This window comes from Aythya marila, assembly GCF_965140915.1.
Source record: "Aythya marila genome assembly, chromosome: Z".
In the NCBI taxonomy this organism is placed as follows: Eukaryota; Metazoa; Chordata; class Aves; order Anseriformes; family Anatidae; genus Aythya; species Aythya marila.
In genome coordinates this window covers 26,455,722-26,599,900 of record NC_139080.1, presented here as the reverse complement: position 1 = coordinate 26,599,900, position 144,179 = coordinate 26,455,722, and the positions used below count along the sequence as shown (strand labels likewise).

General features: G+C 40.7%; 5 protein-coding genes across 8 annotated transcripts; 2 read left to right on the top strand and 3 right to left on the bottom strand.

Annotated features, from left to right (window-relative positions):
- Window positions 1-32,548: 32,548 nt before the first annotated feature.
- On the bottom strand, window positions 32,549-44,369 carry ENC1 (ectodermal-neural cortex 1). The gene is made up of 3 exons (XM_082784319.1): window positions 44,134-44,369; window positions 37,769-39,581; window positions 32,549-33,885 (listed from the first exon to the last, which is right to left on the bottom strand). Exon 2 carries the CDS (start codon window positions 39,567-39,569, stop codon window positions 37,800-37,802), a length of 1,770 nt encoding a protein of 589 aa, XP_082640445.1. The 5' UTR covers window positions 39,570-39,581; window positions 44,134-44,369; the 3' UTR covers window positions 32,549-33,885; window positions 37,769-37,799.
- Window positions 44,370-72,939: 28,570 nt separating this feature from the next.
- Window positions 72,940-89,091, top strand: HEXB (hexosaminidase subunit beta). Its single transcript, XM_082782507.1, has 14 exons — window positions 72,940-73,291; window positions 73,371-73,522; window positions 75,636-75,701; window positions 76,490-76,536; window positions 76,745-76,855; window positions 79,141-79,242; window positions 80,593-80,722; window positions 82,492-82,672; window positions 83,800-83,886; window positions 84,464-84,536; window positions 85,119-85,293; window positions 86,066-86,156; window positions 86,370-86,474; window positions 88,765-89,091. The coding sequence occupies exons 1-14, from the start codon at window positions 72,993-72,995 to the stop codon at window positions 88,823-88,825; spliced, it is 1,680 nt and encodes a 559-aa protein (XP_082638633.1). The 5' UTR covers window positions 72,940-72,992; the 3' UTR covers window positions 88,826-89,091.
- A 23-nt stretch (window positions 89,092-89,114) lies between these two features.
- GFM2 (GTP dependent ribosome recycling factor mitochondrial 2) lies at window positions 89,115-109,141 on the bottom strand. 4 transcript variants are annotated; one of them, XM_082782506.1, is made up of 21 exons: window positions 108,995-109,100; window positions 108,593-108,682; window positions 108,000-108,084; window positions 106,822-106,867; window positions 105,641-105,738; window positions 104,473-104,598; window positions 104,004-104,092; window positions 102,719-102,807; window positions 102,403-102,463; window positions 102,123-102,308; window positions 98,879-98,959; window positions 96,785-96,933; window positions 96,086-96,226; window positions 95,907-96,006; window positions 94,938-95,127; window positions 93,608-93,684; window positions 92,961-93,099; window positions 92,579-92,764; window positions 91,007-91,122; window positions 90,566-90,748; window positions 89,115-90,059 (listed from the first exon to the last, which is right to left on the bottom strand). In XM_082782506.1, exons 2-21 carry the CDS (start codon window positions 108,653-108,655, stop codon window positions 89,931-89,933), a joined length of 2,334 nt encoding a protein of 777 aa, XP_082638632.1. In that variant the 5' UTR covers window positions 108,656-108,682; window positions 108,995-109,100; the 3' UTR covers window positions 89,115-89,930. The 4 variants fall into 4 exon arrangements, with proteins under 4 accessions (XP_082638632.1, XP_082638631.1, XP_082638630.1 ...); XM_082782505.1 differs by having other exon boundaries at window positions 89,116-90,059; window positions 109,019-109,141; XM_082782504.1 differs by having other exon boundaries at window positions 89,116-90,059; window positions 108,975-109,104.
- Window positions 109,142-109,306: 165 nt separating this feature from the next.
- Window positions 109,307-113,842, top strand: NSA2 (NSA2 ribosome biogenesis factor). Its single transcript, XM_082782508.1, has 6 exons — window positions 109,307-109,441; window positions 110,228-110,415; window positions 111,079-111,229; window positions 111,550-111,729; window positions 112,719-112,911; window positions 113,571-113,842. Exons 1-6 carry the CDS (start codon window positions 109,439-109,441, stop codon window positions 113,636-113,638), a joined length of 783 nt encoding a protein of 260 aa, XP_082638634.1. The 5' UTR covers window positions 109,307-109,438; the 3' UTR covers window positions 113,639-113,842.
- Window positions 113,843-119,709: 5,867 nt separating this feature from the next.
- On the bottom strand, window positions 119,710-142,253 carry FAM169A (family with sequence similarity 169 member A; the record flags this gene model as incomplete). Its single annotated transcript, XM_082783714.1, has 12 exons — window positions 119,710-120,304; window positions 121,066-121,272; window positions 122,129-122,294; window positions 124,229-124,367; window positions 124,701-124,755; window positions 133,856-133,965; window positions 134,174-134,302; window positions 135,495-135,674; window positions 137,900-138,071; window positions 139,422-139,507; window positions 140,566-140,665; window positions 142,119-142,253. The coding sequence occupies 12 exons, from the start codon at window positions 142,251-142,253 to the stop codon at window positions 119,759-119,761; spliced, it is 2,025 nt and encodes a 674-aa protein (XP_082639840.1). The 3' UTR covers window positions 119,710-119,758.
- Between the last annotated feature and the right edge of the window lie 1,926 nt (window positions 142,254-144,179).

Below are 144,179 nucleotides of genomic sequence, written 5' to 3'. Positions count from 1 at the left end.
GAAAAGGAGACATTTATAGTGAATACCTTAAAGTTTTTATTTGTTACTGGGATAACATCAGTGTGCAGTTCTCTTCACATTTTTCATCTTCAAGGCTCTGTGTGGCCCAACACATCTGCACTAGAACTTGAGCCTTAATGGGCAAATATTTCAGGATCGTGATGCTCTTCTGTACAGCCCAGGTCATGTAACAACTCCCATTTGGAATAGTTAATGATGCCAACTGACCTCAACAATTCATTGACTCCTTTCAGGCTCTCTGCCATGGTTGTATAGAAAAGACACCAGACATGTCTTTCTAATGAATCAAATTCCTTACAAGTACACTTTTTTTTTTTTTTTCACAAAAAAATCCAAGTCCTAGCCCATGACAGCCAAACAGATAACTAGTCAACGTTCTGCTCTGCCATCTTCCCCAAGTCTACATGCAGCTTGCTTCACTTTCCTTATCCTCTCAAAATGTCTCTCTTGTACACTATACGCTTATTGGACAAAATCTATCTTTTTCGTGGCTCTTGCAGCCAATTACCCATGGAAATGGTTGTGTGAGCTGTGATGAAGGATGTAGTTCATAACATATTTTCTCTTCAGAAAAGCTTGTTTTGAAACTCTCACTTGTCCCTCCCAAGAGCTGCTCATTTCTCTGCCATACCACAGTCTTGCATGCCCTCAGTCATGCTGCACAGGAGTGCATGGAGCCATTTCAGTGACCTGGTTTGCAGCATAACCCATGAGCAGTTCCATCATCACCACTAGAAGGTTGGTGTCTGCAGAGCAGGGTGGGCAAGAATGAATGAATGAATGAATGAATGAATGAATGAATGAATGAATGAATGAGGAGGAAAAGAGGTTTCTCAAGCTCACTTTGTTGTTGAAGAAAACATGGAATGACTTGCTCAGATAGGAAATATTTTTCTTATCTGCTCTCCTGCCGATTATCACCCCTCCCATATCCATAACATGAGCCAGCGCAGCTACACAAACATGTAGGAGATCACAGAATAATCATTTTAACTACAGCTAGAGGCCTCAGATCAGATTTGTTCTCAGGAAATCTGTTTGATAAGAGGAGAGATTATACAGTTCTTGCAAGGCTACCATTGCCAAGGATCCAGCTTGAACACAGTCTGACTTTTTATGCCAAAGGGCTTTTATATCTACCTTTAAGCTGTACCCCACTGCCACAAAGACTCAGGTGATACACCAGCCCTGTTTTGTGGGAAGAAATTACACCAACACAGCAAAAACCACTCATATCGTATCACCAGATCAATGCAGAATTGGCTAATGGCAGACTAGAACTGATTGAACACCAGGCACAGTGATTCTGTCCAAACCCCTGGCATGTCCCTCAGCCCTGCCAGAACAGTAGGTCTTACTCAGCCAGTGTCTTGAAATCCCACAAAAAAAGTCCATTTAGTATGCGTGTATAGAATAGTATAGAGTATACAAGGCCATAGGAAAAGAAAACAGGTCTGAAGATAATAAATGCTGAATAGATAAACCATTTACAGGAAGTATTTCAAAACATCCTTGTGGCACCTTTAGAATACTCCATATATTAAAAATTACAAAGTCCATGATAGGTGAAGGGTAAAGGGAAATAGGGGGAACAAAATACCTTAAAACAAAAAAAGTTTTTGCTCTACCTTAGCTATTTCAAGGCACTTTGAAATGATAAAGTGTTCTAACAAGAAAAACGAAGATCATCAGAGTGATTGTTGACAAATGGAAGACATTTTAATCATTTGATTCAGTGTGCTCATGAAGCAACTTATGGGCAAATTTTAGCAGAATGAATACCGTTAAACAAAACTCCAATTCCACTCTGACTAGCCCAACTACAATAATACCATCTGCATCTGAGAAAACAATCTCTCCAGCGTCCATTTCTGCATCTGTATACCCATATTAAGAGAGAGATCCCTCTCACACGAAAGCATTCAGGGAAGCGAGATAGCTACCAACATGGGCAATACACTCCTGAAGCACTTCTTATGTAGCCGAGGAGAGGGAAGGAAGCCCAGCCTGACTCACCATGGGTCACTAAAAGTCAGAGGACAGGCAAAGAGCATCGGTATGAGATATTCCGATACAGAATTATCCTGATGAACTGCAGTAATTAGAGTCCATCTGAGCTAAGGAAAATATCACCCCTTTAGCTCTGTATTTTAGAACGATCCTTTCTCATTGTGTCATCTGATGACTCCAGCTTTATGCATCTTCCTCAGGTTTTGTTCCCATCATGCACTAAGGAAATCTGCAGGACCAACCCTGCTATAGTCATCTGGCAGCTCTCCCTCATCCATCTCCCATTGTGAACAAAACCAGACAGCAGCCAAGAACAATCTATGCCTTGTATGATCACTCACTTCCACAGCACTCAAGCTGTGACACAACAAGCCTTTCCAGCAGTCCCCAGGCTGTGTTCTCTGAAATTGAGATGGTTTCCTGCTGCTTTCTACTAGTAAAAAGTTATCTGAACTTTCTCCAAAATGATGCACAAACAAATCTGAACAGAACAAATAAAAATTCTGGCAATCTACAGGATACGTTCTTCCAGAGAGTAGGTTTCTTTTTTGAAGACAGGATGATCCCAATTGCAATGAGGTAATGGTGAATGGTTGCCTCACAAGCTATTTCCCTGGGAGCAACCAGGGTATCTCTGTGATACAAAAAAAATGTTGGGTCTCTCTGGTGAAATTACTTCGATTCACATTCTCTGATTTCAACTTGTTGGTGCTCATGAAGGGCAGAAGGCTACTTGCCCAGAACTTGGCCTGCAACTAATTGAAATACATGTATGTGCCCTGTATTCATTTCATTCTTAGCATCTAGCTGAAAAAAAAAAAAAAAAAACAACTAGGATGATTGATACGATGATAGTGTCGGAGAAAGTCATATTACAACTTAAAGCATAACAGATTTCACTTGGCACTATTCAGTGGGAAATTGAAATCAAATACAGTAGCAGAGCAATCTGTCAAAGAAAACTTGTTTCTCTGAGCAGCAGAACCCACTTAAAAGTACATAACTCAGCAGCATATGAAACAAATGACATTTTCATTTCTTTCATTCCTCATGTCTTAAGGATATAGGATCTAATGGATAAAATCCATTATTATAAATCAGAGAAACTATGAGTAGGAAGCAACGGCTACAGGTTACTCTGTGCATTTAAGATTGTTCATATTGCAACTTTACCTTCTTCCCCAAGGCTTATCTCTCAGCTGCATCTGTCTTAGTAAGAATGACATAATGGGAAATTGTTACAGGTTTGAGGAATTTGTAAAAGAACAACTGGCTAGAGGATTAGGCATTGTGTTTCCTGCATTCCACAGATAATGACAAGTTACTAAACTCATCTCAAAAAATAAACTGTATCGGCTGATTTGGAAGAACGTGCACCCTACCCTGTGTAGTATACTGGGTTTTTACAAGAACAACTGAAATAGCTTATCATTTAACATCACTTCTGGTTACTCTACAGTACATGTCTGGAAGGTAAGTGAGTCTGTGAGTAAGTAACATGGGTTGGAATTTCCCAAATTTACCTGCAGAGAATAAAAGAAACAGTTTCGGAGTTGGGTAGAGCTCCATTTTGCCAATTTTGATTACTCAAAGTCATGAGGAAAATTACAGAATTTTATGCTTTTTTGTTTAGAAATGGGGTAGTTTATTTTTTTGACTGCCTGAAGACATACAGAAATTTAACTTGCATTTCCTGCTGATTTTAATGGCAGTAGTTGAGATGGGTTAAAGCCCCCTCTGTCTGCAAGTCCTCACTCAAAATTATCCCTTAAGAAGGGGAAGAAGACCACACAGTCTGCCTGACAACTTGCCCAAGTGGACAGTGGCTTTAAATTAGAAGTCAGGGCTGTGAAAAGTGGTTCCCTTTGAAAAGCAAGTGGCTAGAGGTGTGGAACATTAATCTCATCACCTACTACAACCAAAGTGGACAGGAACCATGGCTCAGAGACCCAAGCAAGCAATTTTCTTTTTTTCCTACTTCACGTCATCCTATTTCATGCATATTCTATTTCCACTCTCATTTGAACACAATTTAGCCAATAGCATTTGTGGGACTTAACCTGGGGTTAAATTTCTAACCTGGTCATATTAAACTGTCAAAATGCCAGACCCAAGCATCACTTCTCCTGATCCTGTATTAAGTCCCACGCACTGCAGACTTGCAATGCTCTGGAAAGTCATGCACATGCTGTGAACATGTGTACCACACATAAGCTCTCTCACACAAGAATGTGTGTTTCTCATGGCTTTTCTTGTATTGCTGAGCCTGTGTTTTCCTCGTGACACTTTGCCTGTCACTTTTTGTTAAACCTGAGTATTACATTTCTGAAGTGAAGGAGGAGTCTCCTGGGCAACAAAAAGTATTTTATCAAGAAGAGAAACGTGCAGAAACATGGCAAAGCTATCCTTGACTGTTACCTTCCCCATTACAGTTTTTACTGTATTATTCGATATCAGAAAAAAAAAAATGCACTTGGGGCCTATACATCATTAAATGTAGGTCCATCGATATTGTGTTTCAAGGTGTCACTATAAAGGTAACTAGAAATCAAACATATATTGATCCACGCTCTTGTGTGATTAGTAACACATCACTTTTCAGATCTGCACTCTAAACTGCTTTACTGCTGCTGAATACACATCAGATTTTCATGCAAATTGATAATATATATATATATAAATATAGTGCTATTTAGGATAGAAAAAGGTATATCTTTGTTCTTGTGTCCTTCAGTTATATAAAATGTAGCACAAACATTTTAACAAGGATGATATATACTGAAGGATATCAGATAATTAGGCTGTCGTAATAAAAAGACATGGCTGTAATTTCAGATACATTCTTTGTTCCAAAAGATTTTGTTTCTTGTCTTCACACCTGACATATGTCACCAGGCCAGTGAAATGTTTTCCCTGACCCTGTGGGGATGGAACCAAAGTCTGAGACGGGAAGCAAAGAGCTCAGTGGGCCAGCACCAGAGTAGCAGGTAGCTACAAAAGCACACTCACCTCACAGCTTGGGAGAGAATCTGAGATTCTTCAGTCTTAGTATGTTCCCACTTACCAAATAGCTATGCAGCTCGTTTGCCCAAACTGTGAGAGATGTTGCTCTTAACTCTTGCGTGTTATTAACTGATGGTTTTTTGTTGTTGTTTTTGGTTTTGTTTTTTACCTAGGTAGGCCACACTGCTGCACTGCCTTTGTATCAAAGGCAGTAATAGTCACTTTTGATATGGTACCACCACACCCAAAAGCAATGAGGAAGAATCTTATCTAATGATCTGATGAGAAGAGAAAGAGGGAGAAGTGAAGACAGCACTGCTGTACAATGCTCCCTGCCACCAGAGTAGGAAAGATACCACTGACTGACAACAAGACAGCATGTGACAGCAGTGATGAAACAAGCCCAGAGCTAGCCATAGCATGCAAATTCTGCTTCCTGGGAAACTGCATGGTTTTTGAAAATATTTTCTTTTAAAATCAGAACAATCATTTGATGAACAGTCAGAGCTGCGCACTGCCAGTGATACTTTTCAGGGCACTCACAGACTGCAGCTTTTGTTATACCTGATCTGAGGCTGGACTCAGGACCTCCAGGTGAGAGCCCTTACCACCGAGCTACTGGCTGGCTTGAGCATGCACAAAATTCTCTATCTTCCTATTACCTTGCAATGAGGAGTTATGCAAAGACAGGCATCATACACATACTCTGTTCTTAAAGTCTTTCTGTGGGCATCTAGTTTCAACCACTGGCAGAAAACAGGATCTTTGGTCTGGTCCAGTAAAGTCAGATTTATGGTCTTCCCTATTTCATCCTCCCCCTTTTTCCGTTGCCCTCTTCTGAAGTCTCAGGCCTCGTGAGAAACATTTCCCAGCTGATTCAAGACAGCTGATAAGTTTCTCAGAAAAAAAAAATCTTTTTCAACAAATCAGTGTTTTACAATAATGTTTCTCAAGACAGGAAAATTTTCCAACTCAGCCTTAGTAGAAAAGTCCTCTGAGAAAGGCAGAAGTTTATCCTTACACTTTTCTGATACCATTCAGCCTGTCATACAAATAAAGTCTCTTGATGGTGTGTGCAAGCCCTTGAAATTAAAACTCTGTTTTTTGCTATGTAGCAGCAGTCTGTCTCAGGCAGCTACACTCCTGGCATCCCACCAAATCCATGGAAAGATTACTGTAAATTTCAGCAGGCTTTGGTCTGAACTATCTGTGCATAACCACCAGACAAGACCAGTGAAGCTACCAGTATAGCTATCCATACTACTACTACTACTACTACTACTACCATTACTACTAAAGAAAAACTAATAGTACTTAATGAGTACTCTACTTTGACACCTACGTGGCTCCCTTGACAAGATCCAGCTTATTTCAAGAGTGTTGCCAAGAAGACCCATCCCTTCAGAGAACACTGAAAGCAAGATATACTTGTTCTTCATGGGAACAAAATGTGGTGGTCTGTGCACCTATAATGAGAGGATAGATAAAGATGCCAAGCTTCCAATCATCCTCTGATCCTGGAGCTGGACAAAGAACCACAACCATAAGTCCGGACAGCAATGGGCAGACAGATGCCCATTCCAGCCTGTAACAGCATGTCCCGTGTTCAGAACAAAGACAAAAGATAGGGTAGAGCTGAGACTCCCTCAGGCTTTTAGTGCAAGGACCTTCACAAAAGGGCCACAGATGCTTTAGAATCCCATGGCCCTGAAACACTCCCTAGAAAATAACTGGTTTCCAGTGACTCAAATAGCCAAAACTGAAAAGATCAATTAATTAGTCTACTACAGTCCCCAGTGACCCAGAACCCAAAACTGTGACCCTAGAAACTTTGTCTGCTTGAGCCTCATGACCAGAGACTCCTCTTCACTTTTTAAGTACTACCTCTTAAAAGCACATGAACAGCCAATTCCAAAATGTCAGAAGTCAAGCATGCAGGACAGAAGGTTGGCTTGGCTGAGTAGGGATCTTCTAGATCTTAGGCAGGAAAAGAAAGTGCATGGCCACTGGAAGCTGTCAGGTAATATGGGAGGACTTCACAGACACTGTTTGCCATTGTAGGGAGAAAATTCTCAATTAAATTTGAAGCTGGTCAATATTGTGGGGGACAATAAAAAGATTTTATTTAAAAAAAAAAAAAAAAAAGAAGAAGAAGAAAAAGAAAGAAAGAAAAAAAACAACACATAAACAGCAAAAGAAATGCATTGGTCCATTACTTAATGAGGATTGTCACCTCACAAACAGAGACATACACAAAGCAGAAAAGTTTAATGACTTTTTTGCCTCTGATTTCAGCGTTATGATGGGCTCTGGCTAACACATCTGGTGAGACGGAGGACCATGACTGTGGAAATGATAAACTCCCAGCAACCTCCAAAGTTGTGTGGGATCTGTGGCTCCAGATGGATGCACATAAGTCTGTGCAACCCAATGGGATTCATCCCTGGGTACTCAAAGAGATGATTAATATTGTGAGATCTCTCAATTATTTTTCAATAGCCTTGGGAATCTGGAGAGGTCCCATCTGACTGGAAGCTGGCAAACGTTGTTCCAATTTTCAAGAAAGGCAAGAAAGAAGACCCTGGTAATTACAGGCCTGTCAGTCTCACTTCAGTGCCTGGTAAAATTATGGAGAAGATTATTCTGGGAGTTACTGAAAAACACCTGAAAGACAACACAGTCATTGGTCACAGCCAATGTTCATTCATGAGGGGAAAGTTCTGTTAAATTAACTTAATTACCTTTTATGACAAGGTTACCCACCTAGTTGACCAAGAGAAATCATTTGATGTAATCTGTTTGGATTTCAGCAAAGCATTCAATACTTTTTCTCACAGTATCCTTCTGTCACACAGCTAGACAAAAACATAATGCAATGGGTGAACAGTTGGCTGATGACTCAGGCTCAAAGGGTTTTATTAAATGGGATTACATCAGGTTAGTGACCAGTCACTAGTTGGGTTCCCCAGGGCTCCATTTAAGGGCCAATTCTTTCCAGTGTTTTCATATATGACATGGACACAGGACTTCAAAATGTACCAAGTAAGTTTGCTGATGACAGATTGGGAGGAGCTGTTGACTCCCCCGAAGGCAGAGAGGTCTTGCAGACACATTTTGATAAATTAGAGGGCTGAACAATCACCAAACATATGAAGTTTAGCAAGAGCAAGTGCCAGATTTTCCCCCCTGGCTGAGGCAAACCTGCCTATATATACAGAGTGGGGGACAAGAGGCTGGAGAGCAGCCCCAAAGAAAGGCATATGGGGGTTCTGGTTGATGGCAAGTTGAACATGAGCCAGCAGTGTGCCCTGGCAGTCAAAAGGGTCAACTGTACCCTGGGGTGTATCAGGCACAGCATTGCTAGCCAGACAGGGAAGGGATTATCCCGCTCTGCTCTGCACTGCTGTGGCCTCAAGTACTGTGGGCTGTGTTGGGCACCACAGCATAAGAAGGACATAAAACTATTAGAGAGCATCCAAAGGAGGGCTACAACGATGGTGAAGGGTCTAGAGGGCAAGAAGTATGAGGAGCAGCTGAGGCCCCTTGGTTTGCTCAGCCCCGAGCAGAGCAGGCTGAGGGGAGGCCTCATGGCGGCCTGCAGCTCCCTCACGAGGGCAGCGGAGGGGCAGGCGCTGAGCTCTGCTCTCTGGGGACAGCAACAGGACCCGAGGGAACAGCATGGAGCTGGGACAGGGGAGGGTCAGGCTGGGGGTTAGGGAAAGGGTCTGCACCCAGAGGGTGGTTGGGCACTGGGACAGGCTGCCCAGGGCAGTGGGCACAGCACAGAGCCTGATGGAGTTCCAGAAGCATTTGGACAATGTGCTCAGACAGATGGTTGGATTTTGGGGTGGTCATGTGTGAAGCCAGGAGCTGGACTTGATGATCCTTGTGGGTCTCTTCCAACTTGGGATATTCTGTGATTCTGTGAATAACCACAAGAGGCAATTTCACAGTATGTGTAATTGTCAAACTGACTCCAAGCTCCTAACAGCTCTAGTGAAACTGACTGCCTTTTTCCTTACAAGCCATCAGGAACAACTGTACTGAATGCAGTAATTACACTGAATGAACCTCTTGCCAGAGCAGTATCAAGCATGGAGTTTCACAGTGCACCAAAACACATACTGTTGCCCAGTAGTCAGGGAATTCAGGCTTTTCTGCCACACTGAGCTTGTGAATTGTTCTACACAAACTGAACATTGCCTGCATTCCATAAGAGGGAGAGGATCATACAAATTAGGGCTAGTAGGGACTGCAAGGGGTCACCTCATCTGCCTCCTTGCCCCAAGGCAGACTCAGCTGTACCTAAACCATTCCTGACAGTTGTTTTTCTAATCTGTTCTTAGAAACATCCAATGATGCAGCCTACTTAGGTGATAAAAGTAATAACTTCTTCCAATCTCCCAGAACTCAGCTCTATATGTGTACCACCTTACTGAAAGTATAAAGATGAGGGAGGCAACTTTTAAATATGCAAATGTGATGTAACTTCTCAATCTTAAGGAAAGCCCTCAAGTATGCAAGGCTGATAGCACAGTATCTCACACACATTTTTACTGGAAGAGAAAGAGGGCTTCCAGAGCAGCTGACAAAGGAGTGTAAGCCAGCATCTGATCTGCTCTAAACTAACAGCCATAACTGGAAAATACCTTTCCCTCCACACCAACACTGAGCCTTTGCAGACACTTAGAAAGTACCTGTGATCCAAGTGCACTCAAGTGCATTGTTCCCTTTCTGCTTTGCAGAGAAACCTTCATCTGCAACACCAGTGGGGTTCATAGCCTCACTGCCTTTCAGGCTTGGTCTTGAGGAAGGTCCCTGAAGCGGCCCCAATGGGACACTCTCCCCGACTCTCTCTTGGAAAGTCACTAGGAGCAGCTGGGGACAGACAAGAGATCAACGGTAGGCTAATGCTTGCTTTAACTGATGGTTGGTGGGGAAAAAAGCAGAGTAAAAGAATATGACTGTATTTTCCCACTTGGCATGGATGTGTGTTTATGTGCACTTGTATGTATGTGTTCAAAAAGGGAACAGGAGACAAATCTCATAAAGGTCAAGTTCTATTTTCAGCCTTTTCAATAGCTTCTGATTGCCATTGCTGGAGTGGAGGAGACCATAAAACACAGTTCCCACATGATTTCAAGACAGGTTTCTGAAAAAGAAGATTTGTCCCTTCATATCTATCCTGGGGCAAAAAAAAGGATAACCTTTACTCCTTCATGTCACCTTTATCTTCACTAAGTCCCCAATGCTGGTAGTATTGAATGCAATTAGAGATTCACCCTCCTTCTTCTCACAGTCAACATGAGTTCGACATTTTCTTCAAAATGGGCCTGAGGCAATTTGTAACATTTTTGGAAGCCTACGGAATAGTCAATGGATCTTAGTGTAATAAGCCAGGCTACTCTTAGAAAGAAGGGGAAAGATGAAGTGACTAAAAAGCAGAGGCAGATTTTATAATGGAGAACAGAGAAGATCGAGAGAGAAGTTCTTCTGAAGGAGTTTGCATCATATTTCTTATCCTTGGAAAGTTGTGGTTAGGTAGGACGTAGTGGTGAGTTACTCCTGGGAGAGGTGTAAGTTCTGAGTTATACGACTGCCCTGAATTCATCCTGTCACACTAGCTGCATAACACTCAATGCCCCAGAGCTTCCCCCTCACGCATGGCTGTGAGTTGCTTTTGCAATATCAGTGACCTGAATATATGAGAGCAAAACTCTCAGAGAGAATTAGATTCAAGAAGCATGAAACTTCCCAGGAATCTGAAAGAGTTGGCATTTAGGCCTTCATGGCCCACTAGAGCCAGTTAAAAGGTCAGAAATAAAAGGTTACTGACCTGTAGATTTTCTTGAGACTCAGAGGGCACCATGACTTCAGCCCTGGAGTTCTTCTCATAACACAGGGATCACAAAGGAGTTTGCAGGTCACCAACCCCACAGCATATGAAATCAGGAAAATGACCAGTAAATTTAGCCTGCTTTTTATTTGATTGCCATTGAATTTAAATAAATTACTAAGCAATTATGGCTAATTGGGAAAGCTCCTGAAGGGCATTAGTAATTTTCTTCACTGGAAAAAATACTGAAGGACATTCTGTGACCTAAGTTATATGACCAGTCAAATTATAAGATCATAAATGTCCTACCTGACTCTACAATGAATCTGTTGAATCTGTTCATATGAATCTGTTGCTTCCCTATAGTGAGGTAAAACTCTCTGTGTCTAATTTTAGTTTTCCCTATATCCTTTAAACTGTATGTCTGAAGAGATCCTGGAAACCTATGCTGTTACCCTCTCTTCAAACACAGTCCATACAACAAATCATATTATTGTATATTACACACAAAAAGGGTTTGTTCTTGACATGTTGCCAAGAAAGCTTGAGAACACAAGTCTGTATCACTTTGATCATGAAAGACAAGTGGCTCCAGTTATTTGAAACTGTATTTGACAGGATGGAAGTAAGATAGGAAGTGAAATGTTAAACTGCACTCTAAAGATCAATGCTTTAAGAACACGTAAGGAAAACAGAATAAAAGAAGTGGATTTTCAAAGGGCAATACAGAACGGACAGGAAAAGAGTCTGGCATGAAATTTATTCAATATCTCTTTAAAAGCCTGGGCATGGTGCAAGTAAACTCTTGATTGTTGCTGTGCTCAAAGCACCCTCGCTAATTCTAGAAAGCCACTCACTGGCAACAGCAGATTTCTGGTGTTTAACAGTGCTAATCGGCATCAAAATGTTGCCGCAGCTTTATGAGCACCTCTTCACCCTGATTCTTCGATCACAGTGACTAAAGCCTTAAAGTCAGTAGAATTAGTCCCGATCCATGTTGGTGGAGACAGAAAGAGAATCAGCAACTTGTCCCTTCAAGTAATAATCTTTGTAATCATCTTTTCCAAACAGGAAGGCAAAGGCCACTGCTGAAGAAGTTACCTCAACTTTCAGATGGACTTTGAATACTTCACACACAAAGGAAAGCCTTAGAGAATGACATCAGACGCGAATGTTTGTTTTAGTGTGGTTCTCCTGACATTACTGAGCAACTCAAATTTTGCTTCAGGCCAAAAGCGTATTACACAGATGAAAGACTAATAGCTTATCTAGCCAGCCTGATGACTATTAGAATAGAGCTGAGCAGGAGCAAATTTCTTAAATGGAAATAGTTGCGATCTTTTAAAAGATTCAAAGAGCTGAGGAATCCTTAGTGTTTTTCTCCATACAAAGCTTATTTTTTAAAGGCCATTAACAGCTAATATATTTACCAGACAGAAGCAGGCATTGTTGTGACTGCTGTTTTTATGATACTCTCAAAGTAAGCTGGATCAATAACCATAGAAGCACTCGTCTTCCCTCTAGCCAAGAGAAGATATATTTGAAACACTAACTAGTTTAGTTCCCACTACTATGGATTCTTTCATGTGAAAGAGCAATGCAACGCAACACAACACAAAGCGGATGCCATAGCCATTAACACTTCCTCCGTTCTCCTTTGTACTTCTGTGGATACTGAGGACAAGGGCAAGTAACAATTAACTACTGAATACCAAGCTAGCGGTCACCATTTTTCCTTAGAGAAACTAAGGACTTTATGTGTTTCCATCCCGCAATATCACTTCGTGAATGTGAACTGGTTCGTTCATTTTTCATCAAAGAACACAATTTCAAAATACCTCACCCTTAGCATAGAGGAGGAACAGGTCTGGGAACATGCAGACCAGAAGATGCAGAGCAACCTGTTATCTCCAGTGACTTCTTCACATACCCCCAGTTTGAGAACTTTCATGCAGTTCTGCAGTATGGACACTAGCCTACCAGAAATTTATTTTCAGCTCACATATGAGAAGCAACAGCCTTCAGTCAATTCTAAGCAGGGACAAAGGAACCCTTAGCCTAAGCCATCAACCTTTCTGCTATTGATTTCTGCTAAGGAAATCAGTTTCAGTTGTTATCTCTTTTTCTTCCTTCAGTGAATACTTGATCATAATTCCTTTGAAATCAAAGTTCACATCAACATTTGTGATATGAAGCATGGAATAAAATATTAAAACATCAGGAGCTGCTGTAGAGATCTCCGATACAAAGTCAATCACACACCATTGTAGCAGATGCTGACATATTCTGTGACCTGCTTTCACTTTGAGCAGCTAGGTCTGAGCTGATTTTGGAGAAGAAGGGAAAATAGGACACCCTGATTATGTCCCACCAAGGAGAATACAAGAACTACCACAACTGGAAATGTGTAAGGAGATCTCAGAATGAGTATTTAAGAATCAATAACCCTGGCCTGATGACCATAACTACTCTGCAGTAGAGTAAAAGCAGTAACCAAAATGTATCTCCATCTGATTTTTGCATTGTTTCATTACACTCTGACAATACTCACTGTTTCTCTGTGCTGAACATCTTTCTTGGGGCATAGGAATCATCTTTTGTTCCATGCTGGAACACCTCCATGTACCAGGCAGATTTTGTTCTGTGGAGTGGGATATCTAGACATGTGGTATTAAAACAATAAGAAATTAATTTTGCTTTTGTTGTATTTCATAATAGTGAAAGATATTGCAAACATTAATCCTAGCTATGATACGAAGCCAGCAGGCCTGGATCTCCTCTATTTGCATTGTTCTTCACCATTTAGTATTGAATGCCACACTCCATTCCTTTCCTGTCCCACAACACCCGTAGATCCTCTTTTTTCCCTTCCATAATTTGACCATTAGTAACAGCTGAAATCCTTATCCTCCACATTTTATTATTTACTAGCTGTTTTCAAGCTGTATCTGAAAGCAGAGCTGGCTGAGAGATACCCTGAAGCAGAAAGAGAAAAAGCAGGAGACCACTCCTCTAAGGAAAGATCCAAAGGATCTCACAGTGTTTCTCCACAGCTGTTTGAATTGCACATTTTCTTCCTGCTCTCTTAGCTCTTCTCAATCCTTTGCTTGTAGAGTTGGGGGTTTGGACACTGCTGCAGCTGACCATTAGCCCACTGGTCTAACCCCAGGCACCAGTGCTGCTCAATAACTCTTGAAACAGAAGTAAAGGTTCATCCTAGTGCACCGTGGTGGTGACTGGAGCAATAGGGGTATTTTCACACAGATTCATCCAACAATGCTAGCATATAACTATTTAAAATGTTCTCTGAATTGCAGCAACTGGTCAAACCTGTTCTAACAGCTTCTGGCTTTGAGAGCAAGCAACTCAAACCAGAGAAGCTGCTGCTGGAGGGGATCCAGTGTTTCAAATGGATTTATTTTACACAAATTTGGGCTTTCTCCAGGCAAGTATAAATGATTTGGGGGACAGGGCAAAGTTCTACAGCTATCTTCCCAACTCAATCATCATTCTCAGTTTGCAGTTTTCAATGCAATTTTTTTCTCACCTTAGGAAAACATATCAGTGTAAGCAGAGTGCATATTCCCACTAGGTATTTTAACATAAGCTGTTAATGAGTTGTGACTTCCTTATGCAGTCAGGCAGAGAAGACTTGTTTCACACTAAGCAGGTAAGCAAAATTTAAAACAGATGGTTCCAACAAGGAGGGGCACTGACAGAAGCAGAATTAACATAATTTTATAAATCTAACTAGGGGCTCAAAGCATGGCAGGAAGGTAGCAATACATTGACAACCTCCAGTGCTCACTTGAAAGACAATACAAGGAGCTCACCACCTGGGGTCCAAAACAGATGTTCTTAGGAAGTTTTTGGAACTACTTACAGATATTTACCCAGAGCTACCATTTAATATAATAAGGTTCTTGGTCAACTTTCTGCTTGTACGGTTGGACTGTAAAGACAACCCGCCAGGCATTAATCACATAACAAGGAGAAATCAACCATAAAAAGAAGACCGCTTTAAATTTCTCAAGCCATCATGTGAATCCAATTTCACTTGCATTTCCAGTTCAAACAACAGCACTACATGGATATGTGGATTTAAACAAGTTTTTCCTTTAGTAATAGCAGCTTCAGTTGGAATGGAAGGATGATGCAAATTAAAGTTTTTCGTAACTCTTTACCAGCACCTCACATCACTTAAACAAGTAGCAAACTGGTATTTGCAATCAAACTTAAATCTGGTTCCAGTAATTAAAGGGATCGTCTAAATCTCCTCCTCAATGTCAAGAGACTCTATTTACTAGTTAATTAAAGACTGGTTCTTAAGCTCTTTCAGGACAGACATTAAAAAAAAGACTGAGAATATAGGGGTGAAATTACTGGTTAGGCTCTAACCAAGAACAAAGTTTTACATTATTCCACTAGTTCATGGGTGCCTGTGTTTTTGAAATGTCTTCTCTCCTTTGATATACCTGAGGGTGAGGAAGAAAGTGCATGTTTCCTAATGGCTACATGGGCACAGTGGTGCTTACCAGAGCCCCCTTCTTGTCTGTGGTGTGCAGGCTGCATGGCAGATCACTTCATTATCAGTGAGGTAGGTGACCCTGAGCATACTCCAGATCTCCAGGGACCTATTGTTTGAGGGAGGGGCTAAGGATTATAAGGGGCAGATTTGCACATTTACAGTATTAGCAAAACTTTATGCTGTCAGAGTGATCAAGGAAAAAATACTTACATGGCATCTTTAAACATCAGAATTAGTTCACTTTAAACAAACTTTCCAAGTTTCATTCTAGCCGTTGAGTAAGGGTGGTCCAGCAATCTGGGTGTTGTTTAAAGCTCTGGAAGATTAGGTTTTGTTTCCTTCCTATGCTACAAACTTCTTTTGCAGCCCCTTGTTATCACAGCGTAAGGCACAGTACAAATTACAGCTTAGATACTTACTCTCATGTGACTCCCTATACTGAAGCCATTGCTCTGCAGAATTACCTTGCATACACCAGACTCTCTGTCCCTCTTTGCCATCACATAGCATGAAGCCTTCCCTCATGGACCTCTTATACAAATAAATACCCTAGAAACCATCAGGTTTCTGGGAACCATTCCAGTGGACACTGCACAGGTATTTCAGCCAGAGGAACAGACTCGGGCCCTTCTTGGATCCTAGCATTAAGTGCAAAATCAAACTTTCCAAAACCACTTTCTTAAAATATTTTGCTAATGTATCTAATCAGTTAAAAGTAACTTCTTGCATACTCTGTGCTGAGTTGTCTGGTGGGTGTCATTCAGTCAGACAGAAGTGAGTCTGTCTTGGAGCAGGAAACCCTGCCCCAAGCCAACAAGCAGCACCATGCACACATTTGTACAGTTCAAGCACAAGCAACTACTGCTTCAGCAAATGTGCTGTGATCCTTTCAGGTTGGAAATTAGGAGAAATTTCTTCTCAGAAGTGTAGTCAGGCATTGTAACGGGTTGCCCAGGGAGGTGGTGGAGTCACCGTCCCTGGGGGTGTTCAAGGAAAGGTTGGGCCTGGTGCTTAGGGACATGGTTTAGTGGGTGACATTGGTGGTAGGGGGATGGTTGGACCAGATGATTTTGGAGGTCTTTTCCAATCCTAATGATTCTGTGATTCTGTGATCCTCTGCAAGACTTAATGCCTCAGATTTAGTGTCATGTTATTGACTCCCACACAGCTTTCAGTCAGTTCAGGCCATGAAAAGAAGTCACAGCCTAGCCACAATATATTGTATAGACTTGGCAATTCTCTCCTGTTTGCTGTTACAAAAAAAATCTCCAGCATCCTTCCTTGTAAATGTCAAACTCTGGAGGTAGTAGTAGGTTTGTAGTAGTTTTCTGCATCGTAAAATGTTCAATTTGACAGTACTTTTTTACCTCACAGCCAGGATTAGAAATATTTAATCAGTTCCAATGTGCATGTCTGCCCTGTCCTATGCAGCTTCTCACAGCATCTTTATCAGCATAAGACCAAGTAAATTCGAGCACTGTTCTGAGCACACGAGTGTTGTGATGGAGATCTGAGTATGACAGCAAGGGGTGTTTTGCAGGTATACACCTGTATTTACACATGCACGTGTACACACAGGCTGTGTACATATACCATATTTTGGTTTAGAGAACGTGAAGAAATGAGAGCATGAAGGCAGCATAATGAGTCTTTGATTCAAATGAAGTTTGAATCAAAAACCCCATTCCCACTTCCTCCCCCCACTCATGCCAGTTATTCCTTCCGACAAGTGCCCTCTCCTGCCTGTGTTGTCCTAACTTTCCTTTGGATAGAGCTCTAGAAGCAACATAAGCTGCTGCTCAGTACCTGCACACACACATAAAAATGGTGCACTGCAAGAACCACAAGCTACAATGAAGCTTCAGCCTTTGACTACTGCAATAGCTTAGCAGGTAGCCATGAAACCAGGATAACATGATTCAAAAACATCTTAATAACTTGTGTACCTGGATCAGATGCTTTTTTTTCTTTCTTTTTTTTTTTTTTTTTTTTCATAGCTCAAATCTTGATGAGCATATCGGAATAGATGCTGCTTAAAAGACTTAAGATGCTCCAGAGACTTAAGGCAGCTTGTATGGTGGTGCTGTCTTTGCTGGCTGCATTCAGACTCATAGATTCTGCACAGAACTACATTCCCTGTCTTCAGCAGGCCCTCTGCATTGTGTCCGGCCCTTGCCATCTCAAACACATGTGCTTTTCCAGCACACCTAGTCTACTGTCTTCCTCCTCCAACTTGCACATCTTCCTGTCCTCTGCATGGTCCTGGCTGTCAGAGAGTTTCTTTCTCTTCCAGCTAGGTTAGATTTAGGAAAGTTTTACCTCAGCCTTCTCCCCACATATCTCCTTTCAGTCATTCTGCTTATTTAATCCTCCCTTTGGACTCCTTTCTCATCCATATCAGGGAAGTGTGACAGACAAGTAAATCTTCAGCTGTCATCGCTTCTTCCCTGGTGAGAAGAAGGACTGACAACCTGTCCTTTTCCCACGGCAAAGCAAACTACAACCTATGGGCTATGCGTTTGCCAGTACATTAAACCACTAATCTCTACTGTTTAACTGTTACAACAGGTCTTGCCATACTTTCTGCAGGAGCTAGTTAGCACTCTCCTAAATATTACATATTTATTTACATTACTGATTGATTAGCAGGTTCTGTTCTTGTAAGAGGACGTTTGTTGCATACTTTACTATGGTAATGATCTATTGCAATTCACTGATCAAAATCTGGTCACTACCTGCAAAAAGCAAACCCTGCTGTGGTTAAAGCTAGCCAAGTGCTATGCCATGCAGCTCCTTCATGGGAGGCAGCCTGCTCTGTTTGTGTAAGTCACTCCAACGCCCAGCATCAATCAAGAGGTGAAAGATACTGATGAAGGGCACCTTTCATAACATTTCCTCATCCCACTACTTTCTCAGCCCTTTCTTTCTCCTCTGGGAAACAAAGCACCCTTCTGCTTTTGTCCCAAATTCTCTCCCAAAGTACATTTCCCAACAGTTTCTAACAAAGTCCGTCCTTCCTTTTGGAGCACATCATCATCTGGTGGCCAAAACAGTCAGAAAGTTATGGAACTACTTTCCTTTAAATTTTCACAGGATGGAGCATGAAGAGATCACAGTGTCCCCTCTGTGTGACCAAGTGCAGTCCTGCAGAGGCAGTCAGACAGTGCCTGAACTCCTCCTTGCTGACAGCAGGTATAGCCAAGCAGTACTAGCCACTCTTTCACCACAACTATTCAACACTCTGTCATGAACTAGGCATAAAATCTCACCTACTCAAAGCATGTCTTGAGCATTTAGAAAATTCAAGTATGAGGCATCAGCTAAATAAAAATTCTTTTCTGAAAAAGGGAGTATATAACATGAAGGCTACTATAAAAAACTGCATCTAAAACTTCAGGAAAGAGGTCCAAATAAAATAAAAAGGCTTATTTAGGCTTTTGTTTGTTTGCTTACATGTCAGTGTAACCTTTCACATCAGCTCCGCATTTAACTGGTTGCACATCCTTGGGTGGATCTCTTAAATTCTGAATTTCAGTTCCCAGACACATTCAACCATCACTTGCTGTTTTCCAAGTAAATCCATTGCCCTAGAAGCACAGAGGAAGAGTGAGATGTGTTACACTCACAACAACTAACATTTAAAGGCATTGTATGATACAATGAAGATAATGAGACTAAATTTTATAGAGTTAAGGCAGCCTCCAGATGGGAGAGACCTACTTCTTGTCCTTTAGAAATTGTACAAGAAATTGTACAAGAAGTCAGTTACTTTCACTCATTCAGTTTTCATAACCAAAATGAACAGGTTTCACTTGATTCTACTGGGTGTATACTTAAGACTTTTAATGATAACATTTAGACCTTGAAGCTCACAGGTTTTGCAGTCAGGCACTAGTCCTGACCAGTGGACACAACTTTGTGTAATGCTTCATTTCCACAGAGTGCAAATACCTACAAATTTTAAAACAACAAAGCTTGGGGAAGTTATCAGCTTAAGAGGATTTGAAGTTTCTCAATCTAATAAAGAGACGTTAAACTAATTTAATCATCAAATTCAATGTCTCTAGCAAGTTAGAGATTGTTCCATTGCAAGCAGAGAGATTCCAGTTCCTGAACACCTCCAGCGTAGCTTTTATGCAAATAAACCCTGTAGTGTACAGAGAGGACATGTATGATCAGAGCAAAGTGGGATTGGAGGTGCAACAATGAGATATTCCTAGTATCTCTCTGTAGCTCATTAACCCCATTGAAGCAACTGCCTATGGCATTGTAATAATGTTTTTAATACAAAGAGTTAAATCTGAGACTCTAAGACTATTTTTATCACTTTTGTGGAATGGTAGATATCTTGAAAAAACAACATTCATATTTTTGGAGAAAAATAATTATTGAGCAAAACTATCATTGGAAAAAAAAAAAAAAAAAAAAAAAAAAAAAAGAGAGAGAGAGACTAAAAAGAAAAAGTGTAAGGTTGTGGCCACAGTTTATGAAAGAGGATAAATCTGAGACTTGAATCTGCAAAGGCTGTTCCCTAGAAAATTCTCCATGCTCTGCATGATATCCTTTACCCAGAGAGAGTTTGTCTGAAAGATTGTTTGTAGAAAACAGCCATAATCAAAGTGAATTCCACATTTTTCCTTTTTTCTTTTTTTTCTTTTTTCTTTTTGGATCATAGTAAGTCAATGCCAGCAGCATAGTCAAGAGCAAACACAACTACTTCTCTATTTCTGATCTATAACACGGGTTAACTAATCCACTCTTTAATTTACCAGTAAACCAGTGGTTAACCATCTGACAGCCTGTCTTGCCTTCAAGGCAAATTGCTTTTGTAGCTTTGGTTTGATGATTTAACTAATAACATGTGGAGGCTGAACAGCACTTAATCCAGATCCTTAGAGAAATACAAGGTACTTGGCTACAATTGTGCAGTTAAATAAAAACAGTCTTTCAACCTTAAAAATCCTAACAGCACCATTATTGCAGTTTCCCCAGAAGAGGGCTCTTGCAAAGTCTAGGAATCCACTTCGTCACCCTCCATCTACAGCAGTGTGCCCGTGGGTTTTTTTGAGAGTGATTCCAAAGAAGAGCTATGGAGATCTAAAACACAACAGGAAGCTTTATGTCTGAGATCGTTGTTTGCAAAAAGGTTGGTGTGTTCCTTGTTGATTTGCATTTTATCTCTTCGTATTGAGTAAACCATCTCTTACTTTCTGTGTCAAACACAATACATTATTTACTCACCTGCTTATATACTTATTCTTTGTAACAAAGTCTCTCATATTGTCATTTTATAACTTCTAGGCAACACCTTCTCTGCCTACAATACATCAGTGCCATAACAATGCACTGTTGTTGACTATAGGCCTGTGTAAGTCCTGCTCTGTTTCACACACCCAAGTCAGCAAATCATGGAATCACTAAGGTTGGAAAAGACCTCCAGAATCATCTGGTCCAACCATCCCCTACCACCAGTATCACGCAATTTCTTTTGAAGCACTAGGCTTCCAGAAATACACAGAATCAGGTACTGACAGAAAAGGACCTTTAACAATTAATGACAAAAAATATTTCCATTCCAGACCTTTGTGGTGGTTTTACCCGGCTGGGTAGCTGAACTCTACCACAATTGCTCTCTTTCCACCTTCTCAAAGGAACAGACGGTGAAAATACAATGAAAAAGGGCTCGAGGGTACAGATAAGGACAAGGAGATTGCTCACCAATTACCTTAATGGGCAAAATAGACTACTTGTAGAGAGATTCATATAATTTATTGCCTACCACTGACATGCTAGAGCAGTGAGAAACTGAAAGCAAACTATAAACACCTTCACCCCATCCAGCCTTTTCCACTTCCTCCCCGAGCAGCTCAGGGAAATGAGGAATGGAGACTGCGGTAATCCCTGATGCTTCATCTCCACCACTCCTTCACAATCACTCTCTGCCACTGCTCCAGCGTAGGTTCCCTCCAACACCATCCTTTCCAACCTAATTCTGCATGGGTTTCCCACAGGCAGCAGCGCTCATGGCTCCGTCCCATGGGGTCCATCCATCCCCCAGGAGCAAACTGCTCCAGCACGGGTCCCCCATGGGTGGGCGGCAGCTCCCCCCAGACCCCCTGCTCCTGTGTGGGCTCCTCTCCATGGGCTGTAGCTCCGGCCCAGGGCCTGCTTCTGCTCCATGGGCTGCAGCCTCCTCCAGGCCACATCCACCTGCTCCACCGGGGGCTCCTCCACCCATGGGGGGGCTGCAGCGTGGAGATCTGCTCCATGTGGGACCCATGGGCTGCAGGGGGACAGCCTGCTCCACCAGGGGCCTCTCCCTGCACAGCCCGCAGGGGAACTGCTGCTGCCTGCCTGGAGCACCTCCTGCCCTCCTGCTGCACCCACCTGGGGGGTTCAGGGCTGCTTCTCACTACTATCTCCCAGATGCTGTTTTTTCCCTTCCTTCAATCTGCTCTCCCAGAGGCCCAACCAGCGTTGCTTCCTGTCTCAGCTCTGTCCAGCACTGGGTCCCTTTTGGAGCTGTCCGGAGCCAACTCTGATCTGACATAGGGCAGCTGCTGGGCTCTGCTCACAAAGGCCACCCTGGAGCTCCCTGCTACCCAAACCTTATCACACAAACCCGATACAACCTTACATACTTTAATGTATTTGCTACCCCCAACACTAAAATAACATAAAATAAAATTAATAAAATAAAATAAAATAAAATAAAATAAAATAAAATAAAATAAAATAAAATAAAATAAAATAAAATAAAATAAAATAAAATAAAATAAAATAAAATAAAATAAAATAAAAATAATAATAGTGCATTATCTACCATGTCCATGGAACATACAAGCTGTCTATGAAATAATACTTATTTCTGGATATCTTCACAATCATAAAAATGGCTGATCTTTATTTTACTACATTCTGGAAATATATTGTAAGGGAAGAAACAGCAGAGTATATCTCTGAAGCCCATATACATGGTTAACATACTCAGGGTTCAGACAGCAAAAATACTGGTGAAAGAAAACACAATACATGGAGTTTTAAATTTAATAGATTCTGCTTGTACCACAAGAAACCATAAATTCAGTAACTGTTTTAAAAAGCATCATTCTCATTTCAAATTAGTACTAAATCTTGTTACCTGGAGCATATCTATCTTCTGCTCGTATGTGCAAACCATACCCTGTCATTGTAAACAACTTCAGTAAAACAACATCTTTTCTGCTACAATGCCATTCTAGCAGATTTTTTAAAAGAGAGGAGGTTTAGTTGTTGTTGTTATTATTTGTTGTTTTGTTGCTGTTGGTTTTTTTTTCTTTCTATTTTAAAGCAGAGGTAATGGAAAAGATGTAGTCAACAACCTGGTGGGAGCACGTGGGGACAGGCAGACCCTTCATAGTGGTGCCCAGAGACAAGACAGGAGGCAGTAGGCACAACCTGAAATACAAGAAGCGTGAACCAAAGGAGTATTTGTCTGCCCCAGCCTGACAATAGCCATCATCCACAAACTGGATCCTGAGCCATGATTAGTGCTGGCAGCGTGTTCACCAAGCACGTCTACGTCAGAGGTGCTGCTGGAGTTAAAGAGCACCAGAGAAAGGGTGAGTCACTGATTGTCATGGCTATAAGAATGGAAAGAAATAAATTTAAGTTCTTTGCATTTAATTATTCAAAAATATTACGAAGTTTCAGACTCAGCTGTCAAAATCACTAAGTAGCTACTCTATTCCTATTTATTCATAGAAGAAAAAGTACCATAATTTCTCCATCTGCCAGTACAATTCTTGGCAACCTGCTGGAAAGTATTTTATACATTTTTTAATACACACATGTCTATTTAGATAAGGTACATTTGAGTGAACACATATTATGTTTCTGCTTTTTATCCTGTATAGAAACTAATATATAATTCTAAATAAATTCTATATATGTGTACTGGGTCTGACTGGGATGGAGTTAACTTTCCCTGAAGCAATCTACAACTATTAAAATTGTAATGTGTACATGCTTGGCATTAGGACTTTCCAAGCCATCTTTGTTTCTCTCTTTCTATTGCAGTTCAAGTGCCATTAGGAGCAAGTAATCTCCACTTTTCACATGAGTAATTTTTGATGCCCTTGATAATAAGATTAAACAGTCTGGCCACCTCCTAAACCTTAATATCAGTACTCTGCCCTGCTACATCATTAAATTGCTTCTTATTAGTGTGACCACAGTCCTGCAAGTCACACATGCTAACCTTATGCACTCTGACTGAATCCACTGAATTTAAAAGGAGTACTCAGACAGTGTGAAGTGAAACACATGCAGATGTGTTTGCAATGTAAAATCTATAGCTGAGGCAGAAGAGGAAATCTAGGGCATTTTATATGGCCAAATAATTAACAGTTATTAATCTGAATAGCTCAAAAAAAAAAAAAAAAACCTTTACTTTAGAGATAAAAACAAATCTTTTTTAATTATTATTCCAATTAAGTTTAAAAACATTTTTGCATATTTTATTTAAAAAATCTTGTTATGTTTTTTGACTGTGCAATTGTCCAAACATCCAGCCTATTTACCTCCAAACTTTTAAAGCACACTTAAGTACAAATATGCCAGGTTTTGATGTTTTTTTTTTGTTTTGTTTTGTTTTGTTTGTTTGTTTGTTTAGCCATATATATATATTTTTTTTTTTTATTACCACTTTGAAATGATTTAGAACAGCAGGAAGGGATGACTTGTTCTTCCAAAGACCATAGAAGAAGCAAGAAGTGAGGGATGAAACTCCAGCAGAATAAGGCGTTTCCTGGGAGTGTTTGCCAGGGCTGCCTTTGGCCATGGCTGCAGATCATAGAATCACAGGATGGTTTGGGGTGGAAGGAACCTTAAAGACCTTCCAGTTCCAACCCCCCTGCCATGGGCAGGGACACCTCCCACTAGACCAAATTGCTCAGAGACCCATCCAACCTGGCCTTGAACACCTCCAGGGATGTGGAACATCCACAGCTGCTCTGGGCAACCTGTTCCAGTGCCTCACCACCCTCACAGTAAATAATTTCCTCCTTATATCTAATCTAAGTCTACCCTCTTTTAGTTTAAAGCCATTACACCTTGTCCTATCACTGCACTCCCTGCCAAAAAGTCCCTCCCCAGCTTTCCTGTAGGCCCCCTTTAGGTACTGGAAGGCCACTCTAAGGTCTCCCCGGGGCCTTTTCTTCTCCAGACTGAACAGCCCCAACTCCCTCAGCCTGTCCTTACATGAGAGGTGCTCCAACCCCTTGATCATCCTCGTGGCCCTGCTCTGGACTCATTCTCATATGTTCATGTCCTTCCTGTGCTGGGTGCCCCAGAGCTGAACGCAGGGCTCCAGGTGGGGTCTCACGAGAGCAGAGCAGAGGGGCAGAATCACCTCCGTCACCCTGCTGGCCACACTGCTTTTGGTGAAGTCCAGGGTACAGCTGGCTTTCTGGGCTGCGAGTGCACATTGCCAGCCCATGTGGAGCTTCTCGTCAACCAGCACCCCCAGGTCCTTCTCCTTAGGGCTGCTCTCAAGCCATTCTCTGCCCAGCCTGTATTTGTGCTTGGGATTGCTCTGACCCAGGCCAGGACCTGGCACTTGGCCTTGATGAACCTCATGAGGTTCGCACAGGCCCAACTCTCAGGCCTGTCTGGATGGCATCCCTTCTCTCCAGCATGTTGAATGGCATCTCTTCCATCCAGCGTGTCATCCTGGTTGTTGGGCTTTCCTAGGGCCCACAGGAGCTGGAAAATCCCAGACAGAATCAGGGAGCTGTTCTGAGTTGTCTGTCTACCAAAACAGGCAATTAAACAATGCCATTTCTCCCCACTTTTTGTCCAAGGAACAGCTCAACACGATCTTGATTGAGGCAGAACCTTGAGGCAAGTATGCCTAACCCCTCTCAGAGAGTGAGATGGACCACAGATATACACAGCCTTTTGATCACTAAAGTTGTACTCTATAAAAACATCAGATAAGGTAAACATTTAAATAGAAATACTCAAATGAATTGTGTGAGGTGAAGAAAGTGAAGATGCTTGGAAACAAATAGTGGATCTTCTTGAAGAAAAAGCAAGAGGTAGATAAATCCTCATTTTTTTTCTTCAGCTTTGCTCTATAGTCCAACATCTGTAAGCACTGAAAAAACTCACACAACCTCTTCCAGGTCCCCAGAAAAGTCCCTTTCTTCAGCTTCTTGAAGGCTTTGCTCTAATTTCAAGCTGCAAAAAAAAAGCTCCTGTTTTCCTCAAGGTGTCATGGTCACCACCTGTGCTATAAATGACTCTGTCCACACAGCCCATACTGCTCACCCAGAGCATCTCTCATGATCAGAGGCTTTTCACCCAAGCAGTTCCCTTCTTACAGTGGAGCCTCCCTCGCTGTCATGCTGCAGCCGGGACATAGGCAGGTGGCTTTCCTGTCACACCCTGAAAAATGTTCCCTGTTTGTACAGCAAACCAAGCAAAACAAGTGTCCATCACAAGGGGATTTGCAAAAAGTACCTGCAGATACACACTATGTGAGGAAAAACAGATGGGAGGAAAGAACAAAATGGGTGGGAAACAGCATCACTGGCTGGAACTGTGGCTTGTCTTTTGTCACTTTGGTGCTAAAAATACTCTGTGACTAAAGGAGTGGTATTTTCATACAGGTAGGAGGCAGGGAGGAGGGAGGTGTTTCTGTCAACCTGAGTTGATTTGCTGAAAATGCAAAGTTGCAAATAATTTCTGGTACAAAACACCTGCAGGAACACAGATGGCGTTTTGAGGCTGCAAAGAGCACAGGGCAGCTCCTGCCACTTTCACCAAGAGTGTACGCACCCAGCTGTCCCAGAACCTTTTATTCAGGATCACAGATGAAAGGCATGGTTCAGCTAAACAGAGGAGGACATGCATCAGCACTGATGACTAACCCTTTTAAAGCTGACAAAACACTAGCTAACGCAACATATCCAATCTCACTTTATGACACGAGTATTTCCAGGGTTTTGCAAAGTTAACCAGAAACAGCTAGACACAGGCCAGTGCCAAACACAGCTTCGAACAGCTGATCACTATGTGAAAAAGGGGCTAAAGCTCTTCTATTCAGGTAGAGTGAGACAGAGGCAGATCCTCTGTGGGATTATCAGGCTGGGGGATGCAGGTCCTGGGTCACGTTCAGTAGCAGTTTGTAAGCAAATGCCATCAACAGCAATCACTTCTGAACCCAAGTTGTGCTGGCACAACAGTTTGTAGGAGATGGCTTCTCCCTGCCTTAGTTTTGTCTCATCAGGATGAAATCCCTGCCTGTCCTGCACCAGCTTTCACACAGCTGGCAGGGCTCGCAGGTGGGAGCTGGAGCAGACCACTGACCCAGCCTCACTTCTTAAATCTATTTGTATATCCTCATAAATCCACAGGATGGTCTTAGGGCCACCGGGCAGCACAAACACCCTGACTTCAGCCTGGTTTGCTTTCCACCTCTGTTAGCTCCCTTTGTCCTCTTCATATTTGCTTAACTCAGTGCTCTCCACTTCTTCTGGTGGGATGGGGCAACAGATCTAAGAGGCTGGAATGGTCTGTGAGAACAAAGATGGGAATGGAAGAAAGTGAGGAATAAACTGGTGTGGAAATGAACATCTTGACAATAATCTGCCTGCACAGGCACACTTTTCCAGCCCACTCACTAACCTTTGCTTATTCTGCCACTTCCCACAGGCCAAGCCAGGCTGTCCCAGACAGCAGTTTTCCCCAGAAGAAAATCTGTATTGCATGAGGCCTTTTGCAGTGATTGCCAGGCTTTGAACTACTCTTTAAAGTAATTGTGAGGCAAGGCAGTTCTAGTTTGGGATCTGAAAAGAAAATGTAATGCTTTTTAAAGTCAGACCTACATATTTCTTTCTTTTGCTCAGTACCTCTCAACACTGCAAAGCAGGATAGCACCTTGATTCAGCGCAAGTACTCTGCTGCTGAGTGTGCTCTAAACCTGTCTGGTTTCTATCAGCTCTCTTTAGCTAAACAGTAACCTTCTTCCTGGAAGAGCTATTGTTCCTTACAGGAGACCACTATCTAAAACACCAGACCACTTATCTTTACCTTGTGGCAAGCCCCCCCTACTTCTGTTAGCCCTGGGAGACAACATACCTGTAAATAATTTAAATGCTCACAAGCCAGTTGATTAGCAACATGAATACAAATGCAGGTTTCCACAGCCGGTCTTACACAGCAGCCTGAAATGCTGTGAAATATCTGAAATATCTGCAGATATGTGAAGTGTTGGTTTGTATTTGCGACCCTGGCTTATATAAGTGTCCAGTTGCAATTGAATAGCACAACCAACCATAAACTTTGCCTCTGGATCAGAGCATGGGATATGACTGAAAAATATGGCACAGCAATTACAAAATATCAAATGAACTTAATTTCATCTATACAAGCATAAAGTATTTTACTAAATGTGTGATAACATGAGAGTAGGATTAGGAGGGGTCCTGGCAGAAATTCCTATGGCTTTGCCTCCTTCACCATTCCCCATCACTTCAGAGATAAAGATGGTGGTTTCCAGGGTAACTGGATGGACACACACAAAAAAGGACACGTTGTCTAATTTGGTTTTCTGAGACTGTCAAAGGACTGCTTGGCCAGAAGCATAGCCTAAAAATGATTATAAAGGAGATTTGTTGTTTATTTAATCACACATTTTAATTCTCAGTCATTGCCTTATGCACTTTTTCAGTCTTAAGGGTGAGTCTTATATTCAAATGCACAGTTTCTAACATGTACTAATACTTCAAAACTCATGGGCCATTATTAAAGGCACACACAGGGCAGATGGTCCTGTTGTGTATGTGCATATGTTACCCACTGGGGAGCTTGTATTTTGTTTCATGCTGTGCCTATGTACAAATGTAAGGATTTGAATCAACTGTATATTTCTCTATGATATTTATGTGTCTTCCTGTATGGTTCATGCACATATACATGTTCATGATAGGCCATATTATCATCACATTAAAGCAAAGAGCCTTAACTTTGTCTCATTTGGTATTTGCTAGTTGAGGATAAGGACACGTGTGTATATTCTTGCTTGGACACTGAAGGTGTCTCTTGGTGGCAGATTTTCACTCCATTTTCATTTTTGGAAATCAGACTGAGAAGACACTGTGTCTGGTGCCACAAAGCCCGCAGGGTACTCCCATCTCCTGCCTTCAGGAGCACAAACCATTCTTCACACACTCGTGGGTGGCTGCATTCTCTCCTCCTGGCACTTCTGATGCCACAACATTTGGAGGAGCAGTATGTCTCCACCTCTCCTGGACGCGTTTTTCCCTTAACATGATGCCACCCAGATGCGCTGGCCATGACTGCGGCAATGTATTAAACCATGCTACGGAACATTCCCAGGCACTGGAACACCATCACCTGCTCTGCTAAGTGCTTGAATGATACCCAGCATGTTTCTGGCCCATGCAAACTTGCACTCCTGAGCTTTCTGAGTAGATTTCAGGAGCCAGAGTGCTCCAGCAGCCACCTGAGCTACTGCCAGCATGAGGGGCTGCTAGAAGAGCTGTGGGCTGCTGCACGCCATCCAGCCCAGGGCCAGAGACTGATGCCAGGCACAGCCAACACAGACAGAGCCTTTGGGGCTTGCCCAGGTCAGGGCTGACCATCCAGGCATGCCTGATGAAGCCTTTTGCAATGCTGGCAAACTGATACCTTTCTGCTCATTGAAGACTTTTACTGCCCACACTCATCATGGAGAGTGCTGGTGCCCTGCAAGTGTCTAGTTTCCAGGTTATCGGCTATATTTCAAATTTAAATGCAAATTATCTGTTTCAAATTCTCACTGTACGTATTGGATGTCCAGTGTGAGTCTTCCCCATTCAGAACCAAGCAAAAAGAGGTTGAATCCACGGTGGTATAAGAGCTCCCCAGTAAGGACCCGCACACCCTAAAATGACACCAGTGAGTTAGGGCACATCAGTGTGTTCATACCCAGTGCCACTTAGCTGGCTAAATGTAAACCCAAAAAACACAGTTTCTTGTCCGGCAAAGAGCTTCCAATGAACACGGTAACTGATGTAACTTTTCCCTATTCTGTAAGAAGGCTGATTTCTTCCAATACCCTTTGTATCTCAAGATTCCCTAAGGCACTCCCCCAGCCAAGACTGATTGTGGATACCTCAAACACCGGGAAGCTGAGCAGTGCTTAGGCCTTGTAAGCCACTCAATATTGCAATCCTGGCTTTTTGGGGGATGAAAAACACCCTGAAGAATTCTGTGACTTTCAAGGGGTAGCTACAGGAATTTTGATATAAATAAAATAGAAGATTTCAGAAAAGTTAATTCCTGCAGAAAGCAATACTTCCTGCTACTTCTTTGCATTTCTCTACATATGCAGAAAAAGCACTGCAAGTTTACTCTCAGGGCCAGAATCCAGGCCATACAGGCTGGTGACAGCAACTGGAGCACCAGTGTCTTCCTTGCTCTGCGCTGTGGCCAGTGGAGGCCTCCTTTTCTTTTCCTTCTTTAGGGCTGTGGAAGGAACTGGAGAGCAGGTAGTGGGGAAAAAAAAAAAAAAAAAAAAAAAAAAAAAAGTAAGAAAGGTCGTGCCCCTTCACACCAACACAATGTACTGGAGAAAAATCCTCTTCTAGGCAGGAAAGCAGGCCAGTACTTAGCAGACCTGAGGAACTGAACTTCCAGGGTATGTGCTGCTGTATAACATTATTTTAGATCAGGACAAAGGTAAGGGACACCTCATGGCCAAAGAGATGTCAAGCCAACATAGATCAATAGCATATATATATATATATAAAACATGTAAATGAGCTTAATAGATCAAAGAGTTTGGCTCTGTGTATATATTATATAAAACAACTGGAATGTTTTATACACAGCCAGCATTTTTTTTTCCTGCCAAATAATTATGAAGGATTCGAGATCCTTAATACCGCTTCCAAGTCATATCAGGCACTAGCTGAACTGTACAGCAAGCACCAGCAAACTTGCATTTCCTGTTCTTAAATGTTTTGAGGCTCTCGGAGATTTAGCTGCTGAACTTTGAGATACAGATCATAGAAACAGCAGTAGAACAGAACAAAGGGAGGGGAAATGCAACTGAAGCAGAAGCTTAAACCAAAGCAGTAAACTGCATGTTGTTGATGTCCTTTTATTAAGAGGACATGAAAAGAACATTATAATGGATTCAAAACATTGGGGGATGGAGAGAAAAGGGGTGGGGGGGAAGGGAGAAGAGACAACACTCTAAACAAGTCATAGAATCATACTTCCATGGAGAGAAAATCTCAAATAATTTATTGACCTTCAGTTTCACATTGTGAAAAAAAAAATAAAAATAAAAAATGCAAGTTTTACAAAACCTTAAGACGTAGTAGCAAACAAAAAGACACAACATAGACATTTTACTTCTTCACTTGTACAGTTTTCTTTTAGTACATGAACCACATCTTCAATAGCCAGGAAAGGGAACATTATTCTGCTCTAATCACTCTTATTCAGACAGGTGTCAGACCTAGAGAAAAGGGGCTGCACAATTATACCAGAAGAGGAAGGCTGTCCTTTGTTACATGTTTCTACAGCAACCAGCCTGCAAAATAAGAGGAACCTTCTCGTCTTATGCCAAGGTTTTTGTGTGCACTCCACTGTGAACTGTGCTCGCTTCAAAGCGCAGGGTGTTCCGCAGGATGGGCACGGTCCAGCAGCCAGCCAGGATCCCCACACCAGTTCAGAGCAAGAACCCAGCACATTTATTCCCTGCAGAGCCAGAGGCCCACCCTGGCTCCAGCTTCCTCTGGCCTACACACAGGAATTAGTATCGAGGGCTCGAAAGCAGACCACAACTTTGGAAACAGCTGCAGAAAACTCATCCTGCTTTTGGAAGCTGCGCGGTGCTGCGGAGCATTTCTACCACAAGCTAAGCAGAGAGGTGTAGAGCAGCTCCACGTCCAGACTGTAATCAGTTTGACGGGGAAAACAGGTCTTGAACCTGTACACCCTTACTCAAGGAAGGGGGCCCCGGAGGACCTGGTTCTTCACTTCCTTGTACCTTGCACAGTCACTAGCGCCCGGGGAGAGGACATGCAAAACACGGGATGTCTGATGTGATAGCTCACTTTGCACTCACGGGAGCAACCCACAAGATGCGAGGCACCAGCAGTTCAAGCCTTCAGCAGGACAACCTGTGCAAGCAAAGGGATACAGAGGGGAGATCTATCCTACCTAAGATGTTTTCCTATTGCTTGAAAGCCAGCTAGGAGAAAGGAACCAATGAGGGGCAGAGGGAGGCTGTGGGTTTAAACACTTTTTTATTCTATCATTTCAACAAATCAGTTTAACCAGAGGAACTATAACTGTTTGCATCTAGCTGGGCCTCACCTTTAAAAAAAAAAAAAAAAAAAAAAAAAGCTGCTAATACCTTTGCTAATTTATATTGTCTCAGTATTCACAGAACTCCAAGTACTCTATTTCTGAAATGTAAGGGTCTACTCCAAACACCAAGTCAAACTTAAGGCAGCACAGGGAAACTTCCAGTGACCAGTGTAAATACTTTCAGATGACAAAGCTTTCACAACTACTGCTACACCACTGTCACACAGAGAAAGGCAAGCATCACCAATGTGACTATTTTTGTTTCGCATGCACGCATGCACCTGTTTACTTATACCGCAGCACACACTGACCATGTTACTGAATGTGCCAGTTAAGTTGGGCTCCAGAAACATTTAGAAAAAAAACACAGTACAATACATGCTTCATAACAGAATCTGGCGAAGAAAGCACCTGTGAAAAATAAGCTTCTGAAGTCCAGAAGGAAAAGAGTAGGTTTGTGTCTATCTCAAGACCAGACAGAAAAAATACATATTTAAAAGTAAGTTTAGTTTCTCAGGACTGTACCTGATGCTCCTGAGCAACCAAGTGTTTACATACATACCTGACTATGGAAACAAAAGGCAGAAGAGTCTGAGGGTTATTTTTAAGACTAGGAGTTTTGAAATTCATTTTCTATCCCCATGGGAGTTTTGCTAAAGCACTTGGGTCTTTCACACCTGCCCACTCAGATGATCATCTGAAATCCAAGTTGATGAGGCAATCTGGTCAGTGCAAAATTGCTGCTCTTTTTTCCTTATTTTATTTTTTATTTAAAAAAAAATAAAAAATAAAAAAAAAAAAAAAAAAAAAAAAGAGAGAGAGACTTCATCACTAACATATCTTGAGGTTTTTTGCTTTTATTCTTGAATCAGCCACACTCCACTCATTCAGGTCGATGTGGCTAATATTGAAAGTATCCCCTTTTCTAATCCAATAAATAAATAAATAACTTTGGACAACAACTTCACCTGGGCTTGGTATCCAGAAGCTATTCCACAGTATTTGCATTGCAATCAGGTAGCTGCACAAAGAGAGAGCTGCAAGTGATTTTGGCTGCTTCCAGATTAGAAGTTGAAAGGCATGACCGGCAAATGGCATGTAGCAAGGACACCATCTACAAGACACACCACAAGCAACCTGGGGAGCTGGTGGCCTGAGAAAGTGACCTCCATGGCTTCTTCCTTTAGTATGGGTGTAATTTAAGATCCTGCCTTGTAATCCTTCCATTTCTGACCAGGAAGCCACCCCTCCCTCCCTCCCACCTCTGACCATTACCCAGCAGTTTTCTTTCTTTGTGCAGCAGAGCAAGTCAGCGATCACAAAATGTGCAAAACATACGACAATTCACACAAGCCCTTACAACATGAAGACAATTGCAGGCATTGTTTCAGCATGCAAGCACAGAACAATAAATAACTATATCTACAACAAGTAACGTAACAGGAATGGGACAGTCTGAATTACTTATAAATACAGGGAGGAAAGGGAACAATGAGCATTTGAGGGATATCACTTTTGTTCCCCACTGTTGCAGTAACATTTCACCACTGTGTTCTTCCTTATCTAGGAGGTCACTCGCTGCATGTTGCAGCGTGGGGTCCAGGAGACGCTGTAGGCAGTGCCCACAGACCAGCACGCTCCAGCAAGTGGGATTCTCCAGCCGTGCCGCTGCCTCTTCAACCACAGCGGCATCGCACTGCTTCAGACCTGGCCTGCTTCCCCTGCAGCTGGTGCTGGCACTTCAAGCTGTCACAAAGGGAGGTGACAACCATTCCAAATTTCACATACAAACAGCGGAGTCCATGGAAATCAGGAGTTGTGTGCTGCACAGCTCGGAGAAGTCCTATCTCTTTTGAAGGACTGATTAACAGTGGCATTAATCCACAATTACTAGCACAAGGACCAGATCATAGGTTCATTCATTCATTCATATTTAAACCACGTGCTGAAGCACTGAAGACAGTTTTTTCCTCCCATTCCTTCATGTCTAGGTTAGGTAATTTACAAGGTGCAGATGATTTTCTTCAAATGCAAGAGATGCTGAATGATTCTTCTTCATTAAAACCATTTCTCCAGATCTGAGGTTCCAATTCTCTTCTCCAAATAATGGAGTAAACTAAAAGCATGGGGACAAAGAGAGACAGAGAGATTGAGAGGAGGCTTAAAAGGTTTTGCTGAGACAATATGCCATAAGGTTTTTGTTAGACGTCAAAGAAAATCTAAAAGCTAGGCTTAGGATACAATCCAGTTGATGGGCTTCTCCGCCCCCTGCCACCTTAGTGTTCTTGTGTAATAGCCAACTACTGATAAATAAACCAGCCACGACAATTATTTAGGGTCAGATTCTGCCTTATTAGACCTACTTAGCAAACCATCCCACTGACCCCCAGAAAGATGTCAGTTAATTTTTTGGCTATAAATCCAGTCATTGGAAAATGAAATCAAACTGGTCTAATGCTGCTTCACACGACGGGCTCTGTGTCCTGCATACTTTAACATTTCCATGTTACCCCAAAATTAACACGTCAGTTTACAGGGTCTGTGGATTTGTTTTAAGTGAAATAAGCTTGTGCATTTCTCTTCTACAGAAGCTCAGCTGCACACAAAGCTTTTCTGTCACTGGGCCACAGCAAACCTGGCTGGAATAAAGCAGAAGGAGAGGTGAAGGTGTCTCACCCCAATGCCTCTTACCATGAAGAACTCTGAATTGAATTTATTCACAGTATAGAAAGGGTCATATTAATCCCCCTACTTAAAACATCTCTGCTATTCATTAGAGCAGAAATCTGCTTCATTTCTTTTCACAGAGCAATGCACCATGCATCAATTATTCTATCCTGGAGTCTTTTATAAAAATTGATTGTTCAATGAAAAATTCAGCCTTTGGATGTTGAGATTGTGCTTTCCTTTTTCTCTTTGACACCATATTAAAATGCCAGCTTCCAAACCATCATCAGCTCGTTAACAGTCATTTCTGACAGCACTGCTACCATTTTCAGAGTCAAATCCTCCATCACTACAATGCAAAGAAGCTCCAGTGAACTCACAGTTCGTTTCAACATACTGAATCTCTCAAGCTGTTATATCTAAGGCACAAAAGGGAACACTTATAGGAAATACAGAAGCCTATGTAACAACCCCAAGAATCATGCCTTTTTGCAGTTTGGGGCTTGAAACAGGTTATCAAAAAAAAAAAAAAAAAAGTAAAAAGGTCTCTGCATTTAGTGTTGATTATCTAGACATTCTTCAGTGTAGCATGTCATTCTTCCTTCCCATTGAAACACACACAGAAGCATTGAAGCTAAAACAACCTTTCCTGTTATGGGACGAACTTTTGTATATATCTATAGATATAAAATATATATATGTGTGTGTGTGTGTGTGTGTGTATATACACACACACACACATGCATATACATATAATATATGTATATGAAACACATGTATATTTATATATATATAAAATGTATATATAATATGTATATTTTTATATATATATATAAAATATATGTGTGTGTGTGTATGTGTGTGTGTATGTGTATATATATACACATACACACACAAATACATACATATATATATACATACATATATGAAAAAATATCCCCAACCTACTCAAAAGCCCCAAGTTTGAGGAAAGGGACAAAGCAGACTGGTTTTCCTAAAAACTGTCAGATTGGGGCCACACAGCGCCATGAAAACAGAGGGTAATCAGAAGTAATTTCCTTTTTGTCCCTCCCACCCACTGACAAAGCAGCAGGAGTCAGTGGAGAAGAAAAAAAAAAAAAAAAAAAAACTTTTTGCAGGATGAGCACACAGCATTGGAGAGATTTCAGTCTGCGGTTGCATTCATTCAGTTATCTTGTGTGTTAGTGAAGCTAAAGTAATGGCTTTTAACAAGATATTGCAAAGCAAATGAAAGCTTTTTGCACCGCTATATTCTGAGGACGTGCTTTCAAAATATAACACGCCATCTCATGCACTGTAAATGTTAGAACAATTAAGTCAGTCTCTGAAGAATAAGTCAATATTTTTCTTGGCACAGACCTGAGTCCGGGCATTCAATACTACTGTTCTGATAACACTGAGAACTGCTGGAAGTGAGTAGTAGTAGGAATTGACCAAGGATGTTGTTCCCAGGGAGTGGGGAAGCCACCGCACAGAAATCAAGCCTTCTGCCTGCTTTGCTCTCCATCAGGCTGTGCGGTCACCCCAGCACCTCGGATGTGGTGAGCCTCAACAGTTTGCCCTGCCTTCTCAAGACTAGGTCTGGGAAAAACAAAGGAGATAACACTGCCCAATTTCATATGAGATTTCTGTGCAGGCCCATGTGAAGCAGCAGGTCAGATCTCATGTCCTCTACTCAAAGCTCCCAGTTGGCTGAAAGACAACTGCAAGGTGAATCCTCAGTTTACCTGGAGGATTACAGAGAGAAATGGACTTCACAGCTACCACTAAATTCAAGAGTGTATTCTTTTATCTACACTGCTTCAAAGACTTTTGGGCTTGACATTTATTGCAAGAGTTGGGCAAATGTCTCCAGCTGCAAAAGTTAAAAGAAAAAAAAAAAAATCCAACACACCACTATGGTCTGAACCTTGGGAGTCTCTAAACATGAGCTGTTCTTCCTAATTTCTGGAGAACCTATTTCAGTTGCACCTCTAGGTAACTTAGATGCAAATGCAAAGCTCGTGTAATTATTTCAGCTGCATTTACTTGTCTTGTACCTTCTAACCAGGCTGCCTTCATGGTCCCATTGCACACAGTTCAAATCCAAAACCAAGTTACCACTCACAGGGCACGCAGATTATTTAGGATTAAGAACGCCACTATGCTTCTTTGTTTGGCTGGTGGTAACAGCGATTCTGTTCTGAGGTCTCCCAGGGGGAGAAAAGCAATACAACACTAGCAGGCGTCAGCCAGATCTGTTGCAAAATACATAGACTAACAGTTCTGGAAAAAGTTCAGTAACATATTTTAAGTGATGCAACACTTGGAAGGATAAAAATTAGGAAAAGCGGGAATTAGTTGGAACAGGTAGCAGTCTAGCACGAAAAAAAAAAAAGAGTTTTGAAGGATGTTGGCAATATGTGTAGGTACCCAGATTTATTTATTTATTTAATGAATGTTTTCTCCCTTCCTCCTAAAAATCAGAAATTTACAAGAATGAAACAAGTGAGGCCACATAGAGACTTACTTGTGAGAAGACACAATGCTGAAGTTGCAACTGGTAAGAGCTTGGCCCATTATGTATAATTAAATTGTTTTGGAACATTGTGTGCTATAGACTGGTAATTATTTCAGCCAGCAATATTAATTATATGTCTTCCTGACACTACATCTAGTCCAACATATATGTCCATAAATATTTTGAAAAATATGTACTTTAAAGTGTATCAATGGGCCAAATTCAACCTTAGTCCAGGCAGGTGCGACCTTGCTGTTTAGGCGAGATAGAAAACCAGGCCTGAAGTGCTCGTAAAACACCATTCGTGGATGTAAGTCAGCAAGTTTCCCCAAAGAGGAAAGCATGCTGCTTGCCTGGAAATGCAAGTGAATTCACTATCATGCTTCAGATCAGGATTTACAATCCCAGCTACTGGATATACAGTGACTTGGCTTGTGCAGTCAGGAAAATAGCACAGAACCCTTGCTTAGCATGCATTTGCTATTTAAATGTAGAGCGGGATTCAGGTTTCAAAAGATTCTCTGCATTTCCCCACTAGCACAGGGTCTAGCAAAAATAACATTTTTCATCATCTAAATCATGCAGCAAAAAGCTCCACGAAGAGCAGTGGATGCAGGGAATGTGGCAAGCTACCTGCAACACCTGGCTTTGTCACAGCCTCAGCGTCTGGCCTACAGCAGCCCATGAACGTATGTGCCTCATTGCTCCAGCTGCGCCCGTGGGTTGCATATACTCACCCTCCCCAGAGCTGCGGCTGAAAAGCTTTGTGAAAAACATTATTACTCTGGAATTTAAAGGTGCTGTTTCTTACCTGATAATTTCTAATTGCAACACACACACAATTATGAGGGGAGGTGCTTCCATGTGCTGACAAACGCCGTGGGAATTAGCGAATAGGGCACGGTTGTTATGCTGTTCCATACATCTAATGTGGGATCATAGCAGTCCAACGTTTTGCATCGCTGAATGCCGAAGTAGCCTCCAACAACGTACAGCTTGTTTCCAGATGCCACTGCATGGCAGCTCATTCGCTTGGCTGTCACATCTCCCACCTTAGTCCACTGGTACGTCTCACTGTTGAATTTGTAAGCGGAGCATGCAGAGAATTCGGTATCTCCACCCATAATAAAAATCTGGTTACCCAGAACAGCTGCAGCTGTGTAGCGCCAGGGCTGGGGGCAGGTGGCTGGTACTGTCCATCTGTTTTCACACTGATCGTAGCACTGAACTTTGGGCAGCTTGTCGTGGCTGACACTGGTACCTCCGAAAGCAAACAGCTTAAGCTTCGCACTGACTACAGCTGCATTGCTCACTCCCTCTCGCAGTGGGGCAACCATGGTCCATTTGTTGGTGACGGGGTCGTATTGTTCGACTTGCTTTAAGGATACTGAAGGGGAAGCTGGAAGGCAACCTGTTGCTGCGGTGTGTCCTCCTACGACATACAAGCAGTGCTTCAGCTCGGCAGAGCCATGCCCAAACCGAGCTACCAGCATGGGAGCAGCCTTGGACCACTCCTCATGAAGAGTGTCATACACCCACACATCTTTGGAGACTCCGTTTTCTGATCCCCGTCCCCCAGTGATATATACTTTGCAGCCTATGGCACAAGCACTGAACTCTTTCCGTGGACTTGGTATGTCAGCCTTCGGAATGATCTCCTTTGCCTTTTGGTCCACCAGGTACAGCTTGTCACACATAAAGGTTTGGCCACCCAAAAGAAAAAGCGAATGGCCAGTTTTACGGGGCCTGGCACACAGGCTAGTGACCACTCCGTCATTCTGTAAGATCTTTAACTTGCATCGTATCGACTCTTCCACTATCTCTTTGCTTTTCCTTTGCTTGGTGATAAGTTCTTCCATTGCCACGTTCTCCATGAGGTATATGGCTGGCAAGAGGGCCAGCCTCACCGTCTGCAAGAGCTCGGGCAGATAGCAGTGACGCTTACTGAGGTCGTAGTTGACCCAGTTGATAGCCGATTCATATACCAGCCTTTCATCTTCTGTTTCTAATTCTTCACTGGAAAGGAGCTGCACTACCATGTCTTTGGGCAGCTGGAGGAAGTCTTCGCTTTTACTGATACTCTGGAAGTTGCTAAGGCACATCCTCCAAGAGAGTTCATAAAGCTTGGTGCACTGGTGAGCATCCGACAGCAGCAGCATGCCAAGACAGTTGGTGGGATGAAGGTTTTTCTCCAGAAACTCTGCACAAGCATCCCTAATGTCCTGGAACTCCAGCATGTCACCAGCCTCCAGCAGCGACTCTGCATTCTCCTCGTTGATGATAACCCTGGAGGAATATGCATAGTCCAGAAGCAGCTCCAGGACTTCTGGGTGAATGGAGTTATGGAAGTTGACTTCACTGTCCTGGCTCTCTTTCAGCCCCCCACTGAACATTGCCTCAAAATAGCGGCTGCAAGCAGCCAGAACGGCTCTGTGGCAGGGGAATGACCTGTTTCCGGCATGGAGAAGTACATCTGTAAAGAGACGCTGTTGACGCAGGAGGTTCAGGTGAGTAAGGACGCTATCAGCATAGGATGACTTGTGGAATAAGTATATGTTTATGGAGCCAGTACTGGCCCTAGATTTGCGATTTTCATGCATGCTGACTGACATTTTCTTCCACACCTACAAACAAACAAAAATAATAATACAATTAATGAGACAAATAATTTCATTGTTCCTTTTAGATATCAAAAAGTGTATCTACTATTCACTATAAGATGGGAAAAAGCCCTAATTTATAGATGAGTGGACAGAGAATTGCATCTACCTTTGGCATGTGTTTATTTTTTTTGTTAGATGAGTTTCATAAATGACATACTCCAAATTTGTTGCCCAAGAGCAGGTTTATCTTGGGAAACCTGATCTCCAACTTTCATAGCAATATAGTGCAAGCATGTAAGTCAGAGGAGAAAGAAAAGGAACCAGGACTGATTTTCTCACCCTTCCCCAATCAAGACCAGCTGATTCATTACATATGTACACATGCACATGCTTGAAACATTCTCCTGTACTGAATCATAGCAGGAAGAGCTACCAGACAGAATACCTAAGGAATGTCAAAAGCTGCACAGGGAACAAAAAAACTACTAATCCCATTAGGAAGCTTCGCTTTGGTATAATGATTCCATATGCAACAGCAGAGAATGAAAAAGGGTAGCCTTAAAAGGAAAACCTAGCAAGGATCATAGGTTTAAACTTGCAAAACCCCTAAAAAAATATATATTATGATTGTATTTCAGAGATTACATCTCGAACTCTGCCAGCAGCTGCCTGCTGTAATGATACAGCATTTATGTGGCCAGAGTCAGCAAAAAGTTGTGTTTTCATTGTCAGCTGAAGCCACTGAGGCATCGCTGTGATGGAGCTACCTCAAGAGTCAGGTACTCAGAGCACAAGCCATTGACAGCTGCTGGTTACTTCTGAGGTGTGGAGGAGACATAAAACACATGGGGCATACCCCATACTGTTCTTCTACTCCTGACAAACACAGAGCTGTTCAGTCTCTCTCTGGAGATGAATATTCCTGTTATCTGCCATGATATGTAGGCTTACATGCGATTAAAGGAGCAAGATTCCAGATTTAATTAAGAGTTGAGCCAAAACAGAGTGGAGCACATGGAGTAGGAGGAATACTGGCAACCACTTTTAGACAACGGCCAAAAAGCCACAGTGCAAATAAGAGGTGGAGCATATGGAGCCCAGTGCAAGCTATGGCTGTGATTGCTATTGTAATCATCTCACTTCTCTCTGCAGAGGAAGCTTGGAGAAAGAAGAAAACCAGACTTCCCTAATAACTATGATATTCTCATGCTCAGAGTCCCATCTTCAAATAAGGAACAGGGTGAGAGCCTACCTGGGAAGCTCCCAGTGCTCAAAGTCAGAGCATGACCCAGGGCTGCCTGTGGAGGTGTTTAACGTGGATGCACTTCCCCCTCTCACAGACTCAAACATTTTCATATTCCTGAGGATGTTTAAGCAATACCGTACAACTCTATTCCTGCATTTCACACTTAAAGATGACACAAGAGGTTGAAAACCCTCAAAAAACTTTACTAAATAATTTGTTTTTCTAGGTTCAGATGACCAGAACCTTCAACAAAATCAACACCACAGATGATTCATTTGTCCAACAGACCCCATTTAAGAACATCCTGCTTGTGCATATGGAATATACACACACTCTTCAACAAATACAGATTAGATGCAACTTAGTCAGCACCATCCTCCTCCCTAAATAATATACAGAATAATCAATTTGTCAGATAAAACAGCAAGGTTTTGATATACCTTTCACTTCAGTCACAGGGGAAAAAAAATAAACCACCCCCAAGCCAACACCAATTAAGAAACAAAGAGACACCTTACTGCAAAACTACCATAACTCATTTCCTATAATCTGGAAAACGACTTCCCTGGTGCAGTTCAAATAGGATTGAAAAGAGCAAGCAATACAGCTCAGTAAACAGTGCTCAGTCCAAACTCCTCCAAAACTGCAAAGGAACACTTCTCATGACAGCCACAAGGCAGAGCACCTGGCTCACTCTACCATGCAAAAGTCTGAAAAGGAGCTTTAAAACCATGTTCCCTAAGCCAGCCTTTGCAATGCATTAACACTCAGCACAGAACAATTTAGGGAGGATGGCACATCCTCACAGCACAAATCCTTTTACAAGAAAAATGAAATAATCTTTAATGCAATTGTATTAACTGGCAAAGAGTCTGGCAAATAAAGACTGAGATGCCATTCAAGGATCCTGAACACTAATCTTGGGCTAAAATTACTCACTTAATCTATAGCCAAAAAGATTACACTGACCATACACTCTCAGGTTGAAACCTGCTGGAACTGAAGGATTACAGAAAGGGTCATGGCTCAAAACATTAGCACACAAACCGTGGAGAGACACAGATGGGAAGGGGAACCCATCACTGGCAAAGAATCCCCTGCAAGTTTCTAAAACTTCCACAGACTTTACCTTTTTTAATGCCATTACCATGCAGCACACAGCATTCACTAGATGTCTACAGCTTGGCTTTCCTGGCACTGAGGAACTAATCCTGCAAGGTCTAATTGCCAGGGAGCAGAATGGGAGCTAAACACCCACTGATCAGAGACAATAGAGTCACTAGGATCTGAAGACTAAAGATGCTCACTGCCCCCTTCCTCTCTCTCCCAGTTAAGTGATAATGTAGACACCACAGCCTAAGCGTGCCATGATCTCTACAGCATGCCAGGAAACATGATTCTCATCCTGTACCCCTATATGCTGGGGGAACTCAGAACACACTGAAAACTTTCTTTTACCATGCAGAGAGGATTCAGAAACAGGGCTGGTAAAGTTCATGTCAAAGGCTGCAAACACAGCCGCTCAGGTCTTTCACGGGGCTCTGCACTCCTGCAAGCACCACTGGCGAAGGATCGCTCAGAACGAGCCCACAACCACAACAAAATAGATGCAAACTTAAAAAACCCACCCTGCAGCTAAGCACACGTTGGAGGCTAGTGAGCTACAGACCATATGCAGAGGGGAGGAACAGATCACTGCACGTTACCCAAGCCCACCCACAGCCTCAGTAACAAACGCTACTGTTAAAAAATGGAGAGATAGGCTCTCAGACTGCTCCTGAGAAAGGCATTCAGCATTTCACCCCACTAGAACAGAAGACCGTGTCTTTCTGTGAGTGATGTCATGTCTTATGAACCACTTGTCCATTTCACATACCCTGGTCTTTAACTGTTCCAGTAACATCACCTTTATCACCACAATGTCATCTATTGAGAAGAATTCAAAGTATGCCAATTCACATTTAAGATAAGCTAACATATTTCCCCAAACAGAGCAAAGATACATATCTATACGCATCTCTTTCCTCCGCTGTGGTTGCTGAGATTAGCTCACACATGGACTAGTCAAACACCCTTAAAGGCAATTATCACAATTTACTAACAAGCAGTGTTTCTGTAAGCGTCCTTTAGCAGGTCCTAACAATTAGCTGGGTCCAGAATCTCACTGGAATATTAAACGGCATAAATGACATCTCTGATTTCTCTATTTGCTGCTGGAAATTATGCAAGCCTCAAATTCTTCAGCGGAGGTAATTTACAGTCAGTGAGCAAATGTTCATCTTGAATAAAATGAGTCAACTCCCTTCAGGCAACTTTTCCTTAGAAATAAAAATATTTGTATGTAAAAGACAAGAAGTGGTCAGCAAATTACAGATATAGATTTTATCTAGGAGCAGAGGTTCAACCAAGACTTTGATTTATAATTACACTTCAACAGGCTACTTGTCACAGCAGCCCAGTAGTAAACACTACTTTAAGGCTGAACAAGACTCCCTGCCCTACTTCTTTGGAGCTCAGCAGCATGCAGGTCTCAGCCTAAACCAAGCGTAAAAATAGGTATTTTCAAATTACTGACACAGCCACGGTGCAGAGTCATTTTACTACGACCCTGTAATTACTTGGGGCTGGTTGAATTTTGTGCAGGATCAGTGAAACGGCTGGAGGAGAGGCAGTCTGCTGTACGTCCCATTGATTGAACCGGTCCTGCCTTCAGTCGCTAGCCCCGCAGCGCTGCCACCAGCCCCGCAGAGCCGGACCCCGATCCCGCCCCAGCTCCTCCAGGAGGACCTTGGCGGCTTCCTGGGACCTGCAGCGGGACGGAAAGCAGAGCACGCTGCTCCTGCAAGGAATGCAGCGCTGCTCACCGCACGCAGACAAAGAAACCCGGCTCTGGATTCCCCGCAGCTCACCCGGTCTCGATGCCCAAGCGACTCCCCCTCCCCGCCCTCTCTGAAACCAAAACTTCAGTTTTCCTCCCCAGAAACAGTGCGAGGAGCCCGGCCGCCTTGCGCTGCCCTTTACAGACCCACCACCACGTGCAAAACTTTCTGCTCGGGGGCAGGCGCAGCCGCTCCGCAGCCAGCCCCGCGGCTCCCGGTCCCTCCCCACCGCCGCCGGGGGGTGTCGCGACCCCCGGCAGGGCTCCCCGGGGGCAGCGGGGACCCCCGGTGCCCATCACCGGCACCTCGGGGCAGCACGGTCCGTGCCGTGCCCGGGGCGCAGCGCGGCCGCGGAGCCCCCTACCCCAATCCCCCCGTCCCGGAGCGGTGCGGAGCCCTCCCGCTTCCCTTCCGCGGCCGCGCAACAGGTCGCCGGGCACCGACTTACAGCAGCAGCAGCGGCTCCGCGGCGTCCCCTGTGCCTCCGCGGCCGGCGCAGCGCCGCGCATGGGAGGGCAGCGGGGCGCGGAGGGGCGCGGAGGGGCGCGGAGAGGCGGCCGGGCAGGCTGCGCTGCCGGGCGGAGGTGGTGCCGCCGGAGGGAGGCGGGCCGAGCAGGGAAGGAGGGGAGAAAGAAGGGAAGGAGAAGGAGGAAAAAGAAGAAAGGGGCGGCCGCTGCTGCTCCTCCTGCTGCTGATGCTGGCACCGCCGGGCCGCAGCTCTGCCTCGGCGGCGGAGCGGGGAAGGGGTATATGGGCGGGGGGCGGGCGGACAGCGCATGCAAAGCGGCTGGGTGACACCCGGGGGAGGGACGTGGGGGAAGCGGGCGGCAGCACCAGCAGCAGCAGCAGCAGCAGCAGCAGCAGCAGCAGTAGCAGCAGCAGCGCTGTCACGTAAGCCCGCATCCCGCACGGGGCCGCGGGGCTCCCGCGGGTCCCGCAGCGGCCGAGAGGGAGCGCTCCGCTCGGCAGACGGGGAAAATAGCCGCCCGGGGTGTGGGACAAGCAGCCGGGCTCCCGATGTGCGCGGAGCCCCGCGGAGGATGCGCGGAGCCTCGCGCCAAAGGGTCCCGAGGGCTGCGAGCGCCGCGCTGCCCCTCGCCCCGCCGGGAAGCTGGAGCCTGGCTTTAATTATTTGCCCATTAACCAAGCATGAGAAAAACGCTCTTGTGCAAAAAGGCCGATTTCGGAAATAAACATTTTCTAAACATAACAGCGGTGTTTACACAATGGTATTGTGCAGCTCTCAACAACAGCAACGAAATTAAAAATGCACGACACCCTTCTACACATTGTGCACAATGCTGATTTGCCATTTGCTAACACAGTTTGCCGCAATGGCATTAGTCTAAAGAAGCTTGAAGGAAGATAAGAGCAGTTATTTGCTCCCACCAGCAGGAAACTCCTAGCTGCATGTAACAGTTTGGAGAATTCATTTGTTCCCCATAAAGAAATGTCACCTACATCTCTCCTGTTGGAGAGAAGCCTTGTAAGCAATTCACTAGCTTGCAGGGGGTTACTTGTATTCCTGCTGCTGGACTGCAAAGACTGCAGATAAGCACACACTCAGCGTATAGCAGGACACATCTGAAATTCTACATTCTACATGAGGGCCAGGGGAGGTATGCAGGCGCAGAGAGCGTGCCTAAGCAGAGAGCAGATGAGAGTAATTTGTTTCACAGGCTATTTCTTTTTACAGTACTGTTTGATTATGACATGAAGAATTGGAGATTGCAAGGTCTGAAAATGTTGTGTATCACTATGTAATAAATAAAGTGTATTTCAAAGCTATCTAGGTGTGAGAAGCTCTTGGAAATTGTAAATGACCCTACACAAGAGGTACTCATGGACTCCATGCTCACTTGAGTCAAGCAGGTTCAGTGAATTTTGAATTAGGCTGTGAATGTTTGACCTTTCTTGCACCATAGATTGTCCATATTGCGAGTCTGGGTTTCTCCTTTCGTCATAATATTTCCCACAAAATATTTTGATCCTTCTTTTCTCCCAGTTTTCCCCAGCAAAGCCTGCAGAGATTCCACTCAAATCCTGCCCTAGTGGTGCTAATTACATTATGGTGAATTCTCCATAGTCAGGTATCAGAAAGTCAGATTTTATCATCAAATACAACCAAAAAACAAGGGATACATCACTTCCTGCAGTGTTAGATCTGTTCTGCTCCCTTCAAACAGGCAGATGAGTGATCACCATGAGTGAAAAACAGAAATGGCAACGTTATTAATCTATTGCTCAGTGATGACATCTGTGCCATGGGACTGATTTTGCTCATTGTGATGAGGAACGGTCAGTGAAAATTGAAGTCTGTAGAGAGGACAACATACAAGGCTTACACAGCTGCTCATAGCTCACGTATTTGAACAATACTCTGGGTGACTAGAATGAGCTAGTAATCCTATAAAAGATGGACCAGATGAAGTACTGGTTTTCCTTGTCCTCCATAAAACAAGGAACCTGTTGAAGTTAATCAGGGCAGAATAATTGGATGAGGCAAGACATCATCTGCTGGGGAAACAGCTACATGGCCAGACAACCCCTTCTGCATGCATGTAAGTCAGCGCACATGCACCGTATGAAACAGGGCTGCTGGTGGGAGCAGAAAGGGGAGGAGAAGAAAAAGTAACCCTGTAGTCCTCTGCCAGTTACATATCTGAAAGGCTTACAGACCACAACAGTGGTTCTCCTGAATTTCTTTCTACAAGCTCCTTTTCATACCAGATGACAAAGAGCATCCATAACACCTCTGCTCCTCCCTGCATGGGGGTTAACACCAGGCAGCTCTGGTTGTAAAGGCAGCTTAAATCACATTTATAACAAGAATCCTTGCCTGGTTATCATGGGAGAAATACTCAACAAATCAACCTGGTCCAAAGCAAATCTTTGGCCCAGTTTAAATTGGTCTAAGTCAGGTCACATTTAAACATGGTTCCGGTTGAGCCAGTTTTGTAGATGGGCCAATCTGTATTTTGACACTGCTGAAAACAAAGTTGGCCTAGCCTATCCCAGGACATAGTTTAACATGCCCACTGGACTAGTTTAAACATGTTTCTCCCAGTATTTGTATGCCAGGATCTTTGAAGTGTTGCTAAATATCATGATTTTATCACAAATCACAAGATAATTGGCATTTTTCTCAAAGCCTCAGCTTCTAGAGTCATGTGAAATTGATAATCTCTTAGGGTTTGCATTTATTTATTTATTTGTTTTAATAAAAAAGATTTAACAATGACTTTGTGGAGTGGAAGTGTGGCCTTCAAAAATAGAAGGCGTACAAAACCCCAAATATTTTCTGTTTTAATCTCTGGAATTTTAAGTGCCATGTTTGACTCCAAAACAATTGGGGTAGCAAAAACTTCTTTGTTCAGCTCAAATCCAGCTTGCTATGCTTAGAAGCACTGCTGGTTTAACTAAATGAGTTTCACCTCACACTTTATTTAAATTGGCTTGGCTTCTGTGTTGAGACAAGTTCTTGGATTCTTGAATGTATAGCAAACTTTATAATATGGCTTTATTGACACTTAAAAGTTTTGCAGGCATGCCTTTGTAGCTAAAACATCTTCCAGACTACCCTAGCCACACCAGCAAGAGCTCTAACACAGACAGAGCTCTACCAGCAAAATAAACTATTTACCAGTGCAGGCTGTTACATTCAGGAGATCGAATTTTTTGTTTTCTTTTGTTAGTATCAGCTGCATCTACACTAGCAGGGTTTGCCAGTACAGCTATCTTGGCAACCCTTTTAAATGCAAACAAGCTGTATGTGCCCGCAGAACAGACTGAGATCTCATTTTTAATGCTATTAAACAGCTGTGTCTTGGGCTTTTGCCTTGTTAGACTCTTTTAACCACATTATTTTGTTCAACTGCTAAATAAGCAGCATGGGGTTAAATGTATTAGTGTAATTTATCTTCATTCCTTCCCAATTTACACTTTGAATGAATTAATTAGAATGATCTAATTAACACTGTACAATAGCAGTACCAGTGCCAGAGATCTCTCAGGGGGATGTGGCCAGGAACACCCCTCAGTGACCCACGCCTGCTTTTCTTATCATTTGTCTTTGATGAGCTTCTCCAGCCTGGCCTGGAAACAGAGGTTTGGTTGGTACAGCCCAACATGGCACTGTGCTTGCTTAGTCCCAGAGACTATCTGAACTGTCTGACAGGAGGTCAACAACCAACAGTTATTAGCAGCAATTATGCCAGCTTTTCCATTTGTTTTGAGGGGAGAAATCCTTCTTTTCCTTGTTCTCCTCACCTCTCTGTATGCTGCTTTTTTTCTAAAGGATTACATTCAGACTGTCCCTTAGATGTCATTCCTGCATAGCATGGCAGCTCAGCATGAAAGGAAAATGTCTACTGCTGTCTAGAAACTAGCAGCACTAAGGGGCAAATTTTTGTGTAAGTGACATGTAACTGCTACTCTCCAAGACATTTATACTGCCCCAGTGGGACAAATGGTTGTAAGGTGGGTGTTCCTTCTCTCCTGGAAAGTACGTGAACACCAGAACATTTGAAGACAGTGAGCTATGACATTATGTAATTCTTAAGAGAGAGGACATGTCAGGCCTTGGTTTCCATTTAAAAGTAAGTATGTTTTGCACAAAATGTTTTCCAAAAGGATCATTGTGACTTTAAAACAATGTTATAGATGTGGATAATGTCTGGGCTGGGTGAAAAACAGAAAGATTTTTAAGACTTCTTAATCCTTATGAGAAACCCTGGGAAAAGCCTTACTGTTGCATCTAGTCCAGAATTCACAACTCTGCACTATTCCAGCAGTACATATATACAGAAAATCAGTATTGAGAGAAAATATGTCTTAGGCTATGAGGAAAAGCCTTCCAGTTCAGCTTTTTGTAAAGTCCCTTTATGCATCTGATCATTTTCCAGTTCTTATTGCTCTCTAGATACCCCCAAAAGAGTCTCCGCTACCTAACTTTTATGTTTTGTCTACTCTGTATTGCCTGGACTCTCTCTTAGAAAGAAAAATCGCTCTTGGTCAGTGAAGACAACAGTGATAACGACCTACTTTTGACCGAGTTGGATTAGCAAGGGGTCCCAATTATTTCTGGTATGCAAGCTACTTCCCACAGACATGTGGCCAAGAGCAGTACAGGGAGCACTGCTACAAAGAGTGGTTGATGCCACTTCTTGATACCACTTGTGACATTCAGCGTCATCACTGTCACATTCAGCAGAAGTCTTAGCACCTTATCCATACATTTAGGAGATTTCTGTGCGTATCCTTGCTGCCTATTCCCCCCTCTGCACGGTGACTCCACACAGGCAGTTTCTCGCTTCTTTTCAGGAGCTGTCTCCGGTCTCAGTGCAGACTCCGGGCTTGCAGCAGCCTCCCTCTGCTTCTCTCTTCCTAAGTAGCAGTGGCCCCCAGTGGTGACAGCTACGCCGGCTTCCCATTTCAGGTTATTCCGGTCTGTACTGAACAGTCTCCATGCTCTAACAGGAACGTGGCCTAAGGACTAGCGAGTTCCTCACATCTTCCAGTTCTGCTGGGACTATGGGCCAGTTCCTTCGCATCCCTTCCAACCCCTACACGCCTAAGCTTGGAAACAACCAGTGCTGATCAGTCTCTGAGAATGTGGCTGTTTCTTACATTATCCATTAAAATGTTTAGGCTTTTAGAAGGGACCAGGTGAGTCAGTGAACAGTGTGTCATCTAGGGAAACCCCTAAACGACTGAGTATTTTGGTTGTTTTCACCTTTTACACGAGTATTGAAAGCAGGAAGACGACAATGTATTCATGCAAATGAGTACATTTGGCTAAGTAAGGACAGCAATACACATCTAAGCAGCTATGCTTACATTCTTAAGTAGCAGTACACATTGAAATACAAGGTATTTAAGGTCTTTTAATACTTGAGGGCCATTTAAGGTCTTTTATTCAAGGTATGTAAGGATAAGGACTTTTGACTTAATATGGGAATACACATATTTTTGGTGCTGCAACTTTTAGTTGCTGAAGTGTGAAAACACAGATATGTGTGCATCCAAAAATTTACATTTTAGCTTGGGGACTTGTTACACTGTTCCCCTCACTTACATACTATTTTGCCTGCAAATTAGAAGGGAAGTCTCTCTTGAACAATTCAGGCCTGCTGAACTGTCAAGCCAGATACTGACAGACAGCACCAAAACAAACAAACAAAATCAGACAATGCATAGGAGCCAAATGCTTTCTGTCTCAAATTTAGGAGAGAGTTTCAGACTTTGTCAGGTAGGTAAGAGAAAGCATGAGAGAAGAAAACTTTACTTATTCTCTTCCTCGGTGCCTAGGAGACATTAAGCTAATCTGTCTTTACGGATGTGTTAAGTAGATCAGAACTTTGGGTAGAAGCTCAGGTTGTTCAACCTATGTATCACTGTAACTAGCATCTACTGTACCAAATCAAAGTGGAGGCCAACACATTTTCACAGAATCACAGAATGGTTGAGGTTGGAAGGGCCCTCTGGAGGCTATATGATCCAATGGCGGGGGGGGGCGGGGGGGGGGGGGTTCGACAAGGGACACCCAGACCAGGTTGCCCAGGACCATGTCCAAGTGGCTTTTGGAGATCACCAAGGTTGGAGAAGATTCCACAAACACACTGGGCAACCTCTGTTAGTGTTCAGTCACCCACACAGTAAAAAAGTGCTTCCTGATGTTCAGGAGAAACCTCTTGTGCCCATTGCCTCTTGTTCTGTCACTGGGCATCACTGAAAAGAGCCTGGCTCCATCCTCTTTGCACCCTCCCTTCAGGTATTTATAGACACAGGTAAGATGTCCCTTGAGCTTCCTCTTCTCCAGGCTGAACAGTCCCAGCTCTCTCAGCCTCTCTTCACGGCAGAGGTGCTCCAGTCCCATCATCATTTCCATGGCCTTTCCTTGGGCTCTGTACAGTATGCCTATGTCTCTCTTCTACTGGGGGGCCCAGAACTGGACACAGCAAAGCAGGTGTGGTCTCACCAGTGCTGAGTAGAGGAAAAGGATCACTTCCCTCAACTTGCTGGCAACACTTTGCCTAATGCAGCCCAGGACACCATTAGCCTTCTTTGCAGCAAGGACATATTGCTGGCTCACGTAACTGCTGGCTCATGTCTTGTAGTCATGTTTTCCATTATCATATACACACATCTTAAAGCACTAGTTTCCAAACTACAGGCTGTGAGGTCATGGGAAGTGGTCCACAGAACGATAGTAAAATGTAAAGTTTATACTGTTTCCTATTCAAAAAGGTTGATGATAAGAATACAGGAGAAATTTGGAAGCTCAACATGGTTTGTCGGGGACCACTGCTTTAAAGAGACAGAGAGTACAGAATTTCCTGATTTTTATGAGTTTAGGACAGATCCAGACAAGTATTTTAAAGCAAGCTTGTTTGTGTAAGTATGGCTTTATTAATTTTCCTGCTGAACAATTCACCACAAACATCTGGAACAGCCTTATTAGTAGTTTTGAGGCCGCATTAATTCTGGATGTTCTTAAATAGCATTTTTTACTTAAGAACACTTAAGAAAGGAACACTTTTGAAGGCTCTTGGCAGAACATGAGAAGGTTAAAATAATCTGTTACCTAGTCTTATTCTGTGAAGCTTGATGATTGTGAAGACTAAGTAATCTGATTCCATACATTTTAACAGGATGAAATGTGTCCTATTGAGCTGGTATTTCTGTGGTTTAGATCAAACTTTTGAACATGTTGCCTACAGCAGGGGTTGTTTCCCAGGCATTCTTATATGCACAAGTAGCCTCAGTATCCTCATCAGCCTATGTCTGTTTAATGAGAAGGACTTAAAAGGACACATTTACTTGTTTTAAAAGACTTGTTTATGTACTCTCTCAAAGCATTTATGTGAGACTTTATTGTTCTTGTGTACAAAGGAAACCAGTGAATTGTATGCTGCCACAGAGCCCATGTATTATACAAGCACTTATAGGTTCTTTGTGAGGTTTAAATCCTTTATGGTACTGGTTTGTTTTTTTTTTTTTTCCAAGCAAGCCTTTGTAGAAGATGAATTTCCTGTTGGTGCAATGCAGTGGTGGTACATTTAGATTTGCAGCAAAGACTTTTTTAAAAAAGAGGAAACTTAGGAGTGAAGAAAAACCTGCATCGTAATAGGCAAAACCTTGAAAATTCCATGTTCAACAGTGAGGGGAAAACCAGGTTTCTTAGCTGACTTGTATTCCAAAAAGGCCTATTACCTCTCCACGCTAAATATTAATTTGGATGATTTAGTTAAGCCTAAAACAATTCGGAGGGCTTAAACTTGGAAGGATGCTTAGTGTGGGCAAAGCTTCAAAACTTTCTTAATACAATGCGGCATTTACTCTGGTTATTGATTTGCATCTTCAAAGCTCTGCTTTATTTTAGGCTAATGGAGTTTAATTAGAGATCTGATTGCTGCTGAAAGTAGTAAAAATGAAACTGTTGGTGCTTTATTTGAGCTAAACATTTTCTGGCATTTTTCCCAACCTCCAGGACATGTCTGGACACGTTTCTACTTTCCTACCTGAAGAAGGAACACTTGGCATGTCAACATATGTATATTTTGGCTTAAATAAAAGACAGTAGTTTGGAAACACAAAAGACAGCTTCTGCCTTTTGTAATAGGTCGTGTGTTAATATGTAAAAGAGGTAATACATTAAATTACGAAGAATTTGGAGTGCATAGTTGCAAGATAGCTAACTGATCACTTGGGCTTTCTTAAAGAAATGTATTTAAGGTTTTAGCTGACAGGCAATTTCCTCTTCAGAATTTACTTTCCTCTGTTTGTAAACTTGGAATTTTGCTCACATAGACTAACAAAGCCTGGTGATTTACCACATCCAAATAATTGATTGGAAAAAACATTGGGGTCTCTTGAAAGGATTAATGCAAACTCAGCTGTGGAAGCAATTTTATCCTGGCTATAAGATTAGAATATGCCTACTAGTACATTTCTAGATAGCTTTGAAATTCATTGCTTACTGCAATAAACTGCACATATCATAATAGATATTATGGAATAGGATAGAAAAATATTTGAAAGCCTTGTCATATCACAACAGATGGAAGGAGGCAGAGGAAAACAGCTTTAAGACAGTGTTCCTCACCAAGCAGTTGTCAAGCACCCATAAATGGATTTTGTACTTCAAAAGTATTGGTTCAAAGTATCTAACCAGAAGTCTCCAAGTGTCCAATAGGTTGTGTAAAATGACAGTATACATACAACGGTATGCACAAAGCCCAGCCAGAACTTGTGTTTGTACATGTGTAGTGTTTGGACATGTGTAATCTCATTTTCTCTGATAGAAGCATAAAAATGAAAATGATGTAAGTACCTTAGATTATCAGTTGTATGAAAATTCATCAGACTTGGAAATCTGGCTTCAAAATTTCTCAAGCAAATTTTAGATATTTTTTGTTTATATGAAGATTGAACATATGTAAAAACCTCAATAACTGCTAACATGACTGCTAGATTTTCATGCAAATGAAAGCTTCATGAATATGCAAACAGTCCTAAAATTTGCCTGGAGGATTACCTGAGCTCCTATGACTAAGATACTTCGGACACACCTTCTGTTTTTCTTCCACTCAAGTACACTTCAAACAGCTTTCTTTCTGCTGGGGTCACTGTGATTCCAGTATGTTAAATGAGGAGAAATCTTTGAGGTACAAAATATCTGAAAAAAATCATAAGTAATTATGAGTAATCATAAGTAATTTATGAGACGTTGATTTTCCCAGATCACGATCTAATCAAAAGGAAAGAAAGAAAAGACGCTAAGAAAAATATGCATAGAATTTTCATTTACTATTGACACAGCATATTTCATACAGTTCTTATAAAAATAAATAAAGAAAATTACTTTAGGCTGTCTCTCAGAGAAGTTCTAGTGAAGAATTACTTCTGCAAGAGAGCAGTGTTGTCAGAAAGAAACAGTTATAAATTTTCTAGAGTTCCTACTTTTTATTTTCCTACAAATGACATTAAAGCGTGAAGTTCTAAAATGTGCATTAAGTAATGAGGTGTGGTTTAGTTTTTCATTGCTAATGCATCTCAAAAAATAGGCCATAGAAATGAAAATACATTTAAAATACTGGGCTCCCTGCCTATCCAAATATAAACCATAAACTTTTTGTCATTGACATTCAGAATAAACTTAAAACAAGGACTAATCATTAGACTTCTTACGTTTTTTTTTTTTTTTTTTCTTTTAGTGTATTCTAAATATTCTCTCTATATATATTCAATATATTTTATCATACCCTAATGTATTTCTGTATGAAAAAGATCCAGTCTGTTTTTTAAGGGACAAAAATAAAATAAAATAAAATAAAATAAAATAAAATAAAATAAAATAAAATAAAATAAAATAAAATAAAATAAAATAAAATAAAATAAAATAAAATAAAATAAAATAAAATAAAATAAAATAAATCCATTGATAATTTCTTGCCACAACAAGATTTATAAGAAGAGGAAATCTCTTCAAATCTTCATGCTTTTCCAAGCATTAGATGGTCATGGGTACAGCCCCACAACTACTGTCGTGGAATTACCATTACATTCACACATTTGCTTGCAAGATGTAATGCTTTAGACGCTGCTTTTTAAACCGTGGTAGTCATAAAGCCTGGGTTCTTCTCCCTCTCCCTGCCAGTGAGGTGGCAGATGCCTGCCTCAAGTCACAGCCTCGGCAGGCTGGGTGGGACGCGAACACCCCCTCGTGGCTCCAGCTGGAAGACGAACACTCTGGCACCAGCCAACGCAAGAGACTGCCGAGAGCTTGCGAGAAATAGTCTTAAACTCACCGTTAGGCAGCCACTTGTTATCAACATAACTCAGAAGGTATCGGCTAAATTCTGGCTTTGCTGAAAACAATTGAGAGAATATTGGAGACGTGGTTTTGTCTCAGTATTTAATATAGAGCAGCACAATTATGCTCAGTGAAGCAGCTATGCATTTATATATCCCAGGCTCATGGCTGTAAAACTAACTCTGCCCTTCCCTCTTTAAATACTTCCCTCCTCACTCCTTTATTGTTACTTATTATAAAATTACTTATTCTATGTAGATAAACACATTCTTAAGGAACTCATGACAGTGGTACTTTTTCCCTTCCTGTTTTCTGCATATATTTATTTATCTTTTGCACATTCCTATCTTGCTCCTTCTTGGGATGGTGCACTCAGACCACATCCTAGCTATTAATAACATATTTCTCACTGCTGCCCTCCTCACTTAGCAGTATTTGTCCATGAAGGTAAAAGGAGCTGCAGAGAGGGGAGCCTGCCAATTGCACAGCCAAAATACACTCAGTCACGCCCTGGTAACGGACTGACTTTGGAATGACTGCACAGATTCCATCCCGATAGGTTTTGGTACCACACCCCCTATCTGATCCACTTATTTCAGTAAATCCCACAACCATGCAAAGATAGGCCTGACCTGTTTATGCCTGGAGGCACGGTTGTCCACTCTACCTCGATCTGAACCAACAGATTAACTCAAAGTTTCTGAAGTACGTTTTCTCAGCATTATTAATTGAGGACTAAAACCCAGCTACTGTGAAGTCAACGGGAGCTTTGCCAGTGAATGCCAATGCCTCTGCTATTTTATTCCTTGGCTTTCTATGCAGGAACTGCCAATCATGCTGTATTACACAGTAAAATTATTAGGCATCCAATCATAATTTCCACAAAATAGAGAGAAGTTATCCTTTGCCGGCAACAGAATCAGGCGCCTTCAGCAAACCACCAAATTCCCTACATGTTTCTTTTGTTGGAAGACTCAATTCTAAATAATTTGACTTCAAACAATAATTTCTGAACTGATACACTAAAACATTATGCCATCAAGTATACATAACATCAAACTCCTGTCTGCAAGCCCATTTTATGACTTTATTTTTGCTTCTTTCAGGAACTCAGTATTTTAGTTTCCTTCTGAATAGCTAAGCCTGTAAACCAGACAATGGTAGAGTCCATGTTTTTTATTCTGCACAACTAATATGGAGTGTCAAGAAAATATAAGATAACAAGTAAAAAATCCAGATCTCATTTTCATCAGAAAATCAACTTGGGCTTTATAAAAAATGTGTAGTTATTACTTCAGACTCTTTGCCTAGAGGTATGTATTTCTGACTGAGGTGTCTTTTTTGTCTGACTATTTTTTAAACAAATAATAAATCTACATATGACAAAACATATGACTAATCAAATTAAGCAATCTACTTAAGTATTGGCACGTTGGCACAGCAGCTCTTGGCAGGACTGAAGGCAGTAGACAGGTAATGGTTTTCAAGCTTCTTCCTCTCTTTGTTTGCCTTTTAACAGTTCCAAGAAGTACAGCCAAGGCAAAAGCCACCTCTGAACTTCTTTCTGCAGGGTTTATATTTCAGAGCTCTTAGGAGGAGAAAGCAGGAAAATGGCTGAATTTCAGCAACACAACATGTGAGTGACACAGGTCTCCTCCACCAAGGGGTTTGCTTCAAAGTTGTTGTGCGCTATCAGCACAGGTTGGAGCATTACAGTTCCAAGCATGAGGTCCAATCTGATTGCATATTCCCCCTGTCCACACAATTGACTTGAATGAAGCTGGGTTTTTAATCATTCTTCATCTGACCATGCACAGTGTTGGAAATGATGATAGAAAGAGGCATTAAATGAGTAAACAGTTCTTTCATAGAAGTAGCATGAAGAACATTTACACAAAGCATCCCAGGTAATGTGAGTTACTAATTACTACAAGAAGCAGAAGCTAAATAAAATGATGTGACCACTTCTGCTGACAAATTAAACTACAAATACAGCACATGCTGCATTACAGCTCACTGAACAAAAGAGATTACTTACAGATTTCCAAAAGAGAAAGCAACATCTGTTACAGGGGTCCATACAAAGAAAATATTACTGTTTAACTGCAATCAAAACCATTCCACAGCTCTTAAAATCCACAGTTCATTTAAAATGTATTGTATTTTATTTGGAACTTGATATTTTGTAAGGTTTTCTTTATCACTTAAAGAAAAACCTTTTCTCCAAAATACCATAAATCTTGAAATTACAATAAATCTTGAAATTCTTTTCAACAGGTCTTACTCTGTACACAGAGCAACACTGTTCATAAATGCCTTTTAGTTACATTGTGGTAGCTCTTTCGATCATGATTTAATGTTTACTTAAATCTGTCTTTGAGAGACTCCATAGTCACAGCCTTCAGATCATAACTCTCACGTTCCACATTGTACCATAAGTGAAACTAGTGCAATATATGAAACACTCACAGTACACATTAGTTTTTGGGGTGTATCAATAGCTACACTAATTATGCATTAAAGGATCATTTATTCATTTCATCAACACACAGAAAGCCTATTTCGAAGCTAAAGTTTTTCCTTATATACACATAGCACTTTTAATATAAAATTCATAAATTCCATGTTACTCTTCACTTTCTCAGCAAAGTGATTAAATTAATTGAGACCTGAGATTCATCTGACTATAGTACATCAAATTTTCTTTTTTGTGTGTGTGTCAAAATCATAGAATATTGGCTGCAAAGGGTCTTTAAAGGTATCTAGTCCAACCTCCTGTTCAAAGGAGGGTTACTTTTGAAGTTAGATCAGATTGCTCAAGGTCCTTTCCATGCAAATTTTGAAAATTGCCACAAATGGTGGACATTCACTTCCCTCAACCCACTGATAATGGTCTTGCTAGTATAGCTGAGGATATTGTTTGCCTTCATGGCTACAAGGTCACTTTGCTGACTTGGGTTCAACCTGCTGTTTGCCAAGACACCCCATCCTTGTCAGCAAAACTGGTCTCTCACTAGCCAATACCCAGGTGGTACCAATGCATAGGGGGGTTCTGTGCCAAGTGCAGAACTTCATGTTTGTTGTTGACATTCAAAATGTTCCTGCTTGTTCCATGGGTTCAAGGTTTCATGGAACACGTTGCCCAGGGAAGTGGTGAAGTCACCATCCCTAGAGGTGTTTAACGAAAGGGTAGATGTAGTACTTAGGGATGTGGTTTAGTGGACAATATTGGCAGTAGGGTGATGGTTGGACTAGATGACCTCAGAGGTCTTTTCCAGCTTTAATGACTCTGTGTTTTTAAGATTCTATGGATTTGTATATGGCCAGCTTACTTGAGTATTTCCTAATTTGATCCTCCTCTGCTATGGATAGTAACTCTCTCCCCAAAGGTTGCTTGTTGTCAGAGAAACTTGGAAGGCTTGGAAGAAGATTCTGCTGGTAAATACTGATATGAAGCAAGTACTGGGTGCCTCAGCCTCTTCCATGTCTTTCAACAGCATGTCCCCTGCCTAATTCAGTAGCAATCCATATTTTCCTTGGTATTCCTTTTGCTGCCAGTGTACCTGCAGAAGCACTTTTTCCACTTCACATGCCTCACCTACTTCAATACCAGTCAAACACTGATGTTGATAACGCCATCCCTGCTTGTTTTTGTATTCCACCTCAACAGCATATCCTGTCTTCCACTTCCAGTATGCTTCCTTCCTGTGTTTGAGCTCAGTCACATGGTCCCTGTTTGACTACATTACTTTCCAAATGTATGATTTGTACATTGGGATAATCTAATCAACCAATAAACGTCAGGCACAAGTAGACTGAGTCTGCTTGAAAACAGGGGGGGGTCAACATGTCTTATTTTTCCACACTCAAAAAAAAAAAAATAAAAATCAGATCCAAGCTTTTAGAGACCTCTAATATTTTGGCTTAGAATTAATTTTATTTTTTTCTGATGGAACCACTTCATCTTGTCCTGCATATTTAAATAATATATAAAGGCTGAGACATTTTAATGCCTTAGCTCATCTCTGCCAGAGCTGTAGATTTCATATTAAGCCCACATGCAACCATTGACTTATTACTACAGACAAGGACAGAAGCACTGTGTGAATCTTGGACTTGAATATCGGGCCTTTTCCTCTAAGCCATGGTTTTCTTTTGCCTTACTCAGTGATGTTACTGAACAAGCATATATACCCACTCTACTCATTACAGACTCCAAACCAAAAAAGAAGGAGACACAAATCCAGGGAGAGTTCTTAAAAGGAGAAGCCCAATGTCAAACCTAAATTGAAGGATGCCTGGTTGGAGGGACTGATGAAGAATATAGATAAAAAAGTAATCTAAGCACAGTATTCTGGGCCTCCTGAAGTTTAAGATTACAGGGATTTAGAAGAACTATAAAAGAAAAAGCTGAAATAGTCAAGACAGGAAATGATTCAAGCATGAATAAGAATTTCAGCAGAGCCAGAACTGAAGCAAGGAAGAAGCCTGGCAGTGCTATAGAGATTGTGAGAGATCAATGACACACAACCGAACTGTAAGGGCTGTTGTGGGCTGAAAAATCAGTTCAGTCAGGCTCAAGAATTGTTTCAAGAAATCTGGCCTTCGATACTGCAGAAAGTAATTATGTAAATTATTGCATTAGTTGGACTGCTCTTACAAAGTGAAAAAAAAAAAAAAAGTCATAGTTGTCAAGCTAGTATCCCTGCAATTTTTCCTCCCCTTCAATAAAAGTTAAGGTAAGGGGAGATGTACTAGAACTACAGTGGTATTCCTACAGGTATTACCGATACCTGTTCAAGACTGGACTCAGTACACTTGCTTTAAAATAATCTGTAATATATATATTTGGAAATACACCTGCAGATGATTAATTTGTTTTTGAATAAAACAAACATTGTAGAATAAAATAACAGCTAAAGAAACTGTAAATGATTTGACATTGACTGCTCTTTTACAGGTGATGATCATGGAAAAGGACATGGAACAGAAGTATTACAGCAAACACAGAATATTGTAGGAACATCTCATGAAGACAGACTCTAATGGGCTCAATAGAAATCAGAATGGTAAATACAAGGGTGCCATTCCTGAAAAAGCAGGGATAATTCAGGCTAAAAATAGTAAAAAACAAAAAACAAAACAAAAAAAAAAACCTTAGATGAAGAAAAGGTGTAAAGGCACAGCTGCATACTATACTGTTCAAGGCTGTTTAGAAAGTAACAATGACAAAAGCAAGACAGACAGAGCTCAATGGAACCCCTTCTCCACCCACTATACATTAAATTCACCTTACTTGAAAATGCCATGCAAGAGCATAAAAATGGAGACTATGCAGCTGGCTTTTATGCAAAGCTGTTGTCTTAATTAGAAAATGTGAAAGTCTGATGAATAAACATAAAAGAATTATTATTTCATAGACCTGTAAATTTAACAGAACACAGTCCTAGAGAAGAAATAAACAACTCCTAGATCAAAGGATTCATAGAACACCTTCACTGGAGGAATAAGTAGATATTTATTAGTTACCATTTTCTTTTTCTTTCTTTTTTTTTGAAGCCAGCTCACAATAAGTATACAGCTTAATGTCAATTTAAATTATATCTACAGTTTTCTGACAGATTCATTTGCTTTTCCAGGTTTATGTCTAACACACTGACAGCTTCTAATCAATAGGAGACAATTCCCTTTGAGAGTTATTAAAATATACCTTGCATTTAAATGCAATAAAAAGCACGACTGAACATGCCTCTGTTCCTCATAACACATAAATACCACATCTGGTCCATAAAAAACATGCATTATACAGAGGTTGTATGAATGCCAGATACATATTATTACATGGAACTGTTTTATCCATCTAGCCTAATTTCCAGATGTTTTATTACTTGTAGACAAGAGTATTGTCAAAACTGTTGCTGGAAGTCCATTTATTTCAAGAGGGCAAGGTACAGGGAGAGCAACTTAAGCTACAGGAAATGTTTGCGATACAGTTAATGGCAAATCATGTGACTGAATCATCAGTACTATCATGTTTAAAGCGATGCACTTAAAAATTCAATTTCAGACTAAAATTTCAGTAGACTGCATTATAAATAGTCACTTACTCCTCCAGCAGTAAATGGCACATAATTGCAGGTAGCATTTACAAAAAAACAAAACAAAACAAAACAAAACAAACAAACAAAAAAAAAAAACAGAAGAAGCAACTAATGGAAATGAAATGGAAACTATTAGTACAACAGGTACTGGCAACATTTCCAGCAACATATCAAGCAGTTGGGTAAAGATTCTGGATGTTCAAAATGAATATACTTTAATTCCTCTAATGTGGAATTGGGCTGTGGGTTTTTTTTTTTTTTTTTCCTTTTTTTCTTTTTTTTTTTTCCCCTCCATAAGGAACAGATAAGTGTTTCCAAACTATATCTGAAATGCAAGTGATGTTTCTCAAGGAACCACATGACATCTGAAGACTTTTTTTGGATCACCCCCAAGAGTGAGGTGACTAATGCAACAGTAAGAACTGTGAATGCCGCGTAAAGATTTGCATCATATGAAGTAGAGGAGGGGATAAAAAGATGTAGGTGAGTACATAAAGGAAAGGAAAAGCAGCAGGCACTATATCATAAAAATGGTGTTTCACCAAGATGTCAGAAAAGACAGGACTAGGATTAGCATGAGTACAGCATTGTAGAAATGAAAATGTTGTAAGAATGCCACTAGAAAGTACACACTAACATAAGGGTTGGACAGTAACCACTGGTTTTCTTTGTAATGAAAATATACCTCATTAAGTGCAGGATTTGGTTTAGCAAAGCACTAACTATACTGCTATGTGAAAACTACCAATGAAAACACACTGATTTTTAGAATATTTAGAGTTTCAGTAAGACATTTCTGATTTTATCTCTGAGAAAACTTAGAATGATTACAGTAAATTTGCTTTGGAATACCATTCAAAATATCATCATATAACTTAATCTCATAACTTCTGTTTCTAAGAAGTAACATTGACCCTAGGCTTTTTTTCTGTCCTGCAGCATTTCCTATACTGTCATTGACAACCTAAATGTTCCTCTCCACAGTTCATTGTGGATTCTGTTTTAAATTATATACTACCTCTCACACCCTAACTTATTTTTCAGTAAATCCTGAGCAGTAACATGTCCCTGTAAAAAATAAATAAATAAATAATCTTAATGATAAGCTAAAGGGAGACATTCCTAATAGTTTCTCAGTGTAACCAACAGGCTATAATCTATTATTTTATTTAATAATTCCAGTTGAATTATTTACTTCATTACCTCTCTTCAGATTTACTAAATACTAACATTTCAAACAGATTTACACTATATCCAATAAAAACTTAGAAAACATTTCCAAATCATCTGAGATACATAAAGGCTGTAAAAAGGATTGTAAAGTCAATTTCAGTCCCATGAATACCATGACCCTGTATTTATCTGAATTCTAACGTTAACTATTAACATGTCCCAAAGTTTATATATGATTAAAAAATGGGAAAGTATTAATCATCCTGTCCATAAAAAATAAGGTGGTTATTCCACCATCACTGATAGTTCCTCAGACACAAGTTAGGATGATCACCAATAACATACCCAGCTTCTCAGGTTAAGGCCTGGCCCACTACAGACATTATCCCTGTTTTCTGAAGACAAGCTCCAATGACTGCCTTATTGACTAGGATTTCAGCAGGCCCCTTAGACCAGTCAGACAGCTTGTGTTTCAGTGTACTGTCAACTATAAGACTGTGACATCTTAAATTATGGAATGAGAAGCTGTGGGACTGTGCACAGGGAACTGTCATTGGTAAACAAAAGATCCATCAGTGGAAGTGAATAGCCAGCTGAATGACTTCTCAACGTGGCAAGCGGCCAAAGCCAGATTTATCACCTCCTTTCTCAAAAGGTTTATGTACAATGATTGAGATTACTGTGATAAGGCTAAGGAGATAATTAATATTTCTCAATGTATGCATTAACCTGATCGCAATTGCATGATTTCCACCCCTTCTCATTCCAACTGTTTGCTCTCTCATAGTAAATGGAAAACAATCTCGACAGAGAGCATATCTGATTCTCTGTACAATTGCTCAGAGAGGATAGAGCACATAAAAGCCTCCTGTGTGTGAACAACAACAAAAGGAGAGAGACAATGCACTTGTACAGAATATTTTTCTTGCAGCACTGCACATCCTATGCAATGATTCTGTGCTGGAAACTTAACTGAATTATTCCTATTTGGACCCCATAAAGAAACACCAATTTAATTAATCTTGAGGCTCTACATAACTCCTGCTGTTGAAAGTAAAAACAACCCAGCTTCTCTGTGCTGCTAAATATCCTGACACCTCTAGGGATCAAATCTGCCCTTTAGAATATGTCTGTACTGTATCTAACAGAATAAAATTAAACTTAACTGACTACAGCAATATAAACACATAATAGTGAGAGAATTCAAAACAAGCATTTTGTTACAAACATCACAAGACCTACATCTTTATGCTCAATATGGATTTTTTTCCAAAGCTAAGAACATAAGGACTATAAAAACTAATAGTAGTGTTTATGTTAGGAGGTCTCCAAATACTTTGCAAAGGAGACGGCTCTCCATATATAACATGCTAGCCAAAAACATAATAACCAACTCACAGAGATGGAACAACCCCAAGCTAAAACAGAACAGCTGCAAATTACATGGAAGGTAAAACTGGCCTCATCCTCAGGCTTTACAGTAATGCATTCACCTGTATCCCACTATCATTTTTTTTATTGAAAGCATCTGCAAACTCTCAATACAATGCTCTTTTTTTTTTTTTCCCAAGAAAAAGAAAACCATTGTTAAAAACAAAGCGGTATCCTCATTTTACCCCTCTGGGGATTTTTTTAATATACTGTTACCTATATTGCTGTCCAAAACATAGGTTATTCCTTTTGTGGTTCTCAAGAAATCCAAGGAAAGGAGAATATCCATCTATCTTTGATTTTCTGGATGAGAAAACATCAGTCTTGATGTACTCTGGGTCCAGTTTGCATATATGCTGTAATCCTAACACATGTTCTTGTTTCATTTTATAAGGACCAGTGGAAGAGTTTGTATTCACTGGCTTTTTTACTGCTCCATAAAGTATGCTTTTTCTGTAATCAAAGTTTGTGATAAAAAAGAAATGAGCTTAAGGAGGCTCATTTTTACCTCTTTCCTCTATATCCACTGTCCACTCCATCCTGCATTCAGGAGTCTGCATTTAACATTGCAAATCAAGGTTTTAGATTATTTTCTTCTTAATAGACTACTCTGCATGCAGCTCATTGCTCTTCAGGATTGTGGTCCTGTTTTAAAATATGGAAAATAAGTAACAATTTGCCAGTGCTAAAAAATGCACCAGACCTAGTTCACCAAAGCACTGGAACATGTTAGCAGCAGGCTACACTATCTGAGATTTTGGACATACAGATAACACAAGCACCACAACAAATTTCAGGAGCATCTCTGCCAACTTCTTTCTGTCTAGGTGATCTGGCTGGTCTCGAACCAAGATTTCATTCACGTGACTTTAACTCACTGGGAAATCTGGAGTACTGAGTGACACAAATACCCTTTTTCTTCTCTTCTGCCTTCTATACAAGATTTACTCCTCTTCTAGAGTGACAAAAATGTAGTAGAAGCTCTGTTCCATGTCCAGGTCAGCTCTTCCTGCATCCTACCTGTCCCAGCACAGCAAGGCACAGTCACACTGGAGCTGCAGAGTCTCTCTCTCCAGCTGTAGCAGGGCAGAAAGGAGAGGCATGGCATAGCCAGGTGGCACAGAGCAGCTGAACCTACTTAAGGGTATCCAAGGAGGACAGAAGACGAATGACAAAAGACAAAAGATGATTAGAGCACTGTACTTACTAACTTGTGGTATCGCATCCATTTACCTCACTAATCAGTACATATACTTAATTTAACTGTAGTATATAATATAGATCTTCTGTAGTTGGCACTAAGCTGCAGCAGCATTGAATATAGAGCACTTGCAGGAAAAGATGTTTGCCTCTGTGCAGAGTAGACTAACACCACAGCAGGTCAGCCATGGCTTACCTAGTCAAGCCTCAGAAACTCCCCAGATGAGATACTGTGACCTCCCTAGACAGCTTGCTCCAGTGCTGCCCCAGAGAGTTTATCAGCCCATATTGATGCACAAAGCAATTCTACACCTGCACACTTCTCATTGGAGTTGCATATTTCTTGTTGTCATTCCTCAATGACAAAATAGAGTAATATTTATTTTGCAGCACAGCATAGAGGAATTCATCAAAGAAGCTATGCACATGGAACTCAGGGGCAGTTTCTAATCAGCTAACAAAAGATGCAGATGATATTAATTGCTATTTTCATCATGCTGTAGTTTCACTTCATGGGTTTCGTCCCCAGGCACGACAGCCAAATGCTGATTCAGTGAGAGCACAGCACCACCTTCTGCTGAAGAGAAGGCTCCAGCAGGGAAGAATAGCTTTCAACATCTTGCCAGTTAGTATTTCTGCTTCTAAGGAAAAAAACAAAAAAAAAAAAAAACAAAAAAAAAAAAAAAACAAAAAAAAAAAAACAAAACAAAACAAAAAAAAAAACAACACGTTACCTCTCTGTACAGACCTCACTCTCTTTGATTATTAAAGAAGTCTCTGACATGAAACTTGTAAGAGTTCTCTGCTTTGAGCACAGTGTGGAGACTGCTACTAGGTGATTCTGGGGAAATTCTATAACTCCACCACATTCCTCTGACAACTTGCTTCTCTAGGAAACATCTTCCAGAGCCTGTAAAAACAGGCAGCTTATACTAATGCAAAGCAATGGAGGCAAAAGGATCTGCAATATGTAATTTATTACAATGATGCAACAGCAATGTGACTAACATGTTCTGACATTAATTTAGCCTCAGATGTACAGTAGTTACGTTTGTATGGATCTGTCTTTTGTTCATTACAGATCAGCAGTTGTGCAGGTGTCTTTCTGTACTGCAGCTCTTTCCTGATTCACTGGTCAGCTCTACTGTGCTGAGATCTCAGAAGCCTGATGTCACCTCACTAAATGCTGCTGGGCATACAGATTTGGTCCAATTCCATCTTCACAGCTCAGGAGATATAGCATCTAGCCAGCAAACTCAACACCTGGTCTACATGTTATGTTGCCTTGTCATATGATCAGCTGGAGCTGTGCTTGGACCCTGGATTTTATTTTTCCCAGGACACAGCAAAGAGGCAGGATGCCCTAAGTACTTAATATCAGGAATCTTTCGAGGACATTACTGTCTCTCACTGCTATCATAGCTGTCTTGTACAAACTAGTCATCCTCTCAGAGTCCTCTCTCCCCAGCTGAGTTGCATCCTCTCTGTATATGTAGAAAGAAGCTCCAACATGATAAGTTTTGAACTAAAAGACCTTTTAATAGCTCGTAGTTCCTTGGCTGAAGGAATGCAGATGCAGGAATATAGAAAGACAAGAAGCTGGAGTCCATTGTTCATATTTGTGAAGAATTCTGCCCAGAAGAGAGTCAAGGGGAACAATTGAAGCTATTTTTAAGGACAACTTTATTTAGTAGAAGGCCAGAATTACGTAATTAGGCTATGTTAAAAGATCTGGGGATCTCTAGGTATGGGTCCTAGAAGTGTGAGAAATTCTCCTTCTGCTTGAATAGTCCTCACTCATGTCTGCTAAAAATAGTGACACCTTCTATTCCAGCAAATCCTCACCCCTTGTCCGACCTTGCTAAAACATGTGTGTGATGATGGACAATGACCTGAACAAGCAACAACAGGTAATGATCCTGCACAAATCATTACTAAGGAACAGTGTACTTGATTACGTGATTCAGCCTTTTTCCTCTTCTGATACCTCATGCAATCACTGGACACCAGAGAACCAGGACTGATGAAACCTGAAGACCCTGGAGCAGTAGTTCTCCACCAGAACAGCAGACTCTGTCAGTCCAAAGCCCCCAAATCCTCAGTCAGCACTATTCTAGACCTCAGAATTCCCAGACAGCTGTGAAAAAGACAAACCAGCAAAATACCATGAGGAGTTTTAAAGTCATCCAATAAATGCAGTAAACTAAAATGTTCCTGCATCTGGCATATGCTGACAATTTCTTCCAACATCTCTTTTTCGCACCTTCCAGGGGCTTAAGTACTGAAGCCACAGATTTGATTCAGTACCAAATATGTCATTCAGATTTTCTTGTATTCACGTAACAGAGCAAATACTGAAACACTAGTCAGACAGTAACACACAGAGAGGCTGGAAACCTAAACCACAATTCCCTTTACAAAACAATATATATATATTACATATGCTGTGTCTACACTTTGCTTTGTAGATAGTTCACATACTTACACTAATCATGCTTCAGGCATGTGCATCTATTCACAAACTGTCCTTGCTATTATCCAAAGCAGCTTTGGCCTATGAGTTTTCTTCAAGTTACATCAGTTAAACATCCTGTTTTGGTTAGTTCTCATTCCTAATTACTTACGTATGTCAACATCAGTACCAGCATTCTCAGCATGTAGCTCACACACGGGTCATATGTAACCTCCTTCCATTTTGAGATTCTCCTTGGCCAATAAACATACTTGAATTCTGATGGTCCTAAGCAGATGAAGTGTGAGTACCCAGTGGTCACTTGCAGAGTTTCTAGGCTGCTGGGGGTTTCCAGCCTACTAGATTTTACACCCCTGGCATATAAAGGATGTTCTTAAAAAAAAGAAAAAAAAAAAAAAAAAAAAACAACAAAAAAACAGGCCAATCTGTACAAAGAGTCAAAGAGTCATCAGAAGGAAAGAGAAGACATGTCCAGAAAAACTTGGACATACATGTACATCATAGAAAAGACCATGTATGAGCTAGGAAATCTAAACATCTAAACATCTTTTGAGGTCTTTAAAAGACGTTTAGATGTTGAACTTAGCAATATGGTTTAGTGGAGGACTTGTTAGTGTTAGGTCAGAGGTTGGACTTGATGATCTTGAGGTCTCTTCTAACCTAGACAATTCTGTGATTCTATGAAATCACGGTGCAAGTTAGGAATTCACAGTGCAGCAAGTCACACCCTGGTAGTTGTTTACTCCATTTCCATACTGCAGAATCTTCACAAAATTTCCCTGCAGGAAGTTAATGTGATCAGCTCTTTGCACTACAAAATTATGACTCTAACTTACTCTGCCAAAATACCTCCTTGTTTGCAAGACTTCAGCTGAAGTACCCTGTGCCATTGACCAAGACAGTAAGCTATTGCACATGAAGGTACTATTCAGACTCATGTGCAAAACAATCTAGCTCATACAATGGAACAGCTGAACTGCTAACAGCCACTGTGAAAACATTTACTTGTAATTTAAGTCAGTTTCAGTTAACTGAGAGATTTAGCTGAGCTTGGAAATGCAGCAAGTAAAATATCACTTGATTTCCAAATAAAAGGAAAGTCACACTTTCTGTTAACTTCCATAAAATTTCTTTCAAAAATTATTGGACAGGCCTTTAACATACTCCAAAAACATCTTCAAGAGACACCAGGGTCCAATTACCAGCATGGTCATTTCATAGCCTGGGTAGTAACTTCCCCTCATGTTGTCCAGACTACAGTGGCCACAGAATATTACTCAGTGATAAGCCACCATTTCCTCTTTGCAACTTTGCTATTTCTCAAGTAAGGAAGGGAGTGAACTGCAGAGACTGTACAGTAAAACCCTCTGCACACCTGGAAACACTGATGAGAGAGCTCTCATCAGTGTGAGTGCTAACTATAGCCACAGTACAATTGGAAGATCTGAAAGCCAGATTCAGTAACTTGAAAACACCCTTACCACTTCCTCCCATAAAAGATATTTCTGTCCAACTCTATTCCACCATTTTGATTAGTAAGGTGAATATCTGAGATCCCTTAATGTTAAAACCATTTTTTTTTCCATATCTAAAGAGTGTGTGTGTATGTGTTTGTGTGAAGGAACCTGTTCCTTGAATTCTGCAAACAATTCTGTTTCAGAAGTCAAGTCCAGCTAGATTCATGTCATGTCATATCATGTTTAGCAATCTTTGCACTTTTTCAGACTTCCCAGGAGACAGGGTTAGACTAAAACTAATTAACACTTAACTTTTACCTTACAGAATGCAAAAGGCATCTCTAATAGAATAGGGGATGTAGGCTTCTTACCTCAGAAATGATTCACTTCTGCACTTCTTAAAATTTCCACAAAAATACATAGTAGTACATCTCGTATTCATTTTGTAGGTATTTATGAGCTGTATTATTATGTAAGTCTTTACAGACATAGATAAAAGTACATTCCTGGTTGTTTAGAACAAATTGCAATCTAAGCAAAATGTCTACAGTAAAAGAGAAGACTTTGAGCAATAATCAAAATCTGTACTTCTCACAAGCATGACATGAAATATACAGAACAGGATAAGGATAAAGCATGACAGCTTTCCACACCCAAGACTTGGAGCTAATAGTGGAGCACAGTGATCTTTGAGAGATACTTTCATTGCTTCCCCAGGCTGTCCTATAAACATTTCACTGATTCTTTAAAGCTGCATTTGCTAGCAGCAGTACAGTCTGGAAGCACAACCATCTGCCATCTTTAAAGTTGGCCTTAATTATCACTTGATGTATCAGCCTATTTACAAAGCTGAAAAAGAAAACCAAAACTGAACACTTCTCTCTCTAACTGTGACACTTCCTTGCCCCACTATAACGAGTGCCTACATACAGTGGAACTCTTACCTGAAATGTGTTTCCATTGTCAAAGCCTCCTTGCACAAATGAGCTTAAAACGTCTTAGTTGAAGTGCTTTCTCCATCCCTATTCCCAAATGTTATGTCCCCATTTTGACGTTTCTACTGATAGAAGAAAAATTTCCATCCTTCCCAGACTCCTCCTTTATCCACTATTAGTCCTTTTACTATATCTCATATTATCTCTCTCCTCCACTGTCAACATTCATACTTGATTCTCTGAAAAAGACACAGTAGAGACAATAGGTGATTCTGTAAAACAAAGAAAAGTTAGTTGAGAATTAAACCCAACAGTGCATATTCTTCATGCCAAGGAAATGATCATGACACATCTTGCCATTTGCATGTTCTATTAATAAATCTCACTGAGAAACTCTCTATCTCTCAAATTCCTTCCCACAGACTAATAGGAAATAACACAATACCTTATAAAATTATATATAAGGACACCTTATAAAATATTGGTGTCCTACCTTCCCTAAGAACATATAGGACCATTTGTTCTGGTGTTATGTGGATGTGTTACCAACAACTGATACGAAGATTTGTGACTCCGGCTGCAGAGCAGGTGTAATGTATTTGGGGAGGGGAAAACAGAAAGAAGTTCTTTGGATAGTTATGGGGTGTAGTTATGAAGTTCATAAGAGACAAAGTAATGAAAATGTGCTGTCTGGACAGAGAGTCTGTCACATCCTTGGCTCAATTGTCCTCAGTACTTGGCTAATTTAAGTGTGGCTATTTTCCCTGTACGCTTTTGAATAAGAATTTTATTTGGGGTATAATTAACCTAACAAAGTTACATGATATTAACAACTGAATTAAGCCATGTACGTTTTGTCTGCCTTTTTAGCTGTCTTTAAGGAACTGAAAGGTGGAACTGCATGTGTTTGGGATCCATTCAATTTTACAGATCTCATGTCCTTTCCCTACCAATGAAGTACAGAGGAAAAGCAAGGGCACTTATCAACCTGTTGTTGTCTGACCTCACACCCCATATCTCTGCAGCACCAACCCAGTCTCTTTTGTTGTTGTTTCCCCTTGATATGTTCCTCGAAATGACTTTTTTTTTTTTTTTTTTTTTTTTTTTTTTTTTTTTTTTTACCTAATAAGAGCTTGTTGTCTTGAATAACACCTACGTGTTCTCCTCCAACTCCTCATGCACATCCTGGAAGCAATTACAGTCCTGGCTCTGCAGTGTCCTATGCTCAGTGGAAACTGCAGTGAACTCAGCAGGCCTCTGGCAGCTCGGCAGCCAGCCGACACGCTAGGGGGCTGCAGCCTGCAGTCAAGCACTCTTTTATAGTACAGCTCCTTACCTAACCTCTGTTTCTTCCCTGTGAGTGTTGAAGCAGTCATCAGATGTAACGTTAAACTGGGTTATATTACAGCACTTCAAACACAACTGCATCTAAAAATACCGATGCAAACTCAGGTTGCTTGTAGTTATTACAGACACTACAGGACTTTTGAGACAGATTTCCTCAGAAAATGACAGCATGTTTGTATCTGTCCACTCCACGCTCCCATCAAATAACTTTTAAATTCCGGGGGTCATTTTCAAGCAAAACAAGCAGAGGTAGACGTCTCAGGGATACCAAGTTCCTAGAAGTTGCTTCAAAGCATACGACTAAAACTAAGAAGTGTGCACTTCATGCACTTACATGAGGAAAGACCACCTGTTGTCCTTAATTACCAGAAAATCCACCCAGTGAAGAAAAAAATGCAAATCTGATTTCATTACAAAGTTGTGCACAAAAGAGCTTGTTTAAACAGTGGCATCAATAAGTAAATGTACTTACTTGGTGTGGAACAGCCTTGTTATACTGAAGCTACAATGACAGAAAACAGAACTGAAAGCAAAAATAAGATCAGTTGCATCTACACCAACCAGTCTTTTAGGATGGTCAGGCTGGTGAACACTTATCTCCAAACAGCAGGCTTAGTTTAGCAGCATACAGCTGACCACAAACTTCCAGCTAGTCATCATTGACTACTCTGAGTAAGTACTCTACTGAGAAAGTAGGGTTTTTTGATGTCTCATTTGTGCTGAGGAAACATGAAATAATCTGTATTTTCTAAATATGCTTAAAAACACAAACAGAGGTAGATAACGCAAGCAGTTCAGTTAGCACACTTGAGACAGTCAGATCAGGAAACTGGAAGAAAGCAACAAGCAACCTGAAACCTGTGCCATAACTTGAATATCAGCGTGCAAAATCTGCCTCTGAGACAGCCTGAAGAGACCACAAGGCCATTTCCACATTGATCTTGCTGCGTGCAGTGGCAGGATTTGGAAGTGTTAGGTGCTGTTGCCAGTTTGGTATCATATAACCAAGAACTGTTTTTTACCTGTAACGTGACAAGGCTAAGTAACATCTTGCCATGTATAACCTGCATCAAACAGCTTCCATCAAGGCATTACACTCCAATTGCATAGACGGGCACAGCAGATGACAAGAACTGGATATTTTGTGATCTATTCCTTTCATGTGCAGTTCCACAGTCTAAACAGGCCTGGCATAGTCTTAGTCCTTCCTTGATCCTGCTCCTTCCCACATGCCATCACCTTTTCTTTGATGAGGGCGGTGTTCAATCAGCTCCCTGGATTTGCTGACTCCGCCATCACACCAGCCTCAGTGCAAGGCATCAGGACCACGTCACAGTACTGAGGACAGCAGCGAGGACTCACCTCCTCTTACACGCCCGTGCCACCCCACCCTGTAATTATGCACGAAATGGGTGAGGCTTCGGCGTTTTTCCGGGCAAACAACCTCAACAACAGCAAAAGCTTCTTCTCCAAAACCTTGAGTGACACAGCCTAGAAGAGGACAAGCCCTAGAAAAGAAGAGAGATTTTCTTAATAATCCCACAGCAAGATGCCTGTGTTCCTTACAAACAGCTGTAAGCTTCATTATGGAGATGCTATTTTTTTAATTTTTGCCTTAAGGGTCTGTTTCTTGATCCGGAGTGTCCCCAGAGCTGACCTCCCACAAAGGGAAGATGACCGAGGGAGCGCTCGCTGACTGAACCTGCAGTGCCCTGCAGTAGCAGCATGCAGGTACGATGAGCTCCCCACTGCCATCCCGTAACTGCTGTATCCGCCTGAGCAACAGCGATGGCACGCCACTGCTCGTGCTAGGCATGTAATTAGCGGTGGCTTAAAGTCAGGGTGGCTTTCCACTGGAATTTCCAGCTCTCAGACACATGACTTGCCTCCTGAACGCCTCACGCCGACTTCCAAAATCGACACCACCATCTGCCAGAACACCTAGCTCACTTAAAGCTTAAGACACTTTACCGAAAGCGAGACTTGTGCTTACATTTACCCCTCTGCCCAGTTGAGATACGTTCTGCAGAAATCCTTTGTAAAAAAAAATAAAAATAAAAATCCCCCGGGACTGCAATTATTTTGCGACAACACACGCGATTCTTAAGATTTTATTTCACAAAGCCGTAATCCAAAATTGCCACAATCTCTCTCCACACACACACAAATATGAACTCCCTGCCCCCCCCCCCCCCGAACCCCTCTCCTCAGCCCGTGACCCGGGGGCAGCCGTTGCGCTGCGCGGCCCCGCCATGAGGCGGCCGTGGGGGCGGTGCCGCGGCCGTCCCGTGATGGCGGAGGCGGGGCGGCGGCAGGGGCAGGAGGCGGCGGCGGCGGCGGTGGTGGCCCGGCGCGGGGACGGCCCCGCAGTGCCATGGGCAGAGCCATGGGGCTGGCAGGGCTGCTGCTGGGGCTGCTCCTCGTGCCCGCCGTGCTGCTGAGCACCAGCCTCGGCCGCGGCGACCCGCCGCCGGAGCCCGAGCTGGGGCTGGGGCTGGGGCTGGGCGAGGGGCCGCTGGCCGCCGCCGCCGAGGACTCGCTGTGGCCGCTGCCGCAGTCGCTCCGCACGTCCCGGCGGCAGCTGCAGCTCGCCCCCGACCGCTTCCAGCTGGTGCACGGCGCCGGCTCCTCGGCCGGGCCGGGCTGCGGGATCCTGCAGGATGCCTTCCGCAGGTCAGCGGGGGCCGGGAGGGGACCGGGGGGGGGTAGTCGGGGGGTGCCGGCGGCCGCCTGAGGGTGTCTGTGTCCGCAGGTACTACGAGTACATCTTCGGGCAGTCCCGCTGGCGGAGCCCCGGCCGGCGGTGGCCGTCGCTCCGCCGGGAGCTGTCGCAGCTGCAGGTGGTGATCGCGGCCCCGGAGCCCGGCTGTGACAGCTACCCGCGCCTGGCGTCCAGCGAGGCCTGTGAGTACCCCGCCGGCTCCCACACGGCGCTGTGTGCTGGGCTGCAGCCCGCACCGAGCTGTCAACTTGCTTAGGATTTACAGTCTGTGATTTCCGCGGTTTGGTTGGTGTTTAACACGTTTACCTGCTACTAACTGAGCAGTCAGAGGTGCTGTGCTATACCCAGTTACGTGGGGTGAGATCTGCACATAGTCAAGGCACCGTCTTTTCTCTCAGCAAGGGGTGTGGGATGAAGGCTGGCTTTGCTTGTTCATCTGCTCACCTTTCAGATATCTAAACCTGAACTGTGCTGGCTCACGTACCTGTTATTTTTCCTTTTCAAAAAAAAAAAAAAAAATAGAAAGCATGCAGTCAAACTTCTCGTCATTCATCCTGCAGTGCTATAAATACACTTTAATTCTACTGAGAGCTACAAAACAGGATTAAAAATAAGATGACTATATTACATTTGGCACACAACAATTCTTTAGTTCCATGACTCAAGTCCAGATCGGAGAAAAACTCTAAACTGACTACAGAAGTTTCTTAACAGCACAGAATGCAGCACCTTCAATTTATCTGGCTCTGTCTGGAGATAATCTGTAACAGTCTGGGCAGTTGTTTGGTATCCAGGATACAGATTCCTAGGAAAAGATCCTTTTAATCTTAAGCCATACATTAACAGCAGGACTAATTCTACCTGACTTGTGAAAGAATGTGTTGATTTTAAATGCACTTAGCCCCTTTTGTACACATAGCCAAGTAGTGTAATTTTGCTGTGCAAATTTTTCACACATTTCAATGCAAACAGGATGCAGCAGCAAAACTGCTAATGCTTTAGAGTTCTTCTGCCATGGTCAGGTTATTACATTGCTTTACTACTTGGTGGACTTTGAACTGCTTTCTGAACTTGAGTTCTGAACCAAAGCTGATTCTTCTTTTCTAAAAGGGAATTACTCAGTTGGTGGATGGAGCAGTTTGGTTCATTTCAGTAGCTATCCCATAGCAAGAGTATTGTATACCTAACCAAAGTACAGGTTATCTGCCTTTCTCCCTGCTGGCTTCTTTCCTCTTTGTGTAAAAGGTTCTATACAGACTTACAAAACTTGTTGTTCTGCATTCATTTAAGACACACATTCAGAAAAAAATGTCTCAAAAGCAAATCCCTGACTAGACTACAGGTTACCAAAAAAAAAAAAAAAGAGAGAGAGAGAGATTGCAGTTATCTTCTAAGTTCTGTTTCTTACCTAGAACTTCCAATGTACACAGAATTGTCTGTGTTTAGGTAAAAATTGAAGTCTGGGATACTTTCTTCATGTCCCTGAATTACTTTTCTCTGGTAGTTTAGTCAAAAGTTTGAACCATGTAATTTGTAACCAACCCCTCCTTCAGACTGAGGCAGTTGCAACAATCTACCCCTCTAATACTTGCTTATTTACCAGAATTTGTTGAACCATCTTACATGGAAAAATGAAATGACTTGTTTTTTTCCCCCAGTCCTTTGTGGACAGTAACACTTCCTCAAACACAAGGTGGGATTGTTATGGATCTTTTCAGATAGTATTCTTCATTTTGCTTACCTTACTTCATCTTACTGATACCCTACACATGCTCATTAGATGTTTGGTATTTTTGTTCCTTTTTAATGAGATCTTTATGATAAGCACCAAGTAATATTACTTGACAAACCATACCTCTAAAAAAATATGTAAGCATGACATATCTAAAGTGAATATAAAAGGAGAAGTAAAGTTCTGTGGTTAGGTCCAACTTAGTTACCTAACCCTCACTGCCTCCATATTAAATGCAAAAACATAAATTGAGCTAAACTATTCTGAAATTCAGGCCCATGTGCAACACTGAACATTCCCATTATTAAAACTGTATTTTTTTTTTAGCATCTTACTTGTTAACTGCTGTTTCAGACTAGTAGCTTACTCAGTTTTGGGAGCCCATAAATGAAAAATAGCTACACAGTATCACCATTAAAAACAGAAATAGCATTTATTAGAATTAAAAAAAAAAAAAAATCTGAAAAAAAAAAAAAGGCAAACCTAAGAATCACTTAACTCCTGTTAATATTGTCCTATCAATTCATGCTTTCTTGAGGAATATTTTTTTTTCTTCTCTTTAGATTATTTAACTATAGCTGAGCCTGTGGCTGTACTGAAAGCAGATGAGGTATGGGGTGCTTTAAGAGGTAAGTCTTTCCATATGTACTTTCCATATAGAGCTGTTTGTTCTGAGGTTATATAGACTGCATGGCAGAGTAGGAATCAGCTGACCACTAAGGTCTGCCCTCGTTCAGAGTTTTATGGGAAGTAAACTTGGTCATGGATCCCAGAAGGGTACAAAGGTGTGCATTGGACATCTCAGTCTATATGTTCAGCATCCCAGATCCAGTGGCACACCGTAGTTCCACTCTTGCTGTGTCTGAAATCATCCAAGCCAACCAGATTCTGGGTGCCTAAAACCTCTTTGATCTACAGTGTGAACAAATTATTCTCTGACTGCATCTAATAGCTGAACATGCAGAACTCATCACCAAAAAGACTGTAACACTGAAGTCTTGGTCTGCTGTACTTAATATCTGAATTATATATATTTTTTTTCTTGCTGAATTAGGAAGTTCACCTGTTCCAGAAATGACAGGAATATATGCATGTTAACACCAGACATTGCTACCTTGCTCTCAGTAGCTTCTGTTCTATTCAAGGATTAATTTGGTACAGCTGAACTGTAATGATAATATTCAATACTTGTATATAATGGAGAGTTTGAGCAGTGCTCTCTTCCTTACGTGGTTAAGTTTACTTCCTTAAATGTGCTTGAGCAACTAAGGAAAATGTGATAACAAGAAAGAAACTGTCACAAGGCATTCTTTCAAACTATGTGCATGCCTGGAAATAGTTTTCATCCTGTTTTTAACTGAAGTTTTAAGGACAAGTACTGTGTTGTACTCCAGATCTCTTTCTTTGATTTTTCCAGGTTTGGAAACCTTCAGTCAGCTGGTTCATGAAGATGATTATGGAAGTGTAAGTTATAGCTATTAACTAAAGGCACAGTTCTGATGAGACAGCCGCATTCTATGTTAGGTGCTTTTCTAGAAACAGCAGCTCTACAAGTTTCATTAACTATTTTCTCAGAAAATAATGTTTGTGTGTTAACAAATTGAGAAGTATTTCCTGTTTGTAGTGATGAACATAAAATGAGAATTCTAATTCTTAAATCTCATTCTCCTAGTTTCTTGTCAACGAGTCTGTTATCTACGACTTCCCAAGATTTGCTCATAGAGGAATCTTACTTGACACATCAAGGCACTATTTGCCATTGAAATCCATTCTCACAAACCTGGTAAGTGGACGGTCACGTATCATTAATAAGGAAGGCTTTTTGTTGTTGTATATTGTCCCCTGAAGTAAATAGCATTCGTGTTGTAACGAAAAGAGAACCCGCCTGACTTCTAAAAGTGAAATTCTCTAAGTGGAGATCAGAGCCTACAGCCAGAGCATACACTGGTGATGAATTGAGTGTGAAGTTGCCATGTAAATCTGTAAAGAAAGCTGGGATTTGTGCACCATGGGTTTTCAGTATTTTCTGTTGTTTACACCAACTCATGCTCGTGTATTTCAAGGTCTAATTTGAGTGTCAGTGGTTGCAGGAAAGCTACAGGCTTTTCAGTAGCCACATAGTTCATTCTTGTGTTGCTAAGAGCAATTCAGTAATGAAATACAAAGGGAGGTTCATTGGGAGCTACTGATTTCTTTCACTGCTTTCTCTCAAAAAGGAGTAAACTTTCTTCAAAAAGCATGAGCCCAGTGAGAAATGTATATTCCCACCTTGATGGGAAGGTGAGGAATTTGTCTAATTACAGCACCCAAACCTGTGGGTTTTCTTATTTCATACTGTTCTTTTCCCCTGTTTAAAACAAACACAAAAAAAAAAAAAACAAAAAAAAAAAAAACGTGAAGCAGGGCTTACTTCATTAAAGTGGGGGAGCCTTTGAATGAAGGAACATGCAGTTTCCTGTCTTATCTCTGTCTTCTTTTCCAAGATAAATTTTTCTTAGATATTTCCCTCCATGTTCCAGAACTTTGCAGGGCAGACTTGTGATGGGCAGGAAGAGAGCACAGGTAAAACCGGCCTTTATTTGTGAGGTCATCCTTGAGCTGTGCTCGGAACTAGCTTTTCTGAGTATTTACAACTTGTATTTACCTTTAAAATCAGTCCCTGCTTGGCTACTAGCGTTTGTGCAGCTAGTCATTTAAAACTGATAATGCTTATCCTACTCAAGTAGTTCCTCTGTCAATATTTGTTGTCAGTATTTGTTGAGTTTTCTAAAAGGGTAGATGTATGTCCAAAGTACAACTTGACTTCTGAGACTTGTATTTCTAACCATTATTGTATTTTCATAACTGTTGCTCTTTTATTTTCTTTCCTTAAATTATCTCTGTGGCCCAACTACTTCACCAGACCTATGTTTCATTCCATTTTACTGGCTTATGAAAAAGTGTGCCTGCTTGAATCCGGGCTAACCTAATAGAAAGCAGCAGTAATCCCTTCACTGACATGTGGTAATTAGATGCTTAAGACAGCAGTTTAAGTACATTTCCTGTTTGTGTCTTGTTAATGTACTGTATCTCCAGGAACGACATCGTCCTTGAAAAAGGAAAGACTGTGGGGAGGGTCAGGAAGTATAATTTTTATGTGGAAATATGGTAGTTGGTAGAAATGCATGCAGGCGAGCAATAATCAAAACTACTGCTCTCTGATAAAACCGATGAAGTAATTCTAGCAAATGGACAAAGTATGAATCTTTGGATTTGGCAGTAGTTTGCTGAAGAGATTTTTGTTGCTTCTGAAAAGACAGGTTGGATGAAAAAAGGGGAAAAAATCTAATTGTGGTGAGAGATTGGGAGCAACTGTGTTGCAATTACTTGGAGCAGAAGAATGCAGAGGACGCATTCCTTCCATTCCAAGCACACAACACTTAGATTAACTGTGAGAAACTTCTATAACTCATGATACCTTTGTAACTGTCCACTGGAGTCATGATTCTATAATACAAGTGTTTGTTTATCTTTATATTTTACATTGTACATTATCAATACTGACACTGTATTGACAGAAAAATGCATAGTTTGTCTTGCCTGCACTTGAAATGGATACTGGAAGGGTTACTAGGAAGTAAGGATGTACTCAGTGGTGGGAATCTCTCTCATGCTGTTTACTTTTCAAGTCCAAAGTATCTAGGTAGAAAAGCATAAGCTTTCCTGTAAGGTGAAATAGCTGGTTTTATGTAGAGAATCATGCAAACGTGTTGTGAAGTGGAAAAATTATTAAGAATTTATAGTAGTTCCTCTTCTACCAACCAGTGTAGCATGATCAGATGAAGTGCTCATGGACTCTGCAGTGTAGGACTGAAGAGAATAGATGATGGAGGAAAGGAGAAGGTTATAAACAGGTTGGTGTGTTCTAGTGTATGATTCTATAGTTCAGTGAAAAATAGTATGCTTTTCCTTCATTTTAGTTGTTGCTTTAGTCATGCAGGATGTAATAGGAGAAGACCACCTTCTTTTGCCTAAATTTTTTGTGAGACTGAAGTGCTTAACTGGACTGTACTGCATTGTTCGTTACAGGATGCCATGGCTTTTAACAAGTTCAATGTCCTCCACTGGCATATAGTCGATGATCAGTCATTTCCTTACCAGAGTATGTATTTTCCTGAGCTAAGTAACAAGGTGAGTAAACATCTTTGGAGCAGGGATGAACATGCAGGAATTAATATGTGCCACGTATTTCTGGCACATCTTTTGTGAAAATAAAATACAAAAGCGAGAGCCTGTGAATGGTTGAATACACCAGCCTAAGCTGATTGTGAAACAGTATGAGAGATTCCAAAAATCTGTACGCTTGGAACCACTGTAATAGTACTTTTGCTCTTTCAGAGATCCAGTTAACTTAAGAAGACATTCTGCTTCTATAAGATCCAAAAGTGAAAGGATGTTTTCTAAAAAATACAGGGTGATGTATGTCTCTACTCCCTGACTCACAGCAGCTTTTGCTAATTAATGAAAGCCATCAAGAGGTTCTTGCTCAGTAGCAGCCAAATCAAGTATGCTGAAGCAGACTGAGCTAATGCACAAGATTTGTGATTGTTTTAAAATGCTTGATAAACTCTGACCTGTATATGAAAATTACACAGGCAGTGCTTAGAGCAGATGTCAATGAAGAACTTCAAAATTCAGAAATTGTAGATGTTGGTTGGTGCAGTCAGATCAGTTTTCCTGGAAATGGCTGTGGAGTTCTGTCCTATTCCCCAGTAACCACTGGGGAGAGTGATGTCGTTTGCCAGAATAATCTTCTTTCGAAAGGCATGCTTACCATTAGCTTTTTTTGAGTCAATCTGGTGTGGAAACCGTTCTGGATAAATGGAAGCTTAAGGCACAATCAATCATGAGGAGTCACGATGCTTTTCTTAAGCAGTTTTGCTGTTTGACAAGTGTGTGTTTTACCAAACTGTAGAAATGTGGGACAGTCATGACATTGGTTGGCTGTGTGGAAGTGGAATAATACTCAAATACAGCATCACAAAACAAACACACCCTGATGCTAAATTGGACAATGTATCAAAATAGACAAGTAGAGGTATCAGAAGAAAACACCATTCTTTCTGACTCAGCAGAACTTTTCCATTGGTCTTGCACATCAAGGAACAAGGGCCCTCTGTTTCAGAGTCAGTGATGCAGAGATGGAGGAGAAATCTAACTTGCTTCTCTGCAGAAGAAGTGAAAAACTTATCTTTTAAAAACATGATGGAATAGAATCCAATTTTGTTACATTCCTCAGTAACTGAACCTGAGAAGAAAGAAGAGTCTCCTCAGGAGATTTATCTTAGGGTGAAAATGTGGTTCGTATTTCTCACTAGTCAGCCAAAAAGTTCTGTCAGTGCAGTTGCACATGTGATAACCTAGAAAAGGCCAACTTGTAAAAATACTCTGCAGTCTAAAAAAAATAACACTTTAATCCCAATTTTGTGAGCTGCTGGTATAATATTTTGTAAACTTTCTCAAAATATGAACACTTCACAGGGAGCTTACTCCTATAACCACATCTATACTCCTACTGACGTCCGTCTGGTGATTGAGTACGCCCGGTTAAGAGGCATTAGAGTTATCCCAGAGTTTGATACCCCAGGACACACGCAGTCTTGGGGAAAAGGTATGTCCAAGAAAGTACTAATAGTTAAAAGATTATGATAAGTAAAGTGTAGCATAATATTCCTGTATTAAAGCAAATAGGCTTATTGAAAGCAGCCTTTGAAGTATTTTTGAAAGGCCATTGGTATGAGATAAGCAAGGGGAAGAATCAATAATGACCAGGACCTTTACATTTTAGAGGAACTGAAGTGCATAGAGGAAGCTGGAACCGAGCAGTCATTTCCTGTGCTGGATGCGTGTGCAAAGGCACAAGTATATTTTGCCTGCCTTGGACTTCATATTGATATTATCACCCCATCCAGTCCTCTTGAGGTTACAGTAGTAGGGCAGTGGCTAGAAATAGTGAGCTTCTGTCTCTGGGGTAGAGATTTCTTTTTTGATAAGGTTCTTTCAACATGGTTGATGTTTCTGTCTGTCAGTAAAGTGATACTCTGCCGGTGTACAAAATACAGAGAACCTGGATGCTTTTAGTTCACTCCGTCTTCTGCATTTCATAGTAGTGTTCTTGGTTGTGATGCTTGAACCCTGAGTGATGGCGTTTGCGTGTGCTCAGGGACCGGGGAACCTTGTATTTTAATTCAAGATGTACTGACTGTGATTTCACTGCAATTAGGTGAAGATGTTTTTGGCCAAACTGGGAATAGTATAGATTTTCTAGTCCATCTTAGCTCTAGCTTCAGCAACAAGATGTCTTGTATTCATCCTGTGGGAAGCATGACCAGAACATTGGAAATGCTTCCGGCTGTCTTACTAACATTAAATGAGAGAGAAAGGAACAACACAAAAGCTGAATTGGTAAACGTTCTTTCTCAATCTTTCATCTTATACAATCCTTATTGCTATGATGTATTAACAAAAGCCAGTGGCACGTCTGGAGATACATAAGTTGGTCTACGTTCATACTAAGAGAGGAAGGTTCAGCTCTCATGCCTGAAATTAGCTGGTCACAGTAGCTTCGTGGATGACAGCTGTTTTAACGTGAGAACTGTAGCTATGCTTTGCCTGCTTCTAAATTCAAGATGCTGGAGAGAGGCTTGAAGGCATGCGTGGAGGGTAGGTGAAGCAATGTACTAGCAGGGCCCTGTTTGGGTGAACGTGCATGGAATAGAAAACATGCAGCTGGAAGGTGCTGCTGCTACAGTCATGATAAACAGAGTAAACTGAACTTAGGGATCTCCAGCCTACATATAAAAACTTTATGCTGTTTTGCTCTTCTAGCTCATGTTACTTCAGATGGCTTGACTCAAGAACCAGTGATTAGGAGGTTTTTGTTTTGTTGAGTGTAACGTTATTATTTATAAATTTTGTTTTGTTTTTATATAGCCTTCCTTTTTGTAGTAAAATCAACTTCCTAGCACACTGGGAAAAACTCCTACCTCAAGCCAAACAAGTCCCACCTACTTAGGTGCTAACAAAACAGAGTACTAAAAAGAGAACAGAGACACACTCATTATATTTGGCTTCTTTTGTAAATCTGTTAAAGCTTACCTGTTCAAGTAGTTGTTCAGAAGCTGCTTTCCAGGACATGTTCTATAAATTTATGCTTTCAAATCAGAAGTCTAAAAGCCAGAAACCTAACTTCCAGTTAGAGGGTTGCTCAATCTTGGGCAAAACTGTTGTATTTTAACTTGCCTCTTTTTCATGGTACATGGAATAGATGAGCACTTTAGTCATGAATATTAACCTTTGTAATAAGGTAAACTACATCCTGCTAGCAGAGGTAGCACACCAGCATGGAACTGAATATTCTCTATTAATTGTTTTTATTAGGTCAAAAAGATCTTCTCACCCCTTGTTACAATGGAGAACAGCCAAGTGGGTCCTTTGGACCTATAAATCCCATTTGGAATTCAACTTATGACTTCATGACTAAATTCTTCAAAGAAATCAGCAGTGTATTTCCTGATGCCTACATTCACCTAGGAGGAGATGAAGTGAGCTTCGATTGTTGGTATGGTCACGGTTCAAAGAGCAAATAGCTAGTGTCTCTTGAACTTGCCTAAATCCATGGCACTCAGTTGTGTGAGATGGTTTTTCACTGCTTATCCCAAAGATATTCACCATTCCTACTTCTGTAAAAATTTTCAGGCAGAGCATTTGTGATCTTCAACAAGCAAGTGCTGTAGGAGTTAGAGTTGTGTAGGATTTTATTTTGACCAGTAGTTTCACAAATGTTCAGCTATTAAAAATGATTCCTTTAAGGAAACAAGCCATGCAGAAGGGAGAACAATTATGGGAGAAAAGTACTATAGGAGATAATTAACATTTAAGTGCTTTGTGTTAAAGGAAAAGCAGTCCTTTCTGTTGAGTTCTGTCTTCCAGAAGATCTGTTAACATTAAGAATTAGAACACTGACTCTTGAGTGCTTGTATTGCAAGTATGGCATGTATTAATACAGTTCTTCAAGTTGCAGATTTTTACTGTTTTGGGAGTCTTTCTGATCAGGAAATGAATAATACAGAATTTGGAAATGATCTAATTACTATTCAGATTGATCTAGTTAATATTGTGTATTTTCTTGAAGCATCAAATCTGAACGTTCAGGACTTGTTTTTTTTTTTTGTTGTTGTTGTTTGATTGTGTTTTTTTTTTTTTTTTTTTTAAATAAAGATAGATTCTGGCAAATTTCATATCACAACATGTTACATTGCTTTAGGGGAGTTTTCTCAAGCTTCGTTCTTGATGTCATTCCCACAGATCTCCTGGTACTGCTAAACTCCCAGTCTGCTCAGTTTCTAGCTCTGCTAGCAATCTTCCCACAAAACCACTGAGAAACCAGGAACCCCAGAGATTTTAGGAACTTCAGGCAGTCTGCCAGAGGCTGCTTCAAAGCAGTGACTTCAGTAGCATTCCCAGAGAATGATGACTGTTGGCTTTCTTTCAAATCAGGATGAAATTTGGTTTCAAAACACCTAAGTCATCCTACTGCTTCTGCTCTCTTAGATATGCCATAGCCTGGAATCCACAAGGAATCAGCTAGTGTACTGTATATAGGTGAAACTAGTTGGGAAATCAGGTTTAAAACAAACAAACAAAGTTATTCTTCTTTTATAACTTGTTTTATTGTTACTGTTTAAGGAAATCTAACCCTGATGTGAAAGATTTCATGAAGGAGCAAGGTTTTGGCATTGACTATGCTAAACTGGAATCGTACTACATTCAGAAGTATGTTTTTTGCTTTTATTTCCTACCCGGCTTATCACAGCCTCTATCTGAGGGGAGTGTTGGGGTGCAGATACAGAAGCTATTTTAGACTGTATAGCATTCAAAAATTCCCATGTATGGGGTAGTGCCTACTCACTTTCCAATTTATGCACTGAATATAAAGTTTACAGCTTTACAATGTGTAACACAAGGATATGTAGGCTAGTTCTAAGCATGGTCTGAATGTGTTGAGTACCTTAAGCTAGGTATCTTGAAATGTCAGTATAAAAGGTGGGGAGGGAAAGTCCTAAGGCTTTTGTGGCCATTTATTTGACTTGTTTGTAAATAATACAGATTTTAGCACCTTTATGAGCTACTGGTTGTTCTGTACCTTAGTTTGTGTTACTGCACATGCATATCCTTATACATGTGCCCTTCTAGACAGCACTGAAAGCCAAAACTAGAAAAAAACCCTTTTGTTTCTTTACACGGCGTTGGAAAGGCCTGATGTGCATTGGAGTAGGAAATATTGCTATGTTGTATGTCTGTACTTGAGCTACTTGATGTTCATAAACATCATCTTATTCTCAAATTCTAGGATTTTGGATATTGTTTCCTCTTATAACAAAGGATACATGGTCTGGCAAGAAGTGTTCGATAACAAAGCACAGGTAAGATTGGGAAGTAAGTAATGTGCTTTTGCATAACTGCACAGTATTGTGGGAGACTTCCAAAATAGAATAATAAGTAATTTTGGTTGTGTCTTTTAAGAATTAAAAGCAACTCTGCTGACCTTAGCAGTACGGGCAAAATAGGTGAAACAGGAACACCAGCCCTGCAGCACGTTCTTGAAGTGAAGGCAGATAATATAATGATGTAGAGCATCAGAGTAAAAAGCAGAAAAGTTTCTATTCTTTTTTATTTAAGTTTTCTGACATAACGGTCCACCTAGACTAGAAACACTTGGTGCTCAGCTTTTAGGAGCTGGTCAGGTGGCTGGCGCACATAGGACCCATCTCAGAGTATTAACTGTGTATAAACTAAGCTTCTAGCGTGAACTCTGTTTAAAATTAACAATCAAATAGTCAGCTTTAGGTTTTCTATGCAATAAAACAACCAAAGGCAGCTTCCAAAATACTCCTCTTCAGACTAGAATGTCACACCCCAAGTTTTGAAATCCATTATCCTTTTCCTGATTACAGCAGTTAGGATTGTCTTTCATGTAAATTTCCTTTTTTATTTTTCCCTCTTAGCTGAAACCAGATACTGTAGTTGAAGTGTGGATGGCAAATAACTATGCTCATGAACTAAGCAGTGTCACTCAAGCAGGGTTCACTGCTATCCTGGCAGCTCCCTGGTATTTGGATTACATTAGTTATGGACAAGACTGGAAGAAATACTACAGCGTTGAACCACGCAACTTCCCTGGTTTGTTATCCTACTTTTTTTTTTATATGCATGTTTTTTGTGTGAAAGTCTTAGATTCATAATAATTTAAAAATGGGAAGGAAAAGCTGTTTAGCGATGTGTGCAGTCAGTATGATCTGATAATCAAAGAACTTGTTTGCCAGCCAGAGCTCTGCAAAACTCTTACATAAAAATATAAACTTCCTATTTTTCAAATGGAAAAGCATCTGGCACTGGTGCATGTGTGCTGGACGGTGTGTACAGATATGTCATGCATTAGGGACAGAATTGTGCAAAATGTCTGCTGGTAGACAGACACTGAATTCGGATTTTGAAGCAACCTTCTACAATGTTAGACTATTCTAGAAAAGGTATGTTCTCTCCCTCTGGCTGAAGCTGATACAAAGACTTTAGGGATTTCCCTGGGCTTTCTTTTTATATAAGGTATTAGGGAGAACACCTGACTGCTTCAAAAAATGTTCTGTGTGTAATAGAAAGAGCAATTTCCATCATGACTAGAATCCCTGAAGGTCTAGAGGCTCGGGTGTGTCTTCAGAGGCTAAAAGTTAAAATCTTTTCTGCCAGAGAAGGGAAACAGGCTTACCAGTCAAATGGGATAATCATTATCACCTTCAGTAGCAGGACTAGCAAAATGTTAAGTTTGTGCTCAGGATACGTTATATGATAAAATGAACATCAGCTGAGCAGCAGTTTGAGTAGTGAAAAGTGAAATTTCTGATACATGTCCCTCTTCTGCACAAATACAAATTCAATCTTTCTGTTTTGAATTCAGGATCTGAAAAACAGAAAAAGCTCCTAATAGGTGGAGAAGCTTGCTTGTGGGGAGAATTTGTGGATGCAACTAACCTCACACCAAGACTGTGGTATGAACTTCTTTACGTTTAGATTTTAGATAGCTAGCTACAAGGAGCATGAACTAATCTAGCAGGACTGTATGTTAGTGGTAACAGAGCTCTGTACTGACCTTGAGCAGCTATAAAAAATGGTGCTTCTGGATACGAGACTTGGTATTAAAAACTTTAATCCATTCTTGGTTGTAGACCGTGTCTCCTCTGAAACTTAATTTATCTTTACAGGCCTCGGGCAAGTGCTGTAGGGGAAAGACTCTGGAGCAGCAGCAACGTGACCGACTTGCAGGACGCCTATAAAAGACTGTCTAATCATCGATGCCGCATGCTCAGGTAAGATTAATAGTTCTAGTAAACCTGGGGTTTTTGTGACTTACAGACAGTGGTGCTGAAGTACAGGCCTAACTTGCTGGCTCAGAAATGAAGGGAGGAGAGCTATCAGTCTCGTTGATGTAGATATCATCCCATGTGTTGTTTTTTTTTTTTTTTATCTTCAGAGGGGGAAGAACAGATGCAGTAAGACAGGAGTTCAAAGACTTTTGCAAATAACATTCTCAAAACCATTAACCCTCAGCAATGAAATATTAGAACTCATCTTTGTTCCTCTTCCCTCTAAAGAAAAAACCTGCCCCAAGATTGACTTATTTCAGACAACAAAGGTTATTTAAGGGCATATAGGAGGAATACACAAACGGGAGAAAAAGTAGACTTTTTTTTTTTTTAATTACTGGGAAAAAAAAACTAGTTACCACAGGCAATCAGATGGAGCTTTTCGCATGAGAGGTGAGCCTGAATGATCTATTCTTTCAGGTATTGCCTTAATGTAGGGACTGAGAGGTAGATAGGGAGACCCTGTACAATTAAGCTTTATTTATGGGTCTGGTAAACCACGTTTGTTCATAACTGATTGTTTTCTGCAGTCTTTCTCAAAAAGTGCCTAGACGAGTTGTTGGTTTTTTATTGTCAGTGCTGCCTTTTTATATTGGTGGCTGTAGAAGTGAGTCAGTTCCAGGTCTGAAGTCCAAGTCCGACTCCACTCTTAAAAGCACACAGCCACAGAGACATTTAGATTTTCTCAAACGTTGCTGCAAAGTTGGACTGCAGCAAGAACGCAACACAACATATAGCTTTACAATAGTTTATGACTAATCATAGAAAATACCAACCATGGGAAACAGGATTTTAAGGTAGAGGCTTTTAAAGGACAAGATGCATGGCAGTGCCCAAAAGTCAAGCGCTTTGCTCTGGTTCCTGTAGATATCTCAGCAAGATTATCTGTCACAATCACCAACTTTTAGCTTAAAGTATATGCTAACTTTATAGAGTGACTGAAAGTCTCAATGTAATTTTGACTTCTCAGGTTTATTTCAAGCTGGCTTTAAAGAATGCTATAGGAAAATATTGTTGTGCATGAATTGCATCATCTTCCTCAGTCCTGAGAAAGACAGATATGTTAAGAGGAAATTAACAAACACATGTTAAAAACAAGATTAAAGGGCATTAAAAAACATCCCGTCACTTAACAGGATCTTATATCTCTTGCTGGGGCTCAGGGGGAATGCTGATAAAACTGAACAGTGTGGTGGCTGTGCTACTGGGATCAAGGTTTTACAGCGAACTAAGTCATGATGTTCCTAGACTTAGGTTAGTTGTTGCAGCCTCTCCATCCTCTTCCTTAACACTGATACCTGTGCAGTACCTGCAGCAAAGGGAGCTGGTCCAGATGACTGTGGTAAGTTACTCGTGTAGCATGAGAGATGGGGAACGCAGGGACAAGATAAAGACAGCTCCCTGCACTTGTACATTTCCCTTAAGCTACTTTCAGGCAATTTCAGGCAACTGTGTACATCTGTATATCAGGCAGCAAGGAAAAGAGTAGGTAGAAATTTAACATCTATATCAAAGTCAGCAGAAGAATGGTAAATCTTATCTGAATGCAGAGTAAATGCTACTGAAATAGTACTATAAAAGCAGCTACTAATCAGATCTAAACTCAGCTTCCTGTAGTAGGATACAGAAGCACAAAATACAGAGGAATAGTGATGGGAGAAGGGAAACAGAGACCTAGACGTCTTTTAGCAGAATTTTGACTATCACTACTTTCTTTCTGAAACATCTTTCATAGTATCTTACTAATTTTTTGTATTTGGTGTGTGTGTGTGTGTTTTTTTTAAGTGCATCTGTCTGGCAAGAGACCTTTTATTAAGCTAATCTTCCCAAAGTAATAAATTGAATAAAAGGACAGTTACAACTGCATATGAAGGAAATGTTAGGTTTGGAGAGGAGTATGTAAATGGAAACAATTTTTATGTTTTTACATTCATTACTCCTCTTCAATAATAGCAATAATTTTTTCAGCATAGCAAAACTCACAGGCCCTGAGTTGAAGCTTTTCAACCCATTTTCTATTATTCTGGTACAACTGACTGAATCAGAGAACTGTACTTAGCTTGATAATTCTGCACAGCCAGCCATCAAACAGGGCCCTTCTGACTCCCTAAGCAGGCCATCTATTTTGTTTACACGAAGCAGATTAAAGCAGAGTGCCAGTATCTCTCTTCCTGCCTGTATCACTAGTCCATTATTTGGTTAATCATACATATTCCACTTTGTTTTTTAACAGACGTGGCATAGCAGCTGAACCTCTCTTTGTTGGGTACTGTGCCCATGAAGCAAGAGGGTGATAACTGCTTCAGAGACGTCTGCTCAACAACCTGAAGTGCCTCTGGATTGTGAACATGTGTACACGTGGTTTGATCGGTGAACAAAGACTTAAAATTTTCACTTTTAAGTAAAGTTATTTGGCATTCTTCTTGGAGTAAAAACAATGTTGTTTGTTTGTTTGTTTGTTTTAATTAGGTATAATGGGATTAGTCCCATATCATGCTTTCATGAGAGGTATTCTTCACTGTGAAATCTTGGAACTTGATACTTTACATACCAAAGGTGGGGGAAAAAATAAAGATACTGTTCAGATAAAGAGCAGATCATTTTTATTTAAAAGTGTCTTGTCATTTGCTACTTATGTTGATAATTGCAGAATTGCAAATCACAAGTTAATTGTAGTACACAGCAAATCAGAACCACTTAAAGCTTATATCAATCATTCTTAAAGGTCAAAAGAAATCCTCCCCGAACATATCCAAGATGGTAGGTGGGGATTGCTGCTGGGGGAGAACTCTGCCTTTCTTGTATTTTTTGAGCAGATCTTACTCAATGTACAGAAGCCTGCACTCCAGGTACTTGGTAAAGCAAACTCAGGCAAAAGTTGCATCCAGTGTCCTGAACTCTGTTCCGAGTTGGTTTCTAACACTACAGGAATATTTATATTTGTAGAGTTCAAATTGCTTCTTAACCATATTCTTGTAGTTAACTGAAAAGAACTCAAATACAGCGTAGCAGAACTGTATTTATCTGTAGCCATAAGCTTCACAAACTTTACTTAGTAAAGTAAGAAACAGTCTTTATAGCACTTAATAATATAAATCCTCTTCACAGGAATGCCCGTTACTTCTCATTGTAGATGTCTGTAAGATAAGGACTGCCAAAGCAGCAGATTGCAGCCCCATCCCTGGTTCAGCTGCTTTGCAATTACAAGCCTGTGCCAGAAGAACAGAGTCTCTTGAACCTTCCCTCGGACAGTCAATAGCACAGTCCCCTCGTTCAGCAGCTCACTCACCATTTATCACGAGTTCATCACAGAAGAACATACTTGTCTATCTGAACAGTCTCCTGAAAATATTTAACAGGGAAGACAGGACAATCTTCTTCCTTTGCAGAGCAGAATGGTCACACCAACCCCATCTTCCTTTGCAGAAGTGCACTTTGCTCTTGGCTGTTCAGGGCTTGATAACTGGCTAACTCCAAAGTAAAGGTTGCTGAGCCTGATGTTAGAGAACGCAAAACGGTTGAGTAGCCCTGCACAAAACAGAGAACATGTCACTTAGTTTAGGAAAAACAGAAGATAAATTATCACAGAATTGTTATGGGCCCAGAGAAAAACAAACAGTAATAAGTATGCTGCAACATAGTATATATATATGCATGTATATATATATTTCATATTACAGTATTAAAGTGCAACACACACAAGTAAATTAACCTAGTAATTTCTTTTTTTTTTTTAATTAAAAAAAAATTTCTATTCTCTTTAAAACCTTTTTTAATTTTTTTTTTTTACTATTTCTGACTTAAAATTGAAAACATACTGGTTAACAAACTGAGTCAGGCCCAAAATACTGCTAGGTTTGCAAGTGCAGTAGCCGAATAGGCACTACCACACTGCTACCCCTCTGAATAACTTCCTTCAGTCTTTCAATAACTGAAATATAATTAGAAAAATCCATTCCAAATTCAATCATCTGTAAGAAGGAAAACGATCTAAAGCCTGTGAAGCGTTTTTATGCATTAAGGTAACCACATACCATCATTTCTGCTAGTGGAACAGCAGCAACCACAACCCTGTTATCTTGACGACTCTGGATTTCCTGAATACTGCCCCTCCGTTGCGCAAGGTCAGCAAGCGCTGCACTGAGATGATCTTCACTTACTGTGATTTCGAGGTTCATCAGGGGCTCCAGTACTTGTATACCAGCTTTTTTCAAAGCCTACATGGAAAGCAAGGAGAATTATGCTGAATCTTTTTTTTTTTTTTTTTTTTTTTTAGAAAATTGACATAAGAAATGCTTACATAATGTAAGCTAATACTGCCACTCACTCTGATTCTCTGCTTCCAAAAGCTATAAAATCCCCAAGCCAGGGTTGTCACACTGTCCAAGAACAATTACCAGATACTGATACACATGTATTTTCCCTGTGATACCTGATGCTACTGTGTTCAACAACAACTTCAGGTTTTGCTGTACCTTTTGCAAGCAACGGGAGACACAAGCTGATACCATTGTGTGGGAGGTGTCAGGATGCATTGTCACTGATTGCACTGTCACATCTATATCCTGAACTGGGAATCCTAGCAAGGGTCCTAGCAAGGAAAAGAAAGAAAAAAGCATACAGAAAAAACAGGCTTTTATTTTTTTTTCAGAGTATTAGGACATGCAGAGGGGGAAAAAAAAATCAGGATTGATTTGGAGTCTCTCGTGAATTCTCCCTCCCTTCCTCTTCTCTTTGCTATGCCTAAAGGCATGACTATTTGTCTTATTCCTTGTTTCATGACTTTACCTAGCTTTGCCAAAAGAGAAAAAGGAATGTAGACTTATACGTTCTTATTCACTTTACCAAAAACAGTTAACGGTCAGAATTTAAAGTTCCCGAGTGCACTCATTCAGATAGCTGTTCCCAAACGATTTTTTTAATACATTGAGATATCTAAAATGTATCTGTTGAAACAAGACCTCATCTGAAAAAGTAAGGAAACCTTTTGTTTAACCTAAAGCGAGAGTATCTTCTGTACTTTCATTTTCAACAGAGTGTGATCACGGCAAATGCCTAATACCAACCCCCCTGCAAGGTTAACTCAATTCCATAAAGGATGAACTGCTTCTCTAGTAACCTAGATAGGTTGTCTCCCTCCAGACGAGGGCTCTCAACCAGACCACAAAGTGCATTAGACAGGATGGAAGGCTTGAACTGCATCTAAGGAAAAAAAAAAACACAGAGCTTTTTTTTTTTTCCTACAGAAAACATGGCCAGATTCATTTATTTAAAAAGGAAGAAAGCCCTCAGCAGTATTAATTTTATATCACTAGATATAAAACTATATCACTTGACTATAATCAAGACTCATTCCACAGCCAGAGTTAAGAACACTTTCCAACTCAAAGCAACACGGAAAAGAAACACCACATGCTGCCTATTCTGCATTAATTCTTATTTATTAATCAACTACTTGTTAATTTTGCTGTGAGGGAGAGTGTTTAGGCCACGAATTATTAAACACATCTTGTTTTGAATTAAATGTGAAAGACAGCTCTTTAGAGCAAATTTCAAGTATAGACTTTTAATTACATAAGACTATTTATCGTATTCTTTCACTGATTTAACATAGTGAAAATCAGGAAAAAAAATCAGTAACTTATAGAAGTGTGATATTTAAATGTTGGCCTCAGAAACCAGTTCCAATCACACCGCTGTGTTCTGATGTCCATCAAGCAAAAGCCTTATTTGTTATCAAAAAAATAGATCAAAAAACCCACATAAAATTCAAGGATTTTTAATCATTGTTGAATGATTTATTAGAAATCAAGTTTAAAACCAAAGGCATTCTGGCTTCAATTGCCAGCATGGCAAAAAGAGTGTTTGGCAATTTTTGTAGTTAAGATACTCCTGGAATATTCCTTTGCATCCAGCATTAACAGGTAATAAACTTTAGTTTTCAAGCTACCAAAGCGATTTTTCCCCTCCTAGAAACACACTGAATTGCTTCTTAGAAAAATACGGCGAAAAGTTATGCCAGTATAGCTGTCATAGCACCTCTTTACCTTGAATGCATGAATTTGTGATTCCATTTTCTATAGCTCCCTGAAGTTCCTTCGGTAGCATTTCAATGACACTTGGAGCATACTCAATAGCAGGTTTTGTCATTGCTCTGTCTGCCAACCTGGGCCTCACCTCTAGCTCTGTGGTTACAAAGTGTCGTTTATCTCCTACTGTTTTATCCAATACATCTGCAGGGAAAAACAAAACAAAACAAAACAAACAAACAAAAAAAAAAAACAACACACATTTAGAAAAAACTAATACATATAAGTAACTTTCAGATGAAAGTTAAGTAGTTGAGCCTAATTAAAGGTCATTTCAAGTAAATCAAGGAACAGAACCAGATACAAGATGCTCCTTACATTTACCCATTCACTCCTTTACCTGTGGCTTGTGCAGCATTTAGGATGGTTTCTCTGTAGGCTATCTGAAGAGGTCCCAAGTAAGTTTCTATTCCATATTCACGTTTGATTCGGTCATGAATGATCTCTATGTGTAGTTCTCCCATGCCACAAAGAATAGTCTAGTAAGATGAAAGTTAAGAGAGAGGTAGAAAATCTTGCAAACCTATCAAGCTTTTAAAGTGTTGTTTAAACAAGGACTCACAAGCTTTTAATAGCTTCTTAAAAGTATTTCAAATTCTAAGGAGCCTAGAGAGAAGAAAACAGGACTACTTTAAGTCATCCAAACACCCTAAGTGAAATAGCAATTACTGCTGTAAGACCACTACAAAAAAAAAAGAACATATTACGTTAGCTTACAGAGTACATAATTCAAACTCTTCTAAGCTCATGAAGAACTGTCAAAAACATGCAGAGCATGGGAAGTCCTCCTTTATTCTGTAAATTGCACGTGACTCAATTTTAGTTTGAGGCATACAGCTTTGTACATGATACGAAGGCATTTAGAGAGTCCTTCTCATTCAAGGGAACCTCAATATGCTAAAAAACAAACAACTAACCGAAGGAGTGGTCTTGACTGTTCTAAAATAAAATTTGATTATGAGATGATGAATAGAAGATTCATCTTACTTGTCCTGTGTCGGGATCTAGCTTCACTTTTAAGCTTGGATCTTCACGCTGAAGGCAGCTCAATGCATTATCCAAGTCTGTAAGTAAACATCAAACACTCAAAAATCTCTAAAGAGACTCCGGTAATATGAGAATCAGAATAAAGCCTAAACATCACTTTCCTCCTACAGTCATATTTTATTCTCAGAAGGAATCAAAAGGACCATGGAGAAGCATATCTTTTGTAGACAAAGACAACTCAAATTACAAGCAACTTGTAACTTCTTACTCTCTCCAGTAAATTAATTGCATGCTAAGGAGAGCTTTCATGATTGATTTAATTTCTTAAGTAGCAAAATTTAATGACACCAAGCAGGAGCTCTGTTGCACTCTGTGCAACTTTTGGAGAAAGGAGCTTTTTAAATAAAAAAATATAGTCCCACTTAAAAATAATGGCTTACTGTAAAGAATAGTTAAAATTTAATCACAAGAGTACAATTTTCCAAGTCATATTTGGCACTTACATAAAGACATAATTGAACATGCCAGTGCGTCAACAACTCAGTAAAAAGTACCGCTCCTTTTTTATAGACGAGAAGAATTGTCAGCCAGCTCTTATATGATTTACCTACATATTAAGATGAGTTCAACAAGAAAAGGTTCAAATGCCAATCTTTTTTGTGATTCCCCATTATGTTGCTCAACTGCCAAAGAAAGCAGCTATAAAAAAGCAATGACTCAAAAATAGACTCACAGCTGAAACTGCATTTATTCATTTTACAGACTTTGAGGAAAAAACAACTGAGACACCTCACAACCCACTGGCTCAGCCTGTGGGTGGGTGGTTCCAAACCTACATTACGCCTTGCTCCATTCCACTAGACTACAGTAGGACTTGATTTTCCTTTCCCTTCACCATCAATCATGCTCAGCTTTGCTGGAATGAAGTTGCAGAGTGTTGGAGGATGTATTTTCAAAGAGTGAAGCAATCAGGTGTTCTGGTACAGATTCTCTGGGAAGGGCAGTTAAGATTAAAGGTCACACTGCATGGGTGAACCCTAACTAGACTCTTGCTAAGTGAAGAGTTACACTACAGCATATAACAGCAAATGCTGACTGAAAAAAAAAAAACAGTTCAAGGTTAACTGTACTCAGAGACAGTAGGAACAGCAAATCTGCATGACTGTAGCAAAACTAAGCATGATAGTAAAGAGGAGACAAATGCCTCCAGGTCTTCTTTCAAAATTAGTAGTTATTACGTTTTCCAGACACACACAAAAAAACACATTAATAATAAAATAAGGATACTGACAACCATAATCTGAAATACTTTCACGTAGCTACATTGTACCTTGTTGCTTGGCCATTGAAGGAGGTTCAATGGTACAGAAGAAGACGGGCTCAGGAATCTCAACACCTGCCAGCAGAAGACTCTCCACATCGCTGCCACTCCTCCGCTCTCTGCCAGTATCCCTTCCAGCTCGCTGTGCTGCAGCTACAGCTGAAGCCTTCGATGACACTATGGTATCTCCAGTGGCACTCTATATGTCAACCCCCAGTGACCCACAAGTGACAGGAAGGGGGAGGAGAGAACAAAACAATTAAACCAAAAGCTGATCATTTCTCTTCCTCAAAACCATCTCCGCTACACTCCGCTGATTTATAAACGATTACTGTAACTTCTCTACACAAATAATTAGACTGATCTGGAAGATGAAAATATGTGCTCAAGCTTAGACTGATATTTCTTTGTCTTGTTCACTAGATTTTAAATCTAGCATAGCAGTCAAGATATAAAGCCACAAAATACAGTGTTGGTAAAAGAAATCTTGCCTATGAATGCTAAAATTGGTCACATTTTCAAAAATCTGTGCAAATGATACCTACACAGCCTATTCAGGCACTGAAACACTGTATTAGTAAGCCATCTAAGAGAAGTATGAAACAAACATTCTTGAACTTAAACTGTTGATTTTGGTTAACTTATTTGCAACATCACTCTCCTTTCCACTGAGGTCTCTCCATGGCTTTACACAGCATTGGTACTGTGAGAGTTGCAATATAAACGTAAGTTCAGAGCCCTACAGCTTCAGTGTTCAATGCTTTCCATGTAATCAGCCCTGCATCTCCCAGGTCTATTACCAACATTTGCACAGTGTAATTTTTGATTTTAGGAGGAAGTACACATATACTTCAAATAAAGTAAGCTTATGTATTTCACAACAATCAAGACAAGAACACGTTTGAGATACAGTATCACAGAAGTACAAAGCACACTAGTGAAACAAACTTTCTTTCAGAATAAAGTATTTTCAATTACCTGTTTTAACCCAACAGTAAGGGCAATGTTGCCAGGCATTAGTGATGGTATTTCAATTTGCTGATCAGCAAAAGGCAGGAGCAGACGGCTTATTCTCTCCCTACAAATGAAATTCTTGAATATTTCATGACTAACAGACATTACGATGTTACACTAAAGCACATCTTACTCTTACTCACGTGCAACTTTTGTTAATATTATATACAGCTGATTGAGGTTTCAGTGAACCTGAATAAACACGAATGAAAACCAGTGGTCCACGACATTTATCGTGAAGGACTTTAAACGCTAGGGCACACAGGTCATCTTTGTACCACTGCCTACAAAACAGAAACCACAACAAAAAGCATACTTGTAGGATTAATATTCTTCAAGCTCACGTTTACATAAATACCCACTCACTTAAGAAGCTGTGTGTTTCTTATTGCACTATTAGCAGAGGCAGATTTTTCTTAAAACAAACCAACAAAAAAAACCAACAAAAATACAATGTAATTTATACAAAATATATTAACCTAAGCAGTGCCAGCTCCAAAAGAATGCGTAAGAGGCCATATACCTTAGCCAATATTAGAGATGATCCGTAGACCCCCGTTGTAAAACGCCGGTATCCTCAGATTAAAAATAGATTTTAAGTTCTAAAATTGCAAGTTTGGCAATTAGAGATACGCATGCAATTTTAGTAGCACTGGCCAGAGCAGGTTCAGTACTTGAGAATATTTTTAAGTCTGTACATCTTTACTGTTATTTAACATCTAACAGCAGTAAGCATTTTTAAAGATATTAATGGTTTCTTAATGTTTTTTTTTAATTTTCTCCTTTTATGCTCTCCTACTCGTTTTCCTTTTTGCTGACACTGCCTTTCTTCTTGTACTTACAGAAACTCATATGATCGCTCATTAGGTGCGGGCAAGTACATCGTAATAGCATCCAGTAAAGGCTGTACTCCTTTGTTCTTCAGTGCACTGCCACAGAGTACAGGTACTGCTTTCTGAGCTAGTGTGACCCGGCGTATAGCAGACTGTAGCTGCAAAAAAAGTAATTTTCTGTTAACATACAAACCACACTTTAACCTTAAATGGCATTTCAGCTCTTGGATATTGCTTGCTGTTCACATATCTAGGAAATGACAAGCTCATTTATTTTTTTCCTTTTATTTATAGAAAAGGAAAGACAGAAAATAAAATGTTTACTACAGGTAAAGAGTGCCTTTTCACTTCATTAAATCAGTGTGTCTGTCTGCCAGTGCATCTATCAGTGTGTAAAAAAAGCACAAGGACAAACCAACAGACCTTAAACAGCGTACTAAAACACCACTGACATATAAATCACTATCATGTAATCAGCAGCCTTTGCAGCTAGCAATAAGCATTTAGAAAGTGATTCCAGCAACTGCTTGAGAATAACTGGGCTATGGCAAGCAATGTGCACGACAGGTAATAAACATAAATATAGCTATCCACATAGGTCTTGAGTAACAGACTGTACATACTGCCCTCTCAGGGCACTCCAACCTGCAGCACATCAGCAGGTGATGTACAGCCAAGCTACTTCTCTGCCTCAAATGGGAAGGGGAAGAACTGCTTGCAGCAACTCCTCTTGCACACACAGGTTTTTAAAAACAGTTATTTTTATTGGTCTTTTCATTTAAAGAAGTTACTGTCACATTGCTGATGAGTTCTGTCAGCTTCCACTTCTCAACTTGTAAAAGTTCCTATGTTCTTTTGTTTTAGACAATATTTTGTATTATATTTTTAAGTTCTCATTTTATTTATGCAAGCCAGTCTTCCATAGCAACCTTACTGTGAAAGGCCATGTATTCCAACACAAACTCAACAAGCATAAATATGATATTAATAGTAAAAAAAAAAAAAAAAAAAACAAAACAAGAATCATTCATTCACTTTTACATTAAAAAAAACATGTTTTAGCAAGGTTACCATTTTTCCAATCAGATCACATGAGATTGTGTTTCTAAATTCACCTACAAAAGTCTCTTCATTGTGCTCTAAATCCATACTGGGCAGGTAAAGTTACAGTTTGGTCTGCTAGCACAGGTTTTGTTTGATTTTAATTTTTAGTTTGTTTATTTTAGTGTTTGTTTATTATAAAAATATTTGAAGTTTTTGTGTACCTAAAAGTTAATTTTAAAGCACAAACACAATAAATTTTCTTTTGAAAAAAACAGACTTTACACTAAAAGGGTTTTGGATAGAAACGTAGGTCAGCTCTGCCACCATAAACAGTGAGGCAGGACCACAGCCTGAATCATGAGAAGCCCTACTAAGGTCAACAAGACTACCCATGTGTACCACTTCTCGTACTTGCTGTGCAGTCCCATATTTATTTAACAATATAAAACCCCAAACATTTAGAGGTATGTTTCCAAACATAACATCACTTGCTCAACTCCAAATGAACCACATATCCAAATGTTTAGATGCTAAAATAAAAGCCACTGGTTTTAAGACTTCTAAACATTCGAGGTACATCTGCTCATGTTCTTTTTCTAATATTCCTTTTTATTTGGAAAGTTTTACTTCACCAGTTTCAACATGCAACGCCTGAAAGCCCAACTAATTTACAGTAACTGAAGTGCTACTTTCAGGAGCTCAGACAAACCGGGTTGACTCTACTTGGAAATTCCATTCACCTTTCCCTAGAGTCTTTTCAGCATCCAAAATGTCAATAAAAATCATCCTTAAAAAAGGTTAAACTATTTTTTTTTGGTAGTTTTGTTTAACATGTTTGAGAATCACTGTTAGTTCACTATCATATATAACTCATACTAATTTAGAATGTACTTTGTCTTAAATTCAAAGTACTATAAAAGCTAGTGATTTGTTGATTAAAAATTTCACATCTGCAAAATCATAATCTTCATGTGCCAAAAAAATAAAAATAAGTAGCCCTGATATTCAGAATGACAGCTAGTAATAACTTATTTGTAGATAATGAAAGGTAAAAGTTACCTTGTCAGCTGGTATTATGTCAAAATTTTCACTGTATTCTCCTAGAACCAGTTCAGCAAATTCATCGTCCAGATCTGCAACCTTCAACAGAATAGCTCTGTTTTACTATTTGGTATACAGCAGTTTCACAGATGAGTCACAAGTCTTACTTATTTAGAAAACGCAGCTAAACAGAATAGGAATCAAGACTTTAAAGACACCAAGTATCAAACTCAAACTAAACAATACTGACGATGCATTCCGTATCTCAGATTCCAACCCAACTCCTATAGATCCTTTTCCCAGTTTTACAAAAGTCATTAGCCTTTTCACATGAAAAAATAAAATCCTTCCTTTATATTACAGAATTTAGTTTTACACAATAAAAGTTTGCCCTTCTCTCAACAAAAATGTAACTATTGTAATAGCTAAGGAAAGTGTGTTAAATAATAAAAAAGAAGATTTTAATTATTTTCTGCTTGTTAGCATGTGCTAGGTAGGACAAGCTTTTACAGTCCTTTCCAGTGCTTCAGGGCTCTTGGTCTACTTCTGCAGAACAAATCTCCCCAAAAGAAAAAAGCAAGAGCCTTTAGGGAACCAATTTTACAAAGAAATCTATGCAAATAAAGGTTTCAGGAAAACATGGGGTGGGTGGAGAACTATCAGCTTCATAAAGCTGCTGTCAGATAAAACATCAGTGGGAAAGAAAATGCTTGTACATCTCCTTGAACCCGAAAAAGCCTGCAGCCATATAGTGTCATCACAAGCATATAACTGAATATATTTCAGACCTGTAAACAAGGTGAAGTCTGAAGTAACCAGCAATTAACTTTTGTGAGAGAACAGACCCAGCTGGAAAAAAATAGGCAAGCTTTCAGGGCATTTTAACCTTCATGTCAGCGGCTCAAAAGTCCAACGGATCTTTTGTGTTTTCAAGCTGTTCCAATTAGCTTTAAAATAATTAAATACATTTCAAACATTGTCTCATATACACCTTTGTACTACCACACACCTGCTACAACCCTAAGGCACTACACTCCTTCTAGTGGCTATGACAGCAATTAACCAAATACTGAAATGACTCATTTCAGACGTCTGAAGCGATTTCTGAAATTAATTCATTCAGAAATCTAATTAAGCCAATAGGAAAAACGTAAGAGATAAAGGAAAACATTCATTTAGTCAAATGAAAGGCAAGCTTACAAGATGACTAGTAGTCAAACTACTAAATTTTACATTATTTGTGATACAAAGAATATTAATAGAATAGAAAGCAGGGTAAAAAATATTTTAGGAACACAAAGTTATCTCAGTTATCACAGCCCTGGCCCGCCTCTTCCTGCTTCAGGAAAGGACTGGAAATGAAAGAGTGAAAGGAGCAGGACGGGACCAAACAAAATCAACACTGTTTTATGAAGCTTTCCATCTAAGAAATTTTTTAAAAGGACAGACTGAGTAATAACACTCCCACTTAAAACCTGCATATTTAGAAAACTAGATTGCATATGTGTTTTGCTGAACTTGATGCAATACTGAATGGATCTCTCTGACAGGTGTTTCAAAGGAAACTGAAAGTCCAGCATCCTCTGTCTATGCACTTGCACATTTTCCAAAGTTGCATGGAAGGCAGGTCTTCCAGCAAAATGGATCAATACCTCAGGCAAATGTAACTTTTAAACTTCCCATATTTTCATTTATAGCAGTAAACAGTCAAATATAATCACTACTACACTTGTAGGCCATATAAAAGCGACTGCAGTTTTAGACTGAATAAAAGCAAACAGAATGTAAAATAACTTGTTTTAATGGGAGAGAAGTATTGCCTGGAATCTCTCAAGTGCAACTAACTTTTCTGTATCGTTACATAAATCACACAGAACAATTTGGGATTTCATAATGCCAGCTGAGAGAGGAAAAACAATCTGGACAGACTATTCCAAATGTTCTGCACTGTTTAACAGGCAGTTAACTCCTACTTTATTATTCTTCCTTTCTTTACCTCTTCTATACTGTCTCATCTGTGGGAAGCATGTTAGGATCCCAGTATCAAACAGATCATGTTTCTATTGCAATTTCTTAGCTATACAGCATGACAATTTATGGAAAACAAATATATTCTTGTTATCTCATACAAGTTATCATGGACTTTTTGGATGGATCCGGAAAAAGGTTTATGGTGAGATTCAGCTGCCTCTAGCACAGCATTTAGTGTCATTCTGAACAGACTGTGACATCCCATCCAGCTTCTAGCTGCCACTCCAGGATACAGATACCCCACAGGTCCGGGTCCCATGTGCTAGGCCTCATGTGAATGTCCCAAGTATTTTTTCACAACTAGGATGGCAAAAGATTCCACATTAGCCATCTTAATACTAAATTTAGTTTTTAAGAATTTTAAGGAGTATTTTCCATTTTGCATATGTATTGTGCAGCCAGTGAGTCTGACTCTCTCTATTTAGTGTGTTTTGCCATCAGACGTTTGACAGATGTAGAGTTAAGTGAAGAAAGTGGGAAATTCAACAAGAACGAATGCAGAACTTTGTGCCTGGGACGGAACAAATCCATGCACTGACACAGAATGGGGACGAACTACCTAGGAAATAGCTTTGCAGAAGACAACCTGAGGGTCCTGCTGGACCAGCAAGCCTAAGTCAGCAGCGTCCCCTTGCAGTGACAAATGGTAACTGCATACTGCAAGAGTACACCCAGTGGGTCAAGGCAAGGACTTATCACTTTGCACTTGTGAAGCCACATCTTAGACTTTGATTTTAGGTTCCCTCTCACAAGAGTGACTGATAAATGGTGAGAAATCCAGGGGGATATTAGTAAGGTGGTATGTTGGATTGCAGCTGGAGACCCGGAGAGATGACCATCTAAAAAAGGTCATCTAAAGAGGAAAACAAAGGATGTTAAATGCTGCCTCCTACTACCTACAACCTGAACTGGTGGTGGGACTGTTTCAGGGAAAAGGGCCAGATTCTTTACAGGGGCGCGCAAGGAAATGACAAGAAACACTGCCAAACAACACTTCACTACAAGGACAATCAAACACTGGGATATGCTGCCTAGACTGTAATTTCCACCCCTAGAGACCCTGAAAACTAAGCTGAACAAGGCCCATAACAACATGATCTAATGCTGAAGTTAGTCCTGTTTTTATCAGACCACTGCACTAGATGTATCAAGAGGTCCCTTTCAGCTTAATTTTTTCTACTGTTCTAAATAACAGTTTTAAATGTATTATGTATTTACTTTAGAACTTTACTTGTTCTATTAAGGTATTTCTAGCATCCTGGACTTCTTGGAACAGGTTGGGATCATCAGTCTCTAGCAGTGGCTTTTGCTCAAAATGTTTTCCGTCATCCAAATCAGAAGTAGGTTTCCAAATTATTTGTTCCTTAGTCACAACATCAACCAGTCCTCTGAAAGTCTTGGCCTCCCCAATGGGCAACTGCAATTAGAATTAGAGAGTTGCAGAAAATTAAGAAGGAAGTTCCATTCAAAAGAAAAGCAGAGAAATTCCTAAGCTTAATTTCTACGCTTACCTGTAAAAGCAAAGGTTTTGTCTTCAACTTTTGTTTGATACTCTCAACAGCATATGTAAAGCTGTATCAAAACAACAGATATTAAGTTACAATAAATTTAATGATACAGTAAAATTGGTTTACTTTTCCTTACTTATTGTAAAAATTAATCCTACGATTACACAAAAACATGCATCTGCATAATTGAAGATATGTATACATGTAGGATACATTAACATAATTTACTATCTCTGTGCTTAACAAAACAACTTAATCTTGATTAGATTAGATACTATTACAAGGTTTTTAAGAGGGACTAAAATAACTGTATAAATACCTTGCCCTGTTTTTGTCCATCTTGTTTAAAAAGCAGATTCGTGGTATCTGATGTTTGTCTGCTTGCCTCCAGACTGTCAGAGTTTGTGCCTATACAAAGACACAAAACAGCAACATTAACAAAACAGCAACATTAATACTATAGTTGAACTATACGCCCCCCAATATCTTCATCTTATACTGCCGCTGCTGAGGGACTGAGTTCAGAGTAGAGAAGGGAACTGTGCTAAAGGCGTTATGACACCCCCTTATCTAGCAAAGTGTATGAACTTCACAAGCAACTTCATCACAGCTCTTCCCTCAGCTGTCACCATGTCCCCTCCTCCACTAAGGGCACAAAGTAACATAACAAAGGTAACACAGAGAGAAGTGTTACAGGGGATCTATGCTGAAAGAACTCAGTAATGTTTAGGCTTAAGACTTTATTGCCAAGGCTTAAGTACACATTAGCAAGTATTTCTGTTGCTACACAAACAACACTAAAAACTGCTGTGGTTACACTGGTAATTTGTGTACTGCTGAGCCATTTGTGATGGTCATTTCTATTTAAAAGTTAAAACTGGTACATATGAAAATCAGTTCAGGTTCAGAAGTGGTCTCCTATCAATACATGGACATAATGCAAGAAATCCCCACGTTTTTAAAAAAAAAAAAAAAAAAAACAAACAAACAAAAAAAAACACCACACAACAAAACACACAAAATCACTGCTCTCATTTTTTGTTGTTGGGTGTGGGAGGGTTCAGGCTCGTATACAATGGTAAACTGAACACTGTATTCAAAACATTGAACTTTTCTACAGAATTGAACCATACACGTTATAAACTCAAATTCCAGCCTGCCTACACCTTTTAGGCACTATGCTCCAATGGGCATATTTAAATAGGTCTTTGGGGAGGAAGAAATTCCAGATGAAAATTATTTATTTCTTTACATGGAATTATCTAATGAGACGCTCATTTCTCTCTAGTGATAGAGCTAGCCAGAAGCATTCATGGTAATCTGCATTTATTGACAGCAACAAAAAAAAAAGGCAACAAAAAAACCTACAAACAACAAAAACAGACTTAAGTGGCAATCCCACTTACTTTCTTCTTGGTAGCAGAGAAATTCCTGTACACTTATATAACTTAAAATTAAAACGTTCAGCTTTCTGAAGCTCAATTTTGACCAATGCATGAACGTAGATAACATATAGAAACATCAAAGTATTATTGTTATTATTTCAGCATCTTTTAAGTCATTAGGAAAACAAAACAAAACAAAACATTACCAGTCATTTTTACCTCAACACCAGCTGAAGCATCAAACACTGCTACTGCTCCATCCAGAACTCTTAAGCAGCGCTCAACTTCCAGTGTAAAGTCCACATGACCTAAAAAACAATTGAAAGAATTCAAATTCGTCATTTGAATTATGACTGTCATAATTAAAACAGGCAATACCTACAGGTCACTACAGTTTTTTTTTAAATGCTAAAAAACATGTCAATATGACCCTGTCTCCACTTTAACAGAAATACACCCACCAGCCCTTGAAGCACACCGACTGTACCTGCTCTAAATTTAAACAAGCCAGATCAGGCTCCAGGAGGCAATAATTTGTCAAGGTCAACAGAGCTCAGTACAGGTTTATTTACTGCATCAATTCAACCAATTAAATATTGCACCACATTCAAAACTAGGACCTAGGCACAGCAATACCTCACCTCATCTACTCCCTCCTAGTTAGAGGGGTACCACTAAAGCACAGTACCTGGTGTGTCAATCAGATTGATTCTGTAGTCCTTCCAGTCAAAAGTAACAGCAGCAGACTGAATGGTAATACCACGTTCTCGTTCCTGTACCATAAAATCTGTCACTGTGTCTCCATCATCAACATCTGTGAACAGAAAGCAGGGTTACAGCTGGGTATATAAATCACTCAAAGGCTGAAGTTGTCCTGGAATAAAGGTGGAGAGAGAAATTTGGAAATACTTTCTGTTTTGTATGTGTACAAGCTATGAAAACGGCCCTAGTTCATAGAACGATGTCAGCTCATTTACCCAGGCTCCCTGTCTAAGCAACAAACACTCTGCAAGTCAAAGACCAACTATTCCAACAACATTTTATGTTCTTAATCAAAGAACAACACTGTGTAGAAATTTAAAGTGACATCACTATGAGAAGCTTAAGAAAATAAAGCAAAGTCCAAAACCATGAACAAACCACACTTTTGAATACACTGGCTGTACTCGCTGTATATGATCTGGTATTTTAAAATGTAATAGTTAAAACTTAATTAAGTTAAAACTAGACTTATGTTAAAAAAGCTACGCAATTTATTATTTTTAATAAAAAAGATGCAGCCAAGCTTGCCACCAAGTTCAATCAATCCACTAGCCAAGTATCTTCTAACGCTCTCATACAGTAGAGAAAACAGAATTAAATTTAAAAGGTCAAAAGGCAGCATAAATAAAGGCTGCCGTGATCCTTTCAATATTGAAGATTTCTGAGAGAGTTGACGCTGCAAGGAATTCACCCTGTGTTAGGGCTTCCAAAATAAATGGTTACTTTTTGGTGATCTGGTTCCCTAACACATCAAAAGGGAACTGGAGAAACAGCCTTGCCAAAACAGTCAATGAACAATATGTAAAACAAGGAAAGCTTCTCATTAAATGTTAAGCAAATCAGAGTGACCTAAAAATAAAAGAAAAAAAATGCATTTGTGAGCTCTTAACTGCCTTAGAATGTAAATGCAACTGTGTTAGAATGTAATAGAAAATGCATTATAATTTCCCTTTATTGCAACGCAACTTTTTTGATACAATAAATATCTATGATAAAAATTCCACCAGCAATCCCTAACTGCCTTGTGTATGATTGCTAATATTAAGTCTTTCAAAGCCACTTAAATAAAAAAAATTAAAAAAAAAAAATCTAACCTCCAAGTGTTCGTATGTATCCAGAATAATACAGCATTCTCTCTGTTGTTGTAGTTTTCCCTGCATCAATATGGGCCATGATGCCAATGTTGCGGATTCTGCATAAAACAAACACATTACCTTTACTGTGGTAATTTTGTTTTCCAGTGATGTTGGTTCTTGCATAAACAATTCATATCCATTATGATGAAGATGAATCACACAAAATGAATAACATGTTTCCTCTACTGCTTAACTGATATAACGTACATGCTGATCCTGAAGCATGTTAGCACTGAAATAGCAAATTTTCTTCAGATTGGTGATATTTGAGAGTATAGGAACAGTTTAACATGTTTCACTTCTGTAGTAGTTTGGCGTCATTCTGCACCCATCTGCCCTCTCCACAGAGAAATACCCCCATTACCTTTTGTCCATCCCTATCCCTAAGCCATGGTAACTAAAGCAGTCTGTTGAATTTATACTCTTTATGCACCAAATCTAGCAATCAATTTCTCATGAAGTTGTCCCTGATTCTGTTCATCCAAATCTTCTTTTCTGAAGTACCTTGCACAAAGGCTACCAAAGCTACTTCACTGACTCTGCACACCACAGGCTTGTGGTCAGCCCCCATATTCACCATTAATGGTAGCTGAATTGGCACTCAAGACAGAGGTAGTCTTCCAAAAGAGCTTCATCCCTCTGCCATTTCTTTGACAGCTCAGCCCCTAATTACTTTGACCTCACTACGAAGGCCCTTATCTCTGTGACTGAGTGCTCCTGTAAACACAAAGTATGCAGTCCTGCCCATGGTGGTGGTCCAGTTGACAAGAAATTCCTTTCTTCATTTACCTACCAGTGACCACTGTGGACTTTGAGTTTCTCTAAAAGGTCAATTTTGATGGTGGTTATGATTTTAAACTTTATGATTAAAAAAAAAAAAAAAAAAAAAGATTATGATATTTTATAATATTGGTTATGATTTTGATCTTGAATGTGACTCATATTTTTACCAATCCAAGACCCTTCTGACATGAGCAACCATTTTACACCAAAATGTCAGAAATCTAAAACTAAGGAAGTATTAACTGTTATTTAGAACATGCACTTAATTAACAGGAATAGCAACAACCCTCAACATTGTACCACATCAATTCCCTTTGCTCTCGGTTACATAGGGAGAGTAAGTTGGCATGACATACCTGGATATATGAGGATTAATGACAGAACGTAGAGATTTAACATCTTCTGGAAACAAACAGAACAAAGATTTGTCAGGTTGATCCCAACATAGAAGCAACAGATTTTCAACAAAATCAGGTATATTTAAGAAAACTCCTAAAAAGCTTACCAAAAACAATTCAGACAAAGCCACAACTCACGACAATCCCCCTAATCCCTACCCATCTCAATTTTCTTCAAAGACATATTTACATTTGCAACAGGTCTCACTCTCTTGCTCTCTCTCACACATAAAACTCTTCAAAACTTAGAAACAACACAAAAGAGCCAACACAGAAAAGTATCAACTGAATAGCAAAATCTTACTCTGCAGAAGCAGTAACAAAACATGCCACAGTCCAAGACAATTGCAATGCTGAAATTCATCTGAATACTTTTCCTGGGTAGAAAGAAAGCTGACCTAGACTAAGAAGAGTTTTAAATTTGTATTTTCTTAAAAGATACTTCCCCTCTCATACATTATTTAGTTGCTAAATAAGCTGCAAATTGTGTTTAAATAGAAGTTGGCTACTCACTAGTGACCAATATTTTCATCTCTAGTTTCTTCTAAAACACTGCAGGAAAAAATATGCCTGACTCCTAATGCTAATTTGTATCAGTTGGATTCCATTCTATCTCACTGCTGCTACTCAAAAAACAGCAAAAACTCCTTTTAATAGAAATTTTGTTTTCCACACACCTTATTCTTCTTATTCTCTTTTACCCTAACTCTGTGAAGAAAATAGACTAATGATAACTTAGAACTTCCTTCTCTTTAATCACAGATTCCTGATTTATTACCCCTTGTCCAACACACTGGCTATCATCAGCTACTTGATAACCGATTAATACTTCAAGCAATTGGATAGGGGTTCCAGCACACTTCACAGCTGATTTTTTATCCATCTCTATGTTTAATTTTTCTTATTTCCTAAAGTCTCTATACTGTACACCTACAGAGAAAACAAAAGAAATACAAAGCATTTCTTTTCAGGCCTTGATCCTATTAACTATTCTGCACTTGAAAACACAGATTTTATAAATAATGACTCAAAAATATAGTAAAACTTAGGAATTATCTTACTTGTTTTAAAATGAATTCCTACTACTAAATCATAATTTAAATTGAGAGAAATGACAAAATATTTTAAACTGATACCTGGTGAACAACTGTAGCTTCTTTGACCAGTGTTCTGCCATGTCAGGCTTAGGACTTTGATTTTTGTCTTCCTGAAACAGGCATGCTAAAACGGAAGGAAAAAAAGAACACAAAAAAATGTCATCAGCAAAACTAATAACTAAATACAAATCAGATCTTGCAGGAACTGACATTCATTAGATATTTACATGAACTCAAACTGCCACCTAGTTGGAAGCAGAAGTATGAAGATGGTAGCATCACTGTTTAAACCAAGTCCAAACCTAGTATCATTTGGGAATTCTTGTAAAAATCTATGATATTATCAAAACAAGTTGTCAGTAGCCACAGTATTCTAAATATGCCTAAGTATTTGTTTAAATAATACAAATTTAAGTCAAAAACGTTGTGTAATCCAAACCACAGGTGTCTAAAAAAAGGTTAGAAGAAAACACAGCTTCCCCATTCTGACCCATGAGAAGCCCAATTTCAACATGAATTCATTCATGCTGTTCAGATACCAACTCCAGCTGAAAATGTTTACTTTTTCTTCTTCTTCTTCTTTTCCTCACAGTAAAAGAGTCAAAATTTAGGAAAAAAAAAAAAAGGTTTACCTCGCTGCAGAGTGTTGATAACTTCAATGCGCTCATCGGAAGTTTCCTCAGAGGTCTCAACATCCTGGCTCCTGTGTCTGACGCTGTCCCCTGTTAAAAATAAATAAAATATATATATAAATAAATAAATAGACAGAGCAAATGCTTACAACAGAAAGCGTGTGACTGTACTTCTACAGAAACCTGTTGTGGAGCTGGGTTCGCTTTCAGGTGGGGTTACTGCTTTTCGGGTTAAACCCGCTCCAGATTAGCAAAGGCAGGTCCTGAGGGCTCAGGGGGCAGCAGCACAGCACAGGTCCACGAGCGCAGGGCACATTGCTCGTTTCTCTGACGATTTCACAGCCCAGGAAGCAGCACAACCCATGGCACAACCCACACTCACGGTGAAAACGAGCTCCAGACCTCACAGATCAGCGAGGCACGCACCGTTTTCTAATCTTGCAGGAGCGGGGGGCAGGGAAGAGCACATTCTTTGAACAACAACAAAATCAGATTAAAAACCGACACAAAATCTCCACAGCGGGGCCGGGCCCGCCCCGTGCTGAGGCGCCGGCGGAAGGCGCTCCCCTCATCCCCTTCCCCGCCGCTGCCCGGAACCGCGCCGCGCCCCGGCCGCCGGCCCCGGCCTCAGAGACTGAGCCCTGCCCGCGGCTCCGGCCCTGCCCGACGCCTTCTTCGCCCCTTTGTGGCCCCGCCGAGCCCGGTGCCGGGCTCTGGGGACCCGCAGGAGGCCGCCGGGCCCCGGGGAGAAGCCAGGAGCCGCCGCCCGGGGAGCGTTTCCAGCCGGGGCGGCCGCGCGGGGGGACCGCCCTCTGGGCAGCGCGGGGAGGCTGCGGGGAGGCCGCCATGGTGGGGACGGGAAGGGGCAAGCGGGGACGGGGGCGGGTGTGGGGTGTGGGGACGGGGTTTGGGGTATGGGGAGGGGGTATTGGGGGTGTGGGGACGGGGTTTGGTGTATAGGGACGGAGTTTGGGGTGTGGGGACGGGGTATTTGGTTGGGGGACAGGGATGGAGTACGGGGGTGGGGATGGGGTCAGGGTATGGGGTTTGGGGTAGGGAGACATGGTGTTGGGTTGGGGGATGAGGACGGAGTTTGGGGTACGGGGATGGGGTGTGGGGAGGGAGTTTGGGATGTGGGGACGGGGTTTAGGGTGTGGGGACAGGGTATTGGGTTGCGGGACAGGGACAGAGTATGGGGGTGAGGATGGGGTCAGGGTTTGAGGTTTGGGGTATGTGGATGGGGTTTGGGGTATGTCGACGGGGTTTAGGGTGTGAGGAGGGAGTTTGGGGTGTAGGAATGGGGTATTGGGTTGCAGGACAGGGACAGAGTATGGCATATGGGGACAGAGTTTGAGGTATGGGGATGGGGTATTTGGTTGGGGGACAGGGATGGAGTAAGGGGGTGGGGATGGCGATGGGGTCAGGGTTTGGGGTAGGGAGACAGGGTATTGGGTTGGGGGACGGGGTATTGGTTTGGGGGATGGGGACGGAGTATGGGGTATGGGGACAGGGTATTGGGTTGGAGGTCAGGGACGGAGTATGGGGGATGGGGTTGGAGTCAGGGTTTGGGGGATGGGGGATGGGGATGGGGACAGGGTTGGATTTGGGTTTGACCCCGCTGCCCCGCACCCACAGCCGCAGAACGAGCACATTGAGCTGCACCGCAAGCGGTATGGATACCGCCTGGACTACCATGAGAAGAAGAGGAAGAAGGAGGGCCGGGAGCCCCACGAGCGGTCCTGGAAGGCCAAGAAGATGATCGGGCTGAAGGCCAAGCTCTACCACAAGCAGCGCCATGCTGAGAAGATCCAGATGAAGAAGACGTGAGTAGCTGCTGCTCCCCTGGTGTCGGCCGGACATCCTGGCACTGGGGGAATTCACAGAGCTATAAAGAGATAGTTGTTGTTTGGTCATATGTTGCTCTTAAATATTGCTTAATTTTTAGGATAGAATGGTTAAGGTGTTACCTGGCCTCCCCTCTTCTCAACTCATGTGCTTACTGATACAGTTAACAATTCTGTTCCTAAAAGCATTTGTTAAAATAAGCATTAATTAGCAGTAGAAATGACAATTATGTAGCTACGACAACAGAAATACTGTATTGGTTTTGATCTTACTGGCTTTAGCACTGTGCAGATGTGCTTGGCTGTGAGGGTTAGACTCTTTGCTTTAAGCTATTCAGAAATTCCTTAGTAAGAGCCAGGCGTTGTATTCCTGTCTTGCCAGGAATTGACAGGCTTTGATGCACTCTGTAATCTGTCAGCTGTTATATTAAGAGAAATAACTAGTTTTCCATGAAGAATATTTAGGATTACTCCTTAAATATAAATAACATGCTACGTTACATTGTTTACAAATATCTCTTTTTTAAAAAAAAATTTGAGTAGGCACTACCTGAAGTAGGAGGCTATCATATCTCAAAATGTTTTTTTTCTATTCTTAATACTGCATGCATTTTCAAAAATACCGTGTTTCTTTTTTTGCAGCATTAAAATGCATGAAAAGAGAAAGACAAAGGAAAAGAACGATGAAAAAACACCTAAAGGAGCTGTACCAGCATACCTGCTGGACAGAGAAGGCCAGTCACGGGCTAAGGTTCTCTCTAACATGATCAAGCAGAAGAGAAAAGAGAAAGCGGTAAGTAACTGTATTAAAAGCCAGATACTTGGTATTTATTGTGACAATGATCACATTGTGGCATTAATGCTGAAACAAACTCTAAATATCGATACTATATGAAAGCTGAAACTGAAAAGTTTACTAGTCTTGAACAAAGCACATGCAAGGTCTTGATTTTCATAAATTTAAATATTGATCAAAATAAGTAGCTATAAGGTATATTAAAAAATACAATCTACAGGTACTCTCTTTGGTTATATTTTATTTTATTCTTTCGTTGTCTCCTTTGATTTAGCAATGGCACATCTGTGACTTAATGACAACTATGTTTTCTGTAGGGGAAATGGGAGGTTCCTGTGCCAAAGGTCCGTGCTCAGGGAGAAACAGAAGTTTTAAAAGTGATTCGTACAGGGAAGAGAAAGAAGAAGGCCTGGAAGAGAATGGTTACAAAAGTCTGTTTTGTTGGAGATGGCTTTACTAGGAAACCTCCTAAATATGAACGATTCATTCGACCAATGGTAATGTTCTTGAGACTTAAAGAACGTTTAAGTAATAATTATCTTGACTTGCTGTTCTGAGTTTGGCAAGGAAACTTCCTTGTGTGATAACGCACTTCATTACTGCTGATTTAGAGTGTTCTTAGTAGTTTTCTGCAGAAATGTCAACTTAAATAACCGGCAGGTTGGGAGATACCCCTGCAGTCACAGACATTGCCTGCAATGGAATGTTTCCACTCTTACTCAGATGACACGAATGAGTTAAAGCTATGAGCTCTCATATCAGGAAGGTCTTTAGGAGAGGTACTTTGAAAACTTTGGTCTTTTTCAAGCTACTGTGATTCTGAGGCTGACTCAGTTGTAGGACTCAAGTACTCTGTCCTCCTGGTTTGCTAACGAAGCTTGAAGCACAGTGGTGACAGCATACAAAGGAAATGCTCTTCCTGCCTGGCTTTTTATTACACAGCTGTAAGGAACAGTGTGCAGGCTCTACCTGCCTAGCAGTGCACAGGAGGGAAGGTTTAGTAAGACGGCCGAGTTTTTATATAAATACAAAGTAGAAGCCTTGAATAGGTTTTAAATGACACACAAAGGGTTACGGTACTTAGTGGTAAAGCCCACCTTAAAGAGCACAGGTCCTTAGCTAAAAAGAGGTATAATAGATGGGTGTTTAATATTTTGTAACGTGTGAAAGGTTTTCTCAGGTTTACAAGAACAAAGGAAACGTTTCAAGTCTAAAAACCAGTAGGACTGTTAAATGCTTTACAGTAAACTCCTCGTTTCTTCATGGAATGTGAACCACCTGTGGTAGCAAGTATTATTCTTGAACTACTCTTGTTTTTTATCAGGTTCTTAACAAACCTGGCATTTTATACTAGGCAGATGACATTCTGTATTCTGGATTGTTTCATTTTTCCCAGTCTGTTAAAATGCATAAAGCTGAGGACATAATGTGCTAAATTAGCTGTGAGAGCTTAAAAAATAAATTGTTCCAACTCTTCGTGCAACAGGGCTTACGTTTCAAGAAGGCACATGTGACACATCCTGAACTTAAAGCTACTTTTTGCCTGCCTATCCTTGGTGTAAAAAAGAATCCGTCTTCCCCTTTGTATACATCGTTGGGGGTAATTACCAAAGGTACCGTCATTGAAGTGAACGTGAGTGAGCTCGGCCTGGTGACACAAGGGGGCAAAGTTATCTGGGGTAAGTAGTTCAACTAGCTGCACTGAAGGACTAGCTTTAAGTCTTTATTGACTGGTGTATTGTGAAGGCTCTGTCCTGTAAAACAGATCATCGTAATTTATCCATGTTACTTTTTGGCTGTAGCAGAAGCAATTACTGGACAGCTATAAAAATGATAGTTTTAATATTAGGCTTTCAATTCAGACTTTCAACATCAAATTAGGCAAAGTTCAGAAAAATGAATTAACTTGTTTGCCTGTCTTGCATTAAGAAGTGTTAAAAGTCCATAAAGACCTAACCGTGTAAGCTATGAATAATCAAGTTTTCAGTGAAAGTTGTATGTAGAAGTGTCTTCATTTCATCAGGCTAACTTCTTTTAACGCTGAGGTTGATATGGACAGCAGGACGTGTAGCAGAACTTGTGATTTTTTTTAAATGTACATAGAACTCTTGAGGATGCATTTACATGTATAAAAACAGCCAGAGTAGTATATTGTGAATGAAAGTTTGCAGCTCATCAGAAAGTATATTTAGGTTTCAGAATGCTTTTAGTTTGGGAACTGGAATTTCTTCCCCTTGTAAGGAGAGTTGTGGATTAAACTTGCAAACATGCAAAATTGTTATTTGCTGCATAGGCTACTTGAAGCTTTTGTAGACATTTCCTTTCATTTTCTCTTTAGGGAAATACGCGCAAGTAACAAACAATCCAGAAAATGATGGCTGTATTAACGCAGTTCTCCTCGTCTAAGTTGTGTTTGATACTAAGCATTGGCCACTGACTCTTAAAAGTGGTGCAGTTTAAACAAGTTTGGAAGATCTCTGGAACCTTCGACCATTCAGCAACATTGGCCCCACAAGCTGGTGAGGAATTTAAATGCACCAGAAAGGACTGTTCAGATTTATAACCTGTTCAGCTGAACGCTGTCTAAAATAAAGTAATTTTATTTTCATGCTTGGCTGACATGGTGTGCATTTGAACTAAATCTTCTTGTCAACTGTACAGGAGCAGTTGCCTGGCTTAGATAATATTCTAAGCTCACAATAGGAAATAAAGCCATTATCTCCCATGATGGCCTACTGTACAGCTGAAGTAACAGAGCAGCATGTGAACTTGCATTCAGCTTCTGGGAAAGCAGCAGTGTTGGAAGGATGCAGACTTACTGCAGACAGACATCAGAAATTGAGCACTCTAGTTTGGTACTTGCCCCTGTGGAAGCATGGGGTGGGCTCACAGCTGCAGTGTGAGGGTGTGGGAAGGGAAGTTTACCAGAAGGGGCAATTACTTTCTTCCTGTTACCTCCGTTATTTCTCCCCCTTGCATCCCTCACTGCATTTGTGGAAAGAATAATAGCTGTAGAGCAGGCAGGCAAGATATTAACTGTTTCATAAGGTAAAATTCAAGAAGTTGTAGGGTTTTTAAGACAATGTGATATTTGAGAACAGGGTGATAACACCGGTATCACAGCTCCTTGTAGTTATCGTGGGTGCTTTAAAGTCACAAGCATCAACTGACCAAGGTATATATCCATCCTCAAAATGCAGGAAACACGCTGCTTTTACACTGACTTCCTCTGATGCTGTATACTGCATCAGTCATCTTTCTGTCAAGAGTTTGGTGGTAAAATTTCAATACAGACACACAGCATTTTATAGTCCTACTCTTAAGCAGTACTTCACGTCAAAGCAAAGGAGCTTTTTAACCAAAATGTGGTCAAGTCCTTATAAACATTTTTTCTGATTTATGAAGGCCATCTTATTCCCCCAGCACCGTAAGAGGGAAACTTTCAAACAGAGCTCTTATTTCAGAAGCCAAAATGTGAATAGTCTGGGGCTTGTTTTTGAATATAGAGGGAAGTTTAAAGCCCAAGGTGGCTGTCTGCACCTATCACACATGCAACAGGCCACAGGGAAAGGCAGTCTGAACAGCAGATTATAGGATCACACAATAGCTAAGGTTGGAAGGGATCTCTAGAGATTGTCTCGTCTAACTCCCCTGCTTAAAGCAGAGTCAACTACAGCAGGTGCCTGAGGACTGTTTCCAGTCAGGTTTTTACTGTCTCTAAGGATGGAGAGTCAATAACTTTAGGCAACGTGATCCAGTGTTTGATCAGTCTTCCAGTTTAAGAAAAGTTTGAAGTTTAAATAGATTGTTCTGTATTCGAGTTTGTAGCCACTGCTTCTTGTCCTGGTACTGGACACACTAAGAATCTATTTCCATCTTCTTTATGCCCTCATACCAGGTATTTGTACACACGGGTAAGATGCCTGCTCCCCCCACCCCCAGCATTCTCTTCTCTAGGTTAAACAATTGCAGATCTCATCCTCATATATGAGGGATACTCAAATCCCGTAATCATGACCTTAACACCATTTTCATCTGGAACTCAATCCAGGAAGTCAAGTTCGATGTTTTTGTACTAGGTTTGTGATTTTTTTTTTACACCATCTGGGAGAAACAATACTTTAACTACACCTTAGTTTTCTCTTAAAGGTTATTTTCTTCTGTTTATATTGCCCTAGTCTGGATTTAGTAACTTACTGTGATTTTTACTTGTGCAATGAAGTGATTTAAAACTAAAAGAAGGTTACAAGCCAGTTAGTCATTTCCTTGGAGAGAGGACATTATCAAAATAGAAAAGCCTGCAGTTCTTGTTGCTTTACCCTTTACTGCATGTTAATAACACGGACACAATACTTTAATTTTCTATTGCATTGTACTGCTACCCCCCTCTCCCTCCATATAAAGTACAGCTGCTTCAACAGTACTGCATTTTGTGTTGTAAATACATGATTTGTTGGATGAATAATACAATTGTTGCAATTCAAAATGAATTTTAATGTAACACTATAGGGAGTTGAGCTTACACCAAATATGCAGTATGGTGCAAACTGCAGAATGCATATGGTAAACGTACAGAACAGCCTATTCTACATCTCTTTAAAAAGTCTGATGAATAAACTAATTATGTGCAGCCTTTTTTTATATAAAGGTAAAGGATTTTCCAACTTATAATCTGAGCTTTTAAATAAGATTGTAAAATGACACTACACAAGTTACACAATTTTGTTGTAGTGAGCTTTAAAAGATGCCTCGTAGCAGAAATAAACACTAAAAAATAAATAAATCACAAAAAATAAGTTTAATTACTACTTCAAAACATTTCAAAAGCAGTCAAGACAATACTAAAAAAATGAAAACCTAAACCACACTGTAACTAGACTTAAGTACAGTACTCTAGAATAGCATCACATCTTTCATAGGATTTATAAACAGGTTATCATTAGTTTAAAAACATCTCACACCACATTTATGAAAATAAATTTAGAAGTGTATCCTCTTCGAAATAAAATTTTATAATGGTCACTCAAAGCACAGAAGATCAAACTTAGGGCTCTTTATTGCTATGTTCAACTTAGTGGTGTTTTTAAGTTGTAGATGGTCAGTTTGATTCATCACATCTACAGATGTGAGATGGTTAAAAAAAAGAAAAGCTAATGTCAGACATCACTTAAAACAAGTTAAAAGCACATTTGAATAATAAAACATTTTCATGTAAAGGGCTATGAAACATGAAAACAGCAAACGAATAGTCTGAAACAAAGAGACTGAAAGGAACTGTGGGATAAGCAAAGCAAATTCCACTAAAAATTCGCAAGCAGGACAAGAGACATTTTAACAAATGTTGGATTCAAATACAAAACCATTTACCATTTGAGTGTAAGGTTGAAGACACAAAAGGTTTTTTAAACTCTATTCCTAGACTAAATAAAGCTCAAAAATACTGTTCGCTTTCACCATACACATGTAGTTCCACAGCATGTTGTAATAGTATTTGGTACAAACGTATAAAGTTGATGTTTTTAATCATTGGTTGCTGGTGCGATCCTAAAAATTCTTTAACAGTTCAATGGTAACGAGCCAGACAGTTAACAGATCTAACAAATATTGTCTGAGCCTAAAAAACGCTGGTTTTCCCCAAGGTAAAACATTTCAGTCAATACAGTTTTCAGCTAAGCTAACCTAACAGAAAGTACAGACTATTAAGCTACTGTTCCCCTACTGGACAGTCAGTATAGCAAAAAAAAACTACTATTTAAAGTCAGTAGTTCAATTTAGCTACTCAATATTTATGGCAAGATGATTGATGCCAAAGAAGTTATTACAGAAATAAGCTGTCTTTTAGTTCAAAGTACTGCTGCAATCACAGTTAAGAACTATGTTTAGTTTTCAAGACAGCTGTTACCAGAACTGTTTATGATACCACAACTGCCCACATTAGGTAGGTAATAATCTGGACACTTACTACCTCAGGTACCCCGGTTATATAGAGGTAGCTACTCAAGAATACACTTAAAGATATGAATTTAAGCTCAGTATTTAAGACTCTGACTCACTGAAATTGGATCAGAAATACGACTGTTCTCAGTAGAAACCAAGACTGACCTCATCTAACAATCTTGTTGTAGTATTTCTACATTTAATATGCAAATGTCCTAGGAGTAAGATACTAACTGAAATTAGTTCAAATTTGGCCATGTAAAGAAAGAGCCTGGTAAGTGAAATGACCTTCTCACAGTGTTTTCCAACCTTACAAGGAATACAAGTGATAACATTCATTAAAAATCTACCTAAAAGTAACTGGGACTCACTCTTCATGAGCAACAGAATCCTTAACTTAAAGCGAACATTTTTGTATCAATTGAAGTATTTAACAGATTAATGTCTAGCAAAGATTGGTCTAACAAACAGAACATGAGTCATGATATACTGTATACAACCAACCTTTAAGTTTCACAAATCCCATCCTTAGCAATGCAACAGATGCTTTTCTAACTATTACTCAACTTTTTCTACAATAAATCTTAGCACTAAAAGAGAAGCCATAGTATAGATAAGTTCTGTCTCAAGTGTTTCATAGAAAATGTTTAGTTTCAGAAAAAAAATCTTAAGGTTCACTTGAATATGTTCACAAACAATCATGTAAGATCTTGAATATGTATCAGTCACAGGGTTAATAAGCAGTAGATGTACATTGACAGGAAGTTAAAACTGTGTTCAGCACTTCAAGAAACCCAGATTTAACTCTGATCCCATGCACCCTGAATCCAGAGATTATGTAAAACTTGTTTCTGGAGATAAAAAAAAAAACAAACAAAACACACACCCCTCCCCCCCCCAATAATCTTCGAACAGATAAAAAGCATTGCACTTCAGCTGAAATAAATAGTAAGCATGTACCCTATACAGTTAAAATATTTTATAAATACAGTTAAACTGTAGAAGCATAAAATGAGAAAAACAGATTCTTAAATTAGCTGCACAGAGGGACAAGAATTAAGACAGCATTGCAACTATTCAAGTGAACCTTAGAAGTCCTGAACAGCAATTTCCAGAAACCCTCTACTCTCAAGACACTGTGGGAGACTAGTTCACTAATCCTGGAAAAGGTATACAGCAGGGCAAATAGCTGTGTGATTTCGTTATTAGAACCACTGTTCTTTCTTACTCCTGAGTTTTTAACCCATTGCAAGAGGAGCTTCATTTATTGAAAGAAGCACATAGCAAATCACTTAACCTCTGAAGGGAAACATGCATGAATAGCCTGTTTACATTTCTGTTTGCATATAGCAAAGTTTAATTCCTGCTTTTAATAAAAGCTATAAACTGGGAAGATATTACCCCAGGAATTATACCCAAGTTATAAAAAGAAAGTGGGAATCATAATTATTTTCAGCTATCCCCTCAAAACTCCTAAAGGCATAGTGTTTGGCAAAAAAATAAAAAAATTGCTGAAACATCCACACTAATGAATGTCACAACCACCTGAAATGCCAGAGCTCACAGGAGTCACACACCTGGCAGAGACAACACCTCAACAGCTACTCCACAGCATCAGCTGAGTGTTTGGAAAATACAACCATCACTTCCATTCAGACTGATATTAGATCAAAAGCTGTCATATCCTTGTCCTGTAATGTAACAAAGTAATCAAGTAGCCATTCAATACATGCAAGTAGTTAGAAAGGCTGTCAAACAATTCCAAAAGTGTACTGGAGTCTACACTCCACACATTCTGGAGACACTTACACTTAGCAAGACACTCACTTTGGAAGCTACAAATGCAATTTACTGTGTAGGCATCTCTAAATCTTCACATTAAAATCTTAATTATCTTTGTGTGCTATGGTAGATGCTGTGTTGATGGTGTTATGGGTGACTCTGCTGTCTCCAGTGATTAGCAAATAGTTGGGAATCAGAAGTAGAGCCATTCTCTCCTATCTGACTCTAGTGAAAGACAGATGCTGCTCATGTTGTTTTGATCTAATGACTTGCACCTTCTAGTATATTGAGATCTAGAATTACAGAATCTTACATTCTTTTAATCTCATCTGAGAAAGCCTATGGGAAGGGAACAAGAAGAGAGTAAATAAGTTTCCTGTTCTGCTCTTCTCCAGAGTAGAGAATGCAAGGTTAGAAAAAAATGCTAGTGATATCTGGCTTTGTGGAAGTTTATGGAAATTTTAGTGACCTTAACAGAGCCAGGATTTCACGCTTTGTTTTTTCTTCCAAGACTGCCACCTCAAATATGCAAACTGTTCCTTTACTAGCACAGCTGTATTTTTTTGGCATTATCCTTTATAAAAGGAGGAGACTGGCTGTTGAGCTTCATCAGAGTATGAAAGTAAATGTCTACTGGTTAAAAATTCAAGAGAATTTGAGTAAAGATGATGAATCCCCAAATGACGTCCAACCCAGCATTTTAAACATGTGTGTCCTGTGTCTCAGATGGTTTAGTTACACCTAGTGTTTTACACAAAATAACAACTTTCTTACAAATATATGAATTAACAACCAATACTTCATTTTTTAAGCTGGCTTTCCTTTTTTCTTGGGAGGACCTTTGTAACCTTTGGCCTTTCTTCGCAAATTTCTCCGATCCACAATGGGTACCTCAATTTCTGCTTCCTCAGAGCTACTGTCAGCAGCCCGTTCTGCTGCTGTCTGTGTGTACTGATCAGCAGACTCTTCCAAGTGCTCTTCTAACTGGTTCTTCTGTCCTTCTTGTCCAGAAGACTGCTGAAAAGAAACACCCTCCAGTTCCACCACTATCAAAGAGCTTTGACCCAAGGTATCAGGGGCATCCTGTGAGTTGTGCCCTGCTTCCTCATTTTGATCTTCCACTGAGGAAGCTGTTTTGGGTGACACATTTTCAGAAACAGATTCTCCTGCTGCTTCAGTTATCACATTGTTTGGTAGACCGTTGTCTGAGGGTTCTTCCTTTGTTGCTGAAGCAACTGCATTTTCAGTGGATGACTTTTTCTTCTCAGATTCTTGTTGGTCTTCCTCTAAACCCTCCTTCTCTACTGATGCACTTTCTTCAGTTAGTGCTTCCGAATCATTTGCATTTACAGCCTGAGGGGTGGGAGGGCAACAACACAGAGGGACAGTTAACTTAAGATTTAACAAGCAGCTGAATGACTACCACCCCTAGCTAACAACTACAAGCAGATATTTTAGTGTTAAGCAGTTTCTGGTATTGCATGCGTAGTCAAACCAATACTCTCCTCCTTGTTGCAAAAAACTAGTTTGTGAACTGCATTTGATATTAAGAGTCCTCCTTCTATTTTCTATTCAAACTATTCAAAAAATTGTTCAGTAAACATGTTCTGAAGTTAATAACAAAAAAGATAAAGTGTTTTATTTTAGATACATTTATTTCGCTAGCATAACAATCCACTTTTGTGCTATAAACAAAGAAACAAAAAAAAAACACACAAAAGTTAAATTTGTGTTCTAGAAGGGTATTTTGTTAGAAATTAATTGCTTGTACACTTCATCAGGGCAGACTTACTAGATAAAATACAGATGTGGCTTTCAATTATATCCACCTAAAATTTTAGGTGAGAAATAGCTGTTTCATTACTGCCAAGGCAAACTGGAGCAAAGGAGCTTTCTTTTTGGTGTCACATAAATATATGTCCTATTTCCATGTATTAAAACAGAAATGTTAGTATATTCTGTTAATATATCTACAACATCTTGCCTAAGAATTGCTACTCCCCAAAATTTCATATGATGAGGGGGGCCACCCTCTATCTTTTACTTAACAAAAGAAAAAACAGCAGAATATGTACATCCTTAAGGAAAAAAACGTTTTGTTTCCACGCCCTTACCTTATCTGATACAGTATCTTCTGCAGGTTTTGCTGGAGATTCAAGGATTAATGGAACGAGCAGTGTTACAGGTTCTTCTCCTTGACTCTCAGACTGCAATTTTGATTCACCACCTAGAGCTTCATTTGCTGTTTCCTCTTCGGCCATAAGTGAGGTCTTCCCAGTGTCTTCTGCTACTTCACCATTAAGAGATTCAGATGGAGTTTCCTAAAAAACACATTTCTAAGTCAAGATTATGCTCAGCCCTTGTTCCCAAACACTAGTTGGTATGTCTGCGACCTAATTTTTTATTTTAGATATGAAAAGCAGCTAACTTGGGTACCTAGAAGTGTGCATCAAGAAGACAGAGCTCAGCAGAGTAGCTATCCAACTACCTGGCCAGCATTATTAGCTTGGTGCTGTCACCTGCACTGAATATCCAACCATGGCTTATATGGTAAACAGCCAAGCCAAGTAGAATACATATACGACAATCATTCCTTGAAATACTGGTTTGTGAACCCAGCACAGTTTACGGTCCACTTTCTCACGAATCAGTAAGAACTGAAAATCCTGGACATATTGCTAGGCACAGAGGCCACTCCCAGATCTAAAATCAATTGAGTAACAAGTCTTTGTGGATCAAAGTTGGATTTGAACAAAGTCAGACAAGCTTTACAGGGAGAAGAAAAATCAACAGTAGTCACTGAAGCCTATCAGCTATTAACTTCTTCATTGAAACTTTTCCCCCTCCCCCCTTACTGGAAGTACAGGATCAGATCGTGATCCTACACTACTTCTCTCCAATTTTTAAATAGAACAAATCAATTAAGAAAGCCAGGTTGGTAGACCAGCTATTCACCTTTCTGAAAATCCTATGAACTCTATTGTTGCAAGGAATTTTCCCTTGGCACTAATTCTGTATACTAGCTCTTGGTTCTCAGATATACTACTCAACCAAGCATTGGTGCAGAAATTGAAAAGTCAATAACCACATCCATCAAGGCAGCAAGGACCATTTTTAACAGAAACTGTAATTATGTTCCAAACTTCCCATCCTCCGTGGCGGTAACACCCAGCTCACCTCCTTCTCACTCACTTTCTCAGATGGCGATATATGTAACTCAATTTCTGATACAGACTGGTCCTCGTTTTCAGTGATCGTTTCCTCATTGCTTTCGTCAACATTCTCTTCAGGTTCTTCTGAAAGGGCTTCAAAGTGTTCAAATAGGTTGGCACGAACTTCTAGCCTGCAGCAGGTATTAACATATACCCCTTAAGTCTTTTAGATTAATACATAATGATTTTAGATTAATGCATAATTTAGATTAATACATAAATCAGCAGGGAAAGTCTTTCATGACTGATTTTGAACTTCTACATCACATACTTGCCATAGGAAATATGAATCCATAAAACTAAACAGGTCTAAAAATGACAAATTACTAATTAGGAGAAATATCTCAACTAGGCAAAGTTGCTATAGCAGTTATAGAATGAAGTAATCTCTTTTCCATTTTATGTGAAAAGTCAGAAATAAGTTATTTTAAACAAAGTGTGTTACTTTACATCTAGAAAGCAATAACATATTTGAAAGCTATAAAGGGATGAACGAAAGCAACTTCACCCAGCCTCACTACAGAAACAGTTTAAAGCTATGGAGCTATGTAAGCAAGTATGTTCGTATAATTACTGAATATACATTTTCTACAAAGACCACAAATGGAAAAGAATTTCAGGTGACAAACATCATGGCTGAAGAAGATTCAAACAAGCTAGGTATTAAATTAGCCAAAACCTGAAGATGAAACTCTACTGCACCTGCAGGGCAGTAACACCATCCCAAGTATTCAGTTATTTTTTCTGCTGAAACTTAGACATACTGAAAATATTATATACAAGCATATATGCAATATATACAGGTACATGTAATAGAGTTGCAGGAGGCCGCTTCTCAATCTCACAGTGAAAAATCTTCAGTTGCTCAAAAGGTGTATTTTTTTGTTGTTTGTGTCCTGGTTTCAGTTGGGACTGAGTTAATTTTCCTCCTAGTAGCTGGTAGGGTGCTATGCTTTGGCTTAGGATGAGAAGAGTGATGATAACACGCTGATGGTTTAATTGTTGCAGAGCAGTGCTTACACCAAGCCAAGGACGTTTCAGCTTCTCGCTCTGTCCTGCCAGTGGGCAGGCTGGAGGTGCAGCAAGAGTTGGGAGTGGACAGACCCGGGACAGCTGACCCCAACTGCCCAAAGGGGCATCCCGTACCGTATGGGGTCATGCTGAGCAAAAGATAGGGATGGCCAGCAGGGTGGGGGGCCGGCTGCTCGGGGTTAGGCTGGACATAGGTCAGTGGGTGGTGAGCAATTGCATTGTGCATCACTTGTTTCGTACACATTATTAGTAGTAGTACTATTATCATTATTATGATGATTATTATTTTTCTGTCTTAATAAACTGTCTCTATCTCAACCCACAGGCTTCACTTTCCCATTTCTCTCCCCCATCCCAGAGGGGGGAGGGTGAGCGAACAGCTGCATGGTGTTCAGCTCCCAGCTCACATCTTACACACATTTTCACAGTTACTACACAGAAGAATGTTCTTTAAGCTGGAGATGACTTTCTTCTTTTATGATGATTTTAAATTAGGATTTGTCTGAACGAGAACTTTACTTTGAATAGGGGTGGCTCTCTGTAACTCTGTTAAATGACAAGTAGTAACCAGCTCCCAAACCAAACAGTCAGACTACTTCACAACAATATGCCACCAGAATAAGGTCAGAAAAGGAACTCTAATGAGGTCTGCACGTAGTGTTGCAAATATTTGTCCAGTTACATTATTGCAAGAAACTATACTGTGTGACTAGAGATGTTTTTACCCTTATGAAGGCTAAGCTATAATAGAACTTGTAAATACACCCTCATTCCTTGCAATTTTCCTACTATCATTTCCCACGTCCTTCGAGATTTCAGTGAAGCAGACATTTTGACGCAATCACTCTTCACGTGAGGTCTCAATTTCTTTTTTTCACACCATGCTTTATTTTCAGTAATTTGAAAAATCAAGTAAACAAGCAGAAGTAGAAATACAGGAGAAGAAACATCAAATATCACACTGGGAGAGACTGCTATAGTGTGTGACTACCCAAGCAACAGAACAAAAAAAATAAAATACGGGCTCCCTTACCTGCGGTTTGGCACATAATGAGCATTTTCCTCATCTCCTTGGGAAGTTTCAGGTCCAGAATCCTGGCTATTTTTTCCTGTCCTGGGATGTTTTAAACGACTGCTTCGTGTCCGAATAGAAATGAGTGCAACACCAGGGTCTTAAGAAAAAACAAATAAGTAAAAATAAACAAATGCAGTCTAAGATCTGCAAATAATTTTTCCCTAATATTTCATTAAAACAACCGAGTGCAAGTAAACCAACATTTCACTCTGACCCTTCCTCTCTGGATATACATGCATAGATTTGTTATTAATACCCATAATAATTTTCTCCAAAGACTTTCAAATGTTTGCATTGAGCAGTAACACTTTAGAGGAAGGCATGTTTCCATACACTTTGCAGACGAGCACACTAAGCTCAAAAGCAGTAAAAGAGCCTGCTAACCTGCTAATCCATAATAATCACAACACTGATAATCAGTTACTCTTACCTTCAGACGTGTTTGCAAGGACATTTAATGATTCTCTGCCTTTTTGAGAGTCAATCTAAAATAAAAGCAATACCAATGTTACTTTACAAACTTAAGAACTGACCAAAACACCTTCACCTCCACAGCTGTGGTTGCATGTTTCTAAACTACAATTTTATGGTAGTGATCCTATGGAAGAGTGGCTACAACCATCCTTAATTTAAAGTATTGTACTGGGTCTTACTGGGATGTTAACTTCCCCTGCAGCAGCCCATACAGTGCTGTGCTCTGCACTTGTAGCTGGAACAGCAGTGTTATCACACCAGTGTTGTGTCTGCTGCTGAGCAGTGCTGGCACAGCATCGGGCCTCTTTCTAACCCTCCTAGGGGGTGGGCAAAAAGTGAGAAGAGAAACATCACCAGGGCAGCTGACCTAAACCAACCAAAGGGATATTCCATACCAGATGATGTCACACTCAGCAATAAAAGGTGGAAACGGAAAGAAGAGGGGAGGGGTGGGCTCTCATTGCAAAAACATCGGTCCTCCTCCCAAACACCAGCTACGTGCGTTGAGGCCCTGCTTCAAGGACATGGTCAATCATCGCTCATTTGTGGGACGTAGAGAGTAATTTCTTTCCTCTGCACTTCCACATTGCCTTCATTTGTTTATTTGTTTGTTTTCCTCCTTTTTTTTCCTTTCCCCCTGCCTTTTCCCCTTTCCCTTTTTTTCCCCCCTTTAGTTAAATTGTTTAGTTCATAATAATCTTTCTTTAATTATTATTATTTCCCTTTAATTAAATTATCCTTATCTCAACCCGTGAGTTGTTCTTTGCTTTACTTCTTCCCCTCCTCATCTAAGGAGGGGGAGTGAGAGAGCGGTTGTGGTGTTTAGCTGCCCAGCACAGTAAAACCATCACAAATATATCTACATATCATCTACGTATTTACAGTGCTAAAAGCATCTCCTTTAAAGGTACCCAAACCTTTTGCAGCACAAAGGATACACCTTAAAATATATTCAAGACAAATCTGCAAGCAATTTGCATTGCTGTAGCAAACATATTTTGATCAACAGAGAAGTGGACTGCAGCTAACAAGAATTTTTGTATGTGAATATTTACTTCCTTGTCCTAATAAACTGTGAGAGCTATCCACATTAAGGCATGGTCTGAATTGCAGATAATTTTTTGTCTTTTGAATCTATTTTAAAAGTATGTCCTAACAGAGGTATTATTTTAAGTGAACAAAGCATACATACAGTAGTAGGAGTACATATAGTAGTTGTTTTACTTCTTGAAGGCCCAAATGATTTTAATGCAACAGGGAAGGTGTTGATCTTTTTTTTTTTTTTTTTTTTAAATGTATCTATATACTATCACTGTTAACACAAGTCTAAACTGGATTAGCAAAAACAGACAGCAGGCAAAATATTCCCAGATGCAAATACTGCCCTAAAAAGACTTTTCAACAACATTTGTTTCCTATTCTAAATACCAATTTTGACTAGGAAGAAATCTGATCTATCACTTGCTTATGGTACAAAATGCAGATATATTCATATAATGGCACTGGCCTCTTCCAGCCCAGGCCCCCTATGTCTCATGTCTATCCCTAAGCGTATTAACTATAATTTGCTTGTCTCTGTCACATGGGAATGGGAATAACAGGTGTCTGTATGTTGGGACTGAGACAGATAGAACAGGTTAGGGAGAGGCTGAGAGAGCAAGGGTCATATGCAAAGGCAGCTTTGAAGTCCTTCCTGTTTGGTGAGGCAACTGTGTAGCAGGACGGTGGAAGCAAGTGTACGGTGAGACCAGCAGCAAGTGTGAAGAGGGCCTGGCAGAGCCTGAGGGATGCTGGATGACCAAGAAAAGGCAGGTCATCTGTCATGGAAGGCATACAGAAGTACTTCACTGCTGAAATAGCACACTTCAGAACACACTTAGGTAGAGGAAGGGTCAAGTATACTACATGGCTTAATGAGAAAGCTGTCAAAGCGCAGTGGCAGACTGCATTCTAACAGGCAGGCAGTGACGAGTCCACAAAGAGCGATTTCAATTAAGAACAGAAAATCATTTCTCAAATGACTGGCTAAAAACTGTAATGGGTCTGACAGGGATGAAGTTAACAAACAGTTTTATCTTAAGAAGTTTATGGGCATATCTTAACAGATCTTTTTTTTTTTTAAATCATCTTTACTACAAGCAAGATTTTTTTTTTCTCCTGAATTTTACTTCTGGACCCAACACTGAAAATAATTTGACATCATAATTAACACTACCAAGCTTTTCCTAACCATTAAGTTCATAGAAGGCGTTCACAGAATGCTAGGAGTTTTTTCTTTTCTCCATGAAATGAAAGATCTACACTAGCATAGTTGATAAAATGTAACAGGACACTTAGCGTTATACTGGTATTGTATTTTGTAGTCTAATTTTTATCATGCATATGGTAAAAATTGAAAATATGGCAACCCAGAAGTTATCATTAAAAAGAGATCAGACAAGGAAAAACGGAGTGTAGTGATGCAGCGGTGATGCAGGTCACATGTGTGTCAGCACAAGATGCTGCTTATATCAGAGCTCCCTCTCTCTAGAGCTCTTTTGCCTCACTTGTCCACACCACCCCTGTATTTCCATTTTTTCTGAAAGTTAGAAGACAATTCAGCAGTGAAGCACTTGACAACTGAAGTGGATCCAAGCTATACATATTGAAATAGAAGTATACATATTGCTCTCTTAGCTGCTGCAAGTAATCTAGGACTAGCAATAAGCCACATCCAGGTTTTCTGCTGCCTTTTCAGCCTCATTTTAAGCACTACCCAAGGAAGCTAGCAACAAGTGGCTATGTCCAGATTCAGTTCCTTGAAATAGTTTTAAGTAAGCTTTAAATATATAAGAATTTATAGACTAATGATAAATTATTATAATATTAAAACATACAAAACAGGATGTGAAATGTGAATGTGTATTTGGAAAACTTTTTTTCATGTTTGGGGGAAGGTGGGCTATTTTTGTTTTGTTTAGTGATCCAACAGCTTTCAAAGCACTGCAGAGCTCCCTACAGATAGCACAGGTGCCAAGGAGAGCAATGCCAGTGATTCTACTTACCTGGAAGGCATTGGAACACTTTGGAATCTATTATTTATTCTATATATATTCTATATATTTATATAATATATATTCTATATATTTATTCTAATCTATTATTATTTATATGCTAACAGGACCGGCTTGGCAGCTTGCACAGGCAGTTAGTGCAGGCAGTTTGTGCGGGGCAGGGAGGAGAACCCAGACCTCTCCATGGTGGGTACCCGTCACAGTGGTCAGTCTGAGCCAGCGACCTGAACCCAAATGGAGGAGATGCTGCCTCTCTGGGCTCACGTGGTGTCCTAGTTTCAGTTAGGACGGAGTTAATTTTCTTCCTAGTAGCTGGTAGAATGCTATGTTTTGGCTTAGGATGAGAAGAGTGCTGAAAACACCCCGATGTTTTCATCGTTGCAGAGCAGTGCTTATACTAAGCCAAGGATGTCTCAGCTTCTTGCTCTGTCCTGCCAACAGGCAGGCTGGGGGTGCAGCAAGAGCTGGGAGGGGACAGACCCAGGACAGGTGACCCAAACTAGCCAAAGGGGTATTCCATACCATCTGGCATCATGCTAAACAATATATAGGGGTGGCTAGCAATGGGAGGAGGCCGGACTGCTCGGGGTTAGGCTGGGCATCGGTCAGCGGGTGGTGAGCAAGTGCATCACTTGTTTGTACACGTTATTAGTAATAGTACTATTATCATCATTGTTATTATTGCTTTCCTGTCTTAATAAACTGTCTTTATCTCAACTCACAAGCTTAACTTTCCTGTTTCTCTCCCCCATCCCAGAGAGGGAAGGGGATGGTGAGCAAATGGCTGTGTGGTGTTTAGCTGCCAGCTGGGTTAAACCACTACATGTGGGCACTCAGGTGGACCCCCTGAGGGGGGAGGCGGCAGCCCAGACAGGGGACTGTGGGGAACTCCGGAATTTGGAGGCCCATCTGGGCCGTGAGGGAGGAGAGCACTGTCACGGGCGCAGGTGTGCCCTGCTTCAGGGACTCCTCGAGCAGGTGGCTGGGCTACAGCGAGAAATCGATGGCCTGAGGGAGTCTCTGAGGGTGACACATAGGAGGGGTCTCCCCACCCCTGCTGTTGCTCAGCAGCCCTCTCCTATGACCTGACAAGGGGTAGAGGCTGCTCCCGTTGAACACAAGCGGAACAGAGGGCCAGACTGTCAGCAAGAGACAAGGGGCTGGACCCTTGTCTCGGCTCAGAGCAGAAAGAGATGTCTGACCCCAACACCCACGGTGCCACCTACCTCCACGGTGTCCCTGGGAAATAGATCTGAGGCTCTCAGGGAGGTTGTGGAAGAGGCTGAGGGTCTGGACAGTAGTCCAAACCCGGGAAGCAACTCCAAGAAGAGAGTCAAGACTGGGGGAAGTGCAGAACATAAGGATCAGATCAGGGCCGGATGGAGCACCGTATTGTAACCTGTGCCACAAAAAAAAAAGAGTGGAGAGTCCTGGTGACTGGGACTCCTTGCTGAGTGGCACTGAGGCTCCTATGTGCCACCCAAATAACCTTGCCAGAAGTGTGCTGTCTTCCTGGGGCACGTGTCAGAGATATTAGGAAGGCTCTGCCATGATTCATTAAACCGGAGGACTACTATCCTCTCATAGTCATTCAAGTTGGATCCCAGGAAACTGTGTTAGAAAAATGAAGAATATTAAAAAGGACCTTGCATCCCCAAGGAGGTTGTTGAGGGGATCGGGGGTGCAGATAGTGTTCTCCTCTGTCCTCCCGCTGGGTGACTGGGATGCAGATAGAAGGAGCAGAACAGGACAGGGAAATGACTGGCTGAGGGGGTGGTGTCTGGACCAGGGATTTGGTTATTTTGATCTTGGGCCGTCCTTTGAGAGGCTTGGTATGTGGGCTATGGACAGACAGCAACTGAGCAAGTGGGGCGCAAGTGTGTTGGGGAGCAAGCTCTCTGGGCTGATTACCAGGGCTTTAAACTAGGTTTGATGGGGGAAGGGAGGGGAGCTAAAGGTGACAGAGAAGGTCTGGGGGAAGTTGTCACCTCTGTCACTGTTGACGACAGGGAAAAACTTCTGAGCTCTCACATAGGATTGTCTGAGGGCTCCTCAGAGAAGATAGCGTTCCTGATCCCCCATCCAGTATCTTCTTGCATCCCCCCAGGGGTAACTGCACCTGCTGCTTCCCTACAGAGCCTGTACACCAATGCACGGACCATGGGAAATAAACAGCATGAGCTCAAGATCTGTGTTCAGTCACAGGGCCACGATCTCATTGCGATCACTGAGACATGGTGGGACAGCTCACATGACTGGAATGCAGTCATGGAGGGCTATGTCCTCTTCAGGAAAGACAGGCTGGGGAAGCGAGGGGGTGGGGTTGCCCTTTATGTGAGGGAGCAATTAGAGTGTACCCAGCTCCAGCTGGGGGAGGGTGAAGAACAAGTGGAGAGCTTGTGGGTAAGAATTAAGGGGTGGGCTGGTATGGAAGACACGGTGGTGGGGGTCTACTACAGGTCTCCAGATCAGTAGGAGGAAGTCGATGACGCCTTCTAGGAATAACTGCTAGTAGCCTTAGGATCACAAGGACTGGTCCTCATGGGGGACTTCAATTACCCAGGTATCTGCTGAGTAAGCAACTCGGCCAGGCACAAGCAGTCCAAACAGTTCCTACACTGTGTTGAGGCCAATTTTCTGATGCAGGTGGTGGAGAAGCCGATGAGGCGGGATTGCTCCTGGACCTCATTCTTACCAACAAGGATGGCCTTGTTAGGGTTGTGAAGGTTGGGGGCAGCTTGGGATGCAGCGACCATGAGATAGTGGAATTCCAGATGGAACTAGGCAAAGGAAGTAAGGCTAAAAGCAGGATTGCTACCCTGGACTTTCAAAGAGCCAACTTCAACCTCTTCTGGGACCTGCTTGGGAGTATCTCATGGGATAGGTTGCTAGAAGGCAAGGGTGCTTGTGAGAGCTGGGCTACATTTAAACAGCACTTCTTCCATGCTCAGGATCGGTGCATCCTGAAGAAAAAGAAATGAGGGAAGCGGGGCAGGAAACGCACATGGATGAGCAAGGAGCTCATCAATAAGATCAAAAGGAAGAGGAAGGTCTATGAACTGTGGAAAAAGGGCCTGTCCTCTTGGGAGGAGTAGAGATGTGTTGTCAGGGCCTACAGGGAGGCGACAAGGAAGGCTAAAGCCCACCTAGAGATGAGGCTTGCAAAAGAGATGAAGGATAATAAGAAGGTTTTTTTCAAGTATGTAAACAGCAAGAGGAAGACTAGGGACAATGTGGGTCCCTTGCTGAATGAGGGGGTGTCCTGTTCACAGGAGACACTGAGAAGGCAGAGATACTGAATGCTTTCTTTACTTCAGTCTTTGCTCCAAGGACACTCCCCCAGGACTCCTCACCCCGGCAATAGGACAAAGGGTCTGGGAAATGGAGGGCTCCCCCGGTGGATGTGGGAGTGGTTCAGGAGCATCTGAGTGGGCTCAACGCACACAAATCCATGGGTCCCGATGGGATGCATCCACGTGTGCCAAGGGAGCTGGCAGATGTGATCTCTATTGTCTTTGAAAGGTCCTGGAGAACGGGTGAGGTGCCTGAAGACTGGAGGATAGCCAATGTCACTCCTGTCTTCAAGAAGGGCAGGAAGGAGGATCCGGGAAACTACAGGCCAGTCAGTCTCACCTCTGTCCCTGGAAAGGTATTGGAGCAGCTTGTTCTGGATGCCATCTCCAAGCAATTGGAAGAGAAGAAGGTTATGAGAAGTAGTCAGCATGGATTCACCACGGGGAAGTTGTGCTTGACCAACCTTGTTGCCTTCTATGATGGCATCACCAGCTGGCTAGATGGGAGAGAGCGGTGGATGTCATCTACCTTGACTTTAGCAAGGCTTTCGATAACGTCTCCCATGACATTCTGCTAGCAAAGCTGAGAAAGTGTAGGACAGAGGAGTGGGCAGCAAGGTGGGTTGAGAACTGGCTGACTGGCCGAGCTCAGAGGGTGGTGATTGGCAGAGCAGAGTCCAGTTGGAGGCCTGTGACTAGTGGTGTTCCCCAGGGGTCGGTGCTGGGTCCAGTCTTGTTCAACATCTTCACCGACAACCTTGATGAGGGAATAGTGTCTGCCCTCAGCAAGTACACTGATGACACAAAGCTGGGAGGAGTGGCTGACACGCCAGGAGGCTGTGCTGCCATTCAGTGAGACCTGGACCAGCTGGAGAGCTGTGCAGGAAGAAACCAAATGAGATTTAATAAGAGCAAGTGTAGAGTCCTACACCTGGGAAGGAACAACACGAAGCATCAGTACAGGCTGGGGAACAACCTGCTGGAGAGGAACTCTGACGAAAAGGACCTGGGGGTCCTGGTGGACAATAGGTTGACCATGAGCCAGCACTGTGCCCTTGTGGCCAAGAGGGCCAGTGGGATCGTGGCGTGCATTAAAAGGAGTGTGGCCAGCAGGTCAAGGGTGGTGATCCTCCCCCTCTACTATGCCCTGGTCAGGCCTCACATGGAGTACTGTGTCTAGTCCTGGGCTCCCCTGGAAAGAGTCCAGCAGAGGGCCACAAAGATAAGGGGCCTGGAGCATCTTCCCTATGAAGAAAGGCTGAGAGACCTGGGTCTGTTCAGCCTGGAGAAGAGATGACAGAGGGGATCTCCTCAATGTACATAAATATCTGAGGGGTGGGGGACAGAAGGATGTAGTCAGCCTCTTCTCAGTGGTTTGTGGGGATAGGACAAGGGGCAATGGCTGCAAGTTAGAGCACAGGAAGTTGCGCACTGACATGTGAAAGAACTTCTTCACGGTGAGGGTGACGGAGCATTGGAACAGGCTGCCCAGGGAGGTTGTGGAGTCTCCTTCTCTGGAGATATTCAAGGCCTGTCTGGATGCCTACCTGGGCAGCTTGCTCTGAGGAACCTGCTTTGGCAGGGTGGTTGGGCCCGATGACCTTTTGAGGTCCCTTCCAACCCCTACAGTTCTGTGATTCTGTGATTTTACTCTTCTTGAAAAGAAGAGACAGGGCTTGAATTCTTAACTCACAGCCACAAGTCTTAAGAACTACTAATATCCCTTGGCTATTTTCTCCAAGTATATCAACATAGCTCTACAAATAAAATATGCAATCAAGACCTTTTTGCTTATATGACCATTACTGGAATCTTAATCTTAAACTAAGTTCTGGATTTATGCTCAAGACTGTTACAATTTAAAGAAGTGTATGTAATAAAGACAACTAAAAGTTACTGCTTTTGGTCAGAGGCTGAAAACATCACTACTTTGCTGCAGAAAGCTGCAGTCTTCCTACATAGGTGGTGTATAACCTAGCATGCCAACACTCTCCATTGTATTAAAGTGTGATGTTAATGTGTACTTCCATAAGCACTTTTCCTCATTCCCTTAACTCCTGCAATGACTCTGTCCAACAGCCTTTCTAGACAGTTCAATCTTAGAGCCAATTGAAGCACTTTCCTCCTCTATGCCACTGGCAAACAACAATTATTAAACACTAACAGTGGTGACACAGACCTTCTGCACACAGGGGGAAAAGGTAGAGACCTCTCCCCCCATCCCTCCAGAAAAGGTGTATTTTTAATCCCAGTTAGTCTGTCACCTCAGTAGAAAACTTCACATTCACCCAAAAAGTACCAAGAGCACTTGTCTTTTATAATGGAGACTTGAGCTAATTCAATTCTGACACGGACGAAAATAATTTCTTATACTTTATTTTTATGCTTTACTTAGTAATAAACCAATCAAAAAGAGGAGCATTGCTTTCTGGTAAGCATCATAGGTTGTGTCAGACTGGTTGCCACAGCCAGTTGTGAGACATGGAAAGTACAAGTTCTCTACATAATCAAGGACTGTTCAAGAATTTGAAAGAGAAATATACAGCATGCATAAAATACATGGGGATCAAATCACTAATCTGCTAAAATCCTTCATTTGTTAAGTTCAGAAATGGGTTCTTTTGCAGAATTTAAAAATATTTACTGAACACAGAGAACTGGTAATTACAGTCAGAAAAATAGGACAAAATACATTATATGTTTATAGAAGACTCTTAAGAGCTCTTAGGATTTTCTAATATATGGAAACTAGTCTGTATACCTACAGTTAGTTGTGGTTCTAGTTCAGTCATCTGTTCACTTGCTTCAGAGTCCGCTGCATTATTGGCGATCTGATCCTCTGTCTGGACACTCACTCTTTCTTTTGCAGAGGCTTCTGTTAACAATTAAAAGAGGCAACAGGATGAAAAATGTAGTATCTTTAAACAACAATTAACTGTTCCTAATATGATCTCACAGATCTCAGAACAAAGATTTTTCTACTAGTCTCCATGGGCAATGTTCATAGACGTCACTGTCAAACAAACACCCTACAATACAACTTTTACAGACCGTAAGAGAACATCAAAACAAAGCATCCATACCTTTAGTTCTGAGCTCTTCCCTTTTCAATACAGTGGCAATGGATGTTCTCTGGAACCACAATCCAACTCCTTCTGCTTCATACAAAAGGTCATGATCCCCAGGGTACTTCTCAAAATACTGCTTACAAGCTGAGCAAACATAAGAAAAAACATCCTATTATGCATACTATATACTCAACTGTACCTCTTTTTTCCTGAAAGAAATTTTGCAATCTTCCATCATACACAAATCACCAGAAAAAGAACTGTTCATCAGATCAGTTCAGCCTAAATAAACATAATACTCCTTTACTTTCCATTACTCTCTTAAACCGCAAATAAAAACTACAAAGTATTTTTCTTCTCTATGAACTCACTTTGGAGTTTTAAAACTTCAGCCTTTTATTTCTCACCTGATTCCTTACTAATGGATAGTCCCAAAGGACAAAATGCCAGCCTCACATAATAACAGTATCATAGAATGGCTTGGGTTGGAAGAGACCTTAAACAACATCTGTTTCCACCATCCCCCCTCCCCACCATGGGCAGGGACACCTCCTTTCTAGATCAGTTGCCCAAAGCCCCATCCAGCCTGCCTTTGAACACTTCCAGGGATGGGGCATCCACAGCTTCTCTGGGCAACCTGTTCCAGTGCCTCACCACTCCCATATATAAGAATTTCTTCCTTATATCTAACCTAAATATCTTCTTTCAGTTTAAAGCCATTACCCTTTGTTCTACTGCTACATGTCCTTGTAAAAAGCTCCCCTCCAGCTTGCTGGCTTTCAGCTAGAGAAAGAAAATGCTTCTTGCCTGCACTGTCCAAAGCAACATCGTTTCCAGAATGTTTGTTTCACCTAGATGACATAACCCTCTTGGGTTGCTAATGAAAGAAGCAGAAGTGGTTTCTTTTTGTATTAAGTCTTTTCCTTCTTACACTTAAGTTATATATAGCCTCGTATACTGACGTGACCAGAAAATCTGAGAAAGCTGGAATTAAATGACTTTGTGAGGCTTAGAAGTGAGCGAGGAAAAGGTGCTAAATATGTAGGAAGATCATACACAGGAACAACTCAGTCCAGTGTGGAAGGAATGAATCTGTAAACTGCACAGATGTAGCAGACAACCAGCAAAGATCCAATAATTTAATCTCACAGAGGATTAGTCTAATCAGGAAATACTTCACCATCTTAAACAAATCAAGATTTTCAACCTTCATGGAAGAGCAGAACTTCTAACACAAACTGAGGATGAAGCCACAAATATGTGGTTTCAATGACAGTAATAATTTGGATGCATAAAGAAAACAAAGAAGACCAGACAAATAAATCAAAGAGCTTGCCTGTGCACATGAAGGTTGACAGTGGGTACCGTAGGCCAAGAGCGTCTTCAGTAAAGGAATCCACATAGTCTTCTAACATCATTAGCCCTAAGTCTTTCCCACGATGCTTCTTTCTCACAAATACCGTGTCTAGCACTGGAAGCTGGTAACACATACTAACAAAAGACCTAGAAACACTTCCTGAGACAATAGAAAGGGAAAAAATATCCATCATTACATCAACACTGACATGCTACACCACAGACTTCATCGTATTCAAATAAAGATTTATTTAAAATGTCAAGTTACACAATTATAAATCACATACAATAAAATAATAAAAATAATTTATAACATTTATAAACAATAAGCAATTGCTATCAGACACTTACTGGCTCTTTAGGCAAGCTCACAATGTTGCTAAGATATCTCATAGATAAATATGTTAGGAAAAGTCTGCTAAAGCAGCCTGGTTGTACCAAAAGAGAATAAATGGGGGAGAACATGACGGTGGAGAGAAGGAAGTGGAAGGCCTACTTTGAAATCTCACAGTTCCAGTAGAAAACCATACTGAAAACGGAGATGAAAAAGAAAAAAAAAAAAATCAAACCAGAATTTTATGTGGAATACCTAACTACTCAGGACAAATATAAGGATGACAATTCATCTCATTTAAGATTTGAAATAATTTCAAATTTTAAGTGAAAACACAAAAATCCTAGGACACTTTACACTTAAGTTCCTGCCTAAATAACACATTATCCATACTTGGGGTGAAACAGACTATCATAACCTGTAAGTGCTTCAGTATCAGAGTATTCAAAGGGCATCTGTGAACTCAGTGGTGACAAAGTGATGTCATATAATGTCATTAGGACAGCACTTCAGCTATCCATTTTCAGGCCCTCATTTTGCCAGTTGGTGTGAACCATGTAGAAAAAAAAACAACCCCTTCCTCTAACAAGGAGAGAGAAGCATATTAGTTGCCTATATAATATACTTTCTTTTGAGACCAATGAACACACCTCATTTTTAAAGCAAGAAAAATGAAGGCAGAGCTACATTACTTGGATACCCTTCAGCATACTAGTCAAGCTCCAACACTTTCCTAATCGTCTGTATCCAGAGTCTTTCTTCACATGAGCTACTCATTTGGAGGGTACAATGCACAATCAAACACTGTTGAAATATTGATAATACCTAGAAAGATTAGGCTTCAACTGCCTGCTAACTTATGACAAATAAATGGCATAGGATCATGAAAGATATAATAAAAGTGTACAAACTAAGCATATCAGAACTTCAGTGTCACAAACAACTGTCCCTATTATACACTAAAAATACATCCACTAATCGCATTTCCACCTTTATAAGGCCAGAAGAAAAAGCACTGCAAATACTTTGTGACCACCATGTTACGAAAGAGAAATTATGCAATGCTTCAATCCTTTAAGAAAAAAAATCACAAGAAGGTAACAGACAATCAGAACAAATTAGCTGGCTGCTTTCCTATCTTTAAGGTCAGACTAGAAAGGTCTGTGACTGAGGCAGATTATTACTGTATTTTTAACAGTTTACAAAGGCATGCATGTATATCAGATGGGGAAACTAGCCTCCAGAACTGCTGATTAATCAATCCAGAATCCATTCACTCCTTTCTACAGAAGAAACAAAAATGCCTGATTGTTCCTTCTTGATCAAACAATGATATTCTAATAAAACACTATCAACGTAGTCAAGTTTCTTCTATTACCAAATGTCATTCAGCAAAAATTGAAAAACACAATAAAATCCAAAATAACCAAAATGAAATTCTAATGTTTTTGAAAAACAGGAAAAAAACAATATTGAAATCTGTAACAAAGGGCATAAACCTACTAGCCAAATAGTATTCTCTGAGGAAATAAATAGGCAGAATGAAAGGGAATCTTTTTTTTTTTTTTATCACCAAGTGTAGATGAACCTTGTGCTTGTGAGCAAGATTCCTATGCTGTAATTATATAAAATGTTTAAGTGAAAGTAACATCATATTCCACAATCATTTCAGACAAACAGGATTTTTTTTTTTTGACCTAGCTCTGGAGTTCAGATAAATAAAAGGAAAACAAACTAACTACATACATTCCAATCCAACAGTAAGTGAAGTTCTACAACGAAAATGAGGCTTTCAGGTATACTTCATTTCTGTGATTTTGAATGTATTTTGTACGGTATGAAGAAAGCTAATAACTACTGTTCTAAATTAAGTTTCATAAGCTTTTAGTAAGAAATTTTAACTGCAGCTTGCCCTTTCATGAATTCAGGAAAACATCAACTCACTAGGCCTGCAAGGCTTGTAAGGTCTACTAAATGCATTATTTTTCAAGGAAGCTCCCTATCCCCAGTCTTCATTTCTCCCCAAATCCCACAGTACTTAAGTTCTTTACCTTTAGGTTTAACAGAATAGAATCCAATAGCTTCTCCTTTTCTCCACAGGATCTTAGCATAGTCATTGCTGCCGTGACAAAGAAATGGGACCTCATTTCTCTCCATTTCTTTCTTGCGATAGATAATTCGATTAAGAACATACAGAACCACTCTCTCCCCCACAGATTTCACCTAAGGAAACAGAGAAGAACATTTTAGAAGGGCGGTCGGTTTAGGTGATACTTACACTGTAGAGATCTTGATTTTCAAAGTTGCATGCAAACACAACTACAGATGGAGTCAAGGGAAGCAGTAAGTACAAAGCAGGATAAAGCTCTGAGGCTTCAGGCTAAGGAGATGCTCTGAAGCCATAGTAGTTGGTTAAGTACTAGGCATTACCACAGACAGATGATCTTTCATATCTTCAATGATGTGTGGTGGTAGGAAATGTTTTGATTTTAACTGAAAGCTGTTTTTTTTTTTGTTGTTGTTGTTTTGTTTTTTACTATAACAGTATGCCAGCCTCAGAGTTTCCAGCCTAGCAGGTAACTGGAGTCCTATAAGGAAGGCATGATAAACCTGACTGGGCAGTAGTATTTCGCATGCTCGGTCACTGTTCACAGAGTAGCAGACAATGGGATGCAATGCAGTGGAAGAACCAGTTACAACAGTTTATGGCATGAAACAAGGAATTCAATATCCTTTTCCCTATCCTGCAGGGCTCCTTTCACGAATTAAGTTCACCACTATCCTAACCACTGTAAAGGTAGGAATGGAGGAACCATCCTCCCTTCCCCAGGCAAAAGTCCCAGCTACCCTATCTGTAGAAGACAAAGCTTTTCTTAGTACTTACCATCCTATCATTATTGAGTACACAGAAAACAATGCAACACAACAAGTTATCTACAGTAAATCTAATCCAAGAATCAGAGAAGAGTGCCCAGATTCCATGAGCAGATATGAATAATGTTCCTGGAATATATGTTTCTAGTTCTGGAAAAAACAAGACTCCATACTACACAGGTCTCAGTAATAACAAAGCTCAGTGACGAACAAAAAGGCAGATTCCAGACAAATGTATTCCCAAATCTAACATATTGCCTTCTGCAGAGCACCAGCTCCTGCTCTCCTCTATCTAACAGGTTCCTTTCAGTAATTGTAGTTTACCAGTCTCCTGGTAAGAATGATACATATTCCTGTTAAAAAGCACTCCGCTCTACTGAGACGTTTCAGTATAACTAGACATACTGTGTTCTAAAGAGTAAGGACTTAATTAACATCTTCACATCATTAAGATATAATTATATCTTGCATATGAAGCTAATGTACAAAAGTCACTTTCTCTGGACATATTTTCAGAAGAAATTTCCCTTTCCTCAAGTACCTATTCCTTCATTCCCACTGACCTTGCTTTTTACACAAGGCAGCTAACCTATTTCCAAATTAAATAAAAGCACATAGCATCTCATACACCAGGTGTTGCCATTACATTGCACTAGGTTGAACGATAAGAACTGCTAGATGAATGTCGGAGAGCTTTACCTGCTGAAGCCCTTCTCTAGAAGGGACAGATGTTCTCAAGATGTCATCAATTGACCACCAGCGGTTAGCGAGATACAGAGCTACAGCTTGAGAGAAACAATGGGAAACAAAATGTTAGTGATTCTCACCATTCCAAAATAACATATTCATTATAGCTGATAAGTAATAGGAATACCACTGCAGTAACCAAATTAAGTGTCTTCTAGTTGGCACTAGATAAATGCAGCTTTTACTATCTTAGTACAACATACCTGGTGCTACATAACCCCCACCCTATATGCAGCAGTCCCTGGTCCAAAACTTGTTTGAAAAGTGAAGCCAGTAACATCAGATTAAGGTTTTGTGTAGTATGATATACATAAACTGTTTTTCAGATATAAGCACTATTCCTCACTGTGCGCTGGTACTGCCTTCCACTAACAACTGGGCCTGCCACGAGGAGTCTCATGTGCAGGCAGGTGTATTTTAGTTTTGGGTTGTTAATGGATATTGATAGCAAAACCTGCAAGTTTTAGGGAGTCATATGAATGTAAAAAGGCCAGTGGCCATGTGATTAGTGATCAGGAAGAGTTTGTTCTACTAGCATTTGTGGCACACCTGTGTGTGCCACACCTGTGTGTGCCACAATATATGAAGCATTATATGAAAGTGAAGGAAACACTGAGGACTGGAGGGGAAGAGAGAAAAGGAAAAAAACAACAGTGAGGCATCACCTTGGCTAGAGCTATGTAAGGACCTGAAGGCAAAGACAAATTTACACTTGATACTGATCAATCAGTTCTAATAAAGAATATCTAAATTCGTATGCAAATAAACAGATTCTATGAATACCCAATAAATTCCTTTTAGAGAGGTTATATATACAATAATCAACAAACATGTACTTTCAGATGAGCACTGTGTTGTTTTGCTACATATATCCTGTACTCAGTGGGTCCAGTTCTACTCTGATTAGTGTGCAAAGCTCAATCATTTGTGTACACGAATTCATATCAAAGAGAACAGTGTGGGAACAAGAAGACAGTGAACAACAAACGCAAAAGTGGCAAAGTTACACTACCATGGAATGAGCAAGGGCCTGGTTACATGTGTTCATCACAGAAAAAGAAACAGCAACACAGAGATTAGAATCTTAAAATGAAACCTGTGAGCGAGTCCTCTGGTGCAAACAAAGCAAGAACTTTGTGTGTCTGCTCTTCACCATAAAGAGGAACGAAGCCTACAGTTGACAAGCTAATAGGAATCTGAAACAAGAGCGTACAATACTTCAATAGACTCTTGCTAATACAACATTAGTAAAATATACAGAGAATGTTTAGCAGGGTAAGCAAGATGAGTGCTGAAAACAGAGCGCTTAATGGTTAATTGTAAAAGACAAGCATCAGACCCTGGCCCTCACTTTAGATGTTTCTTCCTAAAGGGAGTACATTACAAAGAGCTCTGACTCAAGCTCTGGCAGACCTAGTTACAGTAATTTGTCCTGTTACAGCTCTCTGCTGTCAGCAGTTTGCATTATTGTGCACAACTGAAGTAAGGTGTGCAAAGAGCCAGTAGTACTTCAGCTGCCCCAGCTATACAAGCTGCCAAAGCCAACAGAAAGAACGAGGCAGGCAGGCGGGCACAAAAAGAAATTGGCACAGCTCAATTGCTAACATGAGCGCTAATGTGCCAACATAGGAATGCTTGATTAAAAAGGGTCTTCTTCCCTGAAACTGCACACACTTTAGGAAATCCGTATTTGTTTGCTTGATTTTCCTTCACAAACAGTGTAAGAAGGGTCAAATCAATCCGCCTTTCTGGGGGTGATGCCCCTTTTTGAAAAGGTGTTTTGCTATTTAAATTCATGTTTTCAATGTTTAATTAATGCACAAAAAATGGACAAGAGTCAATGGTGCAGTAAATAGACTTGCTTACCCAGAAAACAACTTGAAAAGACTGTGTTATGCTATGCCACTAACAATGATGTTAACACAGACAGATACTTAGGTATACAACCCCTGCAGAAATGCAGGGAAGTATTCAAGACTGCTTCTGCAATGGAGTCTGCAGCATTGATTTTTTATTCCCACACAGAATGCTCTCAGCAAATTTATTTTTAAAGCTACAAACCACTGTTTATATTTGTGCTAGTTAGAATAGATAACAGAAGTGTTCATCTAGACAGCATAAACACTGGCCAACTTAATGCTCAATGGATAAGCGTTTGAAACATGAAATGTGATAGCCAGCCTCCACCAGAACTCCCAACAACAGCAAGGAGTATTTTGCATAAAAAGAAAGAATCACTTCTGAAATCAGTGAAACTTGAATGTATCAGGAATTGAACTCAGCCATGAAGATCACTGAAAGACTAAGATACAAATAGAGGCAGTTAGCTTCAACAAATCATGATCCCCTTAGTTATGATGCTAGGTTTTTGTGAGCTTAGATATGAAGGTTTGGGATTTTTTTTTTAATTATTTAATGCATACAGATACATTGCCTAGAAGCAGCAAATTGTCACTAATGCCCAGATTTAAATGTAATTACAGAATAAAACAAAGTAGAACTTAATACACAAACAGGAATTTGGAAAAAAAATAAAAGCTTTGCTAAAATAGTAATATAATTCAATAGTTAGGAACCAGTTATTTCTAAACATTTTAAATTCACAAGTGTATCAAGAAAACGGGGACTGAGGTATTTGCTGGTTCTTACTTTGCTGTGGTCTGGCAGGGACAAGAATTCTGGACTATGTGGATCCCCATACCGCAGGTCAGACAAGTAGCGCACTGCAGATCTCTCCAACTCCTCATGACTGTAGGTGTTCAACATATCCACCGGGAACGCCATCATCTTGGTAAATGAGTAATATTATTACTGAAGACAGTTTGAATGATACAGTGCACAATGTATCACACACACCTACTAAAACTGTAACCCAGACTCCTAAATAACCCCTTCTGCTGCTCTCTGGATAGGCTGTTCAAATGAAACAGCAACACTGAACACATCCCTCAGCCTTGGCTACACAGCTTGCTTTTCCAAACATACACGGGCTAAGGTGATGTGGACACTGAGGTCTGTTTTTTAAAAAACAGACTTTGTCTCTTCTTCCTTTGCCCTGTCTCTCCCCAGACTACCTGTCTGTCATCTGCAACTGGCACAAAGTAGGAAGGACCATGTCCTACGCATCTAAGCCAGGGAGGAGAAATGCCCCCAGCATTTATTTCATGAAGATGGTGCCTATTAACACCCAGTCTGTAATGATGTATGAACCCAGAGTCTGCTTACAAGCAGAAAAGGAAGGTTTCAGCCTGTGTATGTGTACACACATGCACGTTTTTGTATGGGACAAGCCAGCAGAAACATGGCAAGCCCCCACTTCCGTTCTGCATGCCTTCAGCACAAAGCCCAGCTTTGCTCACAAGGTCTTCACATTCATCATTTCTGACTGAAAGTTCAGGGCAGCAGATCTAAACATCAGAGAAACCCACCAGTATCTTAAAAGTTCACTGGCACAACTGGCCAGACCATTCATTTCATCACTTTGCTGCTTGTGCCAGAGGCAACTTTCTGCAAGGCTTCTGTTAGCACCTCTTTTCACAACAGCACTTGAAGTCCTTCCTGACTCTTTGCTACATCCCCCAAAGCAAGGAACTCCAGCTGCAACCTGCAGACCCGTTTGGACCTACTGCTAGAGCAATACAAATACCCAGCTGCTTTCAGAGCAATGGGCAGAGCTGCACAGCCAACATTTCTGAGGCCACAGATTAAGCAACAAGTGGCCAGACAAACAAAAAGTAAACAAGAGACGTTTCTGTTAAAACTACAGAACAGTCTCAGGTGGTTTCACTGGTATTTAAAACTGCCACCTTTAACATTTTTGCTGATGGAAGCATTAATGCTTTCCACAAATGTTATTGTTTAGATACACGCAAACATTCCCCACTGTAATTTCCTTTCAAATTCAGCTCATTCCTTTCGCTTACATGTTATTTGGATTTTCTCTTGCCGTCTCTCCTAGTCCCTCACATTCCTCCTGTTATTCACCACCCCTTTTGGATGCTCAGGTGCACCTCTCAATCCTCCGGATGCTAGCCTTGCAAACAGGACAGAAGCAGGCAACGGATGCCTGACATCATTCAATCCCACTGCCATCTCTGCTTGCAGATGAGGGCACTTCAGGAGCGTGCACACCTTTGGCTGCAGCAGTAATGCACAGTGGCCAGAGAGGACTTGCTGCCAGGGATGCAATTCATCCACAAGCGATCTCCTCACCGCTAGCTGACAGCAACACAGTCCACCTGTTCTGAAATACACTAGCAATGTCGTAGTACACATGATAAATTCACAATTAACATCTGACTCGCAGCCAGCCGCCAACAGCGCTCTCCAGGGCTCAGTTCTAGGGCCAGTCCCGTTCAACATCTTGATCAGTGATCTGGGTGCAGGAGTGGGATGCATCCTGAGGATGCACAAGGATGTTAAGGTACTTGAAAGCATCCAGAGGAGGGCAAAAAAGCTGGTAACAGGGCTGGAAGGCCTGTCCTATGAGGAGAGGCTGAGAACACCAGGGTTGTCCAGTCTGGAGCTGAGGAGGCTGAGAGGTGGCCTCACTGCTCTCTGCAACTTCCTGAGGAGGGGACAAGGAGGTGCTGGCCTCCGCTCCTGGTCACTGGGGACAGGACACAAGGGAACAGCACAAAGCTGCACCAGGGGATTATCTGGTTCAGACTGGGCATGAGGAAAAGTTGCTTTACTGTGAGGGTGGCCAAA

Excerpts from the sequence above, each read along its gene's own strand:
- HEXB (XM_082782507.1), top strand. The coding sequence starts at position 72,993 with ATGGGCAGAGCCATGGGGCTGGCAGGGCTGCTGCTGGGGCTGCTCCTC. Across the intron at positions 75,702-76,489 it reads GGTATGGGGTGCTTTAAGAG|GTTTGGAAACCTTCAGTCAG; the intron begins GTAAGTCTTTCC and ends TGATTTTTCCAG. Across the intron at positions 83,887-84,463 it reads GAATCGTACTACATTCAGAA|GATTTTGGATATTGTTTCCT; the intron begins GTATGTTTTTTG and ends CTCAAATTCTAG.
- ENC1 (XM_082784319.1), bottom strand. The coding sequence starts at position 39,569 with ATGTCAGTCAGCATGCATGAAAATCGCAAATCTAGGGCCAGTACTGGC.
- GFM2 (XM_082782505.1), bottom strand. The coding sequence starts at position 108,655 with ATGTTGAGACCTCTGAGGAAACTTCCGATGAGCGCATTGAAGTTATCA. Across the intron at positions 96,934-98,878 it reads ACATAATACCAGCTGACAAG|CTACAGTCTGCTATACGCCG; the intron begins GTAACTTTTACC and ends CTTTTTTTGCAG. Across the intron at positions 90,749-91,006 it reads TCTCCCGTTGCTTGCAAAAG|GCTTTGAAAAAAGCTGGTAT; the intron begins GTACAGCAAAAC and ends CTTTCCATGTAG.
- NSA2 (XM_082782508.1), top strand. Across the intron at positions 111,230-111,549 it reads AGAAGAGAAAAGAGAAAGCG|GGGAAATGGGAGGTTCCTGT; the intron begins GTAAGTAACTGT and ends TGTTTTCTGTAG. Across the intron at positions 111,730-112,718 it reads AACGATTCATTCGACCAATG|GGCTTACGTTTCAAGAAGGC; the intron begins GTAATGTTCTTG and ends TTCGTGCAACAG.